The sequence below is a fragment of the Rosa chinensis genome, chromosome 5, assembly GCF_002994745.2.
Source record: "Rosa chinensis cultivar Old Blush chromosome 5, RchiOBHm-V2, whole genome shotgun sequence".
Classification (NCBI taxonomy): Eukaryota; Viridiplantae; Streptophyta; class Magnoliopsida; order Rosales; family Rosaceae; genus Rosa; species Rosa chinensis.
The window spans coordinates 19,326,790-19,469,750 of NC_037092.1; the positions used below are offsets into that span (position 1 = coordinate 19,326,790).

The following is a 142,961-nucleotide window of genomic DNA, read 5'->3' on the forward strand; positions in this document are numbered from 1 at the left end:
CCCTAGTCGCTATATGTTCGAACCATGCAGAGAATATTTCTCTTTCACGAAGCAATTCGGAATGCATATGGATTGGATCCATAATTACCCATGTTCGAAGCAATTGTGGTTTGAAATCTACCACAGACGAGCCTACGAGCATTTATGAGGATAATGCTGCTTGCTTTGAATAAATAAGGAGAGACTACATCAAAGACGACAACACCAAGCATAATCAGCAATAACAGACTCTCCTTAAGATCAAAGTGAACTAGGTTCGATTTGAGGACATTGTGGCAGACTTGTTCACTAAGTCATTGCCTAAATCCACTTTTGAAAAACATGTTGGTAGCATTGTTTGCAGAAGTTTCGAAATCCCATGATCGTAGTCATCAAGGGGAGATGCAGACATCAGGGGGAGATGTCTACATGTTTGGTTTCGAAACGTGAAGGGTGTGTTGTGCTCTTTTTCCTTTTTGACTGAGGTTATTTTTGTCCCACTAGATTTTTGTTACTCGGCAAGATTTTTAATGAGGCAACGAGAGGAGCACCATATTTAGGCACATAAGGGGGAGTGTTCAAGTATATCCAGAATATGTGTCTGGCCCAAACTCTAGGTTACTTGTGCAAGTTGTAATAGGGTTTATGTTAGAGATATTCTCGGAGATATTCGTAGATATCCAATCATTGTACGATTATGTTTTCATGTACAACTCTGATTCTATGCTTGTAATGCTCTATATAAAGATGTCTCTATTATCAATGAAAACACTACTCAATTCTCTCCCAATTTCAGTTTTCCTAAAACAATTATCTCATTATTCTTTCAAATACATTTTAATTCTCAACTTTTAATTCTTTACTTTATTTGGACCATCATACTTTTGAAAAATATTCAGATTTCTATCACAACTATGTGTTTGTTTGTTTGTTTGAGTTTCAATCACTGTGAAGCAGAATTCTATCAGAATTATTTGCTACTTAAGGTTAAGGACAACCCAAGGAAGACCAGGAACACAAATTAACGTCAATGGAGTGCTACATAGAGTCTTTTGTGGTCTCCTTTTACCAAAAAGGAGACGACAAAATTGAAAAGCTAGATTCTACAGTCAAGAATAGGGGAAGGGATTGACATTCTAAGAGCAAGTAATTAACCTAAAACTTCATACACCATTAAAGGATTCTTCTTTTTGCTGGACATTTTATATTAGATCGTTGGTGAAATTGTGAGATCTATTTTTCCATCATATATCGACATCTCGATCATTTAGGTTTTAGGTCTCCATATCACTTAGGCAAATTTTTAGTTGAAGTGAAAATTTTCATTCATAATCTAGATACACCATTATGAACTTAAATGGCTCAAGTTGGACATATTTGGTTCACTCATTGATTTGATTTAGTTTACTAATTTGACTGAAAGTTTGCATAAGTTATCTACTCATAAATATTTTTAAATTGAACGAATTAGATATGATTGAAAATTAGGTCGTACAAACAATCTCTTAAAATAGACAAAAGAAACAAAAAAGTAAAAAAAGCGCCTTTCCAAGTTCATTGCATGGGTGTTCAAAGATGTTTTCTTCCTTTGGATTTTCACTTTCAAAGTTCCAATCTGGATAAAGTTGTGCTGGGTGCCCTCAGGCAAAACAGTATCATATCCGATCCGATTCTAAATTCTTCCCTTGCATATTATATCTCAATATGGATCCTTCACTGAGGAGTAATCAGAATGCGTTCAATCGTACTTGTCATCACACCAAACATATTAAAAACGTGTTTGGCGCGTGAAGCCTTTAGGCTACTTTTGCCTAATCCGGCAATCTTCAAAGTGAGAAGAAGGGTTTAAGTGAACGTTGAAAACATGAAATCTTTAACTTTCAGTCTTTCAAATTCACTCCAACCCTTCTTTTCTCCCTGTTCTTTTTTCCTCCACCCTCAAAATCCTACCACTGCACCGCTAGCTAATGAGTTCGTTGCGGTTTCAGTTACCTAATAGGTATGTTATGTCTGTAATTTGAATGTTTCTACTTTGCATCTTCCATTTGTGGATAGTCTCCCTATAAATCTATATTTACAATTTTGTCTGTATTTTAATGCCTATTTTTGTATAAGTGACGCAGTCGGATTGATAACTAGGTTTACCAGCAATAAACCTAAGCAAAAGATTCTGGAGTCCACCAGAGATAAAAGAGAATAATCTCAATTTTATTGATAAAAGATGAAAGATTCGTTCTGCAGCCGCATAAATAAGAGAAAAGTACCCTAGGGCGACTAACAACGAAACCCTAAGGCCCATGGATAAAAATGAAAACAACCCAAAAATAATTAAGAAAACCAAAAACGGGTAAAATAGAAAAATGCAGTTTTGAGGCCCTAAATGATCCCGAAAGCCCGAAAAACGCTACAGCTCATAACAAAGCGATGAGTCTTGTTTTTGGCGCGATTCCCTTTCCGGAAAGGTAAGGTGCGTCCCAATCAGACACCGAATAGCCGTTTCCTGTCTACTAGTCACTTTTCATTTTCCTCCTTTAGTACGGTCTAACTGTTCCTTGAATTAGGCCGCCATCCGCTCTGCTTCAATCTCCTCCACCTCCGAAGAACTCGACCCCGAGTTCTCATCTGGATAAAGAACCTCATCTTCACGAAACTCATGCAGGTCAGCCACATTAAAGGTGTTAGAGATACCCATAGAATCTGGTAGAGCAACAACATAAGCATTGTCGTTGATCTTCCGCAGCACCTTAAAAGGACCATATTTTCGGGGTTTCAGTTTGTTATAGGTACCAACAGGAAATCGCTCCTTCCTCAGAAATACCATCACGTCATCACCCTCTTGGAACAATTTCACTCTGCGATGTTTATCAGCTGCAGCCTTATTCTTAGCATTAGTTGCTTCCAGCTTGGCCTTAACTTCATCTCGAACAGCCTGTACATCTCTAGCCATACTATCAGCAGCAACACTAACCCCATGAACCTTAGGAAGCTTCACCAGATTAACCACATGTTGAGGAATAGCAGTATAAACTAAGGAGAATGGTGACTTCCCTGTGGCGCTATGCACAGCACTGTTATAAGCAAACTCCACCTGTGGCAAAGCATAATCCCACTGTTTGGGTCGATCTCCACAAACGCTTCGGACCATGTTACCCAGAGTTCTGTTAGTAACCTCTGTCTGTCCATCCGTTTGAGGATGAGCTGTGCTGCTACGGTTCAAGGCTGTTCCAAACATCCTCCACAAGGTAATCCAGAAATGGCTAAGGAACTTGGTGTCTCTGTCAGATGTAATGGACTTGGGTACTCCATGCAAACGAACCACTTCCCTGAAGAACAGTTTAGCTATATTAGAAGCATCATCAGTCTTCTTACATGCGATGAAATGCACCATCTTAGAGAACCTGTCAACTACCACAAACACTGAATCCACTCCCCTTTGGGTACGGGGTAATCCCAACACAAAATCCATAGCAAGGTCCTGCCAAATATCATCAGGAACAGGTAAAGGTAGATAAAGACCTGTGTTTTAGGACTGACCCTTAGAGACCTGGCAGGTGTAGCACTTTCTTACGATAGTTCCTGCGTCCTTCTTCAACTGTGGCCAGAAGTACCTCTCCTCGAGGCTAGCAATAGTTTTGTCTCGGCCCAAGTGTCCACTCAATCCCCCTCCATGCAGATCTCTGATCAGTTTCTCCCGCAATGAAGAACTAGGGATACAAAGTCGGTTGCCCTTGAATAAATATCCTTCATTCTCATAAAAATCTGCAACTGCGTTATTATTGCTGCACTTGGCCCAAATTTCCTTGAAATCAATATCTTCCTCATACAACTCCTTCAAGAGATTAAACCCCACAATCTCTTGAGCTAAAGTGACCAGTAAGGAAGCTCTCCTACTCAAAGCATCTGCAACTAGGTTAAGAGTACCAGATTTATGTTGAATCACAAAAGGAAATTTTTGCAGAAAACTCACCCACCGTGCATGCATTTTATTCACAGTTTTCTGGCTATTGAGATACTTCAAGGCTTGATGATCGGTGAATAGTACGAACTCCCTCTGAATCAGGTAGTGCTCCCATTGCCTCAATGCCCGGAACACTGCATAAAACTCCTGGTCATAAGTACTCCACTTCTGACGAGCTTCACTCAGCTTTTCACTAAAGAATGCTACTGGTTTCTTCTCTTGTGATAACACAGCACCTACTCCCACGCCACTAGCATCACATTCAACTTCAAAGATCTTGTCAAAATTAGGAAGAGCAAGAACTGGTGCAGTACAAAGTTTCTCCTTGATTAAGGCAAAACTCTTCTCTTGTTCCTCTCCCCATTGGAATTTTCCTTTCTTCAAACATTCAGTAATAGGGGCAGTAATGGTACTGAAATTCTTCACAAACCTCCTGTAGAAAGTAGCTAAACCATGAAAACTCCGCACCTCAGAAGCTGTTTTTGGAGCTGGCCATTCTCTTATTGCTCTCACCTTCTCTTCATCAACTTGAATACCTTCTCCTCCAACCACAAATCCCAAAAATAGCAGTTTGTTGGTACAGAAAATACACTTCTTCAAGTTAATATACAGTTTACTTTCCTGTAAAGCTTCCAAAACCTGTCTCAAATGCACCAGATGTTCTTCTTTGGTAATAAGACACACAATCTGATTCTCTGTGTCCAAACTCTCTCTCTCTCTCACAAATTTTTTTTTGTTTTACAACACATTAGAGTTTAAGAATGAGCTGATACTTATATATGAGCTCCAACATACAAACCTTGTTCAGCTTTTTGAATTTTGTATTCATGGTGATGAGAGGATGTTGATAAATGAGTACATGCCAAACAAAAGTTTGGACTACTTTTTATTTCGTGGGCAAGACTACAGCTTTAATCTTAGTACATGATTTCATTTGCTCTAACCAAAAAGTAATGATAATATGAATATTAATTGGCAATGTTCTTACTTAAATCTACAGATTCAACCAGAGCGCTGGTGCTAGATTGGAAGACGCGATTCAGTATAATAGAAGGAATCACTCAAGGAGTGCTGTACTTGCACAAGTACTCAAGAATGCAAGTGATTCATAGAGATTTGAAAGCTAGTAACATTCTACTTGATGAAAATATGAATCCTAAAATTTCTGATTTTGGTATGGCAAGAATCTTTACTCATAATGAACGGGAAGCAAAGACTAAGACAAAGAGGATTGTCGAGACATAGTGAGTGAATAGTAGTTCTTTGTTTTCTGTTCGTCGCTAGTATAATAGTGGTTGGTAAACATTATTCACTGGTGTTTATGATTTATGACTAAGAACTTTCTTTTTGACTTTGTACACAGTGGTTACATGTCACCGGAGTATGTTATGGGGGAAATTTTTTACATAAAATCCGATCTGTATAGTTTTGGAGTACTAATGCTTGAGATCATAAGTGGTAGGAGAAACACAAGCTTCTACGATGATGATCGTGTGGTCAATACAGTGGGATATGTATGTGCATATATTAAGCAGATCTCTCTTAGTTTTAGTTTCCTGATGATCATAGTGTTCTTGCTGGATCTGCAGGCATGGGAGTTATAGAAAGACAGTGCAGGGTCCTCATTTGGACCAATGTAATCATATATATATATATAGAGGGCCCTTCCACTAAGGGATCCCTTTTTTAGGTATTTTCTAGGGATAGGGCAACTTTTTGATCACATTTCGGCATCTCAACCATTCAGTTTTTATGTCTTAATGTGTAGATCATTTTTGCAAATTTTCAGCCAAATCAGTGATCGTTAAGGTGTCAAACTAGATTAAATCAAGAGAAATTTTCAGCCCACATCCCTCAACTATGCTGCCAAGGCCAATTTGATACCTAAACTCTCAAAAGTATCAATGTGATACCCAAAGACTTATATTGGCATCAACGTGATACTTCCGTCAAAAATATCTCACGGTGCCGTCTATTTGCTGACGTGGCAAACATGTGGGCCCCCAAAAAAAAGTGAAATGACCAATTTACCTTTTTTTTTGTTAATTCATTTTTTTTCTTCTTCTTGTTCTCTTGGATTTTCTGGCTTCTGCTTCTTCTTCTCTCTCCTCCTCCGCCCAAACCATCACCAATGCTGCCATCATCCTCTCCAATTCCTGCTACAAATCCATGTTCTTGGCACTCAACTGCCGGAGGATGGACCCAAAACGAAAGTTGGGTGACATGATTAAAAAAAAATCAAATCTTTCTGCACCCAGAAAACTGCTCTGGCTTCTCCGCCAAAACCTATCTCCTTCTTCTCCGCTCAGCAGCTTTCCTCCTCCGCCGCCACAGCCTCAGCGTCCTCCTCCTCCATTGCCGCCGTCATGTCAGTAACAACAGATACCAGAAACTCCGATCAAAATCACAATCATAAGGCCAAAGCAACATATAACTATGAATTTGAATATCTGGAATCTTGGGTTGAATATCTGGAATCTTGGGTGGAGACTTGTTAATGAATTTAAAGCATTGGACCACAAGAAGAACAACAATCAAGAGGTGTGCAACCAAAGTGAGCAGGTGGTATTCAAGCAATTCAGAGAGAACCCACATCACTGTTGCTCCACTAGAATACCTCCCGATTTCTTATCCCTCCACAAGAAAACATCAGCCAACTTTCCACCACCAAAGACAACTACTGGTGAATCTCTTCTTCTTCTTCTTCTTCTTCTGGGATTTTGTTCTAGCCACCACATTTCCTTACTTACCTGACAACATCATCAACCACCAACCGTCTTCTGGGCTTCTGCTTCTTCTTCAACCTCCCTTTTCTCCTCCTTCTCTCTCCTCCTTCTCTCTCTCCTCTTCTTCTCCTTCGCCCAAACTATCACCAACGCCGCCAAGATCCTCTCCAATTCCTGCTACAAATACATGTCCCTTGCACTCGACCTCGCCTCTCACTCTGTCACCTCCCAGTCGCCGTCGCTCACCATTTTCGCTCTGGCACAACCCCACATTACCATCCTAACAATTTGATCCAATTGCAAATGATTTAGTGATTAAACATAAGATCTGAACCTGAATGATAGCGAAAATGGGCTCATAGGGCTTGAAAAGCCCATCAGTCTTCTCAAGAGGCCCAACCACTTTGTACCCAATACCCGCCGCCTCCGCCTTCATCTCCTCCGCCGTGAACTCCCTTTTCGACCCACCACCTTTCTATCAACTCCCATCGTCACTACTATACCCAATTTCATCGTCATCGCCGTCTTTTTCGCTGTCGTCATTTACATCATCGTTGATCATCTTCAGCATCAGCACCGGTAGGTTCTTCGACCGATAGCGGGTTCGATTAGGAGCTTCAGCCTCAAGAATCTCAGCTGCTTAGCGTTGCGAAACCCTAACAAAGTGATGGTGGTTGAGATCATCTGGCGAAACCCAGCAAAATGATGCATCTGGGAGTGGGAGTCAGTGTTCAGAAAAAGAAGAAGAAGAAGAGAAGAATGGGAGTTGGGGCGGGGAGAGAGGGAGAGAGAGAAAGCTCTGTTCATTTTTTTTATTTTTAATTAGTTTGTAGTGAAATACTATTTTTCCCTTGACAAAAATATCACGTGTCTAACACATGCTTGCCACGTCATCAAACAGACGATGCCGTCAGAGATTTTGGACGGAGGTATCACGTTGATGTCAAAATACATCTTTGGGTATCACATTGATACTTTTGAGAGTTCGGGTATCAAATTGGCCTTGGCAGCATAGTTTAGGGACAGTACCTGAATTTTTCTTTTAAATCAATGAACGAACCAAATCTATCAAACTTATACCGTTCATATTTATAATCTTAAGTCGCCTTTTTGAATGCCTTAACGATAATCAATTTGGGTGAAAATTTGTAAGAGTGATCTACACATTAAGACCTAAAAATTGAACGGTTATGATGCCAAAATATGATCGAAAAGTTGGTCTAATACCCTATCCCTAGAAAAGACTTTAAAAAGGGATCCCTCACTGGAAGGGCCCTATATATATAGGGCATGAGACCAACTTTTCGATCACATTTCCGCATCTCAACCATTCAGTTTTTAGGTCCTAATGTGTAGATCACCTATCCAAATTTTCAGTCAAATCAGTGATCATTAAGATATCGAAATAGATTAAATCAATGGACGAACCGAATATGTCCAACCTGAACCGTTTATACATATAATTGAAAATCGCAGTTTTGAATGCCTTAACGATAATCAATTTGGCTGAAAATTTGCAGAGATGATCTACACATTAGGACCTAAAAACTGAACGGTTGAGATGTGGAAATGTAATCGAAAATTTAGTCTAATGCCCTATCCCTATAAAAGACCAAAAAAAAGGATCCTTCACTATAATGGCCTCTATAAATATATATATGTATATATATATATATATATATATATATATATATATATTGTTCTCCTCTTAGTGAAAAGCCCATTCATTCTTTGTTTTGCCCTTCCTAACAAAGTACTCTGAATCTGCCACTGCCCATGAGATCCACGACTATGATAATGTGAGATTAGTGTGTGTTATGATGGGTGAGTGAACATGGAGACTTGGAGGTCGGTTAGAGGTCAGCTTCTCAGTCTCTTCTAGGAAGAAGATGAGGAGAAATGTGGACATAGGAAAAAAAAAAAACAGCTAGCAAAACGAGAGGTATGCAAGAGACATATATATATATAGACTCTGAGTCAAAGTCTTCGACGTGTCTTTCATGCAACAATTTGTAGACAACGAAAAATCAGACAAATTAAACAATCAGCAAACTTAGCCAATGCAACCTTGAGTGACAATTTCTAGCGTCTCACTAGAGGTGGCAAACGGGCCGGCCCGGCCTGACCCGGCCCATTTTAAGCGGGCCTAGTCGTGCTTCGTGCCGTACTTGGGCCGGCCCATTTATTATCGTGCCGGGCTCGTGCCGGCCCATTTACTTAAACATTAAGCCCGGTCCGGCCCATGGCCCTAGCCCGGGTCAATAAACGGGCCGTGCTTGTGCCTACCTACTATAAAGCACGATTTTAAAATCTTAATTTGAATAAAAGGGAAATGATGAAAAAGGTCACATTAGAGAGTGAAATGATAAAAAGGTCACCTAGTTTCCCACTTGATAAAAAGGTCTATAATGAATTGTTAATAATATTAATTTAGTCCTTATAAATAATGAGGTGATGTTAAAAAAGGCCAGTTTTTAATTTTTTTGATTCCGATTCTGCCCTTAAAGGTAATACACGTTTATATCTCTTCATTCAGAATCTCATAGCTCAAATTTTCTCTCTCTGATCAGAAATCCCAAAACCTAAAAGCTTGATTCGATTTTGATCGGAGTTTGTCTCTCCGACTTTTTTTTTATCCCAATTCTCTCTCTCCGACTACTTTCCTGACGATCTCGTCGTCTTCATCCTCTACAAGCTCAGCTCTTCCGCTTCCTTTCCCTCCGATCTCATCACGTAAGCAAAACATTCTTATCTCTCGTCGTTGCTTCGAACTTCAAAACCTTCGCTTTTCCAGTTTCACTTGCTCCGATGCTGTTTCGAATCGGCACTCTTCCAATACGCCTAGTCATCGTCGGCTCTACTTCACACCACTACGCCTAGCGCCACCATCGACTTCTGCCTCCGTCACCGTGACGACGGACCACTCACATCCCGCCACCTCAAATTGGGCAGCCGTGGCGGAGAAGCCGCTGCCAATATCGGCTGCAGCCTATTTGATGTGTACGCAAACAAGACCTTGGACATGATTAAGGGTTTTTTATTTGGGTTTCTGATTGGTGGTTTTTGCCGGTATTTTTGCTTCTTTGGCGGCTTTGATGTTCAATTGCGTTAAGGACGACATTGACTAGTCTCCTTTTGAAGAGGATGAGTGGAGGTGAGTAATTTGATCCCAGCTCAAGATATATCATCACGAATTCAATTTAAATTTGATTCAGTATTGAAATAATTGTTTTCATGATTTTGATTGTGAATGCCACTGGTGTTGTTAATGTTAGGACTCAGTACACTCCGTAGATGATCTAACCTTAACTCAGGCCATCAATTAATGATATGAACATTTAGATGATTCTATACTTCAGCAATTGAATATCATTGTAAATTGAACATGAATTTGAATCTGGCTATCGATAATGATGATGATAGGTTTAACATGAATTCAATTAATGATGATTAATTGATGACTCATTAATTGATGATATTTGCTTTTATTATGTGTGGGATCGTTGTACATTGGTTTTAACTGTAATCAGAAGCTTAGACAAGTCTTGTAAATTGGAACGTCTTGACATTGTTGCTATTTCTTATTTGTGTATTTATTCAAGATTAAGTTTGGTCTCACTGATGTTGTGGCATTTCTTCTTTTACACAAGTATTCCCTTCCTTTAATGCCTTCTCTTCATTTTCTCTTGTTCTTTCGTATGAAGGCAAAGTTACAGATAAAATACCTTGGAGAGAAATGATCATGGCACAAGATTCATACATGTCAAGCTCTATGTCGAATTAGAGGTAGCAAGAAGGAAGGGTAAATATATTGTTTTGTTGCTTTCCCGTTACGAACTGAACTATTGAACAAGAAGCTAGGTAGCAGTACAAAACTACAAATGATTGAGATATAACTCCCAAGCCGATAAGTAGAACACAAGTCTGTGCAGCCAAAGTTGTTTCCGTGTTTAAATGATAATTTCAAAACGGGTGAGAGCCTTTGGTCTTTCCATTGCTCTCTACATGTCTATCTGCGGCTTTGGTTAATCTCTCATTCTTTGTTTATTTGTTTCATAAAAGCATAAACTTGTATGTTGTAGTTACAGGGCACACTGAATTTTGAGTTTGGAACTTCTTCTAGAGCTATATCTTAGCCTTGAGAACTTTCTAGTTAGAAATTTGTATGTGATAACAATACTATTTTGGATGGAGTGGGTTATGTAATGCTGTATTGGGTTTGATTTATAATACTCACAGTGAGACTCATAGTGAGATTACTGTAAATCATCAATACAATGAATGAAATTCTTAATTTTATTTTCATCTTTTCTGGCCATTAGAACATATGCCTTGCAATTAATACAACAAGGATTGACAGTCACATGACCAGTGACTTGGTCAGGAATTGACAGTGATTTGGTTAGAGATTGATAGTGACATGGTCAATGACATGGTAAGTGACATGTAACTTGCCTAGTGACATGGTCAGTGTTACTGTTAATTACATGTCACTAACTAAGTAACTGACCATGTCACTAACCAAGTAACTGTCAGTAGCCAAGTCACAAGTTAATAGTCAAGTCACTGTTAATCACATGTCACTAACTAAGTAACTAACCATGTCACTAACCAAGTAACTGTCAGCAGCCAAGTCACTGTTAATCACATGTCACTAACTAAGTAACTGACCATGTCACTAACTAAGTAACTAACCATGTCACTAACCAAGTAACTGTCAGCAGCCAAGTCACTGTTAATCACATGTCACTAACTAAGTAACTGACCATGTCACTAACCAAGTAACTGTCAGTAGCCAAGTCACTGTTAATCACATGTCACTAACTAAGTAACTGACCATGTCACTAACCATACTGACCATGTCACTAACCAAGTAACTGTCAGTAGCTAAGTCACAAGTTAATAGCCAAGTCACTGTTAATCACATGTCACTAACTAAGTAACTGATCATGTCACTAACCAAGTAACTTTCACTAGCCAAGTCACAAGTTAATAGCCAAGTCACTGTTAATCACATGTCACTAACTAAATAACTGACCATGTCACTAACCAAGTCACTTCAGCAATTGAATATCATTGTAAACTGAACATGAATTTGATTCTGGTTATCGATAATGATGATGATGATAGGTTTAACATGAATTCAATTAATGAAGATTAATCGATGATATTTGCTTTTATTATTTGTGGGATCGTTGTACATTGGTTTTAACTGTAATAAGAAGCTTAGACAAGTCTTGTAAATTGGAACGTCTTGACATTGTTGCTGTTTCTTGTTTGTGTATTTATTCAAGATTAAGTTTGGTCTCACTGATGTTGTGGCATTTCTTCTTTTACACAAGTATTCACTTCCTTTAATGCTTCTCTTCATTTTCTCTTGTTCTTTCATATGAGGGCAAAGTTACAGATAAATACCTTGGAGAGAAATGAATCAAATGATCATGGCACAAGATTCATACATGTCAAGCTATATGTCGAATTAAAGGTAGCAAGAAAGAAAGGTAAATATATTGTTTTGTTGCTTTCCCGTTACGAACTGAACTATTGAACAAGAAGCTAGGTAGCAGTACAAAACTACAAATGATTGAGATATAACTCCCAAGCCGGTAAGTAGAACACAAGTCTGTGCAGCCAAAGTTGTTTCCGTGTTTAAATGATAATTTCAAAACGGGTGAGAGCCTCCGGTCTTTCCATTGCTCCGTGTTTAAATGCAGGGTTGAAGACGAAGAAGCAGGACAAATCCAATGGCATATGTAGTGAGAGCAGCTAGTACTGAACTGAGCACTGAAGACCAAGTCATTCAATTTGTTGCCGGCCAGGTCTGTCTTCCCCTAGTTGCCTCTGTTTTGAAGTAACATTAATCTAAGACAGAACCCTTTTAACTTTTCTACTTGGATACTTCAGGTGGCCCCCTACAAAATAGTCAGAAAAGTAGGGTTTATATCTGCCATTCCAAGATCAACTGCAAGCAAAATCTTGAGGAAGGAACTTGTTAATTTACAAAGCAAACAGCAAATGGTCTCCAGACTATAATGCCTTTTCCTGCTGGCCAACTTCTTTCAGTAGAACATAGTGAGAAAGAGGCCCCTTTAGAAAGTGAAATGTCTGATGGATCGTCTGGTTATCCATTTATGGGAGAGTGAAGAGAACTAGTACCTTGTATACAGATATCAAGTCGAAAAAGAAAAAAAAGAAGCTTAAAATTTTCAATGTGAAAATCACTCAATATATACCATGAAATCATCTAAAATAACGTCATGCAAACACATACAAAGTGGAATTTTGTCAATATGACAACAAAAGGGAACAACTCAAAAGATACTTCAGTTACACTATTATTACTAATAAATTAAAAGAGTATCAAAAGCTAAAAGTTATCTACTGGATCTGTACGTAGCAACCTTTCTTTCAGTCATAAATGCATTTGCAGAAGTAGTCAATTTCCTTTTCAACAAACAATCAAGAATATAAACATCAAGACTGAAGCAAAAAACAAGTCAAAGTAGGGTAAATATCAAAAAACTGATAATCAATCCAGAGCACAAAAAGGAAAAGAACAACACACAACAACAAATTAATAAATCACATGCAGACTTAACATTGAATATAGAAACCCGAGTAATCCAATACTTACATCTTATCAACTTCCCAATTATCTCATGGACAAGAAACATAATAATAAGGAAAGCATCTTACCACGAAGCTTTTTTTCTAGTTCTACTTTAATCACTGTTCTTGATGGAGAGCATCTACCACGACAACAATTTAAGTAAATCAAAGCAAATGAAGCAGATTTGCAATGAGTCCGCTATTAGATTGACACATAAGAGTCGCATAACTCAGAATTACACTAGATCAACCAAAACCGAACCAGATCAACAAGAATTACACCATAATTCACTAAAATCTGATTTATACGCCTCACAATATGCAATCAGGTCAAACAGATTGGCTATAAACAAAGAGATCCGAATGAACGAATTGTCAATTTACTAATGAGCATCGAAACACTATGGAAAATTCAGAGAAGAAAACCAGATCGAATTTGAGAGCGGTGAAATTGATTGCCTATTAGAAAAGGAAATTACTTTCATCGTCACGATTGTCGTCTTTGTTTACGTGAGGCTGAGCCATCGGAAACCGGAATGAATCTCCGAGATCTGGATGAACTATATGAGAAGGGGCAGCCGGAGAATCCCTCAATCGGGGTGCGATCGTGTGCGGTGGAGACGGAGCAGCTGCCACAGGCGTCCTAGTCGCACTCTTGACAAGGGTTCATACACGTTTTTGTAATTAAATGTAACTCTAGTGGTAGGTTGTGAAGATGTGACCTTAATTATCATGGGGACATTTATGTATCCTGAATTATAATAAGACACTTCAAAATGACCTTTTTTATCATTGGCCCTTGAATAAATAAAAATTACTTTTATTTAACTATTTTAGAAAATTAAAATAAATTAAGTTCTACAATATTTTTCTTAATCTTAGCTTTTTAAGATTAGTTTTCTAATTTTTTTTTATATTCCACTACAAGAAAGAAAGAAAAAAAAAATAACTCAAAATATATTGCTTGTAGTATATTATTGTGAGATTAATCTTTATTAATATAATGATAAAGATTTAGTATCATATTATTCTTTTCTTCATTCTATAGTTGTATAATTATGAGATTAAAAAAAATACTTTATGTCAAAACAAGGATATAATGTTTTATTTCACTATTTTGACAATATAAAGAAATAGCATTAGTGGAATTGTCATGAGATTTTAAATAAAGAGGTCTAATATTCAAATCTCATCATTGTGGTTTTTAAATATTTTTAAAAACAAAATGAAATTTTGTGTTTGTAACGGGCCGGCCCACAATATGTCGTGCTCGGGCCGTGCCGGGCCGGGCCAATGGGCCAATATTCCTAGGCCCAACCCGGCCCGTTATTCTAACGTGCTCGGGTCGTGCCGGGCCACTAACGGGCTTGGGCCGTGCCGGGCCTCTTTTAAACGTGCCGGGCCCATGCCGTGCTCGTGCTTAGCGGCTCGTTTGCTACCTCTACGTCTCACCTTATTTTTCATCCTCATTACCTTGTTGGACTCCGGCATCTTTACTCTTATTCAGAGAGTGAAGTCATCCGATGATGATTCTGCTCGTCAGGGAACATTTCAGCCAGGCATGAAGCTAGGTGTGAACCATAGAGCCGACTACAACTGGTCACTTTCATCATCACCAAGTCCTTTGGGTTCTTTCATACTTTTTTGGGAGCCCAAGGAACGCCAATTGCATATTAGCCTAGGTAAGGTGGTTTATTGGAGTAGTAGAGTCTAAAGGTGGGAGGTTCAAATATACTAGAAATGGTACCCGCGCTTTGCTGCGGGATTTGTTGTTGTAATAATTTACAATAATAAAAGATATAATTGAAAATGACTTTATTATTTATCAAACTGATAAAATACCATATATTACATCAATCGGAATAGTATTTTTGTGAAGAGACGGAAACTGTTCCCAATTGAACTGCTCTACTAAGTACTTCCATATCATCTGATTGCTCCAAGCCTTTGATTTCCATCACCACAAATTGTTCTGTGATCCAATATGTATCCCTCTGGACACTCAGCTTCCTGTTTTGCTGTCCAACAGTTGCATCCAGCAGCATTAGCAGTACCTCACCTGGAGGCAACTCCCCTCTTGAATTCAATTTTCTTATCAGTCAGACTTGATTTGGCTAACCAATGTCAGTAACTGCTCTCTCATCCCTAAATGGTATATTACTTTACAAAGTGCTTAGTGGCCAAGAAGAAGCTTCCGCTATATTTCAACTAAACAGGAAAACCTAGAACGCGCCCCACGCGCGTAGGAAAAAAGGAGGAATCCCGGCGGAGTTTCGTTTCTCTCCCGGCCGAGCGCTACCGGCGATCCTGCCGCTGCGTTCCGGCCCGGGAGAGGATGCCGGTGATGATTGGTGGAAGGCCCTTAGTGCAGAGATGCGGTCCAGAGGAGGAGGAGGAGGAGGAGGGTGGGCTCTTGAGTTCGGGTTGGGCGGATCGGTCTCGATCTAGCCTTCTGGGTTCAGGGGCGACGACGGCCGAGTTATTGCGGCGGTTTGGTTCTTTCCGGCGGAGGGACTCGGAGTCATCGCCTAGGCGGGCTGCATCATGGTGGCGGCGGTCAAATCGCGGCAGAAGGGTTCCCTGTAGGGAGCTGTTTCTATCGTGCGTTTGGATCTAGGTGGGATTGTCAACAGGATGTAGATTCTGTTTGCAACTTGGCATGGTGGAGTGGCGATGGCAGGCAACGGCGAGGCAGTGGGGTGATGACGATGGTGGTTGCCGGCCGGGGGAATGGTTGTCTGCGGTGATTGGGTGTTGTTGGGGGAAGAGGGCTCTGGGCCGGGCCCCTGTCTTTGGGCTTTGGTGTTGTGTGGTTTTAATTAGGGTTTGTAGTTTGGTTTTGGTTAGGGTTTTTAGTTTGGTTTTGGTCAGGGTTTTTAGTTTGGTTTGTTTAGGTTTAATAAGTCCCTACTCTTTTGAGCTAGGGTTGGTGTCCTACTCTCTTGAGCTAGGAATTGGTGTAGGTGTTAAGCCATGTAAATGGTGTCATTCCCGAGGACGAGGACGATTTTGTTCAACTCTGGTTTACTTTTGTTGTCGATTTGCTGATAAGCGATCCTTTACACGTGGTCTAGCACCTTCGGACACGGTGTTGAAGAGGACGCTGTCTTCTTCGCAGTTGATTATATGGTTTTACTGGAATTTTCGGGTTTATCTGCTCAACGTAGCCTTGGAAATAGGAGTTTGGTGGTTAGAGTTTGGGCCCTTTGGCCTAATGGTCTCTGTAACCGCGGTTTCTTGGGGTTTTGGTTCATGTCCCCCCCAATGTAAGCTTTGTTGATTAATGGTTATTTTCTCTTCTCAAAAAAAAGAAGAAGCTTCCGCTTAATGTCTCGATGTATCAACTTTGGTTCAATGGTGTTGTGTAAATAAGCAAGACTGCAAAAAGTATATCTTGTTAAATAAGAACAACACCTTGGCATCAAAGGCAAAGTGAGAGATATATATATATATATATATATATATATATATATATATATGGTGACGAATACCTCCATGAAGTCACTGCTCCAAGTTTCCATTGTTGATATACAAGCAGTATATCTGAGATAAATATTTTGCTCTTGACACACAAATCGGCATGCAACAGGCCCAGTATGAAACTAAAAACTGATATTACAATTGAAGCTTCTGCATTGTTTTTATAAATAAATGTTTTTCAGAAACGATGAGAATGCAATCTTAACTCTTAAGACCTACCACTTAAGCTAGAACTCGTGAAAAATGTACTAGCGCCTTTTAAGGCTTTAACGTCCATAACAAGCGGAAATGGTCAGATCATTTACAGATAAAGATTGTGGTTCCTTTTCAACTATACTACTGGTGATCGCATGTCTATCTGTAGAAAATGCTGGCTTTGTAGGTGCAGGTAATGGTGAGCTTTCATTTGTCAACGCGGAGAGCACATCTGACATGGTAGGTCGATTCGCTGCACTATCCTCCACGCATAGAAGACCAACTTGAACGCATATTAACAGTTGATCTTTGTTAGTACACGAATCAGCTAGTGTTGGATCCATTAGTTGTAGCCCTGCGCCTTCTTTCCACAACTCCCATGCCTGTAATTATCCAGATCATATCAGTTGATTTAGGATGACTTAATGATGGAATACTATAGCTATATAAAGGTATACGTGTGCTGAGATTTGTTTGACATACATATCCTACTAAATTGATGGCGCGATCATCATTGTAGAAGCTATTGTTTCTCCTACCACTTATGATTTCAAGCACTAACACTCCAAAACTGTAGACATCGGATTTTGTAGAGAAAATTCCTTCCATTGCGTACTCAGGAGGCATGTAACCACTACACCAGATATAAATGAATTCTTACTTTATCTGCATAAATCTTCATATATCCATGCACTAGCTACCAAAAGCAAAATATAAGCACAAATTGTTTACTTACCGTGTCCCAACAATCCTACTAGTATTTGCTTCCAGTTCATTAATGGAGAAAATCCTAGCCATACCAAAATCTGAAATTTTGGGGTTCATATTTTCATCAAGTAGTACGTTACTGGCTTTTAAATCTCTATGAATTACTCTTGTTCTTGAGAATTTGTGCAAATAAAGCAATCCTTGAGCGATTCCTTCAATTATGCTGAAACGCTTGCTCCAATCGAGAAAAACACTTCTGATTGAATCTGATCAATATTTAGAGGTTCAAAATTAGATGACACAGAGAAATAGATGAATACACAGAGAAAATGGCAAAAATTAGCTATGAATCTGGTCAATATGTAGAAAATAGATGTATAAATGTACTAAGAAAAAACTCATAGTCTACTGACGTACTAAATAAAAAGTAGTCCAGACTTTTGTTTGGCATGTACTCATATATCAACATCCTCTCTTCACCGTGAATGCAAAATCCAAAAAGCTGGACAAGGTTTGTATGTTGAAGTTCATGTATGAGGATCAATTCATTCTTAAACTCTAGTGTTCCTTGCCCTGAACATTTTGAAAGCCTCTTCACAGCTACTTCTTGTCCCGTTGCCAATTTCCCCTGATAAATTAATCATATATCCATCATAATACGTTACTGGATCATCAAAAATCATATTTCTAATGAGTTTAATAGATGAAAAACTAAAAGAAGATACTACAAATCTTAAGCTTCTAACATGGTTAGAAAATAGATTACCTTATAAACAGGTCCAAAGCCCCCTTCTCCAAGCTTGTTTTCTTCAGCGAAGTTGATTGTGGCAGCCATTACAGATGCATAGCTAAATACGCTCAAATCATGTCCCATCTTTCCATCATTTTGAAGTCCATTCAAATCAGTAGGCCTCTTAGAATTCCTGAAATTCAGCAATTCATTCTGGTCGATCTTACCCTCACCTATTAAGAGGATTAAAATTTCAATTTGCAATCGCCAAAGATGGGAGGTTGGACCTGCCTAACAAGCACACATCATGCTTAACTAGAGTATATACCTGAATGTTTAGATTGTCTTTTTCTTCTTCGTAGACAGCACAAGATGGAAAAGGCCATCATCACTAAAGCAGCACTAATAGCAACCCCAATCCAAATCCATTTATGCGTTGCACCTAAAGAGTAACCAATAATATTCTTTTGTTAAACAAAAAGTGACAATTAATCAATTAGCTGTATATTTATTTTTGACAAAGATTTAGTTTCACTATATTCCATTTATATGCAGATATGCTAACTAAACATGCATCAAGCTCAATTAAAAGACAGAATTAGTGGGGCTTACCAGTTTTGCTTGGTGGTGACTTCGGCGCTGGTGATTTTGCTGTTGGCATTAGCTTTGTTAAAACCAAACTGCTTGCATTACCAGGTTGAGTGCGGTCTTCAAGGAATTCACAGTCCACACTCCAAAATCGGCATCCAGTCTGATTGTCAAATAGAAAGTCGAATCCAAGGCAGTCACAGTTTTGCAAACAAGTATTCTTACAGTCAATACTAGTATCACTGTGACTTCCATTTGATACAAAGTTGAGCGAGTATGGGCATCTTGAAGTTGAACTCGAGGTGATTGGTTTAAAGGAACCTTTTTTTAGCCCAAATGGACTAACGAAATCCGGCATACAAGTAGTTGGCCGGCCAGTTGTCTGGCACCCTACTCCATCTGTGTTGTAGCCTCCACACTGATCTGCTCGTGCAATATCAATTCTCGATCCATAATAATTAAAAAGCTTCCCATAATAATTTAGAATCCATTCTGGTAACTCATATGCACCATCTTCAGAAGTGTAAGTGAGGTAGTCTTCATTCTCGTTTGAAACAATGCTAAATGTGTAGCTAACCGTTGCGCTCGGCAAAATGTTTTGGAATCTGTTGTTTGTAGCACTATAGTTTCCGCTTCTCCAATAAACCACCCCTTCTCTCCGAATTTCCAATTGGCGGGCAGTTGGGTCCCAATCTAGGATGAAAGGCCCCGGCGTTGGGTAGCTAACGGATGTCCATGACGTAAGAGACCAAATGTGCCCGTTGCTACGGTTGAAACCTAACTTCATGCCTGGTAAAAAGGTATCTGCTGGATAATCAAAACTTTGCCACCACACCTGCTTCGTTGATCCATCGGAGTTCAACTCTTGTAGGATAAAATTGCCAGAATCCAACAGAGTAGCCGCAACATTACTACTACTTTTTGGCACGGAGCCAAGCACTATAGGAGGATCGCCGCCGCCACCTTCGTTGGTTGTAATGATTTTTAATGTGTTGTTGGAGTCCAAGGTAAGAACTCCAAAAGGGTATAGAACAGGCGAGTCTCGGTTGCCAACCCAAGCCCTATTCGCACCACTTACATTGTACCGGCTAATATATAGATAGCTGTAGTTGGAACTTGAACTGAGGGGCAAGAAAAGCAAAGTGAACTTCCCAGTGGTGGAAACTAAAGCGCTTGAGGAATTGAGAGTGTCGCCTATTTTGAGTGTGTCCCCAATATTGTCTGCTGCAGCAGCAACATGACAATTCCACGAGCTTGAAAGAATGATCATGAAGAAAATTAAGAGTTGATCAAACCTAAAACCATGGTTGATGATCAGAAGATACTTTGCTTTCTCCTGATGTTCTTGAACAGCAAACATGATCATCACATTAACCATGATTAAGGTCAAGTATTGTCTACTGCCCAAAATGCCTTAGAAAATCATAATTTATAGGGTGCGGCTATTGCCACCCTATCATTTTCTTTGTTCACCCTATAAATATTTGAATTATTGAAATACTATATTACATAAATGCAAAATGACTAATAAGTATACTAATTTTCTAAAATTTAAATCTTTAAGGAAAACTAAATACATAACTAATTAAATACAAAACTACTTAATTTCTCTTCTGATAACATTAATCTTCATCTTCTCCATCCAAATTTCAATTTATTACAATTTTCTTTTTTTATCTTTTTGTTGCGTCCTCATCGTTAATTCGTTATTCAATTCACAAAACCATTAGTGTTAACTTCATCAAAATCTTTATAATACCTTTATAAACACCGAAAGTAAAAAATTTAAAACACGAAAAAAAAATCATTCTTTTTTTCATTGCTCGTAGTAGCACTTACTAATTTTTTTTTAATATGGATTGAAATAAACGAACATTGAAATTGAATGGAAAAAATAAAAAAAATGGAAGTAAATCAAATTATGATTTTATTAGGAAACTTTAATATATTTCAGGATGTTTTTTTAATTGATATAAATTAAATGAGAAATTTTAGTTAAACAAAATTTCTTTTTTAATTTGATATTTCATATGATGGAATGGAGGATATTCTTGGAAAGAGAAATGGGTTGGAGCAGTAAATCTAATAATTGAAATTAAAATGTAGGGTGTAATGAGCAAGTAAGGTGAACAAAGAAAATTATAGGGTGGCAATAGCCTCACCCTAATTTATATTGCAATACCAATTATAAAAATGAAATCTATCTTCCACTTTCATGACGTGTCAATCAAGATGTCGCAGTCGGAAGTAATCTGGGTTTACAAGCAATAAACCTTCAATAAGAAGCTTGTAAACCCTCAATAAGAATTCTAGAGTCTACCAGAGATAAATGAGAAAAGTATCAATTTGATTGATAATAGGATTAATTTCAGTTTAGTACTCTATGGTTTGGGGGTAACATCATGTCAGTCTCTGCTCTTTCAATTTAATCAGCAACACCCCTGTGCTTTCAATTTCAATCAGTCATGCCCAAATTTTACTGTTCCGTCCAATTTGAACGTTAACTTTGACTGTGGGGCCCACTTTGGGGCTAAAAATGTCATTTCATATACATTTTCTTCTTTTCTCCTTCTCTCTCTCAGCTCAATGGTCTCTCTCTCTCTCTCTCTCTCTCTCTCTCTCTCTCTCTCTCTCTCTCTCTCTCTCTCTCTCTCTCTCTCTCTCTCTCTAAGCTCTGATGGTTAACTCCGAATAACCCAGCAAGCTCATCTCCCTCTAAGTCTCGTCGTCTTCCTCCACTTCCCTCCTCTCCAAACCCGACAACCCACTCTCAATTTGCACCATAAATCCTCCACCATAACCTCTATCGATTTTGCAGATCAAAACATAAACACAAAGAGCAAATCTAACAGTAACCCATTCAACTTCAATTCTTAATCGTCAATAACTAAACTTACAGAAGAACATGGCATATCAAAACCCAGAATTCAAAAGCCAATAATTCAATAGACCCAGACAGAAACGTGACAGAATTCTTCAAAAGCATTGATTTTTATACCCAGAAAATTTTAAAGAAACAGATAGGAAGCTTGATTTGTAGATCTCCGAGAAGCTTCCGGCATGGAAATAGAACTTAGCAGCGAGCTTGTCTAGGTTGCTCTGCATCAGAAGCTTGCTGCTGTAGGAAAGCTTGTGGAGACATGTGTGGGAGTGAATCTGAGGGTGGAGGTTTGGGCGGAGAGGCGGCGAGACTTGAGGAGGGAGAGATGGCGAGTGGTGTACAGTGGCTGGGCTCGTGCCAATCATCGATTCTCTTTAGGTTTGGGTCGGGTTTGTGCTGTGGTTCGAGTAATAGTGGCGATGTTAAGAATCGGTGGCCGGACGCCATGATTTCCGGCGGTGGCAATGTGTGGGTGAGAGAGAGAGAGAGGGTCGTGCGGCCCAGAGAGAGAGGGAGGAGAGAAAGAGAGAGAAAGCAAAACCATTGAGCTGAGAGAGGAGGAGGAGAAAAGAAGAAAATGTATATGAAATGACATTTTTAGCCCCCATAGTGGGCCCCATAGTCAAAGTTAATGTTCAAATTGGAAATAACAGTAAAATTTGGACACGGCTGATTGAAATTGAAAGCATAGGGGTGTTGCTGATCAAATTGAAAGAGCAGGGACTGACATGATGTTACTCCCAAACCACAGGGTACTAAACTGAAATTAATCCTTGATAATATGATGAAAGATAAGTTCTACAAGCGTTTAAGGTTACTTATATATGGGAAAAGAAACCCTAGGGCGACTAACATGCATGCAATGAAACTTTAAAGTCCACGGGTTAAAACAAAACAAATCCAAAATAAATTAGAAAACCAAAAATTTTGAAAAATAGTAATTGCAGTTTTGAGGCCCAAAAAGCCCACATGTCGTGGCAAAACCCACACTGGTGGTTTTTTATTCTATTGGAGTAAGTGAACTATTTCTGAATGATTGCAAGGATAAGCAATAGAAAAGTTTGTTTTCTTGTACTATTTAAATTAAGAATTAATTTCAGTTTACCCCCCTGAGGTTTAGGATTGTCATCATTTCACCCCCTATACTTTCAATTTGAATTTTTACCTCCTAAACTTTCCAATTTCAATCAGCCGTGTCCAATTTCTACTATTCCGTCCAAATTGGAAGTTAAGTTTGACTTTTGAGGGCTAAAATGGTCATTTCAACATAAATTTTTTTTAAAAAAAATAATAATAATTTCTGTTTTTTAGTTTTTTTTTCTTCAGTTTCTTAGTTTTTTTTTTTTTTTACTGTTTCTTCGTTTTATTTATTTTTTTGTCTTCAACCCATACACCACAAGTTATAATAGGTTTATAAAAACAAAAAAAATACTCTAGGTAGTTGAAAGCCGCTCGCTGGTCTACGATATTTGTGACATATCTCCGATAAAGTGAAGAATTTAGGATATATCCCCAATAAAATGAAGAAACATCTGTAAAAAATAATTTTACACTTTATCTGTAAATAAATATCTTTAAAAAATGATTTTACACAAATATTTCTTCACTTTATTAGGGATATACAGATATTTACAGATAAAGTGTAAAATCATTTTTTACAGATATTTCTTCACTTTATTGGGGATATATCATAAAATTCTTCAATTTATTGGAGATATATCACAAATATCGTAGACAAAAAATGATTTTACAAAGATATTTCTTCACTTTATTGGGGATATACAGATATTTATTTACAGATAAAGTGTAAAATTATTTTTTACAAATATTTCTTCACTTTATTGGGGATATATCCTAAAATTCTTCACTTTATCAGAGATATATCACAAATATCGTAGACCAGCGAGCGGCTTTCAACTACATAGAGTATTTTTTTTGTTTTAATAAACCTATTATAACTTGTGGTGTATAGGTTGAAGACAAAAAAAAATATATATATATATATATATATTTTTTTAAATTTTTTATATTGAAATGACCATTTTAGCCCTCAAAAGTCAAACTTAACGTCCAATTTGGACGGAATAGTAGAAATTGGACACGGCTGATTGAAATTAGAAAGTTTAGGGGGTAAAAATTCAAAATTAAAAGTAGAGGGGGTGAAATGATGACACCCCCAAACCTCAGGGGGGTAAACTGAAATTAATCCTTAAATTAAATTAGCATTATATTGTGTGACTATCTTTAAACTTTTCTTCATTGCTAGGAAAGGTTTTTGAAAACATTGATAAGTGATCAGTTTGGGAAGCCAATTCCAACTCTGAACTAGGTTTGCATCATATCTTTGTTACGAGTGAAGTACGCACGTTAGCGTTAATCGGATAATTTTAAACTGACTTAATGGACTTTGGCTCATTGCCGACCCAAGTGTATCTTCTTTTTCTTTTTCTTTTTCTTTTTTTGAAATCCCCAAGTGTATTTTCTTTGTTCATTTAAGATTTTAGAGGACTCCCTTTTCTTGTGATTCCTCCCTTTCCTAGCTTTTACAGATAATAACTTTTGAAAATGTTGAAAAGGTACATTTATTGCTGGGATTTAGTAATTGTATGTTCACTTTGTTAGGAATTCGACCTAGAATTCCTCTTGCAGAAGCAGACAAGTGCAAAACAATATAGTTAAACGATCGAGAAAATAAACACGAACTTGTTAACGAGGTTCAGCAAAGAACTTTGCCTACATCCCCGAGCTTCTTGGGTTTCACTATAGAAGAAGAATACATGAACAAGAATACAAGAATCTCTCACAAAAAGTTCTCACCAACTCTCAAGACCTCACTTGCTCTCTCTGTTTAATGCTTCAAATACTTGATCTACTACTACAACCTATGCGCCTATTTATAGATATCTAACCAGACCCTATAAGACATAGGAAACCTATTCCCAATAGACATATATAGAAACCATTACCAAGTAGAATTATGTAAGCAGGTAGGAAACAATCAAAACTCCTCTTTGATCAAGGATTAACAAATCCTTATCCTATGTGGAATTGGATCCACACACCCAACACACTTTAAATCAAGGAGGAATATATTCCTCTCATTGTATCCCTTTCGGTACCCATTTTTGTCAAACACCTCTTTTCTTGGATATAGGTTGCTTGATTAGTTTGGCTTGGAGCAGATCTTGTTGGTTGTGTTTCTCAATATAGATGGCCTTTTGTCCCCCTTTCCGAAGTCATCTTGAGCTGGAATCATTTTTGAGACCAGAATATTTTAGTTTCATGAGTCGGAGAGGTGTGAATTTAATAGGGATTGGGCTATGCTGCGGGGCCCTCCATGTGCCAAAGAGACCATGATGTTGTTGTGGGCCCCCCATCTGCCAAAGAGACCAAGAAGTTGCCGTGGGAAAATAAAGTGGAAAAGAAAAAGATGATGAAGAAAGTGGAAAAGAAAAAGATGATGAAGAAAGTGGAAAAGAAAAAGATGGTGCAGCCATGGGGTCCTCCACCTGCAAAAATAGTAGGGAAACCATAGGATTAGTGTCTAGCTCCATCAGTGAGCATTCCGAAAGTGAAGATGATACGCTCTAGGAAATTGACAACGACGCCTCAATGCGTCCTCATCTATCAAACGTTCTTCCCCCTCTCTATACCGTCAACTGAAGAATCCGCTGCAAATGTTCCTCCTCAGGTATCTTTAATTTCGAATGAATCATATGGGGTAGATAATATTGAGTATAGGAAATCATAGAGGGTTACCAAGGGTATTCCTAAGAAACAATATGAACCAGACATCAAACCAAAGCTAAATATCTTATAGCTAATTACATGTCTAACCATAGGTTGTCTGGGTCACATGCACTTGTTGTTGATCAATTATCCACTGTTTTAGCGGACCCTAAGTGGACTCAAGCGATAAATGAAGAACTAGAGGCTTTGCAGAAAAACTTGACTTGGGATATTGTGACTATACCAGCCGGAAAGAAGACTGTTGGATGTCGATGGGTGTTTACTGTAAAACTTAAAGCTGATGGAAGCATCGACAGGTACAAAGCACGATTAGTTGCCAAAGGATATACCCAGCGCTATGGAATTGATTATGAAGAGACGTTTGCCCATGTAGCAAAGATCAATACTATTCGAATCTTAATTTCACTTGTAGCAACTAAAGATTGGCCTCTACATCAGTTTGATGTGAAGAATGCTTTCCTCAATGGAAACTTGGAGGAAGAAGTGTATATGGACATGCCGCCAGGAGTCAAAAATATGCCTTGCGATACTAGCAAGGTTTGTAAGTTGAAGAAGTCTCTGTATGGTTTGAAGCAGTCCCGTAAAGCTTGGTTTGGAAGATTCTCCAAGTCTATGAAGATGTTTAGATACAAACAAAGCAACTCGGATCATACCTTGTTCATCAAGCGTAGCCAGGGTAAGATTACCGCACTGATAGTATATGTTGATGATATGATTGTCACAGGGGATGATCTAAAAGAGATGGAGGCTCTACAGAAGTATCTTTCTAAGGAGTTTGAGATGAAGGACCTTGGGCAGTTGAAGTACTTTCTTGGAATTGAAGTTGCAAGGTCTAAAAAGGGAATTTCTTTGTCTTAACGTAAGTATGTACTTAACTTGTTAGCTGAAACTGGGATGCTTGACTGCAACCCTATTGAGACACCGATCGAGATGAACCATAACCTCGTCATCTATCTGGATCAAGTTCCAAAGGATAAAGCAAGGTACCAACGCCTAGTAGGGAGGCTCATTTATCTTTCTCATACTAGACCTGATATTGCTTATGATGTGAGTGTGATTAGTCAATTTATGCATTGTCTCAGTGAAGAGCATATGGATGCAGTATATCGCATTCTAAGATATCTTAAGATGGCACCCGGTAGAGGTTTATTGTTTGAAAAAAAGGGTGAGTTGGATGTTGTGGGGTACACGGATGCAAACTGGGCTGGTGATAAGACGGACAAACGGTCCACATCTAGGTATTTTACTTTTGTTCGAGGACATTTGTTCGAGGAAACCTTGTGACTTGGCGCAGCAAGAAATAGAAGGTTGTTGCTAGGTCAAGTGAGGAAGCTGAGTTTCGAGGTATGGCACATGAAGTTTGTGAGATGTTGTGGATTCATAATGTGTTGAAAGATTTGAGTTTCAAACTCAAGAAGCCTATGGACTTGCATTGTGATAGCACATCTGCCATTGAAATTGCTCGTAATCTTGTACAGCATAACTGGACTAAGCATGTGGAAGTAGATCGACATTGCATTAAGGAAAACTTGGACAGAAAGATTGTCTGTTTCCCTTTCGTGTATACAGAAGATCAGTTAGCAGATGTTCTTACTAAAGGAGTGTCAAGGAAAGTGTTTGATAACTCAATTGACAAGTTGGGTATGATCAACATCTATGCACTAACTTGAGGGGAAGTGTAGAATATTTTGTAAATATTTACTTTCCTTGTACATGTAGATTATGTATTCTATATAATTGTAGGAGATTTTTTTCTCTTAGGATTACTCTTGTCTCTTTATAACCCTCCTATTTGGAGATGAATAATATCGAAGCATAGCAAATACATCGTATTCATTCTCCTTTTCTTTTTCGTTTCCTTCTGTTGTATCCTTTTCTTTTTCATTTCCTACTGCCCCAGTTTCTGTTGTATTTTCAGTTGGAGAATTCCCAACTCCAAATCTTGATTCCAAAGCTTCTAATTCTTCTAATTCTTCAAAAGCAAATAAATCTCGAGGATTTCCTTCACAACCTCTCTCCCCCTGAAGGGAAGAAGCCGAACCTCCCCCTGAATAATAAGACTCGGATTCATGAAACGCAACATCAAGAGAGACATGTATAGTGCCAGTAAGTGGATCATAACAGCGATAAGCCTTTTGGAATTCAGCATAACCAACAAATATACACTTACGGGCAAGGGGATCAAGCTTGCTGCGTTAAGGCTTGGGAATATAAACATAGACTACGCAGCCAAACACGCTAGGCTCAAGGTTTGGTAACACAGCAAGTGAAAGAAGTTTCTGCAGTTGCTGCTGAGGATTTTGAAATTCAATCAACCGAGAAGGAGTACGATTAATAAGGTAGGCAGCGGACTTCATAGCTTCTCCCCAATACTCACGAGGTACATGCATGCCAAACAAAGAGGCACACACAACTTCAAGTAACTGTCGATTCTTCCTTTCTGCCAATCCATTCTGTTGAGGGGTATACAAATTCGAGGTCTGATGTTGAATTCCATGAGATTGCATAAACTCCTGCATAGGGCCATTAACATACTCTCCTCTATTGTCAGATTGGAAAACTCGAACAGCTTATTGGTACTGTGTAGACACCATCTTGTGAAATTCTTTGAACATGGAACACACATCACTCTTGTTCTTCAATAACGACACCCAAGTCATACGAGTACAATCATCAACAAAAGTTACATAATATCGAGCTCCAAAAAGAAAAGGGATCTTGACAAGACCCTAGACATCAGAATGAATTTTCATAAACGGGATGAGACTTTTACTAAAACTAGGTGAATATGAAATTCGATGACTTTTAGCCAGTTCACATACATGACAACGAAAATCTGAATCACTAACAACCGAAAACAAATGAGGTTACAGTTTCTTAAGATAACTAAAAGATAGATGACCTAAACGACGATGCCACAGCCATACTGTTGCCTTAGCATTCTCTACTCCATTGACCTGATTCACTAGCTTGTCCCAACAACTGTTGCTCTCCACTTTCTGTCAGATCCAAGTAGTAGAGTTTCCCTCTTCTAACACCATAACCAAGAATCCGCCGAGTCAGAATGTCCTGAAGCACACAAAAAGAGGGATAAAAGGTCACAATACATGCTAGTGCTAGAATAATTTGGCCAACAGATAGGAGATTATATGCCAATGAAGGAACAACCAACACAGAATCAAGGGATAATGTGTCAGATAGGACAACAAAGACTTCTCCGGTAACTGAAGTGGGAGTACCATCAGCAATAGAAACAACATTTTGAGAGGAAGGTTTCAACATTTTTAAAAGGCTAGGGTCATTAGTCATATGGTCAGATGCACCTGTATCAATTATCCAAGAACTATTCATAGATACCTTACCCTTCATAAATCATACCTGACTGTGCTACATTTGCAAACTTGTTGGGGACATCATTGAGTATAAAATAAGTGCAAATTTGGTGTATAATGTCTCATACTCCCAAGATTAGGAGGTCAAGTTTTAGTACAGGGAAAAAAAGTAAGAGTATCATACCCATGGAATTGAGTAACTCTACCCTAACTAGATCACCATGAAAATAAACCTAGAAAAAACATATAAGTCTACCCTTTTTACAAGTTCACAACCTTAGCCCTTTGGAAGCTAAAGATCATGAGGATGGTATTAACAATTGTGGTAGTGAGCAGCTTGGTTGATTTTAATTTGGATAAAGAAAATTAAGTTACATAAAATAAAATAAACAAATAAAAATGAGACTAAATCAATGAGAAGAATAGAGACTTAGGCATCGCATCTAACCTTACTCATGCACAAAATGTAACCCATATTTGATCTATTAACATGCTTTGACAAACTTCTCCTTAGTGCTTTAGTGAAGCTACTAAGAAACCAACTAATCATGCAATTTAACAAACTTTGGTGAAGCTAAGTTAAATTACACAACCTTAGTCCCATTTATATTTCATTAAAACACAAGTGGGCTATGAACCGCAAGCCTAACACCCCCTTAGAGTAATTAAACTCACGACACATGCATTAAGTTTAGAGTAAGAAGTTCAAGCAACTTAACAATTCCCGTAAGAATCATTAAGCCACCACCTAAAGGCTACACATGCTCACAGATTCAAGAAGTGGTCAAGTTCAAGTTTCCGATTCATTAGTTTCCTAAACATGCTTTCTAGGTGACTAAGCTAGTAAACACATTTAGTAAGCATTAAAGTTTAGAAGCCCATAGATTCAAAACATGCATAAACATCAAAACACATGGAAATTTATATTATTTGCACATAAGTTTGCCCTAGCCTCAAATCCAACTACTCACAACACATGTTATTACAAATACAAGCCATGAACATCAAATTAAAGAGAGAAGGAAAGAAAAAGAGAAGAACTACCCAACCTTCTACCTAGCTCTCAAAGATGTCAAATGATGAGAGAATTGCTTCAAGGTATGAGATTTTCGGTTTTACAACCCAAAACACCATACACATCCACAAAACTCAAGAACAAAGAAGAACAAAGGCTTAGATGTGTGAAAGCAAGTGTTGTGATTGATTTAGAGTGTGTAGTAACTTCGGTTTTGGTGAAACCCAAGTGCCTACACACCTATTTCTCATACAAACTCAATGAACTATGTACAAACTATGAAAAACTAACCTAAAACTAGAGAAAAGAGAGATTTTGATGCTCCAAAATGAGGGAGCCAAGGGGATGCACTGTTTTGGGGAGAGAGGAAAGACTATTTAAAGGCCAAGACAATTCAAATTAAGGGTGGAGATCAAAAGGAATGAAGGACTAGATGTGATTGACAAATGTGTAAGCACAAAATGTGGATCTAGTTTTTAACTCCACATAGAAATGACCTAGAAAGCCCATAAATATTTTAGTGGAGAAGAAAAAGTAAGGGTAGGAGGGTCATTGTGTAGGGGAACAAGGTAATAAATGGAAGACAAAGGTGTAAAGTGTAAGAATTGGACCACTAGTCATCTTTTAACTTTTGAATTTCAAAATAACCTAGATCTAAAGTCTTCCCACCTAAAGTCTCTAACCCTAATAAGCTTTTTCCTGTCCTCCACACATGTTCTTGGCCGGCCAACTTGGCAGGAAATGTCCGGAATCCGGCATTGACCACCGTTGACCAATTTTTTGTCCGTTTGCGCACTTTCTTCTCTTTTCTTCCTTTAATTAAATCTCCACCGAGAGTTAGGAATTGACCCTCGACTTCTTCATACCAAATATTCCTCTATGATTGTAGATCATCCATGTAAAATATTAGAGCTTATTTCACCGTGTTTTAGCCGGAACTGCTACCGGAATTAGTACAGGTCCGGTTTTGCAGTTTTCGTCTTTTAGTCAGAAACTTGGGACGATTTCTTTGAAGGCCTTTCACTCTGAAATAGCTCTTACACTCTTCATAAGAAATGATCCTTAGGATGTCTAGAATATATCTGGAAAGTTTCAACTCATTTGGAGTTCATTTGGTCAGTCTGCCGCTCCTCCTTCCTTGCTTAGCTCGGTTTCTCCTAACCGGAGTAGGAAAATGTGCTAAAGTTGAGTTTTTAGTGCATTTCCATGCTTCTCCATCATTTCCTAGCATGATAAGGAAAACATAATAAATATATATAAATAAACACAAAGGTTAAGCAAAAGTGCAAGATTAGGGGAATAATTATTAGGTAATTATGGACCTAACAAGCAGAGGCATTGGATGGTTAATTGCTCTTCCTCTGTAGTAGCTATGGCATCTTTTCCGAGGTTCTTCCATGGTTTCTTGGTGAAATCCCACCAATCAGGGTAGCCAATTACTTCATAGCACCATTGCTTGCTATGACCCACATCTCCACAGATCGGACACTTTGTATTTGCATATGGATTTGTTTTATCCAGAGGGCGGTGTTGTGGAGGAGTTGAGAAGCCTGGAGGAGCATTAGATGGTCCCTGTTTACGTTGGACAGCCATGACAGAGGACTCAGAGATGTGTCCCATTGCCTGCCTATCAGAATGCACCTTTCGAACATAGGCATAGCTTTGTTCCAAGTCAAATTTTGGGTCTTTGCGCAAGATCTCACCACGGACTTGATCATACTCTGAATCGAGTCCACTAAGAAACATGTGAACTCTCATTCATGCCATGGCAGTAGTCTCTTGAACAACAGCAGCCACTGTGTTATTTTGGGAGATGATACGTTGATCAAACTCTTGAAACATTCCCACCAATTCATTGTAGTAAGTAGGAATAGTCCGGCCATTCTGTTTCGCTCCAAAGTACTTCTTGTTTAATTCAAAAATCCTGGTTTCATTAGAATCATCATAAAAAGTCTTCTCAACTACTTCCCAAACATCTTTGGCTGTTGGGAGTCGGATATACTGATTCATGAGTGATGGCTTCATGGAATCAATGAGCCAACTCTTCACTTTTTCATTATCTGTGGCCCAAACTTCAAATTTAGGGGAGTTCTCATCTGGTGCAGCTTTGGCTCCCATGAGGTAGCCGACCTTTCCTCGTGCTCCAATCCTCATCTTCATAAGAGGTGCCCATATGGTATAGTTGGATTCATTCAAGGCAACGCCTATTGGAAACGCTGAATTATCTTGAGCGGTGGTATGATAATGGTTGATAATTGGAGGCATGTTGTGGGGTGCAAGGGTGGCAGTGTCATCTTCCATTGACCAAAAAACAAAAGAAACTACACTTGACCAACCAAGGGTGCAATAGGAAAAAGATGGTGCAACAGGAGGTCTTGTCGGCTAGGCTTAGTCAAACAAGGTGTGCTAGACTTAATTAAAGGTGTGCAGGAGGTCTTTGTCAGCTAGGCTTAATTAACCTGCAGGAGGTCTTTGTCAACTATGTGTACGCGGTAGTTCCAATACAGTGGATGGCTTCCAAGAATTGTTTCACACTTCAAGATATACGGGGAATGGTTTGACTTCAATGGTTTGTGATATTTTTCGGCATTCGGGTTTCAAAAGAATACAGTGCAAGTTCAAAGGATTGAACCTGCTCTGATACCAAGTAGAAAATAAGAATACGATGTGTTTGCTATGCTTCGATATTATTCATCTCCAAATAGGAGGGTTATAAAGAGATACAAAAGTAATCCTAATAGGAAAAAATCTCCTACAATTATACATAATACATAATCTACATGTATAAGGAAAGTAAATATTTACGGAATATTCTACAGTTTTTACATGTACTAGAGTATAACTACTTAATCAATTTGCCCATTGTATATAATATGGTATTGCTAATGTTGTTACATGGTCATTGGGAATTTATGGTGAGGGCTTCATTTTTAGATACATAAAGACTATAAGATCAAAGCAAACCAAAAGGTATGAGCCTATATTTGGTCTAAAGTTACAACACCAACTTTAACTATTAGCAGCTTACCTTGTATTAATTTGAGCCACACTTGAGCCTTACATGAATGTTTGGTCTAAAGGTATGAGCCTCTGTTTTGTTCCTGGTATCATTCCCTTTCCGAAAAGGTATAGCAATCACGATTTGGACACCGAATGCCAAATTTGCAGCAAACCGGGTTTTTCTTTTTCACGATCGAGTTGTTCTTCAATCCTTGTCACCAACTGTTCTACATCACAAGAAAAATGAATTTTAGTCAGATAATAAAAAAATAAAAAAAAGGACAAAAAATTAAGGTGACATGTTGTCTTTTGGATTAGTTAGATTGCAATCTTCTTAGAAGACTTTGGCTCTATGAGAGATTCCTGGAAAATACAATAGAAGACTTTGACTCATCACTCTAAGATCCCATGGAATAAATTTTAGTCATCTCTCTTGTTTCTGTGTGAGAATACGGGAACCAAGTATGAAGCATGATGGAGAGAGAGAGAGAGAGAGAGGGACACAAAAATGTATAGTGGTTCACCTTGCCCTTGAGGCAAGGCTACGTCCACTTAGAGATTCCACTATGAGTGAGGCCCAGTAGCCTTTTGTAATAATACAAGTGTGGGGATCATGGATCCCATCCCTTTCCAAGAAGGGGATGACTTCCTCTTATAGCTAAAGGAAGTCTCATTCTATTCTATATTTTCGATGTGGGACAATAATACACATATTTGCTTCTCTTGAAGCCTTTTGGAGAGCATGGGAGGGTGGCCTCCCGACTAGATACCGGCCGATCTCCACCATGGCAACGTAGCTCGGGTGTCGGTCTATCAGATACATGACATAGGTGGGGCTAGCCATGTCGTGGGGCCCACCTATAAGGTCGTTGCTTATGCTTAGCGATATGTGATATAGGCGGTATGTACAAGTCTCCCAAGTCCCCGAGTAAGAGGTGCTTCTTGGTTGGGGAGTTTACATATGATGCCGCCAAGTATGAGTGATGACCTTGTTGAACGCCATACCCATACTAGTCCCTAAACTCCGTAAGTAAGAAGGGACTCTTCGGGTCTTGTAAAGTTTCCATGGAAGGTTGGTGCCACGGGGCCTATTGTCAAACTAGTACCTGTAAATAAGATAAGAGTGTACAAAGAGCATATTGATTGCACCAGGGCAATCTAAGGGACATTTGAGTCAAATGCATCGAGGTGCATGAATATTTATATGAGATGCATGTTACACATTGTGTGTATGCACGTATTATGTAGTGTTGACATACGACGTATAAGTCTAGAATGTAGGTGGTTGTGATAGCATATAAAGTGCATATGATGCATAGATGTGTGATGAACATGATAACACATACATAATGATATGTATATGTTGTATGCATATGATACACATGTGTTAGGATCGGGAGTGGTTACTCGCCTAGTCCCCGAAGTCACGTAGTTTGTAAAACAGAAATTTGGACTTGGGTTACGCTCAGGGATGCCAGTGAGGCTGAGCATAGAGCTCTGGTATCGTAGTAACGATTGGCCATACTAGCGAGACTATGGTGTGACGATGATAGTCCCCCAATTAAAGGTTAAAGGAAGAAACTTTAACTTACTTAACCCGAGCGTATAAGCTACAACTCGATTGTTTGGCTTATGTGTGACGGGAATGTAAAAGTTGAGCTCGCTCATATCAAGCGAGTGATAAGTTGTGTGAGTTTTGTCCTATGGTCTTATTAATGGGATGCAAAAGGAATTTAATTGTTGCGTTCAACAATAGGTGAAAAATTCAATTTTTCCCTTAATAGACTGTAACACGAAACTGACACGTATCGTTTAAAGCATAATCGTGAAGTTTGCATATGCTTGGAAAGTATGAGCGTGAAGTTCAATGATAATCTCAGTCAAGTAAGACTCCACTTGTGATAAGTGGTATGAATAAGTCCCCCAAGTGTAGAGAACGTTCGGGAGGTGAGATGACTCAAAAGTAAGGGGTTAGACCTTGGCTTACCCCTTGGGGGTACCTCGCTCGAGGTGAGGACTTTGATGCAAGGGACTAGACCTTGGCTTATGTAAGGGACCTACCCTTTAGTGATCATGTTTGGGATACCTCGCTCGAGTAGAGGATTTATGAGGGCTTGAGCCTCCTTGACCCGGTGGGGTCGAATGAGGGCCTGTGGGCCTCCTTTACCCAGTGGCGTGGACCCTGGTAGAATGAAGACTTAAGCCTCATGACCCAATGGGAGCACATGAGGGCTTGAGCCTCCTTGACCCGGTAGGATCTAATGAGAGCCTGTAGGCCTCCTTTACAACCACTTTGGTACCCGTTGGGGTATGGTACAAGCGTTGGCCTCCAGTACCCGTTGGAGGGCCAGGTCTCTAGTACCAGGCTAGGTAGTGAGAGGGCTTGGTGCCTCTGGTACCCGATGGGGGTAGAGTGAGGGCTTGGTGCCTCTGGTACCCGATGGGGTATCGTGAGGGCTTGGTGCCTCTTGTACCCGATGGGGTAGAGTGAGCGTGATTGGAGGGATATTTTATGCAAGAATTTGACCTTGGCTTACCCCTTGGGGGTACCTCACTGGGGACGAGAATTTTAAGTGCCGCACATTACACATTTTTTAGTGTCACATGTATATATGTAGCAATTTAATTGATGTGCAATTAAATTGAAGCATGACGTTAATAAATAGGCATAACAAATATGATATCGAAATTATCAAATATTGTAGGCATGCTTAGATTATAGAAATCGTTATTGAAAGCATGTAAAGCATTGCATTAGCTTAAATTTAAAAGTGTAAATGACAACTTATCTTTTGTCGATTGGAGAAGTTGAAAATTAGGATTGACCCAAATACTAAATCATGTTGGAGTTGTCCAAGCATAACGCTCCATGTGAGCAGATAATGACCATCAATAGTTTGCTAGGCATTGTCCGCGCAAAAGGATACCCGGTTGGGTAAATATACTTCCTCCAAAATAAATAAGTGATTAGCAACTTATCTATTTAGATTTGTTGACTAATTTAAATATGATATACCTATACAATTTTGCAGCCATGTTATTTTGCACGCACCATTTAAATGGGAGAGGATAGCATATCATATTGAAAATAATGTATATGTGTGGCCAAGTTACTTGGCTATGTGCTGAGTGTGAACAAGACTTACGTATTTGTAGGCGTAATAGAGCCTAGCTACCTCCACACTTTAAAAGTTTTCCCCTTTTTTTGATGGAAGAGTAAGGAGATATAAATGCTTAATTGTAAAGACAATAAGTAGTGAAAATTGGCATCAGTAGCTTGCTTAACAAGTCACAAGATTGTGTCATATAAGAAACATATATGCATGGGGATGCACCGACACTAATGCAAATGTGCTATTCTGAGTCACCGTTAGGGATCCATTTTATTTTGATAAATCAAACAAAGTTTATTTGAGTGTATGCTTTAACGTGGAGACATATGAGGAACATGATGTATTGGTCAGAAAAACAGAGAATCATGGTTCACATATGTTGCATATAAAACCACGTGTGATGCAATTGATTATTGAGCTTTCGTATAGTAAATCTTGATGGGCTAACGGGCCTATGTGCATAATGTAATTGGACAGAGAGCAGTAGATGCTTGCTAGAAATGTTTGAGTATGTGGTGCTTGCTGCCGTATGGCCCAAGGAAATAAATATATGCTTATAGATTGTTGTAAATGGCATAGATGCACTCAAGGTGACACGAGTCACATGCATACCTCCACATATATGCACCGGTGTGTAACCAATCATGTAGAAGAGATTGTGTATGAAATGGTGAAATGAATTGTGCATGAGCAGACTAGTGTGACCAATGCTAATGATACGTGGTACCAACTGTCCAACTTAGTAGACTTAGCAAATCGTGTGTAGCAGCAAAACATGACAAGTATAAATAGAACTATCTTGACTTCAACCCCTACAAGCATGTGTGTAGAAATCATCATATACTTGATATGCATGTTTATCAGAATCCAAGCTGAGAGGTATCATCGATACGTGAAGCATGCTTTAAGCTTTTACAAAGGACAGCAGAATGAGAGACTTATCTCTAGGAAAGTGGCCGAGCTAGCGGGTGCAGAGAGTAGATATCTCGGTGCCCAGAAAAATTTGCGGTGATGCCAGCGAGAGGTGAAGAAACTTCCAAGTTGGTGGGGAGCCAACGGGTGCCAGAGATTGTTTCCGGGTTTGCTCATCGAGGGGTGAAGGACGGGCTGTGGATTGGGCCGCCGGGAAGTGTCCCAGTACACCTGGTGTTCGGGCTCTGTTTGATTTTTTTTTTTTTTTTTTGTGAATCCCGGAGTGTCTCGGATAGGTTTATGAATCTGATCTCCGTGCTCGGAGGATGAGTGAGATTTGTCGACTGAGATGTGGAGATTGCTCGATCAATACGAGCGTGTTCAAAATCTCCAAACACGGGTCTCGGCACTATGGGAAAATCCTTATCAGACTACGCTTTTTACACAACGAAAAAAAAAATTTCATTGTGTGTTAATGAAAATGGCTTCAGACAACACGTTTAAAGAACTTATGTCGTATAAGGCTATTGAAATTCAGAAGTTTTTAACTAGAAGGTCATTGCACAACACTTACAAGAATGGTCTGTTGTATGAATGAAAAAAAAAAGTGCGGCAGATTTCCCTCCTAGCTTGCTCAAATTTGGCTTCAAATTTATACTACATTGTACAACAGAATAGCTATATCTGTTGTTTGAGTGTAGTTTATAAAATGTCATACAACAGTTTTTTACTTTGTGTTGTGTGATCAAGAAAGATAATTTGAGAAAGTTTGGATTTGCCCCCAAATATCACTTATTCCCCCAAAGCCTACAAATTTTGATCGACATATGTGTGATGACTGTAAGCTCATACAACACAAATACGTAATTTGTGTTGTCTGAGTGAGAAATTGACTTGATACACATTTACGCAAGCGTATGTATCGTGTCAAGATAGGGAAATATTATGCCCAAAGTTATCGTACCACGGGGATTAGTGGCTAACCCACAATTCTTGGGTGGTGGTCGGAACTAAAGTCACTAAGCAAACAAAAGAAAAATAAAGTAAATAAAATAAAAATGCTACTCTAAGGCACCAAGCCTTAGCAATGCTCGGCTTTGATTTTCACCAAAGCCTAATCAAAACTAAGAGCCTAGTGGTGGATATGTACAAATGAGTGAGAAATTGTCATTCAAAATTGTGTTTGTAATTTTCTAATAACTAAATTGCAAGAATTTAAATGAAAGCTTTAGCTAACAACTAAATTAAATAAAGAAAAGAAAAGTAAGAAATGGAAATTAGGTCACTAGGGTATCCACTTAGCCAAATTCAATGCACAAATATATTCCGACAATGGTTAAACAATTTATAATGGCATCAAGAACCGTACCCAAGGCTTTTCAAGGCTCATGAGTCATTAGATTCCTTAAATGGTATTCCTACTCCGGATCAAGGGCAGTAGAAACTCAATTGGGACAATTTAGAGCCTTGTTAGGGCCTCTAGTTGCACCAAAAGGCGAAGAATCCTAGAATCAAGGTTCCCAAGCTAGCCAATACGGCAATCGAAATTGGTATTGTAACTAACCATGTTCTAAACAAGTGTCCTAGCTAGAAATTAGAGAAGTGATTAGGTCCCCTAATTTGTTCTAGACATGCTCATCGACACAATCAAGAGTTAATCAAGCTCCTAAGCATGCATCTAAGACAAATATTATAAAATAGAACATTTGCCAAACATGAAATTGAAAACCATTAAATCAAAACATATTTATTACATAAAATCCATGCTAGGGCTCAAACCCTAGTTTCATAAATAAACTACTCACTACCCATCAACTAATCAACAACAATATTCATCAAATTAAAGAGAGAAAGGTGAAGAGAAGTGAGAAGTAACAAGAACAAGTCACAAATTGCTATGAAGCAATTATGACAAGTCTTGATTTATGGCTTCTCACTTTTACCCAAACTCAAATTTTGATGCTCCTTGACAAATTGATGAAGCTTTGTTGGTGTGGGTGTGAGAAAAGAAAAAGAAAATGGAAGAGGAAGAGATTGGGAGAGAACAGCCCTTTGGGCTGTTCCTTTAGGTTGTGCGGCGTTGAAGCCCTGTTGTTGAGAGAAGGGAAAGAATCCAATATAAGGGTGGTGGTCTCCAGATTTCGTGAGAGAGGAAATTGGTCTAGGATGAGGGCTGATGTGTCAAACTAAGATAGGAGCAGCCACGTGCTGAAAAGAAAGAAGAGGTCAGCAAGTATAATTAAGCAAACTCTTTGCTTAATTAATTAGAAGATGAACACGTGCAGGGCCTAGACTTCTTCTTTCATTTTCTTATTATTATATATATATATATATATTTGGGGCTGTGACCACTTACCCAATTTTTGGCCAAAAATTGCCCACTTACTCCACCAAGAGTTTTTTAACCTCATTTACCCAATCTAACAGTGTTTGACAGTATTGCCCTCATTTTAATTAACAAATTAAACTCATATCGATTTCTCTCTCTCTCTCTCTCTCTCTCTCTCTCTCTCTCTAACCTCATCTCAGGCTCTCTTTCTCTCTCTCTCTCTCTCTGAGCCACCATGCCCACCACTCCACTGTCGATGTCGGCCTCCACCGCCGCCGCTCCGTCCCACCGTCGGACCACCAGAGGATGACGCCATCTAACTCCACGATCCCAACTTCGCCGATTTTGTTCGTCAGATGTCCGGGAAGCCCCGAAGCTCCACGCCGGAATCGGGTTTGGGCTTCCCTTGCAGGTCTCGGACGACGTCAAAACTGTGGTCTATTGGGGGGTAATAGACAGATTATTTCCCCCCACTAATTTCTTAACTGTGGTTAATTAATCACTGAAATTAGAGTTTTGATAAGTCTTATGTTGTTTTGAGTTTATTAAAGTACAATAATCTGTCAATGATAGTTAAGTGAAGGGTTCTGACTTAAAACGAAGACATTATTTGGGGGCAGTAATGTGTCTACTGCCCCCCACTAAACCATTAAAACTTGCACCAGTTAAGTGAAGGGTTCTGACTTCGTATGAAGACATTATTTGGGGGCAGTAATGTGTCTATTGCCCCCCACTAAACCATTAAAACTTGCACCAGTTTCAAGGATTCACAGTGTATTGCACTTTATCACAAACAAATCAACAAGAGATGATTACTGTCTCCTAAGAAAGACATTATTGGGTGGCACTAATGTGTCTATTGCCCCCCAATAGACCATCAAACATTACACCGCTTCCTATGTTTCACAGATTATAGAAGTTATTCACACTCAAAACAACAGATAATGTCTAAAAACCCACATTTTGAGGGTCAATATTCTGTCTACTGCCCCCCACTAGACTGACACAAACCACACAATTTTTTTCATTTATCGACTACTGCAATTTAACACTACATTTACTTTAGAATAGCAGTTTTCAGTCCGTCAATAAATAAAGCAGTCATCATTGGCCCCCAATACAAAGTCTACTGGGGGGCACTAATGTAACAACTTTTATGGTTATGACTGCACAATAGCAGATAGCAGTTTTCAGTCTGTCGTCGATTCCTTCAGAAGGTCAACCCCGGCCTTGCCGAGCTTCTAAGCGACGAGGACCGTTGGCTTGGCGTCGAACCTGGCCGCGGAGAGCACGACGACGAGTTTCGGCGCCGCAATGGCGAGAGCAGGCGTCGTGGGCGATCTGCTGGAGGGATGGAGGGAGGGAGAGAGAAATCCGATGTCATCTGGAGAGAGAGAGAGAGAGAGAGAGAGAGAGAGAGAGAGAGAGAGAGAGAGAGAGAGAGAGAGAGAGAGAGAGAGAGAGAGAGAGAGAGAGAGAGAGAGAGTGAGTGAGTGAGGGGGGAGGAGAGAGAAGTCGGTGAGGGGGGAGAGGGTAAAAAAGTCCCAAAAATAAATAAAAAGAAGAAAAAAAGAATTAATTGGGTAAAGGGAAAATAATCCCTTAGAGTGTTTTGGGTAAACGGGGTTAAAAAATAGTTAGTGGAGCAAGTGGGCAAATTTTAAGCTAAAATTGGGTAAATGAGCATATACTATCGGAGGCAATTAGATTCTGTTCCCTTGATGGCGTTGACCACGGTTGACCCTCATTGATTATTTCGTCCTTTTGTCGGAAACTCTAATTTCTCACAATTTTCTCTGTTTCCGCAATTCCGCTTATTTTCTACAAAGTAAATAAAAATAGATTAATTACGTATTAATTGACATGGAGATTTGCTTATTTATAGTGTTTTAGATATAATTACACGCATATAAATGCGTATAATAAGAAATGTTTGTCCCTAGCACCAAAACTGATACTTTGATTGCACATAGGTGGGAATTTTCCCTCCTTGCTCCCTTAACTCAAATTTAATATGTACATTATCAGACAACCGCAACTTATTCTTGCGTTGTGTGATTTGTGAATACAAAATTGAAAATGTCCCCCCCCCCCCCCCACCCCTTCTTTTTCCTTATTATAAGGGAAGTGTTCCTATCCTTTCATCTCTCTCTCTCTCTCTCTCTCTCTCTCTCGTCTTATCTTTGTCTACTCCAACGAGATATACCAGACAATATGTTCCTCTCCAGAAAGATCCATAAGGCCGACCACTTCTACATATCAACGGAAGGCCGGCTATCTCGAACTACAGTGAGTGACCTTTGCCGCCTTTCGCTCCCACAAAGACTGTGTGTTCTGCCTCAACCTCCATCTCTTAGAGGACCAATCGCCACCACCGTCGACGGTTATGATGGTATTTCTGCATGCTTCTCCGGAAAGAAGTACATCGCCCTACTCTATTCTCTAAGGGATAGTAAGTAATTTCTTTTAAGAATTTGGGGTTAGGGTTTCGAATTTTCAATTTGGCTTGTTTCAAATTGTTGCCTTCAATTTGGGTTTCACTTTTGGGGGTTTCTTTTAGATCTGGAGATGAATATCACTGCTTTGGTATTCTAATTCTCTTTTTGGATTTTGACCTCTATCAGGATCTGGTATAACTCGCTCTCTGACCTTTCTTTTACTTTTCATTTTCAATTTTTCCGTGCATATTTGATATTGTTCTGCTTCAATTCTTTGATTTGTTAGTGTTTGTAAAATGTGTGCTAGTATCGATTAAAAAAAAAAAAAAGAATAGCAAGTTAGTAACTCAATAAATAGGTGCTTAATGATTTTTATGCTCGACTGATTCATAGAATTAATGTTTGCTTGCAGTTCTTATTTTCATTATTCCTGGTTGATTTTATAGATGGTAGGAATATATGACGTTGCTCAAAGGAAATTGGGATTATGAAGGATTGACATTGGCTGTCAATACCAATTCATATTTTCAATCTGTAGTGCTGATCATAATGAATATGATTATAATAGAGTTTTGGGTCAATTGATTGTACTGGATACTTATTTTCTGTACTCTCTACCTGTGTATTTTCAAGTTTGGTAATTGAATGGATAGAGTATTGTTCTGCTGCAGTTTCTAGGTATATATTGAGTCATTGATTACCAGATTTTCACCATGGGGGGAGCTCGTTCTAGGAAGAGAAACCAAAAAATAGAATCTATTCATGCCTTTTTGGATGATGGAAAATGGTGGTTGTTTCTCCAGGTTCGGGATATTACACACCTACCATTTGCTGAGCGAGAGTTGATGTTAATAAAGATTGCTGTAAACACTACTGCTAGAAGGGATGTTCTTGATATTGCTGGCATTTTCCGTGCTAAAGCCGTTGATGTTTCTGATCACACAATTACTCTTGAGGTTGAATCTCTTTCCTTCGTTCAAGTCACATACTGTGCTTGTTCAGTACTTCAATTTTACCAACAGGGTAGAAAGCGTTTTTGCCTTTTGATCATTGGTATTAGTTGGGGTTACGGCTCAAGCATTTTTAATCATGTTCCAGAACTGACTACATAATACTCGAGACTTAGCATCTGTTATTGCTTCGTTTCACAACATATCATTAATACCATCTATTCATAATTGTTTCAGCTTACTGGCGATTTGAATAAAATGATTGTACTGCAGAAGTTACTAGAGCCCTATGGGCTTTGCGAGGTTTGTCTGTTCATTATTTGTTGTTGTAACCAATTACTAATTGAAACCATTGTTAAACACTCATGCTTTTGTTGCATGGTCTTGTTTCTGGGTTTCCACACGAGTGTTCAATGATAGTTTCAATTAATGCCAGGAAGCTGCACTCTCATTGACAGATGATGCAAATTCCAATTATGTGTCATATAGACATTCTTCCAACAGGGTTCTATTGTTCAGATAGTCTAAGAACTTGGTTGCCGTGTTCTTAGTTCCTAGATCTTAACAGTTCTTTACTACTTTCAGATTGCACGAACTGGGAGAATGGCATTGGAGCGGGGCTCTCGTGTGGATTCCACTTATCTCCGTGGATATCCCCTTCCATTATAATGCAGGGGTTTCCCACTGGATTTTGATATGGCTGACCACGTAAAGTAAGTTTTTCTTTTCCTCCACTTTGATGGGAAATATATTCACCTGCTGGCTATGACAAGACCCGCCCCGAATTCCACCCTGGAATCCGAAGTGGCCCTGCGGGACCCACCTCTAAAGGAGATTTACCAAAATTTTCGGCATAACCTCCCTTAAAAATGGGTAACCCAAAATCCTGTTGAAAGCTAATAATTCACTTCAAAAAAAATCCAACCACAACTCCTGGAGCCACCCTGCTCCCAAATTTAAACAACCCAACTCAAAACTATCCACATCAAACATAAACTCCGAAAGATACAATTTACTACAATCACCAAAGTTAGGTCATCGACCTCGAATATAATACATGTAAGTTGGGTCACATATCCCTTAGTAATCAGAGCATTCTAGGAATATAAATAGACAAGGAATACAGTAGGTTAACCAGGTAACCTACAGAAGGTGATGGCGGAAGCAGGTGCGGTCACTATGGCTCACACTCGTACACCGAGCAACAACACTGCAATCTGGGCATTTGAAACCGAAGGGCCCAGGGAAAAGTATATCAAAACGTTAGCGTGAGTGGACAAAAATAAGTAATTGAAAGAAAAAGGGTTTTATACTTTTCCACAATTATCTCAATAAAACTCCCGATGCATGCAATAATTAAGAAAAGACCGACTAGCCCCGCTAGTCAAGAACAACAACAAAGAATATGGGGAAAATGGGTTCACCATACGGGAATGGAGCCCCTCAGGCTCAACCTACCCTCGACTGCCACTCACACATAGATTGTGCAAGGAGGAGAACTAATAACCTCAACTTCCATTCACACATAGATTGTGTGAGGAGGAGAATATCACCTCGACTACCACCCACGTGAGGAGGAGAAAGCTACCTCACTGCCACTCACAAACACAAAGTAAGTGAGGAGGAGACCTATTCACATGACCCGCGTATGGTGAGGAAGGAGATCGTCCAAAGCCAGTAAATCTGTATAATTTCCCCACTTATCTCACGAAATAAGAATCCAAGTGTATAAAGACGTGACCCCGCACGCCAAGATCATCTCAAGTTCCAATATAAGTAGGGTATAAAGAAGTATAAAGTTTTGCTTCTTCGAATTCTTATTTCGTAAATCTCTTAAAAAGCTCCAAGAGCTGAGTATAAATATAAAATCAATAGTATAAATTTCCGAATCCGCATAAAACAAAATCCTCAAATCGAGCATAACGAATCTTAATTCAAAAGTTCAAACCAATAAAACATTCAATAATCCAAACCAAAATAAAATGCTCGATAAATAGTTGTTAAATCAATAACTTAAAACTTGCGGAATTTAATTTGCATGCATCAATTAAAATCAAAGGTCCACTCACAATAAGCGGTCAATCCTGACGTCGCTCGTGATTCTCCTCGTATGGAGACTCCTCTCGTCCTGTACGAAGAACAATCATAAATATATAATTCACAGGACGGAACTTTAACTTTACGATACTTATAATTGGAAATTCAAAACATCCCTCTTCCTAAAATCCGACTCCTCAACTCTCTACAACATCCATCCTTAATGCTCCAACAATAATCTGTCATTGATGCTATACCTAGAGTGAATTCAAAAGGAATTCGGCGATCGAATTCACGATAATCAATAATTAAACATTTAAACTCAATTTGTAAATCCTCCAACTTCCACCAAACTTCATGCATTACGTTCTACAATCATTCACTGGTACAGGGGATTAAAATGACGTCTAAAACCCTACTGTACGCGCCTCCACGCGCTACCTACAGTGGCGGCACGTGGGGACCACGCGCCGGCGGCGACCTTCTCCGATGACCACCAAATTCCGGCAACAACATCATCTCAACAGACCCAATCAACTTCTCAACTACAACATTGATCAATTTTAACTCCAAATGGCCGAAATCAAACAATGAAAACAAAACCCAGAAAACTTCAAGAACCTAAGAATTTCAATTCGTCGATTCGACCTCTACACAACACATCGTGATACAAGGCCATAGGGGAAATGATCAGTGATGAAAACCGAACCTTCGACGGTGAGATGGGGGCCGGAGGTGGCCGGAATGGCCGGGAATCGGCCAAAATCCAAAACTGCAACCGGGGAGGAAATTCGTTCGATCCGAGCTTTTCCGGCCAAATCGTCCAAAGATGCTTCCACAGACGTGACCGGGGGAGGAAACCGAGCTTGGGGTTGGCCGGATTACGTCCGGAGGCGGCCGGAAGAGGAAGAACTCGGAGGGGGAGCGAATCGGCCGAGAGAGGAAGGGAGAGTCGGGGAGAGAGAAAGAGAATGGGGGGGGGGGTGGGTTTCCGGTTTTGGAAACCTACCCTGGTAAGTTTCTATTTTTATCCAAAAGTTACCATGAACAGTAATTTTCTTAATTCACTCATAACTTTTGCATACGAACTCCGATTTTTACGTACCACATATGCACGCGCTCGGTTTAACGCCCTCTACAACTTTCATGAAGGAAATTTTCTCAAATTAATAACTCACAAAAAGTCAATTTTAAACCACCCCCTAAACGTTAAAATTATAACCGCGAACGGTAACCATAAGGAATTCCATGCAACTGAATAACAAGGGTATATCCGATATGGGGTGTAACAGGCTATATTCATATGACAAAAGGAATAAACATCTTAGTTAAGTCTTTTGATTATCCGTGTCAGGCCTCATGGAAGATAGTTTTCATAGAGGGATTTCCAGAAGATATTCCAAAAGTGGGAGTTCAAATTGCTTGGCAACCTCCTTCTCAACCTGCTATAGATATTCAACATGAAAAAGGGCAATGCCCATCCCTCATGGACTCCTACGTACGACAAATACGTGAGGTAATTGTTTTTCTGAATGTTTCTTAGGATAGAGACTAAGATTTGTATATCCTAGCTCATGCCAATTGCTTCTTTAAAGTTGTGACCGATGAACTTGGAAGTGGGTCATGATCGATGAATACGTATTCCTTGTTGGAAATGCTTAAGTCATGTATGGATACAGGTTATTCCATTATTATAAAATATGATTATTTTGTTGGTGTTTAACTAGCAGTCTGATGGTAGCTCTCAAAGCAATGTTCAAGTTTCTTTCATTAGTGTTACCTCCTAGAATCATATTGATTGGATACCTAATCCATATGTGAACTCTACTTTTTATTCTCTTTTAGTTTAATCCTAGTGTTTCTTTATGTATTTGGATCTGCGTGCTTCTTGTGCATATTGATAATATTCTATTACCACCTTTTCTTTTTTTCACTTCAGTTACTGTGAATAAGTAAGCATTATATACCATTTAGCTTGGATATGATCAGGAAATCACGCTGTTGCCATTTAGATTACATTCCAAGCCAAATCTAAATAGCAATGCCTAAGTACTTGCAGTGTAGTAAACTACTAACTGCATTTTTCAAAAACTTTCATAAGAGCAACATTTTTCTAGTATATATTTGTGTATAAAAGGAAAGCAGAATCTTGTTTCACATCTCCAGGGATACTTTGACTTATTAATTAAGGTATGTTGTCAAGGCGTGACTATATTGTTATGTTTTGAAAGATCACCTGTCTTCCAAGCTTGGGTTTGCAATACCAGATGTAAATATAAGTCTTTGTATTTTGTCTTTCTCTGCAGCTTCTTGCTTGTGTCATTTTGTCATGTTGCTCATGGGTAGTGTGGCTTTTGATGTGGGAGTATTGTATGCAGCTTCTTGAAACAAGTTGATGTGGTGGTAGAAGTAGAAGAAAAAAAAAGAGGAGCTGCAGGAGCAAGCATTAGTCGTGGCCGAAGTGGGTAAGCAATCATAAATAGTCCAATAAACAATGATCCATTTCTAGCACACTAATGTCTTTGTCCCGGATGCAATGTTAAACAATAAATTGTCACCGATTCATGATTTTGTGGAACAATGACTAATACGAATTGTATCCTGGTGGATCCAATGTACTTTGAAGTTTAAATTATGGGTTGGAGTACTATTAGTTCATTTGATTGTTTGCATCAAATTTTATTTCCATTTGATCACTACTGTTCATTAGGTAAAATGAATGTTTAAATGATCATACAACAGATTTCTCATTTATCAGACAATCGTTTTTTTTTTTTTTTTTTTAAAAATAGGTCTTCTAATTTACTCTCACACAACAGAAAGCACTAGAACCCTGTTGTCTGACAAGGCTTAAAAAACAACGGATTTAAACAAATTCTGTTGTGTGAAAGTAGAGCCTCAATTGCTGGGCAGCTGCGCCTGGCATCTGCTGAGCCATCTGCCGAGCCATCACACAACAGTTATAACACATACCCGTTGCCTATGTGTTTCTCAGACAACTGTGTTCCACCGTTGTCTGAATTTTCAACAGACAACAGCTCGTTCTACAACGGTGGCACTCCTAATCACACAACAGTTTTTGTCTGTTATTTGATAAGTTTTTTGGCATAATGGGACCTTGAAAATGGATGATGGTCCTGACGGGTGAGCATGCAAGACCCGGTGGTTCTCCAATTAGAGAAGGCCGAAAGCTAATTAATGACGAGGTCCCCGAGACATCTGCAACAGCCTGGGCCAGAGGTGAGGGTTGACGTTAGAGAAAGCACAATGAAGTACTCAGATGTGTGGTTGTCGATCGAGTACCGAAGACTGTTTAACCAAGATACCAAGTTTAGTCAACGAGAAGCGTTTCTGGGCCAAGTCGTCGAGAGTCGAGTCTCTGCTAGGAGATGAGTCACCGTGAGTTGAGGAATAAGGCCAGAGGGTGCCGGTAAGTCATTCTGGGTTTGAATTCAGAAGAAACTAGTGGGTTAGGCGAGTTGATAAGTCATTCTGGTACTGAAAGCTATTGCAGGTTGGGTTACCAAGAGGTGAAGAGGCTACCGGGTTCCTAATTTGGTCACCCAGAGGTGATGAAGCTTTTGGTGAGTCATTGAGGACTACGTTGCCGGAGAGACATGGATGCCTGGAGGGTTCGGGTCTGCTGCCACTTGAACTCCAGTTAACATGGATGGGTGATGTTGGTGAAGAGACAAACCCAGTAGGTCCAAGTAGAAGCTAGGGTCTCCGGGGTGGGTCACTGGTACACTGGGTGTCCAGATATTGAGGTTGTCGGTGATGACAATCTGGGAGGAGGCATGGGTGCCTAGATAGGATCGGGTACCGGGCTCTCAAGCATGACGTACAAGAGCAGTTGTAGAATTGAGGGTGCGGGGTCCTGTGCGTACCCGCTGACTCTTAGTACCCGGTGGCTCAGAGTACCCACTGGCTCCTCGGAGGCTTGGGTGAGGTTGAGGGTGAGGGGCGTCCTGCATGTACCCGGTGACTCGTGGTACCCATACATGACTCTTGCTCAAGGTCGAAGGTTCATACCCATACCCGGTGACTTGTGGTACCCAAACATGACTCTTGCTCAAGGTCGGAGGTTCATACCCATACTTAGGGAACTTCCTTCTAGAGTCAATGTTCTGTGTGAGAATACAGGAACCAAGTATGAAGCATGATTGATAGAGAGAAAGACACAAGCATGTATAGTGGTTCACCTTGCCCTTGAGGCAAGGCTACGTCCACGTAGAGATTCCACTATGAGTAAGGCCAAGTAGCCTTTTGTAATAATACAAGTGTGGGGATCATGGATCCCATCCCTTTCCAAGAAGGGGATGACTTCCTCTTATAGCTAAAGGAAATCCTATTCTATTCTGTATTTCCAATGTGGGACAATAATACACATATTTGCTTCTCTTGAAGCCTTTTGGAGAGCATGGGAGGGTGGCCTCCCGACTAGATACTGGCTGACCTCCACCATGGCAACGTAGCTCGGGTGTCGGTCTACTGGATGCATGCCATAGGCGAGGCTAGCCATGTCGTGGGGTCCACCTATGAGGTCGTTGCTTATGCTTGGCGGTATGTGATATAGGCGATATGTACATCTCTTGAACGTGTCTAGTGAATTTGAATGTTGGTGTTTGTATATATTGATCACGCAAAATATGTACAAGATACAGACTATATATAGTGGAAGACATAACAAGCCAATAACCAATGGGTCAAGGACTGTGAACATTACCACAAATCACTCCTAAGTCTTAACTATGGGCCATAAAACTAGGACCTAGAAGTAAGGAAGACTTTACTGCAGAGCTGTAGAGTGAGGAGGAGCCTTAAAACAAGGAAGACTGAAGACTTCAAAACTAGAAGAGTATGGGAGAAGGTAACCTCTAATTTAGTAGCTTCTAATACTCCCCCTCAAGCGGAATCAATGGAGCTCCTTGAGCCAAGCTTGGACAGCAGGCGTTCAAACTGAGCGGAAGCGAGAATCTTGGTAAAATTGTTTGCTAGTTGATCACATGATTGTGTGTACACTATTTCAATAAATTTAGATTGAACCTGATCTCGAACAATGCATGTGACAATCAACTTCAATATGTTTGGTGCGTTCATGGAAGATTGGATTGGCTACAATATGCATGGTAGCCTAGTTATCACAATGTAGAGATATGGGCACAATGCACACAATGCCTAAGTCACCCAACAATGTCTTTAACCATATGAGTTCACAAACTATAGATGCCATTTCACGATACTGCTCAACTTCGGCACTAGAACGAGCAACCACAGTTTGTTTCTTACTTTTCCAAATAACTAGGTTGCCTCCAATGAAAGTACAGTACCCAGTTATGGACTTTTGATCAATGGCATTAGCTGCCCAGTCTGAGTCTGAGTAGCCCACAAGGTTGAAGTGACCATTGTTCTTCATAACAATTACTCGATCAACTGTGCCCTTTAAGTAGCGAAGAATCCTTTTGACAATCTGTGGATGATGAGTGGTAGGGGAGTGCATGAATTGACTGACCAAACTCACAGCACAAGTGAGGTATAGTCTTGAAATGGTAAGATAGATGAGCTTACCGACAAGGCGTTGATAAACATAAATATCTGAGAGAGGCTCTCCTTCAACATCTATTTTAAGTCTGCTACTAAGAGGAGTGCGTGCAGGCTTACTATCCTTCATTCCTGCCTCATCAAGAAGATCAACAACATATTTGCGTTGATTTAAGAACATACCATTTGAGGAGTGATCCATTTCAATTAAAAGAAAGTACTTCAATAGTCTAAGATCTTTGATGGCAAAGGTATTGTGCAAGACTGACTTGAGAGACTTAATCTCATCCATATTGTCTCCAGTGATGATTAAGTCATCCACATACACTAGAACAACCAATTTTCCAGCCTTGCCATTTCGAACAAACAAGGAGGAGTCTGACTTCGCTTGAAGCTTGAGGCAAGAAGAACCGAACTCAGTTTGGAATACCAAGCACGTGGGGATTGTTTCAAACCATACAAGGCCTTGTGAAGTTTGCACACCATTCCAGCTTCACTTTCACATGGATGTCCAAGAGGTAATCTCATATACACATCTTCTTGACATCTATTTGGTATAGAGACTAGCCATAATTCACAACAACAGATAACAAATCTCAAACTGTGTTCATTTTAGCAACTGGAGAAAAGGCTCCTTATAATCAACACTAAGGGAAGAATTCATCATGTCAATGTGGTGCAAATAATCAAGTTTGGTTCCGAGGGATCAAGGAGACCTCTTGTTCTTGATCTCATGCCTAATGGGATATTACATCTCTAGACAGAGCTATTTCCAGAGAAAGAAACAAATATTACTCAGTAGGGATAGGATGAATACACAAGTAGTATCAGATGCTAAAATCTAGAATTGTAATCATATACATATTCTTCTTCACATAAATTTTACCTAACGATTCTCACTCTCGACTTGCAAGCTTTTACCCTGAAGATTAGAACACTATTTCTCGTACTGTGGCAAGAGGCAAAATAGGTTTTATATAGCTCCCAAAGTACAAACCATTCATGTTTGGAGTTTCAGAATGTTGTTTAATGAAATGGCAGGACAGAAGAGGAACTTGAATGCAAAATTCAAGCCATATATATTTCCCTTCCTGTCACTACTACAAAAAGTTAATTAGACAACGGTGGATTTCCGTTGTTTGATGACCAAGTCCACCGTGGTCTAAGTGAGTGTTGTGTGATTAAAAGATCACACAACGGTAATTCCATCGTTGTCTGACAATAGTTGGCTTAACATAATAGCTATTTCAGTTGTGTGAATTCTGCGCGGGGATGCCTCAGCCATTCAGACAACAGAAGATAATTTCTGCTGTTGTCTGAGATTCATAACACACAACAGCTATGACTCTTTCTTTGTTATCTGAGATTCATAACACACAACAACTATAATTCTCTCTTTGTTGTCTGAGACACATAACACACAACAATTATAACTCATTATTTGTTGTCTGATATTAATAACACACAACAACTATAATTCTTTCTTTGTTGTCTGAGATTAATAACACACAACCAAAATGAAATTATCTCCCTTGTCTGTTGTTGCATTCAAACAACAGAGATAATCTTATTTCTGTTGTGTGTTATGAATCTCACACGACAGAATTTTGTTTCCTTTTATTGTTGGGTTGTTAGTTCACACAACAATTATATTGGTTAGCTGTGGTGTGAATATTGTAATCAGATTGTGTAACCACCAATAACTGTTGTAGGAGAAGTCTCAATTTTGAACTCTTTTACAGTTATACAACACATTTGTTTTATATTGTGTTGTATAACTGAAACTTGGACAACAAGAAGAATATCCATGTAAACGGTTCTCGGCGAAATAATGATCGAAATATTACCATATAAACAGTACTATAATCCATATAATTCAAGTACCATTATTCAAACATCTATACATTCAAGTAACTAGATAATGTACCAAACAAGAGCATTCCTAGCTAGATATACATGAATAAAAAAACATTCATATTCTCAATGGCTCTTAGCCTTCGGCTTCAATAAAACCTGGAAGGACCTGCTCCAATTGCTTTGTACTTTTTTTTGCGGCCGAGCTTGGGACACTTGGCTCTTGTTGTTGGTAACTACACCCATTTATGCTAGACATTTATGCTATATTAAGATTTGCCAAAAATCTCATATCTATCAAAATAACAGTACAAATAATTACGAGTTAAGACATGGATTCTCTAGTACGTATTTAGTGATACTTACAGAGTTGAGACAAAAAATAGTCATTTCAGTACCCAGCAAATGCTCTATTGAAACATGAAGAGGCTTCTTTTTTATCAACAAATTGTTCTATAGTTCCTGTAGAAGAGAGATAATGTGAAGATGTTTTCAGTTAGTTGAGCAAGGCAGTCTCTGTAAGAAAATGCATGACCGAGGTCTTGACATTTTATTGAATATTTACTATGTGTGAACACACTGGATAGGCTTTCAGAGTTGCACATATAAGTCCCCTTGAAATAATGGTTTTATGCTCCCCTTATACCATGTTTTAAAAAAAAGACGTAATACATAAATTTCAGAAAACAATCGATACTATCATGTTCTTATGGTAAGACACTGAAGTTTTCAAGAACTTTTAGAAAATGGAAAAATTTAATGTTCCAAAGATATGCCAACACAAAAATCTAATATGCCTAGTGAACGACACATGCTATTTTCTCTAGTGCACATTGACGTCAAAAGCTCCATCATCAGACTTTACTGGGCAACAAAACAAATATAGAATGAAAAACAAACACTAAGTTGGGTTTTGCCTAAAGCCTTATATGAAACTGGAGTTATCAGTTTTTAGAAAAGAAAGGACTTTAAGGTGATCTAACTTGAAACAATTATTATAAACTGGGGAATGGAAGGAATCTTTCACATGGTTCTCGGCTAGCTACTTCTGTTCTTTTCTTATTAAATAGTAATCTAATATTACATAGGAAAAATTGACATATTTGAATAAGGGCATTGAGCTAAAATAAAGAAAATATATAAAGCTACCAATTAACAGCATTATTGCAGTTAAAAAAGCAGATTACTAACTTCTTCACCAAAGAAAAAGTCGATAATACTTCAGTAATGTAGTTGTTATTATGTACAACATTGAACGTGGAATGATGGTTAGGATTAATATAAGAGATATTTATGAATAAGGAAAACTTATCTGTCATACTAGATTACTTCAATCCCCACATGCAACAAATTTATTGTTCACACATCACTCATAACTGAAGCATATATCACACAAAAAGCATATCAATGCACTGTAATTGGAATTACTCAGAGAACAATACCTTAAACCAGGATTAGAAGCGCAGATTAAGATGTTTGAGGTGCTCTCATTGCAAACAACTTTCTCCACCTTTTACTTGCTGCTGCCTTGCAGAGTGCAAAACAAGATTCATGAGCAATTCAAAGATAAGATTGATCGGATAGCTTAGCCAGTAAGGATTTATATCCAGCCAGGCCACTAGGCCTCGAAGCTCCTAGGATTTATACCTTGGCTTCTTGGACTGGTCTCCCTCTAGAATCATCCTTTATGTCAACAGTTGATGTCATGATTTCTGTGTAATATTAAAAAGAATAAATATGTTTGACAATTTGTTAATTGCTTTGCTGAAAGTTTAAAAGAAAAGTAGAAGTCTCACTTTTCTCAACAGCCAGCTCATTGTTCTTGGGAATTTCTGCAATTGTGACAACTGTGGCAATAGCTGCAGTAACACAATAAGAAATTAGTCTGTGCATAGAGCATTGATACCAAAGGAATATAAACAATGATGAAGAACATATTCATATTAACCATAGCTTTTCAGATTCATAAAGGATCAAAGCTACTCTACCCCTACCGCCGAAACCACAAAACAGATCACCAGGGATTATAAGAAAAGAACACTTTGTACTTAATAATAGGACAAAGTTATGAATGCAAACCTTTTTCTGTATGGTCCTATCACTTGCGTCAACATCAACACAATAACCAGCCTGAAAGATATATTTCAAACTACCTGTTGAGCATAGGGCTGGGATTTGTCCAAGACAGGGCAAACAATTGCCTGACGTGGACTAAGCCAGAGCAGCCATTTCCAATTGTAGTGATGCAGCAGTATAGCAAACATACTCTTAACAGAACCCAAAATGGCTCTGTGTATCATAACAGGTGCCTCCTTGCCTTCTTCACCCTCTGCTGAGTAATACAGCTCAAAGCTAGTTAGTAGCTGAAAATCAAGCTGCAACAAAAGTATTTTTTCCCCAAGAAAGTTACATTTACATAATGAGAAAACAAAAGAAGAAGAGATCGTTGAATAGAAAAAGTGATAGCAACATACCTATAATGTTGCACACTGAAATTTCATGTTCAATGCATCAGATACATCGATATCTATCTTTTTTCCGTAAAGTGCACCATCCCCTTCATTTATCTGGAACATGACTGAAAATGTAAAACTCCACACACACACAATCATTCAGAGGCACCTATAAAATAAATAGATAATGGACCTAGACAACACACCATCAGCCCCAATATTTTGGCCAATCTTATGATAAAAGTTTGTCATCCATCAAGCTAAACTTTCCATCAAAACCATTATATAAATTTATATGCTATACATCAATCTTATGATCACACTATATTAGATGCCTATCACCAAAAAATAAACACTAGATGAGGTACCAAATAAAGCATTAGCTAGATGCCTAGAGGCAACTAGAGCATTATTAAAAATACCTACCAGGGTTTGCCAAACTCATTTAATGCTTCTGTGAGAATTGCCTCAGCTTTCTCCCATGTTTCTATCTCTCCAAGGTATTTTTCTGGCCTCTACAACACAAACACCGAAACTATTATTGCACCACACAATTAAGTTGAATTCCCCATCCTTCAAAGAGAAAGTGTACCTGTTTCAAGAATCAGAGCTTGGAGACTGAGATAGCCAGCAAGAGTGAGAAGCAATCCAATGCCAACTCTAAGGACGCAACCTCCTCCTTCTCCACTGAGCTTGTCATTTCCACTTTCACATACCAAATTCCAATAAAATCAAAAAAAAAAAAAAAAAGAGCCTACCAAAAAGAACAATGAAAAACTTCAAAACAAAATAAAAAACAATAAGATACTCAACAGATTCATAAGCTTCCATTAAAGCTTCTCAAAGAGCAAGGTGGACATAATCAAGGTCTTGGAGCTTTTACCGAGGAGTTCGGCAAGGGCGTCGTAGAGGGAGGTCGGAGTCTTGTTCGTGGCAGAGAATTTGGAGCGGTAATTAGGGACCATGCCCGAGCAGTCGAGATTGGCCTTCTGGTTTGTCGAGACCTAACCCAGCATTCATGGACGATGCAACAATTAAAGACGCGAATATTGGCGGAGGAGGCTAGGTTTTGGGCCACGTAGCCGGAAAACCCTAGGGAGACGCGTATCGCCATAAGAGCAAATTGAAATAGGAAGGTGAAAATTTTGGTACAGTGCGGTGTCGGAGACGAAGAAAGACGACCTAGAAAATGGTAACAACAGCCAGGGAATGCCATTTTGGTAGCAAAAGACGGTGAACTGGAGATAGTAGAGTTGAATTGAAGGTTGAGATTCTAATTGGGGAAGGAATTGGATGAGATGAAGATTAGGGGATTTGAAATTTGAGGGTTTTGGATGAGAGGAATAAGGGAAAGCTCTGAGCTTTGGCTCAGAGGACTGCTGGGTTTTGTTTTCTTTAATTATTTTTTTTTTCTTTTGTACACGATGTGGCAATTAAACCTACCAACAAATTCTCAAAATTACTCCCACATCAGAAACTGAAACAAACTGTTGTATGAGTGCACTACATAAAATCAAAATGCCAAAACATAGAGGGAAACATGCCGCCTACAACATTTTCACTCAAAATGTTGCCACCTATGTTCTCATTTCACACATCAGAAAAATATAACTCATGTTGTCCAATTTCTACAACTTGCACTAGGTTTACCTAGTGGAAGACATTCAAGCAAGCTTACTCAAAATTTGGCGTCCAATTTCCAATCACACAACGGAAATCTCAAGCATCGTTGTACCTAGTGGCCCAAATTTTAGATTTCAAGAGGCAACCAAGACTCGAGAGTGGAGGAAAAATCTGCCACTAAATTTTTAAGACTCAGACAATGGACAATACTTAATTGTGTTGTGCAATGTAGTTCTGAGAAATAAGTTATCACTTTGTTGATATTCACACAACAGAACATCACTAATACCGTTGTACAATAAAGTTTACTTAAACAGACAACAGACGATTTCTGTTCCGTTGTGTGATTAACTTTTTGTAGTAGCGTGGATTTATGAGAAAATATAAATTGATTCATTATTGAAATTGTGTGTGCATATGAGTATCATAAAATAATAGCCAAGAAGGTCATTGTGCTCTATGGTGAGGTTGAAGACTTGAAAATGCCTCCATTGACCTCTCTTCTGTCCACGTACAGGAGAAGCCAATGGAGGGTCAACTCTATGAGACTGATGATCAAGAGATATTTACCCAGCCACATGTTGGTACAGATACCGCATTCATGGTACTAGGGTGATGTAGTGCCTACCTAATCTTGTACAGTCCCATAAGAAGAACCAGATCTACCGTAACAGATACTACTCAAGGCTGTGTGTTGAAAATCATATAGTTACTGTAAGAGGAAGTTCATCAGAGCGGTGATTATATTCAGTAAGAATACATAGAAGTTCAATTGCAAACATTTTTAGCACATCAATAGCTCCTGATTCTAGCTAAAGAGGAAGCATACCTTTTACTTGATAGCAGTTAAGTTTAAAGTGACGAAAAAAGATTATATCTCTGACTTGGTTCCTTTCAGTTTCAACTACTAGCTGATCTTCACAGCATTGTTCTAGATTCCATCTTGCGATCGGCACTCTTCAATTGTATACCTCCCCAAACATGGTGGAGATTTTGCATTATGACCGTTTCAGCCGATATCAAGTACTAGCAATGTCTTCACAACACCTCCACAAAGTATTGCAATGTATATCAGACCACACCCTCATTCGCGTATTTGCATCGCCATCCTCCTCAGATAACACAATCACCGCATATTCAGAATAAACCACAGCAGGATGATGACGGTAGGCAACAAAGCCTACACCATATGTAATTCCTGGCATGACACCCCAACTTTTCAATCTAAGATGAGAATAAGTCTTATAAGAATAGGGAAACAACGCTCTTCTGAATCTCATGCTCTACCAAGCTGGTTATCACTCTTGGGACATTTATCTTCAACATTCTTTAGGCGCTTTACATAATACAATAGCATAAATAAAAGCCCTCCTCCATACTCAACTAATAAAACCCCTGCTTATCTTTTGCTATTGTAAATTTGTAATAACGGCTCTCAAAAGCACACCCGATTAATCTCATTAGTTTGTTCTGCTTCCACTGCGAAAAGTACTCAGCACAGACATAGAAATCCTGAAGAACCCGATCAGCTTAGGGAAGCCTGAAGCGAATACTGTCTTGGACATGGGGTCTTCTCTTTACATCTAGAAGACCCTACAAGAACATCAAAATGCTAGAACTTTTCAGACCCGCAACTTCCTGTTTCTTTATTTCTTTAAGAGTAGAGCAAATTGAAACAAATGCTATTGATTCAAAATCAAACAACCAGCAACCCATTTTTGCATTTTCCAAATCAATAACACCTAATAAACAGAGTTAACCAAATATAGAATAGAGGAAACTGCACACAGTAGGACATCAGTAAATTGGAGAACTCATAACTAATATTAAGATTACTCATGTCTCAATGTACTGAACTTAGCATTTACTATTAGCTGTGAACAAAGAGGCATCAAAGTTATCGTTCAAAGATTGGAACTTTATTTGTTAGTTTAGTTTTCTCTTTGGGTACATTTGATATTTCTGAGCAGAATAGAACGAAAGCGAATACCTGGTCGGGCTGGGATCGGATAGGATGCGGGCAACTCCAGTGAGGAAAGCATAGACGGTGAGACTGCCCCTACCAAAAATAGAGGAGGATAGCAACCGATTACCTGCCATTTTATTTTCGTTCGAGTGCAGAGTCGCGTGAAAATCATATGGCCCCACCAAAATATTCTGAGTATACAATTCAGATTTCAGAGTACTTAAGACGTTGCCGTCTTTGCCGTCTTTGAGAAGTCAAAAAGTCTTCCATGAACTTTCTACTGAAACTCGGAATTGTTTATTTTATTTGAAATCCTTGATCTTTCAAACTCGGACAAAGTCCACTACAGGAAAAGTAATCTTTCACGACACGTTATTTACGGCGTGCATTATCTGCATGTCGTAATTGATGGTCATTCACGACGTACAATAAAACACACGCCATAAATCATACTCGTTTGTTACTTTTTTTACAGCGTGCACAACATGCAGGCCATAAACGATATATTTGTTCGTTGTTTAAGGCGTATTTAACCTGCCCCGAAACATTTGGCTAAAAATTGGGGGAACAAGGAGAGATAGAAAGACTCGGACCTAAATCTCAGTCCTCTTCTCTCACTCACACACTCTCTTCCTATCTCTCTCAAAATCTCCAAGGACCGGTGATAATTCTGGTCGATCTGCCGAAAGCCCAAGCATATATTCAAAAGTCTGGTGCCGACACAAGGACCGTGGTGCTTCTGGTCGATGACAGTGGCGAGAAGCATAGCGATGTGAGCTCATCGGTCTCGTCGGTGTCGTAAGCCCTCTTTCCATTAATCTCAAAACCCTAACTCCAACCAATCAAACCAATTTTTTTGGATTTGTAGGGGTAAGCATCGGAAAGGTAGGGTATCACCAAGGCGGCGACGGTCCTGTTCTCTATGTCAGTGACGAGAAATCAGAAATCACGAGGTTGAAGCTGCATGAACTTCACTGTTTTTCTTTGTGCCTTTTGAATTTGAGCTTTTCTGGAATTGTTTTAGTTGCATTGGATTGAGACTGAATGACTGATTACGATTCTAACAACTTGATTAAGTTGTGAACTGATTGGATGATTTGTGGTTGCTATAGGTGAATTGTTGAATGAGTGATTGTTCTGGTGATTTCAAAGAGCAGTAAGAACCAACGGTATGCTTTTTAGTTTTTACTTACTCTCTAAATTTCATTTTCTCAGTAGCCAGTTCACTTCAGGGTTTGGGGTTTCAAGGTTTTGATCCCAAATTTCTATCTTGGTAACAATTCGCATTCATTCCCGAGTTTCTAAAGGTTTGAATCCAATAACATTTATATGTTCTTGTGCTAGTTATTGCTCTTCGATCTTGTTGTTGTTGTTTTGTTTGTTGTATATAGGAAATGAAATTTTATTTGTATAGGTGAGAGGGTTGGTAAAGCAGAATTTGGACTCGTTTAATTACTTTGTGAACACTGGAATCAAGAAAATTGTGCGTGCCAATGATTGCATAGTATCCGGCATCGATCCTAGCATTTGGCTCAGGTTCACTACTGTTGTTACTTGTTACTTTATTTCTCTTTTCTGGTTCACATTTGCAAGATATTGGTTCGGTTGCGATTGAGCTTGGTAACAATTACAGCTGCAATTAATTTCAGTATCATTTCAGCTAGAGAATACTCAGATGAAATGCATAAATTTCAGTTTCAATTTTCATTACTTTTAACCCAGCATCGCAAGAGAAGAGTCCCTATTTGTTTAACTTTAGAGTTTTCTATCCTTCATAGATGGGAGTCATGGGACTGGAACTACATTTTCTAGAAGTGAACCATCCCTAGCTTCTGATCCTTCCGAGATGTTCTATTATGTATACTGATTTGTTACGTTTGGCTTCCAGCAGGTGATTTCATTTACTCAATTTGTGTGCTTTAGATTTATGTTGGAATGAGTGATTGTTCTGGTGGTGATGAATATTATTATTCGTTTCTTTCCTATATGGTATGCTTATGTTCTTCACTAGCGAGTGCTGCATTATTTAGAGTTCCAATTCTAGGTCAAAATATACTTTTTGGTGCAACGGGAATTAAGTAAACTAAGCATTCCCTTCTTTTGTTCTGTAAAGACAATGGTTAGGAGTGAGGAATCCTTTCCAATGTGTGATTTTATGTGTAAAATTTTTCCTTCTATATATTTTTAGCCTGGTAAAACTAACAGATGACCATGGACTGGACAAATGGGACTACTTCTTATCTCATTAGGCATTAGCAGTATTTTCTAGAGAATGTGGTTTTGCCTTGTAATTTTTTGTCTAACCCTACTCATTATTATATAGTCTGTGATGTACACCTTGAGGGCTTGAGCTTTTTGTGAGATGTGATGGAAATGTATGGTTGGTTAACTTGGTTTCTTGTCTACTTTGATTTACATCAACGGTTTCTGATTATGGAATAAAAGTGAAATATTTTGATTAGATAATTGGCTTAATTGTGTTTTTCTATTTTGATGTGCAATATTTATACATGTTATTGGAAAATAGTATTCTGCATTATTGTTTTCACTTTTTCCAAAAATGTAGTAGCTCAATTGGAAATGGTTCAATACTCTAAAATAGGTTGAAATGTTTGCAGACTCATGGTGTGCGATTTGGGCAAGCAAGTGTAAGAAGGCTATTGGTTTTGCTGAGGTATGTTATGGTGTGTATCAAAATATACTTTCCCAGGCTATGAAGCTTTCATCACTATTTGTGTGTCTTCTCTTTGGCTAGACATTTTTCTTTCTGTTCCATGATTGGCTTGCAGAATTTACATTAATAACTTCTTGAAAGTTCTTGATGCATGTTCAGCTAGCTCCAGGAAACAAAAGTGTCCACCTAGCAGCTCTAATGGGAGGTGAAGGATTAGGAAAAGGTCCTTAATTTTTTATCTAATCTTCCGTAATGTGATATAACCATTCGCTCACTTGTGGGAGGTAATGTGATATATTGTGATACCATGTGGAATGTGGAATATTGTGATAGATATCATTCGCTAACTAATCGATTTTATTAGTCAAAGGATAAAATGATGTAATGAGGTTTAGTATATCATTATTACACTTTTTGTAATATGATTATTGTGGTTGATTGAGATAATTTCGATGAAGAGTTTCTTTTACATTGGGTATGTTGTACTTCTATTTTGTTTCAATAAGTGCCTGAACATGATATGGCTAATAGCTACAATGTTGGGGTGATCCTGGAACAATTGAAAATAAATTGATTTTTTTTTTTTTTGCAAAAGACATTTACGGCGTGCAATGCGCGTCGTAAATGAAAATTTAAGGCGTGCTTATGAGAACATTTACGGTGTGCTTTTGAGTACATTTACGACGCTGTCTATAAGAGTGTCTCTTCGCGCGCCGTAAAATGTCATTTACGGCGTTTTTTGTGCGCCGTAAATGACCTATTTTCCTATAGTGATCATGGTGCAGCACTGTTCGTTGGGGACACGCCTAGGCCAGAGGACAAATTCAAGTCGATATGGGATTTACTTGTTGGATGAACTGTGACTGCCTTGGTTTTGAATTTCTCTTTGATAATCAGACTCGATGTCAATTTTGGAGTGTAAAGTATTCTCAGGTCCTTGAAGATCCGGATAGCTATGCAACTAAATATATTATACCAGGACTAGTCCCTACATATAAACTACATTCTCGAAGAAACATTAATGGTTAGTCTGCTTAACTAGTTATGCATAATGATGTAACTAAAATATACAGCTATATAGATAATAGTTTGTCGCTGTAGATGCATCACATAAGTGGATATGGATTGGTATTGCAATTGCAGCTGTTCTTCTGGCGCTGGTGCTTTGCAGCCTCTGCTACCTAATACGGAAAAGAAAACTTGCAGGTATTAGTTTCTTTAGAGATTATTATGTACACCTGTTTTTTTATGTTGCTTTTGCGAATAGAAATGATAATTATCTGCATTAATCTTAATAGGTGAGAACCAAACAAATATCCAGGATATGCTGAACATCATGAAATCTAATAGACCTACTGATGCTAATGGGCTTCAAAATGATGGAAAGAGGGGACAAGATTTAAGTGCATTTAGTTATGCATCTATTATAGCTGCCACTTGCAACTTCTCTAATGAAAATAAGCTCGGAGAAGGGGTTTTGGACCTGTTTACACTACTAGCAAAATCTCTAGTGGCCACCCATTTTGGATACACTTTTCTAAGTGTATCATTTGAGTAAAGCAAATGACACCCTTTTATATTTTTAGTATTCTTTGTTTTATGGGTACTGTGACAAAATAAAAAATATAATCAACAAAATAAGTTAATACATTTATTAAAGACAAAAATCCGTATTCATTGCTAAATAAAATACTAAATTAATATTTTATATTAAATACTCGGATAAGTATCTGATATCGATATGGTTAAGGGTGTGAAGTAATAATATCTAATTATTTATTTGTATTTAATTTATTCAAATTTACAAATTAATCATCTTTCCTTGCAATTCGTATTGGAAAAAGTATTTGTGTCATTATTTTCTTGTGTTTTTATATTTAAAATGTCATTAGGGTTTTTGTATAATTAGTTAATGGGCATAATTGCAAAACAAACTATGCATATCTGTATACATTATATTGTCATACGTTTAATAAAAATTGATTGTTGTTTAAATATAATTTTTAACCAGATTTGCTTTGCCAGCATAATTATGAGTTTTTTTTTTTTTTTTGAAATAGCATAATTATGAGTTTTAGTTTGCCGTATATCTATTATTTCTAATATATTAGGTGCAGATTGACAATAAGTTTGTGGAGGGTTGGTACGCGCCCCACGCGCTTTGGAGAAAACTTGAGTCTCTGGTGTTCGGCGGTCCTCGTCTGGCGGCACCCTCATTCTAGCGCTGGTCTTTGGCTGCGCTGGTGTGGTGTGGTTGCTGCCAGACGGGCTATGTATGTTTCCCGGTGGTCTGGAGTTTGGGTGGTTGCATTCGGTGTCTCTCTCGTCTGGGTGGCGGCGCTGATTCGTTGGTTTGGCTTCTTGCCTTGGTTACGGCCAGGATGGCAGTCATGGCTGGCTGGGCTGCACTGGGTTTTAATCAATGGTGGAGGGGATCGATCTCGGTGGCCGGATAGTTTGCTATGTGATTTGCCTCTCTGTGTGCAAGATCTAAACTGTGGCGGATTGTGGGGGATTGCGGTGGGGTTCATGGGAGCCTGGTGGTGGTTTGGCGTTTTGTGGGGGAGAGATGTCCATGGGTGGGGGCGGGTCTCCGTCCAGCAAGGGTTGATCTGTAGAGGCGAGTTCGGGTTGGGGGAGGTTTCATGCGGTGGTTGTGCTATTCAGGGCCTATCGCGGTTTAGAGCTGGTAGGGAGAAGTTAGTCACCGACCATACTATTCCGGCAACGAGGATTTCCAACTGGTCGGGGTCGTTTACTCGGCAACGGGGCAGGGTTTGTGACGGTGGTCTTTTGGTTTTTAGTAGGGTTTCTTTTTTGGTTAGGTTAGTGTTAATAAGTCCCTTCTCTTTTGAGAAAGGGTTGGGTTCCTACTCTTTTGAGCTAGGATTGGGTCTAGGTGTTATGCCATGTGAATGGTGTCATTCCCGAGGACGAGGACTATTTGGTTCAATTCTGGTTTACTTTTGGTGTCGAGTCGCTGACGAGCGATCCTTTACACGTGATCTGGTACTTTTGGACGCGGTGTTGAAGAGGACGCAGTCTTCTTGGCGGTTGATTACGAGGTATTACTGGAACTTTCGGGGTCATATGATCAATGTAGCCTTGGAAAGGGGCGTATTGTGGTTAGAGTTTGGGCCCATTGGCCTAATGGTATCTGTAACTGCAGTTTATTGGGGTTTTGGTTCATGTCCCCCCCAATGTATGGTTTTCGGTTGATTGAATGAATTTTATCTTTTTCTCAAAAAAAAAAAAGATTGACAATAAGTTTTCAAAAAAATAAAAATTTAATTGTATTAAGATCCCAAATTCTTCTCTAACATTCAGATAATCGTATATTTAGTTTTTATTAGCCACGTTCCTTGTTTTCGTATCTAATATGGTAACTAATAGCTACAATTTCAGTTTCCATATCCAATGCTAATTTTGCACCCTTTTCCATATCCAATGTTAATTATGCATTGATAGCTTTCCAAATCCAATACTAATTGTGCACTGGTGCACTTCCATATTCAATCGTATTGCAAAAAATATCTGTTTCATTTATTTTCTTATGTTTTTCGATTTAATATGTTATTAGAGTTTTAGTATTATAAGTTAATGGGCATAATTGCAAAATAAATTATGCATATCTGTATCCATTAAATTGTCATACGTTTAGTAAAAATTGGTGGTATTTAAAATATAATTATTAACTGGGTTTAATTCGCAAAACATAATTATCAGTTTTAATTTGCCGCATAAAAATTATTTCTAATATATTAGGTGCAGATTGAGAATGAGTTAAAAAAATAAAATAAAAAATTAATTGAAGTGGATTAGAGTCAAAATACAAATAATATTCCAAATTTTTCTCTAACATTAGCCACGTTTCCTTGTTTTTGTATCCAATATGGTAACCAATAGCTACAATTTCAGTTTCCATATCCAATGCAAATTGTGCACCCTTTTCCATATCCAATGTTAATTATGCATTGATAAGTTTCCAAATCCAATACTAATTGTGCACGGGTGCACTTCCAATGCAAACCACTCAATCATATTGATGTTGAGGTGCTATGAATTGACGTTCAGGAAACAAAATTTAATCAAACAAATTTTCAGTTGAAAAAGAGATAGCATCGATCATCAAAAGGTATCAATTTTTATTCCAATTATTATTGACATTTGTTCATCGATTTTTTTTAGTATTATTTATGACTTTAGAAATCAATTTTTATTTTCACCAAAAACTAAATACTCATTCCTTTTTTTTTTTTGTATGCAGCTTGATAACAAATCTTTGATCAACGATATGGACAAGGAATGGATATTTTTAGATAAGCACACTGATGAATATAATGCTAGATTGCATGCATTCCTCAATTATGCCTTAGAGCATGCTTCTTTTGAAGGTACAATCAAGTGTCCATGTAAAAGGTGTCATAATGGCTACAATAGACTGCCTGCTGTTGTTGAGCAGCATCTTTGGGTGGATGGCATGGATCCAAAATATGTTAACATCCCCTAGACTGAGCATGGTGAGCATTTTCCAGCTACAGTTGATCATAATATGGCAGGGCCTTCATCATATCAACCAGATTTTAATTTGCCGGGACCGTCATCACATCAACCAGATTCTGATGTGCAAGATATGTTGCACGATGCATTTGGTATGTACAAAGGTGAAGATGATTTACTAGAACCAGCAGAGACTATTGAAGGTCCATCCTTGCCTAACGGCCCTACCCCTGATGCACAAAGATTTTACCAGCTTTTAGAAAAAGCTGACGCTGAATTATACCCTGGTGCAGGAAAAAAGATGTTTGATTTTTTGATAAAGCTGTATCAAATAAAAGCATTGAACAGTTGGAGTGATGTATCGTTCACACAGTTGCTTGAATTGTTAAAGGCTTATTTGCCCCCAGGGGAATCTCTTCCTGCTTCTTTCTATTTAACAAAAAAGTTCATCAAAAGTCTCGGGCTGACATACCAGAAAATCGATGCGTGTCCAAACGATTGCATGTTATATTGGAAGGAATATGCTTCAAACACAGTTTGTCATGTATGTGGTACTAGTCGGTACAAAGAGAACACCTCCCCTACAAAGAAGGTACCAGCCAAGGTTTTGCGTTACTTTCCATTAGGGCCAAGGCTTCAAAGGTTGTACATGTCTCGCCACACCTCTGAATTTATGGTTTGGCATTCTGAAAAGAGACCACGAGATGGGGTTCTACGTCATCCAGCCGATTCTCTTGCTTGGGAAGAATTAGACAAAATTGACAATAATTTTGGCTCTGATGGTCGAAATGTTCGTTTAGGTCTAGCTAGTGACGGATTCAATCCTTTCGGTATGATGAGCTTGTCCCACAGTACTTGGCCTATTATCGTTACTGTTTACAATCTCCCTCCTTGGTTATGCATGAAAAAGTCATACATGATGCTATCGTTGCTCATTCCAGGCCCTAAAAGTCCAGGGAATGACACAGATGTGTACCTGCAACCTTTGATAGATGAATTGAAAATTCTATGGATAGAAGGGCTTCCTACGTATGATGCGTTCAAAAAAGAGGTTTTTCAGATGAGAGCTGCATTATTGTGGACTATAAATGACTTCCCAGCATATGCCATGTTGTCTGGATATAGCACAAAAGGATCTAAAGCTTGCCCAACTTGTGGTGAAGAGACTGATTCTTTTAGGTTGCATCACGGTAAGAAAGAAATCTACATGGGACATCGAAAGTGGCTGCCAGATAACCATATTTTTCGCACATGGTATAATAACTTCAATGGATCAACTGAGCATCGTAAACCCCCTAAACCAATGGTAGGTTTAGATTGTTTGAGGGCGTTAAGTACATTGGAGTTCCAGTTTGGAAAGGGAAAGGAAACAAGCTCTAGTCGTAAAAGGAAACGAGTTCAAAATAATGATAACACAAAATACACAGGACCGTGGAGGAAGCAAAGTATTTTTTTTCAACTACCTTATTGGAAGGACTTATTATTGCGTCACAATATAGATGTCATGCATGTTGAGAAGAATGTTACAGAGAGTGTCATTGGGACTTTGCTTGGAATTGATGGAAAAAATAAAGATAGCTTAAAGGCACGCCTTGACATGGTCTTAATGGGTGTTAAGCATTCACTCCATCCTGAGGCACGTGGTGACCGAACATGGCTACCCCCGGCGAAATACACTTTATCCAAAGACGAGAAGACACTAATGTGCAAAGTACTTGAGTCAGTTAGGGTGTCTGATGGATTTTCATCGAACATTCGTAGATGTGTAAGAGTTGATAAAAGAAAATTGGTTGGTCTTAAAAGTCATGATTGTCACATAATTATGCAGTATCTACTTCCAGTGGCCATCCGTCGTTCACTAAAACCAGACATAACCAAGGTATTATTGGAACTCAGTGCTTTTTTCAGACAATTATGTACCAAAGTTGGCACCGTAGACCATTTTCGTGCTTTGTCAAATCGGATTGCTGAAACACTTTGCAAATTAGAAATGATAATGCCACCATCTTTTTTTGACATCATGGTACACCTTCTAATACACTTAGCAGACGAGGCAGCAATTGCAGGACCTGTGCAATTTCGATGGATGTACCCAATCGAAAGGTATGTCAAATAAATTTTTTTTTTAAATAGTTTTTTTTTTTCGGAAACATTTATACGTTTTAATTTCTGATTTATATATGAAAAAAGAAAATTAGTTGTCGACGTATGTTATAGTTATATAGATATATTGACAACATGATATATGTGTATCGGCACTAGCATTTAATTACATAAACAATTTGACTGTTAACAGGCCATTCAATTTACTTTATAGTTACTTTACTTACGCTTGTGAATATATATATATATATATATATATATATATATTTATATTTATATAGCTAGCCCTATATATATCATATATATTTTGTTTATGATTGAGCTACAATTAATTTCATCATAAGGAGTGAATGATATCATAGCTAACAATTAACCTTTTTTTTTTTCCTTTCTTTTTCCTATTTTCTTTTGAGCCAGATACTTACATGACTTAAAAAAGTATGTACGCAATAGGAGTCGGCCTGAGGCAAGCATCGCAGAGGGTTATATAATTGAAGAATGTCTATCATTTTGCACAATGTATCTGTCAGATGGAGTTGAGTAAAAGAGAACAAGAATTGGTCGTAATGCTGATGACCCTGGGATTGTTCCTCATGAAGGATTACCATTATTTGTCGGGATGGGACGATCTATAGAACCAGGACACGAGTTTACACTAATTGACCTTGAGTGGGAACGCGCACATACACATGTGTTGATAAATTGCCCTTAGATTAAGCAACATCTAGAGTAAGTTATTTAATGTTAATTGTTCATTATTGTGCTACCATTGATTAAACATAATTCATGTATCACTAACCAATCATTGTTGACATTGTTAGCGACCATGTGGCAAACACACAGCGGACTAAGAATAGACGCACAACTTTGATGGAGGCTGAAAGACAAGCAAATAATACATTTTCGATATATTTTTAGGAATTGGTAAGATTTTTTTTTTCCATATAAAGCATATCTTTTTATAACACTTGTGTCATATATACAAATGAAGCAACATATTTTAATAATACAGATTGAGAGAAGAGTACAACGAAAAGAATTTGTCGACCCAGACATTCGAGCCTTGGCTATAGGACCAGATAAAAAGGCAAGGCGATTCAACAAGTACATCATGAATGGGTTTTGCTTTTTTGTTAAATCTATTGATGCTCAATCAAATACTCAAAACTGCAGTGTGTTTGTTAAAGCTGGGGTGAGTAGCTATGCTACTGCGGGAGATCGTAGACCAAGGGATGGTGTAAAAGACTACTACGGTGTACTAACAGACATCATTGAGCTAGATTATCACCATGGTCGGAAAGTCTTATTATTCGATTGTGATTGGGCAGATAATAGAGTTCGCAATAGAGCCGTCAAAATGGATGAGTATGGCTTCATTTTGGTAAATTTTGATCATCTACTTCCTAAACCGGACACTCTCATTCTTGCATCACAATCAGTGCAATTTTTCTATGTTCAAGACCCAACTGAACCGAATTGGCACACAGTGATCCGAACCCGACCCAGAGATTTATTTGATATGGGCACAGACATAGAACCGGAGCCTTATGATGCCCAAAATTTGATTGTAGGGATTAACGATGACGGAATAGCAAGAACAGACATGGACGGTGTTCTAGTGAATGATGTCATAGAATGAAATTGAAGTAGTTGTTTTTTTTTTTTTAACAATTTTTTTTTTCTGGTAATTATTTTGTTGCAACTTTGGTATTGTTTTTGTTTTTCAATATATTAACAATTTTTGTTTTTTAATATATTTACATTTTGGTGCCCTAATTATATACATCTACTGCTTAAAGAGAAAGAAACAAAAGAAAAAAAGAAAAAAAAGCAAAAGAAGCTCAGGCCTGCTATTTACGTAATTATCGCCTCCACCTGTTTTCGTCAAGTGCTGCCGTGTGGTTTTGATGGAGCTCTGCGTGTTTGCTCCACACAGAGACAGTAAGGGTGATGGAGGGAGAGAGACGGTAAAATCGCTTCTATTTGAGATCGGTCGGAGAGAGACAGTGTATAGCTTCCTTGGACATGATGAGCAGGTCTGGAGCTTTTGGGAGTTAAAGAGGAAGAACGCAGTACTACAATGAATTGATTGAGGTAGGAAGCTGTGTTTTTGTTTGCATTTTTCAACTGGGTATATGGTGCATTTAACTTCAATTTCATTTTATTATCAAGATTTGGTTTGGATTCAATTTGATTATGATCTGTATTGTTATGGATTTTGTGGCAATGGAAGAGTATTGGGGAATGAAGGTATTACATTCAACAGTCTCGATGAGCCAACAAGGCATCAATTTGCAGAATTACTCATGTTGTTATCCTTACTTGCAAATACCCCATTTCCTCTGCCCTCATCTGAAATTGTCCCTTTTCTAGTTGGCATTCTAGAGTCAAATTCTAGCAATGTTGAAACCAAACAGTCATGTTTGGGTGCACTTTACAACCTGTCCACCATGTTTGTCCTCCAATAAAGAAATCTCCGAGAAAGCTCTTGCAACATTGGGGAACTTGGTTGTGACCTTAATGGGGAAGAAGGCTATGGAAGAATCTTTTGTGCTTTTTCAAGCAGAGCGGATTTGAGGTAGAAACTATATTCCTTTTATTTTATTCAGAAATCAACTAAATTGAATTATATAAAGAGGCTGTTTAGAGTTTGTAGTCAATTAGAAAACCACATCTTCACGTTTTCAATTGGGGGACCTTCACGGATGCAGAGAGCAGGACAAAATAGAGTGAAAGCGGGAGCAAAATGCCTGAAATCAAAAGGGAAACAATGGAAAAGAGAAATTGAGAGGGACAAAGATTGTGTTGCCGCCAATTGTGTATTAAAATCCCTTCGAACTTTCAAATGGATAAGACGTGGTTCTGCTATGGTACGCATATAAAACAACCACGTCTGTAGAAGTGGAGGTCAATTCCCTATCAGGTTTAACAATCAATTCTCCATCTCTCTCATCTCTCTGGTCTCAGTTGGAGGAGATTTGCTTATCTCTGTTAATTACTATTCGTTTGGAGAATGGGTATGATTGTTTATATTGATTTTTGTGGTTTTGACAGATGAGTCACCTATATGAGGATGAAGAGGATTACGAAGAAAATGGATATGACAATAGTGAGACACAAGATGTTGGTGGCGACTTTAATATTCAACAAGACGACGACAGCGAAACACAAGATGTTGGTGGCATGTTTCATCAGCAAGATGACGTCAATGTTTCATCAGAGAAGCCTGGGGGAATAAAGAAGCACTGTGGTCCAAACCAGAAGAATTGGGCAATGGAGGGTCGGGAAAAGCTCTTGTGGAATCGTTTTGGACTTCCTAAGGGTCCACGATTGAAGGTGGCAAGATTCTCAAGATTCTTGGGTATTTTGGCAAAAGACTTTACACTTTTTCCAATTAGTACACCTGACTACCGGCATTTCAATGCTAGTGACAATCTTGAAAGGGCTTGGAATCGTGTTAAGGTATATGTTGAATGTTTCAATCCTTTGTTAACATTGTCTTATATGTGACTTTCCATTATATTGATGCATGTAAACAATTTGTGTAGGAAACTATTGATTGGTCTAATCCTTGGGTTGCAAGTTTGGAAGGTAAAATCAAGAAAAGGGTGAAGAGCAAGTTAAATGAACGGTGGAAGCACTGGAAGTCTCAGTTGCGTAAAAAATGGTATAAACCATTCATGAACACACCACGTAGGTTTCAAAAGCCTAATGATGATCGTGTCAATGAGCGTCAATGGAAAATTTTTGTTGCAAACATGGACAAGAAGAAGCACTAGGTACAAAACAATTATTTCATCTTCTTCATGTAGGCTAGATTTAATATTACTTACCGGTGTTCATATGTTGGAACACAGAGAATAGCAAGCATCAACAAAAGAAATCGGTCTCAAAAGAAGTTGAACCAATCAACAGGGACTCGAACATATGCAAATGTCGCTCATGAATATGTAAGTGAAACTTCAGTGCATACCTTAAATGTTATGTTAGAACAACTTCAAGTCTATTCAACACTGGACAGAGCTATATCAAAGACTATATATGGACAGTTATAATTCCTTTTTCTTTGTTTCTGTCGGTAAAATCTTTAGTTTAAGTGATTTTTTGCTTGAGTATGTCCTCAATTTTTCTTCACCAAAGCTTAATTAATAGGTGTATCTCAACTAATACAGTTTGTTGCTTTAACATTCGCTTAGCTATCCCTATATATACTAACTGCCCACTTCTTAAAAAGAAAAACGCCAAATGTGGTAATTGCAAACATATAAAGGGAAGAAGAGACCTTGACCTCGATTTATTGTAATGAGTTCCAGATTGGTAGAATATATACTTTGCAGACAACTATGCTTTTTGAGAAGTTAGTATGGCAAGATTAATTGTTGCATGCTTGGTAAGTTCTTTCATTGCTGAGTAATTGTTGATCGGTATTCACCGACCCTTCCACATCTAAAAGGTCTTCAAAATGGAGATACTGCTACAAATGCTATCAAGCAGGTCACCCTTTTGAAACTTAACCCTGAAATAAATAGAGATCCCATAATGCATCAGTTAAGCAATTCATTATGGCAGCATCTATATACAGCATTACTTCATGGCAGTATAGGCAAATCACCATTTCTACCTTATTTCAATATATGGAAAATATTAAAAAATGAAACAGGGGAATTATTTACAGATTATTAGTCCAAATATTTAAAACGTGATTACCTGCATACATTTGGATTTGCTTCTAACTCTTTGTATATTTGTTTCTTCTCTCTCTTACCTGCCCACCTTCTTGTATATCTAGTGCATATTATTAATATACAATCTATTGAATAGGAAATTTCTCATGGTAAAGAGCCAGATAGGTGGGAGCTATTTAAATTAACACATCAAAGGAAAGGGTCCCAAGAACCAATAGATGCGGCATCTGCAAAGGCAATTGTAAGCTAATTTATCTATAGCTTTATTATACTTGTAGATATTTCGTGTCTCCTTTGCTTATGGTCTATCTATTACATTTGTTGTAGGCGGATTTTGAAGAGGCTGAACAAAAGAGGCTAAGCATGAATGTTGACATCACTGCTCCAGAAATCCGTGAAGAAATGTATGCTGAAGTTCTTGGTAAGGAGAAGGGGAATAGAGTGAGAGGTGTTGGAGCAGGGGTTACTTGGGACGAAGTCCCTGGAATCCATGTTGAAGAGGGAGGAGTATCAAGAGAAGTGAAACAGTTGCGAGAGCAATTGGAAGAGCAAGCGAAAAAGGCACAAGAGAGAGAAGCACACATGATGGAGGAACTACAAAGCAAAATGGCTGAGCAAACAAAACGGATGGAACAAATGTTTGAAGTGAGGTGCGTAGAGATGGCACTCCAAAAAATGGGAGAGATGTTTAAACAATGCGGAATATCAGTGGATACACAAGAAGATGTCATGCAAACGATGTCTCAGTTTGCTCGTGACATGCCTCAAAGGCCATCGACTGTTGCTTTTTCACCAGATGATGATGTCTACCGTCCTACAATGCCATTTGATTGCCCCAATATGCAAATTGATTAATCAAGTAAGTATATATTTATCTTTGCATTTTGACTATACTTATTGGATCTGGAACTTTTTTACAGTTCATATTATGATTTTGTACATATATATGTTATTTCTGAAAGATCGAAACGAGGTACTTTTATTCTGTGTTCAATCTGCTGGACTTTGTCTTTAAGGTCCACATAAATAAAGCCTGCTGATGTTAGTAGCAGAACAAAGCTGAAAAGAAGTACTTACAAGTTGACAGGAATAAAACTAACCTTCCAGTATATAAGGCTGGTTGTACCACTTTGATATCATTTTCTTTCCTTGAAGAATATGAGGGGCACTGCACTGCCTGAAAAGTTTCATGTTTCAATGTAGCTTTGGTTTTAGATTATGAACTAAACCAAAGAATTTTTAGTCTAAATTTATCAGCTTTTTGTGAATAGTTAAAAAACTACAGCATTTCCATTTCGTCCTATTCTTTTTCAACAACCAACCCAATTCAATCTAAACCCAAAATCTTTGTAGTCTGGTAAAAGACTGAGTGGATCAGGCCAGCTGAGCAACTACTACTGATCAAAATACATCTCAACTCTCTAATCAGATATGAATACCAACTCTGACAGAACTAGCAATCAAAACCACCAACTGATTTAAGAACAAAATTTTAGATTTCCGTTTATGTTTTTTTATTTTTTCTTCTATAGTTCTATTAGAGTTTTTCTCCCACCACTTCGTGTTTAATTAAACTACTCTTTTCTTTTTCCTATAGAGGTTTTATTATTATTATTATTAATAAGCAGATCTCTCTATTATGGTTTTGTACATATATATGTTATTTCTGATCAGTAACTCGTCTTTAACTTGATCCATATGTTTAGGAATCATGCCTCTATCAACCATTATGCAACTAGAGCGGGAGCTAATCTTGTGGAGATGGTGGTCATTCCTTCAAGACTATTAGGATTTCAATTCAATGTCATGTTAGGATTTCAATTCAGTACTAGATTAGGATTTGAATTCGGCATTTATTTCAAATTATGTAGACCTTATAAATAACAAAACTATTTATGTACTTCTGGTAAAATTTCAATGTTAGTGGATTTGATTTTATTCATTGAGGTTCTTCTTTGCAGGGGTGTTATAATGGTAGTAATCATGAAACAATTGATAACGAGATGTTAGATTATTGCTAATTTGAATTTTCATAATAGCAGATTAAAAAAAAAAAAAATTGCTCTGAATATTAATGGTAGGTTTCAATAACTTTTTTTTTTAATATAAAAATTCAAATGATACCTTTGTCATAGGGTATCCAACGCATAATAGATACTGAAGAAGATTCGTTGCTTTGCTTAATTAACATTATATAAAAATTTATAATATCAAATGAAATATTAAGGTATTTAGTATCGTATACGTATAAAACAAGTATTTTTATATTTCGATTAATATATAAATAGAAATTAAAAGAAAATGAAGAGAGAGAAAGAAAAACATTAATATAACATTTAAAATAAAATAAAAAATAGAGACACCAAAGTCAAAAGCGTGGCTTTTGGTTACTGGAGCCTGCAATAGAGGATACCCTTTTTCATTCCGTGGCTGCACCGTACCTAATAACTTTTTGATACGGTTATCCATATTCTCTAGAGCAAAAGATACAGAAAAATTAAAGTGTTCTATAAGGCATATGCTGGTAGTGTTATAAGGTAAGGCTTTGAACGATGCAAGTGAATCATTATTTGAAAAGCTATATGGTTAGGACATTACTTCGCTAACCAGCCCTGGTTAGCGTGGGCTGACCACGGCCAATAATAGATCGACACGTGTATGAAGTGGGAATTGAGGCCAAAGCAATTAAGAGCAGGAGATAATAACTCCTTAGCCCGGCCGATCGAAACGACGGCGTCACTGGCCTTCAACCAGACGACTCTGAGCGGCACGAAGGTCTCGAGAATGGAAGCGCTGCTGGTGACGAGTTCCTTGATGATGAGGTAGACCTGGCCGGGCTTGAAATCCTTGACCAGAAAAAGAGAGAACTTGACGAGTTAAAGCTTACCGGTGGAGTGATTGACCCAGGAGAGGACATCGAAGACGAGTTGCTCGGTCTTGAGGCGCGAATCACGGCTACCCCACTCGTTCTCGATGACCAATTGAAGCGTCGACCACCGCGATAGAACTAATCGGACCCATTCTTGGAACACAGCCGCAGCCGGCCATGGGGATGTCATGGGAGATGCTGATGCAGGTGGCGATGGGGAGGGTGGTGCCCATTAACTCAAATTTTGGGTTTGTGATTTTGATTTGATGGGTTTGATTTCATTTCTCTCTGTCCCGAAAACCTGAAATTTTGGGTGGATTGGATTAGATAAAATTTTGGGTTTTGTTTTGTGAGGAGAATAGATGAACAAGTTCGTATCTTTATTGGAGAATTGGGAATAGATGAACAAGTTTTGTTTTCAGAATTGAGAATTGAGAATTTGGTTAAATTTTGTTTTGTGATGAGAATAGATGAACAAGTTTGTATCTTTATTGGAGAATTGGAAATGGACTCTCTATATCTTGATCTGGCTTTCTGATTGTGCTCTTAGAACTATTGAGTCTGTTCGCTTCTCTGTTCTGTCTATTCAAAACCAGTGAAGGGGTTTAACTTTGCCTACTTTCAATTTCTGATCTTTGGCACAACATTGTCATGATAATTGTAATTAGTGTACTTGGAGTTGTTGACTAAACTTTGTTATACCTGGAGTTTTGCTTTAGGTTCAGCAATTTGGAAGATGGGGACACCGCAGATGAGGTCGTAGCGGGTGGAGGAAGGGAAGGCGGTGATTCGGGTTTGAGAGATTTGGCAGAGGAGATGGGTAGGAGACGATGAGGAGAGGCGGAGGTCGATGCAACCAGGCTGAGTTATTATCTCCTGCTTTTCATGCTTTGGCCTCTGTCCCACTGCATACACGTGTCGATCTATTATTGGCCATGGTCAGCCCAAGCTAACCAGGGCTGGTTAGCGAAGTAATGTCCATATGGTTATTAGTTATTACTTCTTCTTCTTTTGCGAACATTATATATTCAGGGGAAATTGGTGACTGGACAAGAAGTAGCAGTGAAAAGGCTTTCAAAAAGTTAAGGGTAGGGAATATATGAGTTTAAGAATGAATTGATACTTATATATGAACTCCAGCATACAAACCTGGTTCAGCTGTTTGGATTTGCATTCATGGTGAAGAGAGGATGTTGATATACGAGTACATGCCAAACAAAAGCTTGGACTACTTTTTATTTGGTTGTTACCTTAATCTAACTCCTTGCTTAATTACTTAATTCCATTTATCTATTTGTCATCTGATTTAATCCAATTGTACCAATTAGACAGATTCAACTAGATGCCAGCAATTAGACTGGAACAACCGTTTCAGCATAATTGAAGGAATTGCTCAAGGTTTACTTTATTTGCACAGATATTTTTTTTAATTTTTTTATTCAACTAAAGCTTGGTTGTTTCGTCTTCAACCTTCAGTTTCCAATACCCATCACTGTTCATTCACCATTATCACAAATATCTGGATTTTTTTTGTTGGTTTTACTCTCTCCTTTTTAATTGCCATCACTATCTTGTCTCACCCGCCATCATCATCACCAACTCGCTCTCCGGCACCTGAGATGACGAAGAGGACGACCTTTTGTGGTTTTCCCATAAATGGGAGTCTCAGTTTGGACATCGACAGTGTTGAAGTCGGGGCTTTTCACCAAAGGAGATGGTGGTGGTGAGACAAAAACTGTAAGCAAACCCAGTGAAAAATCTAGCAAAAACCAGTCCCTGCCAAACGAGATTTCAGAAATATCCCAGCAAACCCAGTTTTGGGATTTGAATTTTGATCCGAGTTTTGACCTTGATGAGCTTGTTCTACCAAAAACATATTTAGTTTTCGCCCTCAAACCCAGAAATACAAGAAGATAGTAAGATGCTTGCAAATTGGGTTTGTGGAACTGTACATCGTTGTGGTGTTGGGAGGAAGGTTGAAGAACTGTAGGATGAAAGAGAGAGATAATGGTTTTATTCTTCAAGCTTTCACAATGTTTCTATCTCTTTGTATTATTTAATTAATTATTACATTAAATTTTAACGGTTAACTAGTGTTAGTGTAGCAGACAGACGTGGCAAATTTTCTTTGGGTGGTGATATCACCACAAAGAGTGGAGTGGTGAGCAAATTTGAATCCTTCATCCTACAGCTGAAATAAGATCAAAACATTCTCATTCTATCCTTTTCTTCTGCTTTCTCTCTCTCTCTCTACCTTCTCAATCTTCTTATTTTCCCAGATCTGGTTCCTTGGTTTCCACACCACCAAGACCATTATGTTCAGAAATAATTATCTTCTGCTTGTTAGCCTGAATGGATTCCTTAGTTTGAAAAACTCTGTTGATTTTGATTAATGAATAAATATTGAAACTTGTATTTGATTACAATCCTAAACAACCCATTATTTATGATTGTCATCCTTTTATATTTTGCAAATTTGTTACTGCACAGAAGAATTAAAAGGGCAAGCTGAGCACAGTAAGTAGCTACTTGAATTCACAAATATTGTCTTTTGCTAAACCGGTCGTGAATTCATCATAATGTTAACTGTTAAATGTGGAATATTTGACACCAAAAATGATATGTATAGACTTGAAATGATAGAGAGTTGAGGGAGAATTGGAAAGAGAGACCAAGAGATTTTACCAGTTAGTCAGATTTAGAAAAGGCAGAGTTAGAACTTAGAAGATGAGGGAAATGAGTAACCAAAGGAAATCATAGGATTGTGAGAAACAATAAGAGATCGATTAGTAGTGCAATTCATCATCACCTTTCTTGTCGATCGGACCGATTCACACAGATCCTGTAAGGTCCTCAAGCTGGAGTTGAATTTGCCTTTGAATGGACAAAAGACAAAGGCATGTGAAATCTTAGACCGCTAGATGTGTTATTGGACACATGGCGATTTATGATGAAAAGGTTAGGAAGTTCAGGTGAAAAAATAGGTTAGGAGATGATCCTCTCCCTTCAAGGTTAGGGCTTTAGGAAAATTGAAATTATGAGAGAATAAACTGTGTCTTTCATTGATAATAGGGATCTCTTTGTATAGAGGATTACAAACATATATAGAATCTGAGTCTTATAAGGAAACTGAATCGTATAATGATTAAGATATCTCCATGAAATATACTGTAAGACTAACCCTATTACAACTTGGACAAGTAAGTTACCTGAAGTAATTAGTGTTCGGGCCAGACACATAATTCAGATATTTCAACACATCTTTCAAAACATACTTGATGATTAATGAATAAATTATTCATTTGATAAAAAATTTAAAAAAAATACATATTAGTATAAGAAAATTTAAGTGTAATATTTCTTGTACTAATGTGGACATTGAAATTAAGACTCTTAAATCATGTTGAATAAATTTTGGGATTTGAGATAAACAATAAATATAGAAAAAATATATATATGTTTCACTCCGATTTAGCATATTAACAATAAAGACTCTTAAGACCTACAATGAGCTAGAACTCATAAACAATGTACTAGTGCCTGTAAGGCTTTAACGTCCATCACAATCAGAAATGGTCAGATCATTTACAGATAAAATTTGTGGTTCCTTTTCAACCATACTACTGGTGACCGCATGCCTCTCTGTAGAAAATGCTGGCTTTGTAGGTGCAGGTAATCGTGAGCTTTCATTTGTCAACGCGGAGAGCACATCTGACATGGTAGGTCGATTCGCTGCACTATCCTCCACGCATAGAAGACCAACTTGAACGCATCTTAACAGTTGATCCTTGTTAGTACACGAATCAGCTAATTTTGGATCCATTAGTTGTAGCCCTGTGCCTTCTTTCCACAACTCCCATGCCTGAAATTATCCAGATCATATCAGTTGATTTAGGATGACAGAATGATGGAATACTATAGCTATAGACGGACATAAGTGTGCTGAGATTTGTTTGACATACATATCCTACTAAATTGATGGCTCGATCATCATTGTAGAAGCTATTATTTCTCCTACCACTTATGATTTCAAGCACTAACACTCCAAAACTGTAGACATCAGATTTTGTAGAGAAAATTCCTTCCATTGCATACTCAGGAGGCATGTAACCACTACACCAGATAGAAAGGAATTCTTTCTTTATCAGCATAAATCTACATATATCCATGACTAACTACCAAAAGCAAAAGATAAGCACATGTTTACTTACCGTGTCCCAACAATCCTACTAGTATTTGCTTCCAGGTCATTAATGGAGAAAATCCTTGCCATACCAAAATCTGAAATTTTTGGGTTCATATTTTCATCAAGTAGTACATTACTAGCTTTTAGATCTCTATGAATTACTCTTGTTCTTGAGAATTTGTGCAAATAAATCAATCCTTGAGTGATTCCTTCAATTATGCTGAAACGCTGGCTCCAGTCTAGAAAAATACCTCTGATTGAATCTGGTCAATATTCAGAGGTTCAAAATTAGATGACACAGAGAAATAGATGTATACACAGAGAAAATGGTAAAAATTAGCTATGAATCTGGTCAATATGTAGAAAATAGATCTATAAATGTACTAAGAAAAAACTCATAGTCTACTGACATACTAAATAAAAAGTAGTCCAGACTTTTGTTTGGCATGTACTCATATATCAACATCCTCTCTTCACCGTGAATGCAAAATCCAAAAAGCTGGACAAGGTTTGTATGTTGAAGTTCATGTATGAGGATCAATTCATTCTTAAACTCTAATGTTCCTTGCCCTGAACATTTTGAAAGCCTCTTCACAGCTACTTCTTGTCCCGTTGCCAATTTTCCCTGATAAATTAATCATATATCCTCATAATACGTTACTGGATCATCAAAAATCATATTTCTAATGAGTTTAATACATGAAAAACTAAAAGAAGATACTACAAGTCTTAAGCTTCTAACATAGTCAGAAAATAGATTACCCTATAAACAGGTCCAAAGCCCCCTTCTCCAAGCTTGTTTTCTTCAGCGAAGTTGATTGTGGCAGCCATTACAGATGCATAGCTAAATACGCTCAAATCATGTCCCATCTTTCCATCATTTTGAAGTCCATTCAAATCAGTAGGCCTCCTAGAGTTCCTGACGTTGAGAAATTGATTCTGGTCGATCTCACCCTCACCTATTAAGAGGATTGAAATTTCAATTTGCAATCTTCAAAGATGCGAAGTTGGACCTGCCTAACAAGCGCACATCATGCTTAACTAGAGTATATACCTGAAAGTTTAGATTTTCCTCCTCTTCTTCGTAGATAGCACAAGATGGAAAAGGCCATTACCACTAGAGCAGCACTAATAGCAACCCCAATCCAAATCCATTTATGCGTTGCACCTAGGGAGTAACCAATAATATTCTATTGTTAAAAAAAAAAAAGTGACAATATTAAGCTATATATTTAATTTTGACAAAGATTTAATTTCATTACATTCCATTTATATGCAGATATGCTAACCGAACATGCATCAAGCTCAATTATTAGACAGAATTAGTGGGGCTTACCACTTTTGCTTGGTGGTGACTTTGGCATTAGCTTTGTTAAAATCAAACTGCTTGCATTACCAGGTTGAGTGCGGTCTTCAATGAATTCACAGTCCACACTCCAAAATCGGCATCCAGTCTGATTGTCAAACAGAAAGTCGAATCCAAGGCAGTCACAGTTTTGCAAACAAGTATTCTTACAGTCAATACTAGTATCACTGTGACTTCCATTTGATACAAAGTTGAGCGAGCGAGTATGGGCATCTTGAAATTGAACTCGAGGTGATTGGTTTAAAGGAACCTTTCTTTAGCCCAAATGGACTGCTGAAATCCGCCATACAAGTAGTTGGCCGACCAGTTGTCTGGCACCCTACTCCATCTGTGTTGTAGCCTCCACACTGATCTGCTCGTGCAATATCAATTCCCGATCCATAATAATTAAGAAGCCCCCCATAATAATTTAGAACCCATTATGGTAACTCATAAGCACCACCTTCTTCAGAAGTGTAAGTGAGGTAGTCTTCATTCTCATTTGAAACAATGCTAAACTTGTAGCTAACCTTTGCACTCGGCAAAATGTTTTGGAATCTGTTGTTTGTAGCACTATAGTTTCCGCTTCTCCAATAAACCACCCCTTCTCTCCGAATTTCCAATTGGCGGGCAGTTGGGTCCCAATCTAGGATGAAAGGCCCCGGCGGTGGGTAGTTAACGGATGTCCATGACGTAAGAGACCAAATGTGCCCGTTGCTACGGTTGACACCTAACTTCATGCCTGGTAAAAAGGTATCTGCTGGATAATCAAAACTTTGCCACCACACCTGCTTCGTTGATCCATCGGAGTTCAACTCTTGTAGGATAAAATTGCCAGAATCCAACAGAGTAGCCGCAACATTACTACTACTTTTTGGCACGGAGCCAAGCACCATAGGAGGATCGCCGCCACCACTGTCATTGTTTGTAATGATTTTTAATGTGTTGTTGGAGTCCAAGGTAAGAACTCCAAAAGGGTATAGAACAGGCGAGTCTCGGTTGCCAACCCAAGCCCTATTCGCACCACTTACATTGTACCGCCTAATATATAGATAGCTGTAGTTGGAACTTGAACTGAGGGGCAAAAAAAGCAAAGTGAACTTCCCAGTGGTGGAAACTAAAGCGCTTGAGGAATTGAGAGTGTCGCCTATTTTGAGTGTGTCCCCAATATTGTCTGCTGCAGCAGCAACATGACAATTCCACAAGCTTGAAAGAATGATCAGGAAGAAAATTAAGAGTTGACCAAACCTAAAACCATGGTTGATGATCAGAAGATGCTTTGCTTTCTCCTGATGTTCTTGAAAACCAGCAAACATGATCATCACATTAACCATGATTAAGGTCAAGTATTGTCTACTGCCCCAAAATGCCTTAGAAAATCATAATTTATAGTGGAATACCCATTATAAAGATGAAACCTATCTTCTACTTTCATGACGTACGTGACAAACAAGAAAAATAAATTTTAGTCAGACAATAAGAAATAGAGTTTTTCTATTGAGACCTCCATATTTGCTCATTTAATTTGACCTCACATGCTCTTTACACCTCCTATTTGCTTTTTAAAAACTAAAATTTGCTATCTAAACCTCTTTCAAATACCAAACTTAACCTTATAAATAGAATATTCTGAGCATTAAAAATGAGTTTTAATGCTCTCATAATTGTTTGTTTACCCAAAAAAAGAAAAATTGAAATAATTATTGAAAAAAGTCATCGCTTGGTAACTAATTAAAAAAATATTACCATAATGGTTTTCAAGCCTAATTTTCATGGGGCAATGATATAGGGCCTCAATGAGGCCTAAGATTTGTGGCCTCAAATCTTAGGTGTCATGCCATGTAAGCAAATACAAAATTTATTTTCAATTCCACATAATATATCTTGCCACATGATACTATTGCAACACTAAATTTACCATTTTATACTTCATTTTAGATATTAGGGGGTGAATTAATTACAATAATGAATTTAATTAGGTGACTGAAAAAAAAAAGATAAGCTATTAATTATGAATTAATTTAAGAGATATGTCTACAAATTCTTTGACCAATATTTTTCTTAATTTAATTAAATTCTTTCCTATAATTTTTCTTTCCAAATAGTATTAATATATTGAATTAGGTGTCAAGAAATAGGCATTAACTTTTCTTTCCAAACATTGATTAATTTCATCCAAAAAACTAGCATTAATAAATTGATTTTGAAAAATACGTATGTCTAAATTAAGAGGTAAGAAAAAATTTCATGTTAGTAGCAGCCATTAATTATCATCTACAATCTAAATATATGGGGGGGAAAATAATAAACTCAAATATAACGTTAAACCCTAGCTACATAAAGAGAAAAATGAACAAAAGATATATATATATATATATATATATATATAATCGTATGAATATGTATTTTTCACACTATATTTTCAAAATTTACAAGAACCCAACAAAGGTTGAATTCATACATGTGTTGCGCAAATCTATTGTGATCGAATGTATGTGCAAATCCATTGACTGAATTATATGAAAATTTTCTATTCTTGATTGGAGAAAAAAAAATTGTTATTTAAATCTAAGCATGAGTGTAATGAAAAGAAAAAATGAAGAAAAAAAACTAAAATAATTTTTTTTAGAAATCCAAAATAACATGGTCATTAGATTTTGGAAGGATAAAATTGTATTTTTCTCAAGAGTTACATAGTATGATTTGACAAATAGTTGACGTGTGTAGATGACATGGCATGACACCTAAGATTGAGACCATAAATCTTAGGCCTCATTGAGGCCACAAATCATTTTCCTTTTTCATGTTTTATCGTTCCAAAAATCAAATTTGCTCATTTTTTATTTATTTAACTTTATCTTATATGTGGCTTCATATGCTTATTTGATTTAGTTTACACAATGGCTCTCTATCCATCATTTCATGATCTTGTTATACTAATGAGAAGAACATTTATCTAACATTTTTTCTATTGCATCATAGTTTTATTCTTGTATAATTCACCAAGTAAGTTTGAAAGCATTTTCTTTTGAATATATTTTTTTTTTTTCCGAAAGCTTTCATGAATAAAGAAAATCATAAATGAAATTTGAAAATGGAAATGAATAATAAAAGTAATATAAATTGTGTTTCTATTATTATAAAGCATTGGAAAGAGAACAAAAATATATATATTTTTTTCTAATGTTTTATTGTCTGTAACAGTCTTTTTATATAAGGACATATATGTCCTTTAATAATTAAACAATGAGAGAGGTTTAGTAAGTAGATTAGGAGGTCTCAATAGAAATTCCCTAAGAAATAAAAAAAAATAAAAAAAAAAAAAGGACAAAACAGGTTGTCTTTTGGATTAGTTAGATTATGGCTTTATGCGAAAAGACTTTGGCTCTCTGAGAGATTCCTGGAAAATGCAATAGACGACTTTGACTCTATTTGACTCATTTTGACTAGAAGACTTTGACTCTATTTGACTAACTTTGACTCTATTTGACTGACTTTGACTCAGTCTAAGATCCCATGGAATAAAATAAAAATTTATGATAAGGAACAAAAAAAAAAGGTTATTATCACAAACGGTACCTGAACTATACCTCAATCTTATCGATGGTACCTGAACTTCAATTTTGATCACAACCAGTACCCAACCTTTTCGATTTCATTTTAAATGGCACCTAGAGCCACCTCCGATCACTATTCGGACTAAAAACGGCATGAGAGGCGATCATAGTGATGATTTTTGATGATTTCGAGGGTTGCGATGATATATAGTGATGATTTTTTGGTAATAGACTTGCCTTGAACTTGTTTTTTTGTTTTTTATTTTTTTAGATTTGGCTTTTTTGGCCCGAATAGTGATCGAAGGTGGCCTTAGGTACCATTTAAACTGAAATTGAAAAGTTCAGGTACTGGTTGTGATCAAAATTAAAGTTCAGGTATCATCGATAAAATAGAGGATAAGTTCAGATATCATTTGTAATAATAACCCAAAAAAAAATATACGCTATTCTTGAAACCTGGTACTAATGATCCTTGGATGTTATTGGGAAATTTTATGATACAACTTGACTTTGGCTGTATGAAAGATTCCTGGAAAATGCAATAGAAGACTTTGACTCTATTTGACTCACTCTAAGATCCCATGGAATAAAATAAAAGTTTATGATATACGCTATTCTTGAAACCTAGTACTGATGATCCTTGGATGTTATTGGGAAGTTTTATGATACAACTTGACTTTGGCTATATGAGAGCTTCCTGAAAAATGCAATAGAAGACTTTGACTAGAAGATTTTGACTCTATGAGAGATTCTGGAAATTGCAATAAAAGACTTTGACTTTATTTGACTAACTCTAAGATCCCATGGAATAAAATAAAAGTTTATTGATATACGCTATTCTTAAAACCTGGTACTGATGATCCTTGGATGTTATTGGGAAATTTTATGATAAGATGGCACCGTTCAAGTTTTCAACTCTTGGTGCAATAAACAATAGGATGATGCCATTGCTTATGAAAGATTGGATAGGATCATACCGTCATTTGCGGGTAATCATATTGTTTATGCACACTAAACAAAACTATTCTATTCTCGACATTTCAATAGTGTCATGTCTCCTATATTACCATATACATCGATTTTGTTAGCTTCTTTCAAGGATGCAGGCCCTGTTTTTATGCCCTTTACTGGTGTTGCCTTCAGTTGGCACAATAGCATCAAGATGATACCATTGAATACTAGCATTGACCTGGATAGAACTCCCTTGACGTCTCCTCCTGGACAGGAAACGGCTATCTTCCAAACTTTAGGGGAGGCTTAAGTCAACTCTATAAAGGAAGGAAACAACAACTGCTAAATCATAGTCAGCTCACTACTAGACAAAAGGCTTCACACGACACCTCTCAGACGACGTAACACTGTTTTCCGTGGTGTGAATAATTTCTCATTATTGAGACGACGGTTGTAAAATTTCCGTCTTCTAATATGAATTCAACCAACGGGTGTTTTTCATGCTGGAATTATGTATTGCTTCAGAAGACGTTTATAAATAGAAGCGTGGTGTGAGGTTGAATTATTATAGAGGCGGCAAGTTTCTCACAATTTGGTATTCCTCAGCCTGTAGTGGTGATACGACGGTTTGTTTAAAACCGTGGTATGAATTCATAGATTTGCAAGTGCAAAACATGTCCACCAACATTCCCTCCAACATTTCCCTCCATTCACCCCTCCAAATCCATTTCCCTCTTACCGGACAACAAGAGGCGGCAAAACTGAAAATTTTAAAGTGGCATTCAAACAACATATATGTGGAAAAACATGGTCTGATGCCTTGTACATATATGTGAATCAACATTAATGGTCGTGTCCTAGCTAGCTAGACAACTACACTAGCATATATCCATTCAGACCAAATTATTAGAACACTAGAGAAAAAGTCTTTCCAAAACTAATGCCTTAGCTTAGACCAGCTCACGCCTATACCCCGACACGGCATTCACTCCACAAAACCCCACAAATCGACTCACCCCGACTCTCTCTCCAACTCACTCCGACTCTCTCGCTGTCTGACTCACTCCACAGCCACCCCGACTCTCTAGTACCCAACTCTCGTGGTAGCATTCACTCTCTTTCCAAAACTCCACTGCTACTCTGACAATCTCTTTCCCAATCCCCGACTCTGAAGCCCTTGATCACGAATCCACCGCCTCTAAGATCTCTCTGGTACCCCTCCGATTCTCCCCTAGTCGAGCGAGCTGGGCGCTGGGAATAAAGTCGGTGGCTTAGGCGGGGCTGGACGGCTCTGGACGGTCGGAGCCTAGGCGCTTTCTCCCTTTCTGGGTTCGAAATCAAGAAGGAACGCCGCTCCTCGATCAGTCAATTCTCAGACTCTCAGTCTCTTACCGAGTCTCCGGCTAGCTCTCTAGCTCGCCGGTAAATCGAATTTCTCTGGGTTTTTGTCTTTCAATAGAATTTCTAGGTTTCAATCTCACAATTTTTGATTTTCTGGGTTCGATTTTCAGGGCTTTCTGGGTTCTATTTTAGGTTCGATTTCTGGGTTCAAGGCTTAAAGGTCGGTGATTCTTCAACCACGAAGCTTGGTGATTCACTGATTCTTCAAGCTCAATTTCTGGGAATTCTGGGTTCGATTTCTGGGTTTAAGGCTTGAAGCTCGGTTCAACCTCGAAACTTGGTGATTCTTCATGCTTGATTTCTGGGTTCAAAATTCAAACTCGGTGATTGACTGATAGTTGAAGCTCGATTTCTGGGTTTTGGATTCTGCAAGCTCGGTGATTTCTGGGTTTTGTGGTGAGTCATTGTCTCAACTCTCAAAGTATCAAACTGTGATTCTGTGAATGTTATAAACTGTGAATGTTATCAAACTGTGAGTCTGTGAATGTTTAGTTGCTGGGTATTGTATTGAACTGTGATGAACTGATGACCGTGTTGTTGATGAGTAGTCAGAGCAGATGACTCATGGTTTCCGTTGTCTTGTAACTCTTGTTGTCTTGTTGAGTTGTTGATGAGAATCATGAGATTAAGTTTGATTGTTTGGACTGCTTTGTTTTGGTCCTTTTGGACAGTTTCTGTGAGTGTTTTGGTCCTTTTTATTCTGATGGTAATTGAATTTGTTGGGTTGCAGTGAGGCAGATGTGTATCTATTCGGTGGTTGCATTAAGTCGTGGAAAAACCTCTTTTTTGTGAGACCTGATGCTGTGTTTAATGGGAAGAAACCTTCAGTCTCTCATATCTTCTCTCAGTCTCTCTTTTCTTTCTTTTTGTCATGGAACCTGATGGTAAGTCCTCGATCTTCCTCTTCCTTTCTCTTTTTTCTTGTTCGCTCTATGTTATGGTGATTGGGATTTAGGTTTTTGAATTCTCGATCTCATTGAAAGTTAGGATATTAATTTGGGATTAATTTGTCAGGGTATGAGAATGTGAAATTGGGGGTTAGGGTTTCTGTTTCTCAATTTGAATTTATGTTACTAATGATTGTTGACAGATTTCTTCTATGTTTAATATGAGATTGGAGATATAGTTAAAGGGAGGACGGTGAGCATTGCGGAGGCACAGTTCGCGACAGCAAAAATGTCACGGTACTCGGTCTCGATTGTGGATAGCCAAGCCATTGCCCAGAACATAAGGTCAGCCCTGGTCAATTAAAGACTGCATTTGTTACATTCAAGGAGGCTGAAGCTCTTGAAATCGCTCTCTTGTTATCGGTATATATGTACTCAAATTGCATTCCTCTCTCTTGGAATTGAAGTCAGTGTGCTTAGTAATTCTATTCTCTTCATAAGAAATATTTATGTCTTTACTCTTTTTTTTTAATAGGTTTTTTCTCTTAATTAAACTTGGGAACACTCGAGGTTTTATCTCATGTGCCTTATCAGATTACAGCCATCAGAGCAGGCATCTTCTTCAATGTATACTTTTAACTGATTTTGATTTTTGTTTGGGAGTAATTTTCAATGAGCATGCATCTTCTTCTGTTTGGCTATAGATATTGAAAAAAAGAACTTGCGTTTTGGATTGCAGGGAGCAACAATGGTTGATCAGATTGTGACTATCTGTTGAATGACCAAATAATGAGATGCCAGTAAGTTTACTTGAAAGTTGTCTGCAATTTGTTGTTTCCTTTGGCCAAAACTTGCAGTTTATTATTGCAATTTATGCAGGAAGTAAAAATGATGAAAAGTGCTGTTTGTGCTGCATTTGCTGAAAGAGTTTCATCAAATGCTGAGGTAGCTAATAACACCACCACACATCTAACACTTTTAAGAATTGTAACCTGTTGAAAACAAATTCTATACAGGGAAGTAAGTACCTTTTTGCTGTATGTGAGATTTTGCCTGGAAATGGAAACAAGTGTAGAGAACTTATGACAATATTTTAGGGTCTTTATGTAGGTGAATGTTTAATTCTTTGGGCTTTTCAGTGACAGAAGGATGATTGAAATTGATTATGTTTTCCTGTTATTTTCGTGTTAACAGTAGCATCAATCATACTAAACTGTGAGTGAGAACTGTTGATTAGGTAGAATTATGTTTGATTGCGTGATCTTGATTTAAAGTCTAGCAAGAGAGCTTTACCCCTTTTGTATACTTGCACATTTTACCTTAGTATACATCCCTCTCTCACTTTGTCTAATTCCTAAGGTCACTTTGTTTATATATGAACATTTTGGTACTAGGTGTTGCGGATCCTGATGGAACTTGGCGAAACTGCAAGCTCAATATAAAGAACTGCTCATCCGCTCAGCTCAAAACCATTCAAAGTCAGTCTCACAAAAGACATTAATTTCTAATCTATAGTAGACCAATATTAGATCGTTGTTTACATGGCATTTAAATTATGTTAGTATTTTACAGACTTCGGGTTGCTATCAATGGAATTTTATGGTGTAGTGGTTGTTTCAAATTTGTGTGTGCATTTTTGGCTTTGATATTGAATTTTTTTGAAAGTTTCAGAGTTGGATTTGAATCTTGAGTACAAGCCAGATGTCAGGGAAGACTTAGAGGCTGTGGGGAAGAAACTTGAAGAATGCACCGGACAATCATGTGGAAGATGGAGCAGTGACGAAAGCTTTTGAAGTGATAGAGAGAAATTTGTTTAGGTAGAAGTTGTACTGAGGCTAGAAGTTGGTCTTTTTTGGGTTGGCCTTAATTGCAGTTCGCCTTATTTTGTGATCCCTTATTTTGTGGATACATCGGATCCATTTAGAATGCTATGGGATTATAACAGCTTTCTATTATGATTAAATTACCATTCTTTTGGTCATTTTTGCTTCCAGAATCTGAATTTTGCCATTACAACAATAGTAGGAAAATATGTCATTTGATGAGGTTTTTAGGGTACAATCAAACAAAATTTCTACAATTCAGACGACGGTTTGTATTGATATCATGGTCTCATATGTCTGGTACAACAGTTTGAGTTATATGTGTCGTGTGAAAGCACACATGCACTGAATTTTTAAGTCATCACACCACATTTTCCTAAAAAGTGTGGTCTGAGTAGAAGTCACACCACGACATATTTCTATCGACAGCATGTCGGCAGATCTGCCGGTCCATCAGACGACGAAGTCAGCTGCAAACCGTCGACCCAATGATCGGTATACGACGGTTGAAAACCGTCGTCTGACAGCGTTTCATCAGACGACGCCTCGATAGACCACGGAAATGCAAAACGTGAGACGACAGTTTTAAACCGTCGTGTGAAGCCTTTTGTGTAGTAGTGGCTCCTCCACAATACAACATGGAGTCAACCACTAGTAACAAATAATGCAGGCCCAGCAATATTGTTTAGTGCAGGCAAGACTCAGGTATCCAGCCTATGGCCTTTATGCTTCCCCCATGTAGAAATTCAACGTCATAAATGGGTTTGCATTTGCAATCCCTTAAATTTAATAGAAGTCTTTTAGCAACTCCCCTTTCCTGATAGGTTTGGGGGCAAAGACTTGCATCTCCTCCAGGTTACATAGTTTATAATATATACCATGATGTCATGGACACAAAGATCCATGCATCTTGCAATATGTATCCTAAATTTAAATGACAGTACTACTCTGCTGAAAATTATATAAAGCTAATAAAATGAGCATTGCAAAGACTCAGTAAAGGATGCTATTGGTAAAAGTTCCTAGAATATAATAATGCAGTTGAAAAATTCTTGTATGCAATGACAGAGAAAAAATGCAGACATTAGTTCTAAGAAATTAAGTTATATGGTGAAAGATTGGAATCAAAAATAATTATTTGGCCGGCAGACATTAATAAGTAGCAATTTTCCATTATCCCGAAGTCACAGTATATTAATATAAGAACTTCTGGTGTGATGATATACTCAGAATATTTTGTGGGCATCATTAATATTCCAAGCATCCAAAATTTATGTCAAGAATATAGTCAGATATTAAGAACATGACGCTTGATTTCAAAGATAAACTTGGTCGGGGAAGCTTTGGCTCTTTTTAGAACAGAGCTGTTAAATTGCAATCTTTTTGTAGTTTAAAATGTTGTGTGGTCCAAAAATAAGGGTTATTCATTAATTCTTTTTTTTTTCTATAGGAAGAAGTCATCATGTCAATGTGGTGGAATTGATCGAGTTTGGTTCTGAGAGATCAAAAAGACCTCTGGTTCCTGATTTCATGCCTAATGGGATATTACCTGATGCAGTCGGAAAAATAACCCTAGATTTACAAGCAATAAACCTAAAATAAAGAATCTGGAGTCCACTAGAGATAAATGAGAAAATTCTCAGTTTGATTGATAATATGATAAAAGATAGGTTCTGCAGCCGTTTAAGGTTGCTTATATATGAGAAAAGAAACCCTAGGGCGACTAACAATGAATCCTTAAGGCCCACAGGTTAAAACAAAACAAATCCAAAACAAACTAGAAAACCGAAAATTCTGAAAAATAGTAAATCGCAGTTTGAGGCCCGAAACGATCCTGAAAGCCCGAAAAAGCTCACACGTCGTGGCAAAGCTATGAGTTTTGTCCCTAGCGTCGTTTCCTTTCCGAAAAGGTATAGTAATCATGATTCGGACACCGAATGCCAAATTTGCAGCAAACCGGGTTTTCCCTTTTTATAATCGAGCTATTCTTCTATCCTTGTCGCCATTCGTTCTACATCATATTAGATATCTAGACATAGCAATTTCCAAAGAAAGAAAAAACTATTACTCAATAGCGATAGGATGAATACACAAGTGGTATCATATGCTAAAATCTAGAATTCTAAACCCCACAAAATTGTTCTTCACAAAAATTTTACTTCAAGATTCAGACTCCCAGCTTGCAAGATTTTACCCCGAAGATTATAACACTACTTCTATTACTGTGGTAGGAGGCATAATAGGTTTTATATAGCTCCAAAACTATTCTACAAACCATTCATGTTTATAGTTTCGTAATGTTGTTTCAAGAAATGGCAGGACAGAGGAGGAATTTGAATGCACATGCAGAAAATGTAATCCATATATACTTCCCTTCTTGGATTTATGAAAAACTAGAAAATGATACATTATCGAAATTGTGTACATGTGAGTATCATAAAGTAATAGCCAAGAAGGTCATTGTGCGCTATGGTGAAGTTGAAGACTTGAAAATGCCTCCAATAACCTCTCTTTCTCCACAGGAAAAGCCATGGAGGATCAACCCAATGAGACTGGTGATCAAAAGACATCCACCCAGCCACATGGTAGTACAGATACCGCATTCATGGTGTTAAGAGAGTACAAGTCAAATGCTGATGGTCATAGTCAATAGTCAACAAAACAATTAGCTCTAAGTCAGTATTAATAGGATAAGTGTTACCTGATAAGTGGTTAGCCATTTAAGCATTGTAAAAAAACACACAAAAATATCTAATTCTGTTCAGCTCTCTTTCTCTCTTTCTTCATCATCTTCTTCGCTCTCACAAATCTTAGGGTTTTGATCAAGGTTTTAAGTTTCTCTGAAACTGCCGAAATTTCGGTCAAAATTTCCGTAAATTTGAAGTACCGAAACGAAATTCATATGTTATATCATTTCCGTTAGGAGTTTCCTAAAATTTTCGGAAATTTTCCATATATTTCCGCGAAATTATTAATTTCCGAAATCTCTACACACATAAAATATATTAAAAAATTCACACATAAATTTTGTCTGAAATTTTTATGAAATTCGTTTGTCACTGACAAAATCTGAAAATTTTGATTTTTTTTTTCCAATCAAGTTGAAATTGGATACAACAAAACCCTCTTTGCTTTATCTGCTACCAAAGTACTCATGCTCCAAGTCTCCAACCACATCATCATTCTATTTGTAATCGTGAGGCAAAATATGGAAATGACAGGGGGAGTGGCAAATCATGGCACTACAACTAATATAGTAGTGATGATCATACTTCTTATCCTGGTGCAAATCGTGAATACAGTTCTAGAGCTAGGGATGCACAAGGAAGACGCGATAGCCATTTGTCTCTAAATGAGTTTGAATCATTTTCTTCAAGTCTTGGCTCAATGGACATAGAAACTCAATATAGTGATAACCCTATACCATTCCATTCTCATTATCCCATTATGAAATGAGTTCTAACTGAGAAAGTACTTACGAAATTGGATCAAGCTCACAAGGTGGAAGCACATATGGCCTTTTTGATCATTCTTCATCCCAAATGTTGTATGCTTCATACAATGAAACACCAGATTGGGTAATTCCACAATATCCGATATATGGATTTCATGTGGGAAGAGATCAACACACATACATTACCCATGTGATGAAGTACCAAAATTCATTTACTTGGGAGAAATATTGTATGATACTAAATGAGAGCAATTCAACCACATGGATCGAACCACATCATAGTAGCTCTTATTACTAATACTTTATATTGCTTTTGTTGTACTTGTTCATTTTCATTCACGGGGTTTTGGTATTACGTTCCTCCCGATGTATTTTTCTAATTATTAGTGAAAATGCGTGATGGCAAAGCCTCCCACTGGGTTCCAGCCATTAAAAAAAAAAAAAAGTAAATCACATTCACATTGTCAATATATAGAACATTTATAATTACATATAGATAAAAACACTTGTTTAGCAACTTACTACAGTTTTAGTTAATTACTCGTCTATATTAAATATCACAATTCTATTATTTATGTATAATTTTAGAGAGGCTATATTGTAAATAGGTTTATTACAGGTTAGTTTAGTCTATATAAAAGTTTCATTCAAAAATTGTTTTATAAATGAAATTAATGTGATTTCTTTATTTTTAACCGAAATTTCCACTGAAATAGAAACTTTCTCCGAAATTTTGTTAAATTTGAAGTACCGAAATCGAAACTGAAACCGAAATTTGAAACTTTGGTTTTGATACACAATTCCATAGCCAATCTTTCATGCTTTCTGGTATCTTCATCATCACACCATGATTTTCAACATGGTATCAGAGCCAATGGCGGCCTAATCCTTGGTTCATCATCAGGTTCTTCGCTGCGATTCCGATCAAAAGCCTAAGTTCTTCTTCTTCCTCCTTTGTTCTTCATTTTGTTGTTCAATTACCAGTAGAAAGATCAAATTTGTTTAAGGATTAAGCAAAATCAACAATAAAATCGTATATAGAATCATCAATTACCAAGTGACAGGTCTACTCTCAGATCTACACTATTATGTTCTTGATTTGTGAAAATTGGTTCGTGAATCAAGTACAAGATTTGAAGAAAAATGGCGTTCCCCACTCAAACCTACAACACCATCTATGTTCGTTTGGACGAAACAAATTATCCAACCTGGGTCTTTTAGATGCAACATCACCTCAGAGGTCATGGCCGGTCTCTTGAAGTTTGTTGATGGTTCTCATCTTTGTCCACCCCAATTTCTTGTTGGTGATGATGGCATGGCTCTCTCACCAACAATTCTGCTGCTCGAGAAAGATGGATGGAACAGGATAGTTTACTTATCTCCATGCTTACAACCACACTTTCTGCTGAAGCTTTAACTCTGGTAATTGGTTGTCAAACATCTATGGAGGTATGGCTTACTCTCAAGCCAAGATATGCTATTGTTTCTTAACCGCATATTGTGAAATTAAAGGTTGCATTACAGAACATCCAAAAAGGCTCTGACTCAATAGACAAGTACTTGTTGCTTTTTAAATATATGAGACATCGATTAGCTGTGGCAGGAGTTGAGATGAATGATCAAGATGTTAAATTTCTGATTCTTGCTAGTCTTCCAAGTGAGTATGGTCATACTAGGCAGATTATTAGAGGACAAAAGGCAATTACCATGGAAGAAGTAAGATCCTTACTTTTATCTGCTAAATTTAAAATCGAGTTAAAGCACAAGGCTCTATCTTTATCACCACTTACTACAATGGTTGCACAAGGTGGAATGCCTGCTAGAGATCTAGTTCTAAATCAATGGGTGCAATGGAATGACTCTACTAGTATGCCATTTCCTTATAATTGTCCTTCTCAATCATTCAACAACAATTTTGGCATGATTACTATGACAAATGGAGTGACTCATGTCAATGCCTGTAATTCATCACCTATCAGTGCAATTACTCAAGTTGGTTTTACTCTACCATCTACTGTTATGGCAACTAATATTGGGTTTGTGAATTCATATAATAATGCTTTCATGAATAACAGTGGCTCACATTATTCTAGCATGCCTGTGCCTTCTGCATCTAATTGTATGGTCAATAACACTCAGTACAATAATATGATGTCACATGCTAGTTTTGTTTCTCAAAATGGAGGTGGAGGTCATATGTCCTACAATGGAGGAATGCAGCAACATAATTTCAACACTGGAACAAGCTATTCTTGTCCACAAGAAAAACTTAAGTTTTGAGATGAACATGACATCAAAAAGTAATCGTCACTCGAGAAAGGTTTGTTTTGCTAAAAAGTTGGGTACAGTTGATGGAAGTTCTTCTTGTGGAAGCTATTCTAACAAAGTAATCATTGATTGTCCCTTATCTGGGGATTATATTAAGGGGTCGTGACCACTTACCCAATTTCAGCTTCAAAATTACCCGCTTACTCCACTAAGAGTTTTTTTAACCCTACTTACCCAATCTAACATCTATTGACATTATTACCCTCATTTTAATTAATAAATTACACATCTCTCTCCCCCCCCCTCCATCCCTCTCACCGATTTCTCTATCCAGACTCGGGTCTCTCCTCCATCCCCCTCACTGAGGACCCGACCCGACGCCCAACTAATCCCCACAATCGACCTCTCCGACCTCCACTCCGATCACCGCTCTGCCATCATCGACGCCCAACCAATCCCCACCATTGACCTCTCCGATCGCCGCTTTGCCATCATCGACACCGAACCAATCCCCACCATCGACCTCTCTGATCGCCGCTCTGCCATCATTGACCATCTTTATCCACCCACCTATCGGCTGTCGACGAAGTTCCCATAGCAATTTCATCTCCGGTAGATCCGATCTGCTGCCTAGAGCAAATTCAAGGGCGGCATCAAAGGAGGAGGAGTCGACCGCGCCTCGAAGCCTCCCTAATCGAAGCCCAACCTCATTTCCACCTCAAAGTCCTGGTCAACTTCCAAGCCTTCGCCTTAGAGAACCCAGAGCATCAATCAGAAGAGACCCGAATTGCCGGCCTCACACTCCGGTGGGTGCCCATAGAAATTTTTTTTTTCGGTATACTATGATTTTGTTTTGTTTTTTTTTGGTATATTGTGAGCTCTGAGAAAAAAAAAGTAACGTGTACAATTGAACATATAAATTGATCAAATGCGTTTGTAGCGTGTTCATTTTGGTTTATTACTGGGAGGCAATAATAATATTACTGGGGGGGGGGGGCAATAATAAGATTATTGGGAGGCAATAATAAGATTATATATTTGGATAAACCTACTAAAACATTCAAAATTAAAAACATCTTCATTTTTCACTAATTATTGATCCCCAATGAACTTGTTACTAGGGGGCAATAATATGATTATTGGGGGGTAATAAAATCAGACGCTGGAATCTGATCACCAGTCCGGCAGTAGGATTCAAGATTCCGGTCATCGGTTGCCGGAATCCGGTCACCGATCGACTGAGACGGCGGCCGGCCACTGGTCACCGGAGCGCAACAAGGTGGAGGATGACTTCTCTCTCTATGTGAGAAAGAAGGAGAGGGCAAAAAAGTCCCATAAAAAAATTAATTGGGTATTAGGGAAATAGTCCCTTAGAGTGTTTTAGAAAAATGAGGTTAAAAAACTGTTAGTGGAGCAGGTGGGCAACTTTGTTGTTGAAATTGGGTAAATGATCATTTCCCTTTATATTAGAGAGGAAGAGAGAGCACATGTTGCACGAAAGAGGAAACTAGAGGCTGAACCATCAGAGGATGCAGATGTAAAGGATGGAAAAGCCCATGTTTTAGTTTGTTCAAAAAATTTGATTGAAATGGAAGGAAAGCCTGCTAAACTGGTCAATTCTAAACATGATGTAAAGGTGCCTTTTTCAAGGGACTACAAAAATCATGGTTCTTTCCTTTGCCAATCTGTTAAAGCAGTTAATAGAGATGATGACGAAAATTCTGTTGAGTAAGTGAGGTACTCTTCCTTCTCATTTGAAACAATGCTATAATTGAACATAAGCCTTTGATCCGGTATGATAAATTCAAATCTATTACTACTTGTGTTGTAGTTTCCGCTTCTCCAATAAACCACCCCTCGTCCACGAATTTCCAATTGGCGACCATTTGGGTCCCAACCAAGGGTGAAAGGCCCAGACAGTGGATAGAAGAAGTCAGTCCATGACGTAAGAGACCAAATGTGCCCATTGCTATGATTGACACCTAACTTCATGCCTGGTAAAAAGGTGTCTGTTGGATAATCAAAACTCTGCCACCACACCTGCTTTGTTGATCCATCAGAGTTCAGCTCTTGCAGGATAAAATTGCCAGAATCCAACAAAGTAGCCACAACATTACTACTACTTTTTGGCGCAGAGCCAAGCACTATAGGAGGATCGCCACCGCCACCTTCATTGTTTGTAATGATTTTTAATGTGTTGTTGGAGTCCAAGGTAAGAACTCCAAAAAGGTATAAAACAGGTGAGTCTCGGTTGCCAACCCACGCCTTATTTGCACCAATTCCATTTGGCCGCCTGATATTTAGATAGCTGTAGTTGGAATTTGAAGCGTTTGGCAAGAAAAGCAAAGTGAACTTCCCAGACGCAGAAACTAAAGCGCTTGAGGAATTGAGAGTGTCGCCAATTTCGAGTGTGTCCCCAATACTGTCTGCTGCAGCAACATGACAACACCACAAGCTTGAAAAAATGATCAGGAAAAAAATGAAGAGTTGATCAAACCTAAACCCATGGCTAATGATCAGAAGGTAATTTCCTTTCTCCTGATGATCTTGCAAACCATGAACCATGATCATCACATTAACCATGATTAAGGTCAAGTATTGTCTACCGCCCTAAAATGCCTTAGAAAAGCATAATTTATAGTGCAACACCCATCATAAAAATAAAACCTATCTTCTACTTTCATGAAGTGACAAACAAGAAAAATAAATTTAGTCAGACAATAAGGAAAAAAAATACAAAAAAAAAAGGACAAATAATAAAGGTGACAGGTTGTCTTTTGGATTAGTTATTAGATTACAATATTCTTAGAAGACTTTGGCTCACTTAAATATTAGGTCTGAGTACATTATGAGAGATTCCTGGAAAATGCAATAGAAGACTTTTGACTCACTCTAAGATCCCATGGAATAAAAGAAAAGTTTATAATGAGGAACAAAAGATAAAAAAAAAAATACTCTATTCTTCAACCTGGATGATATTAGGAGATTTTATGATACAACTTTTCTTGATAAATGTCTGGCAGTGTTCAAGTTTTCAACTCTTGGTGCAATAAACAATAGGATGATGCCACTGCTCATGAAAGATTGGATAGGATCATACCGCCATTAGCGGGTAATAATTCTCAACATATTGTTTATGCACACTAAACTATTCTAATCTCGAAATTTCAATAATGTCATCTCTCATGATGAAAAGTCTGGTGGTGTTCAACGTGTCACTAAATACATCGATTTTGTTAGCTTCTTTGAATGATGCAGGCCCTGTTTCTATGCCCTTCACTGGTGGTGCCTTTCATTGGCGCAATAGCATCAAGATGATACCATTGAACACCAGCATTGACCTGGATAGAACTCCCTTGATGGCTCCTCCTCGACAGGAAATGGCTATCATTTAAACTTTTGGGGAGGCTTTAGTCAACTATATCAAGGAAGGAAACAACAACTGCTAAATCTTAGTCAGCTCCTCCACAATACAACATGGAGAGTGACAAAGAGTAAGCTCCTTTTCTTTCTGTCATTTGCAATCCTTTAAACTTGATAGAAGTAGTTTAATAATTCCTGATAGGTTTAGGGGCTAGGACTTGCTTGCATCTCCTCTAAGTCAAATAGTTTATAATATATAACATGATGTGATAGACATGAAAATCCAGCATCATGCAATATGTATCCTAAATTTAAATGACAGTACTACTCTGCTCAAAATTATATAAAGCCAACAAAATGACCATAGCAAAGGCCCAGTAAAGGATGCTATTGGAAAAGGTTCCTAAAATATGACAATGCAGTTGAAAAATTCTTGTATGCAATGACAGAAAGAAAAAATGCAGAGCATTAGTACTAACAAAATAAGTTATGATGATGAAAGATTGAAATTAAAAATAATTATTTGGCCTGCAGACATTATAAAGTAGCAATTTTCAATTACCCCCAAGTCACAGTACACTATAAGAACTTTTATTGAGATGACATATTTTGTATGCATCATTAATATTCCCATATTTTGTATGCATCATTAATATTCCTAGCACAAAATTTATGTCAAGAAGACATTCAAAGTCAGATATTAAGAACATGACACTTGATTGAAAGATAAAATTGGTCTGGGAGGCTTTGGCTCTGTTTAGAACAGAGCTGTTAAATTGCCATCTTGTTATAGTTTAAGATGTTCTGTGGTCTAAAGATAAGGGTTATTTAATTCATTAATTGTTGAAGGAATATCGATTTAGTGTGCCTTATTAAACTAGGAGAAGTAATAGGAGAGAAGGTTCTAGATTTCCCAATCCTACACGGATTGGTATTCCTTGTAACATTAGAACTAGTACTTTGTAATCCCTATATATAGGGCTCCTATTCTCAATAATATGATACAATTCTCTCTACAATTTCTCTCGAATCTCTTTTTCCTTAAACACGTTATCAGCACGACTCTAACCACAAAACAGAAAACCAAAACTCATTCACAAAGCAGCCCCTAGCCCAAGCTAGCCGAACCTTCGCTGCAGTCCGAACGCCCGTGCGCTTGCAACCTTGCACAGCAGCCCCTGCTGCCCCCTCCCTGCAGCCCTGCGTTCCAGCCTGCTACCACCGAAGCATCCCTGCTGCGCAAACAAGCCAACGCACACCCACTGCATCTTTTTCCCGTTCCTGTGCACATCCGTCTTCTTGAAAGCCTCGAAACGTCTAGTTCGGAAGCTCAGATCGAAAAACTTTCTTCATCAAAGTTGTTCGTCTCTGTCTCTTCCATCTAACCTCCGAATTTCAACCTTATCGGAGTTATATTGAGATCTGTACACCAATCGAAGTACAAGCTGTTCAGAACAGAATCTGCTCCGAATTTTCAACAAGTAAGTATTCAAAAGAGTAAGTTTTGAAGTTCCTATAATTCGAAATTTAAATATTTCTTCTTTTCTCGGGGACTTAAAAACCTCCCTTCTTCTACATCCCACCTTTCTTATAACGTGGGTTCGATTCTTGAAAAGCGGAATCGTGGGGATTCACGCAATTAACGAATTAAGAGCGTTCGTAAGACTTCGGACTAAGAGCGTCCGTAAGCATCGATTTAACGAACTAAGAGCGTTCGTAAGCTACGGACTAAGAGCGTTCGTGAGCATAGATTTTGACCATTTAAACATCATTGTTTCGGTCTAATCCAAATATTCTTGGAAATCGATTTCTTGGTAGCATTAAGGCTCAGAAATCTTATATTAGTTTTCGTGGAAGCATTGACTCCGAAACTAATACGTTCTTGCTTTCCTTTCAGGATGTAAGACTTGAACGAGCTCGATTTTACTCCATTGGATTCAACGGGCACGGGATATTTATTTGCCTACAATCCAAGAGCCCTGTTCTAAAGGAACCGCTCAAGACTCACAAACTGAGATAGAAAATTCCAGGGCATTTACCCTGATGAAGCGCCACATGAAGATGGCCCTCCAGTTTGAGTACATGAATGAGGATAGCGCTAACAACCTTTGGGTTGCGCCTAGTGAACGTTTTAGTAACATTCACAACTTTCCGAACATAGAAGCACGATGGAATAATATCTGCTTCACTATAACTTTAAAAGAGTTATGAAATATTGTTCGGAGGCTCTCTGCATCATATTATTTATGCATGCTTGTGGAAAAACACAAAATAACAAATTGATTGAGAAAACCCTAACATGACCATAGGAGTCATGACGTTGAGGGTATAGGGTTGGACACCATGGCGCCATTTTTGGCCATGATTGCACTATTCCAACGCCATTGGTTCTAGGGACCATATGTATTGTGTCAATACACCTCAATCAAGAGAGCATCCTCTTCATGATATTTTATGGAGTACCTGATCAATGGTAATACATCGAGCTATAAAAGACTTTAAATCTGGCGATGAAGATAGAATGCCGCAGATTTTTATTTAGAATAGTCTTTTAATTTCCAAGAATTATGTAATGGCAATTATGCCTTAATCAATAAAATGACTTATTGGATTATCTCTTTTCCTCTAGGCGTACTCAATTAAGTATGATGTCTAGGAAAGTAATTGAGATTAGTGGTACTTAAGAGAGCTTTGCTCCACCGACATCTCTCTCTACTTCCCTGGTCATATTTAATTGGAATTACCGAACGAATTGAGTGACTACAATTTGTCTAATGTTTGATTTTTCTTTGGATTAGATTATGGTCACGAAACTTTGATGTAATCATTGGATATTATTAATAAAGTATCGATTTATTTTATCTCATGTCGTAGACATGTTTTTCGAACTTTATTATTTCAAAGATATAAGAGCCAATGGTTTTCATGTGGAAACACATTGTGAGAATGGACAAGAGTTCCTTTGCATCACCTCTAATGACTACGGACATAAACGAGTATTAGAGAAACTTATGTGTCGATCTAGTGGGTTGTATGCAACCACTATTCGCATAATTGAATCCAATCATGTTATGAGAGATGATTTATGGGATTCCGACACATATAGGCTTTGGCATGACCGTCTGGGACACCTAGGTCGTGATATGATGATCCGTATATTAAAGACTTCACACGGACATCCATTCTTCAGAACGAAGAGAAGTAAAAACCAAAAATTGGTTCGAGGAGATGCACCTGCGCCTCACGGCGCCAAGACTGTGCAAGACCGGCCACTTAGGGCCGGCGCCGTCTACCCCCTACGGCAAAAACATGGCATTGACGCCATGGATCATTGTTTGACTCCTCCTTCTACTTCTAAAGTCAATTGTGACTTCATGGCTAAACCAAAATCCTCATTGGTTGTCTCTAAAGCCCATCATTCGTTCTGCAAAGCCTGCTCTTTAGCAAAGTTAGGATCGAGACCATCCTATGCAAAGGACACCAAAGAAAATATACCATTCTTGCAAAGAATCCAAGGTGATATTTGTGGACCTATTCAACCACCATGCGGACCATTTAGATATTTTATGGTGTTGGTTGATGCATCGACACGCTGGTCACATGTCATGCTATTGTCCACAAGGAACGCTGCATTTGCTAAACTCCTAGCATAAATAATTAAGTTACGGGCTCACCACCCTGATCATCCCATTAAGTCTATAAGATTAGACAATGCTGGGGAGTTTACATCAAAGACTTTTGATGATTATTGCATGTCCATTGGGATTGATGTTGAACATCCTGTTCCTCATGTTCATACCCAAAATGGTCTCGCAGAAGCCACCATTAAACGACTACAAATGGTTGCTCGAGCATTGGTGATGCGCACCAATCTCCCTATTTCTGCTTGGGGCTATGCAATATTGCATGCAGCTGTGCTTATTCGTCTGAGGCCCACTGCCACTCAACCCTTCTCTGCGTCCCAGATGGTTACTGGGTATGAGCCTGATGTCTCACACTTACGCATATTTGGGTGTGCAGTCTATGTGCCTATTGCGCCGCCACAGCGCACCAAAATGGGTCCTCAAAGACGATTAGGCCTTTATGTTGGATATGATTCTCCAACGATTATCCGCTACATAGAACCCTTGACAGGCGATCTCTTTACCGCTAGATTTGCGGATTGTCACTTCGATGAGACAGTCTTCCCGTCGTTAGGGGGAGATAAGAACATCAATGTTCAACAGGAACGACAGGAATTGTCGTGGTCTGTCCCCACTCTGTCTCATCTTGATCCCCGAACCGCACAGTCAGAAATTGAAGTGCGGAGAATTCTCGATCTTCAGAACGTAGCAGATTCGATGCCTGATGCGTTTTCTGATATCGCTAAAGTGACGAGATCACACATACCTGCTGCAAACGTGCCTGCAAGGATTGATGTCCCTAAAAGTAGAGGACATGACGCCAACTCAAGAATGCATGAGCATGGCGCCAACATCCCATCTCTCAATGATGGTGACGTTGTGGCTAGGCCCACGGCTCCCGCCAAGAAGCGCGGGAGGCCCATAGGTTCGATGGATTCTCGCCCAAGAAAGAAAGCGAGTTCGGCACAAAATAATCCATTAATCATCGATGTAAATAATCCATCTCATGAGAATATTCCGGATTATGGTTATGTCCAAGAGACATCATTGGGGGACGCTCCAATGTCAGAACCAACTCCAGAGAATAGAGAGATCTCCATAAATTACACTAGTGTACATGAGATGATGGATAGAAATTCTATGGCGATTGATGATGCATTTGCATACCATATTGCAAAAGGAATTATAGAATATGATGATATCGAACCTCGCTCTGTTGAAGAATGTCAACAAAGAGCGGATTGGCCTAAATGGAAAGATGCGATCGAGGTTGAATTGGATTCACTAACAAAGAGACAGGTATTTGGGCCTGTAACGCAGACACCCCCAAGTGTAAAGCCTGTTGGCCATAAATGGGTCTTTGTTAGAAAGCGTAATGAGAAAAACGAGGTTGTTAGATACAAAGCCCGCCTTGTGGCGCAAGGTTTCTCACAACGCCCTGGAATTGACTACGAGGAGACATATTCTCCGGTAATGGACGTTATAACGTTCCGCTACCTTGTCAGTTTGGTAGTTTCCGAAAAACTTGACATGCAGCTTATGGATGTGGTTACAACATATCTCTATGGGGATCTAGATTCAGAGATATATATGAAGGTTCCAGATGGACTTCAATTACCCAAATCAAGTGGCTCTAAACCACGGAGCGCGTTTTCAATAAGATTAAAACGCTCACTATATGGATTAAAACAATCCGAACGGATGTGGTATAACCGTCTAAGTGACTACTTGATTGGGAAGGGATATATTAATAATGAAATATGCCCATGCGTGTTCATTAAAAGAACAAGTTCCGGATTTGCAATCGTAGCAGTTTATGTCGATGACATGAACCTAATTGGAACTCTAGATGAGTTGAAGGAAACTGCTAAATACTTGAAATCCGAATTTGAGATGAAATATCTTGGGAAAACACGGTTTTGTCTCGGTTTAGAACTCGAGCACTGTAGTGATGGGATTTTGATCCATCAGTCTGCATATACTCAGAAAATCCTAAGGCGCTTTAATGAAGATAAAGCAAAGCCTACGAGTACTCCCATGATCAGCCGTAGTCTTGAGCCCGGAAAAGATCCGTTTCGTCCAAGGGATGAGGACGAAGAACCATTAGAGGCCGAGGTGCCCTATTTGAGTGCAATAGGCGCATTATTGTACTTAGCTCAATGCACAAGACCGGATATCTCATTCGCAGTGAACTTGTTAGCTCGACATAGCTCTGCGCCAACACGCCGCCATTGGATTGGTATAAAGACAATCTTTCAATACCTAAGAGGTACGATTGATATGGGCCTATTCTATCCCTACAGAGAGAAAAGGAATGACGGAAAATTGGGATTGGACCCCAAAAGGCAAAACGCCCCCGTCCATGGAATGGCCGCCGGCGCCGCCACCGCTCATGGTGGCCGGCGTTCTCCTATCTCCCTCCATCAAAACGACAATGATGTCTTGATGGGTTTTGCTGATGCAGGGTACCTCTCTGACCCTCACAAAGGTCGCTCCCAAACTGGTTATGTCTTTACCATGGGAAGCACTGCGATATCTTGGAGGTCTACAAAACAGACCCTTGTTGCTACTTCCTCAAATCATGCAGAGATTATTGCTCTACATGAAGCTGTACGTGAATGTGTATGGCTAAGGTCTGTAATTCGACACATTCAAGGAAGTTGTGGTTTGAAGTCTACCACAAATGAACCTACATGCATTTATGAGGATAATGCAGCTTGTATTGAACAAATGAAGTTAGGTTTCATCAAGGGCGACAACACCAAGCATATATCGCCTAAGTTCTTTTATAATCAGCAACAACAATCACTTCTAAAGCTTGAAGTGAATCAAATCCGATAAGAGGATAATGTAGCGGACTTATTCACTAAGTCGTTACCTAAATCCACCTTCGAGAAACATGTGAAGAGCATCGGATTGAGAAAGTTATCCGAACTCCCACGATTATAGCAATCAGGGGGAGATATCGACATCAGGGGGAGTTATGATGTCTACATGTTCGATCTCGAAGAGTGAAGGACGTGTTGTGCTCTTTTTGTCCTTCGACCAGGGTTATTTTTATCCCACAGGGTTTTTTTTGTTACTTGGCAAGGTTTTTAACGAGGCAACTAATGAAGCGTCACCACCAAGTTTGAGCGGCACAAGGGGGAGTGTTGAAGGAATATCGATTTAGTGTGCCTTATTAAACTAGGAGAAGTAATAGGAGAGAAGGTTCTAGATTTCCCAATCCTACACGGATTGGTATTCCTTGTAACATTAGAACTAGTACTTTGTAATCCCAATATATAGGGCTCCTATTCTCAATAATATGATACAATTCTCTCTACAATTTCTCTCGAATCTCTTTTTCCTTAAACATTAATTAGGTTTTTGCAAAAGGAAGAATTCATCATGCCAATGTAGAGCAAATAATCGAGTTTGGTTCCGAGGGATCAAAAAGACCCCTCTTGTTAGATCTCTAGACAGAGCTATTAACAGAGACAGAAAAAACTCTTGCTCAGTAGGATAGGATGAATACACCAGTGGTATCAGATGCTAAAATCTAGAATTTTAATCGTAAAGCCCACAGCATTCTTTTTAACAGAAATTCTACTTCAAGTTTCAGACTCTTGGCTTGCAAGATTCTACCCTGAGGCGTAATAGGTTTTATATAGCTCCCACACTATTCTACAAAGCATTCATGCTTATAGTTTCGGAATGTTGTTTCAAGAAATGGCAGGACAGAGGAGGAACTTGAGTGCAAATGATAAAGATCATTTGTTGAGGTGCATCCATGTTGGTTTGCTTTGTGTAGAGGAAAATGCAGCCAGTCGACCAAAGATGTTAGATGTGATATCTATGCTGACTAATGAAAGCATGTCACTGCCAGTACCTACAAACCCAGCATTTTGTACAGAAAGAAATGTCATCACAACTACTGTAGGTGGAAACGGACCGGAAGTGGTGGTATCGGTAAATGGTATCTCCAATTCTGATTTTGATGGACGTTAAATTTACTACCAAGCAAATGGCCACACTTTCCCCTCTAGAATACAAGTGGTTATGAGCTTCGAAGTATGATTTTTAGTCGAAAAAAGTTTGAGATGGTTATGTTTTCTTCTGTTAACAAAATGTAATCATGTATGTTTTCGACAGTATTTTTGGCTGAAGTATTTATAATTTCTTATTTCATCCGTCTACTTCTAAAATTGAGTTGATTATGGTCATTTTGGTTCTAAGGACAATTATCAAACTTGTGAACGTTAGGCGAGAATCATCCAAAAAAATTTAACTTTATTTGTTAAACTAGTTTTCCCAGGACAATTATTTCTTGCTTTTCTGAGCAGGCATACCAGGTTCTTGGGTTTATCTGATTATTCTTACACTATTTACATTCTGAACTGGTAGGCTAATTACCCGGTGGCTTGGGATAGCATAGGGTAGGATGCGGCAGAATCCAGTGACGGTGAGAATGTCCGGCTAAGACGCGCCACTGTTAAATACGTTAACCTCTCAACGCATCGTAAAATTTCCCTACTGACACAGTGATCTACTTCAACTTGTACACAATTCAAAATAACTTTTGTTTTCTAAGGGTGGACCTGGAAACACAGATGGGAATATGATTATGTATAACTTGTAATGCCAATTAGAATAAGGTTCAGTGAAGTTGTTACAGTTAAACAACCTCATATTACTCTCATCACCAAGTTTGCTCTGGAGAAGACAATGTGCCACAACTAATGACAAGGTCCAAGGCCAGGAATTCATGACCAACGGAGCAACGGCCATTTTTTTTTTTTGAGAAAAGAGATAACTTCATTCAATTTATCCATGGCTAGAAGGCTCGTACATCCAATACTGTCTTACACCAAAATCATAAATGGTCTAAGCTATCAGACAAAGGACATGTGACCTTCATTGTTAACACATTCGCTCACTTATGGAGCCTAACCACAAGAAAGAAAATCCTCCCTACCAACTTCCGTTTGCTAGTCACCTAGTCGCCTAGAGACCTCAATTGGTGTACAACTAGAGAAACTAAGATGCAAGTAGTAGAAGATTAAAGCTTCTAGTAATAGGCAGAGATCTGGAAAGACTAAATCTTTCCTTTGCCCTTGTCGCTAGGGCTGGGGACTGTTCCATTGCTAGTAGGATAAGTGATCTTCAGAAGAGTACCACCAAGCTTCTTATTGACCCCCTGAGCTTTATTCTTGCTTCCAAGAGGCCTACCGGACCTCTTTTTCAAAGTGACCAAAGTAAGGTCACCATCCTCTTCAATGAGGCCAAGTGCCTTCGCCTGCAGTGTAGGAATCTTGCCACCCAAGATTGTTTTGAACTTCTTGGGAGAAGGATGGTTAGCACCGCTCCGTTCCCGTTTCTTGGAAACCAGATCAATCTGTGTCTTCTGCATACCTGTAGGGACAACAAGATCACAAGAAACGTCCATAACAGGTTGCTCACCTGAGGCCCCAGTACTCTCCAACCTGTACTCCAAATGACTGCCCGCAGAAGGACTGATTTTAGTTGGAACTGGATCAAGGGGAGAAGGAGGATAAGAGCTCAGACGCTCCACTCGGCGAAAAGCAGGTCTCTTCTTCTTTGGAATGACCGGGGAAGGATAGAGAAGGTCTCCCTTGCTCTTGGCAGAAAAGGCAAAAGAATTCCCTGAGGTCGAAACTCCTGGAAAGTGAAGAACCCTAGAAGTAGGGTTGACTGCAGTTGGCTCCTCACAAGCAATTCCGGCATGTGTGACCAAACCACACTGAGAACATCTCCCCCGCAGATGCTCGAACTGGAATTGTAACACAGGTTCAACTCCGGTATCAAGAAAGACTCTTCTTTCAAGCAGGATCGGTTTGGACGTGTCATGGGTGAACAAAACCCTATTCACCCCCTTCTTAAACTCCTTCTTGTCATAGTCCAAGAATCCACCCAACAGATTGCCAATCAACATGAGATTCTCGGGTTCTTCATACAGAGGAGGTATACCAGCAACTTTAGCCCAGATTCGAAGATGCTTAAAAGGAATCTCATGCAATGGCTTAACGCCATCATATTCTTCAAAGCAGACAGGGGCACAATCAAAACACCATACTCCCCCCGAAGAATTTTGTTACGATCATGTGTAGAAGCAAAGGAGAACAAGAAAAGATCACCAGCCTGTTCTTGGATCCGAAACTCCTTATCCACCAGCCAGGTGCGATTGAAGTGAGACATGAATGCCTTTGGGTCGATAGGTTTTCGTGTCAAAAGCTTGCCAGGGAGAAAAAATTGGGAAGACTTGCGAACAGGACCTCCACCGATCTTCCCCAGATCTGGGGCACGACCCCCATCAGCAAGAGTAAGTGAGGCAGCGAAGCTCGCTGTTACTGCATCAATGGAGGCCATAGTCAAAGGAGAAACGTAGGCAGGAAGAGAAAGGGACGAAGCAATAGGTGAAGGAGGCAAGGAGGCCATAGACAACTAGGGTTGAGAGAAAAACTCTCCTAGGGTTTTTTTATCATTAGTTTACTGTTTTTTGGTCGTTATGATGAAGGAGGTAACATCTATTGTCCTGGTACTAAAACACTTGGAAATACAAAACATTGAGGCACAACAAGCATATTAATTTTTCTTTCTTTCTCTCAAGTGACGATAATCAAACCGAAAACTACCACTTTCTCACCAATCTCAATACTAATTGATCGAGCTAGGTGTGCAATATTTTAAGTACCTTTAACGTGCAACTAAATAAGAAATGGTCAAACCATTTACTGATAAAATTTCTGGTTCCGTCCTGATTTTACCAGCAATACGTGCATTCCTTCTGCCAAAAATGCAAGCTTTGTAGGTGCAGGTAATGGCAAGCTTTCAGTTATTAACAGAGATATTGCATCTGACATGGTGGATCGATTGGCTGCATTATCCTCAACATATCATAGATCAACATGGATGCATCTTAACACTTGTTCCGTATTGAATGAGATGCCTAGTGTTGTATCCATTAACTTTAGCCCTGTGCCTTCTTTCCATAACTTCCATGCCTGAAATTAACAAGATTAGTTTATCAGTTCAGTTAGGATATCTAAATGATTGAATCTCATTGATACAATCATAACTGCTGAGATTTGTTTAACAGGGGCCCACCCGAAAGGGCACGAAGCGTTCGCTCAAAACTAATCTATGGTTGACTACGCACTAACTCTAATTATGCTTCACAAACTAGCAGAAGTAACGCTTCAACTGTTAGGTAACTCTCCAACCAAGAAAACCCTCTTTAATTGGGACTTAGGGGACTTGTACTTATATAAACATTTGCTTAAGCATAATTAGTAGTTATACTAGGTCAGCCCCAAATTGCCGCCAGAGGAACTAGCACTGTCAATGGTATGATCGACGCCAACACCGTCACACGGCCTACCGCCTAAGCCCAGGCTTGGGCCAAGATCACCTCTAACAAGCCACCATGCGCCGCGTGAAGATCACCTCGCTAAGACATTAGAAGCTACAAACTGATACACATCACTCCCACATCGGAAACCAAAAGGAGATCGCTCTCCTTTTCACCTATAAAAGGTCAATTCCTCTATCTTCGTCTTCATTACGCATTAAATACTTGCCTAACGTTATGCTGTCAACACAAATACATTGACTGACTTAGGCATCAGAGTAGAGCAGACCGCCAACCACGGTCTTTCTCCTAACGCTCTTTGTATTTTACTTGACATGTGACGCTAGCGCTACTCATCATTCCGTAACGGTCCGAGCCCGAACTTGCGTTAACGAAATTTGGCTACCGTCAGACCTTGACCATGAATAGGAAGCATATATGGTGAGACTAGTATGAAATAGAACACACAGCTTTCAAATGTTCATGTACCAAGATTAGATTGACATCGATGCTAATTTTCGCATTTACAAATTTAGTCTAAATTTACAATTAAACCTAATTTGTTATGGTGGTTACAACTTACATGTTAGTTATTCAAATTGTAAAGACCAAATGCTATCACAACGCTACAGAGGAGTTTCATAGGTTCGCGATCGCTGGAAAGACAAGAAGAAGTGAGAGAGAGAGAGAGAGAGAGAGAGAGAGAGAGAGACGGCAACGGAGCGAGAATATCTTTCACTAGAACCATGGCATTCAAAGGTCCAAAAAAACCAGAGCCATGTGCCGTAAGGTTGATTTCCGACCATTGAATTTATGATGGGAATTTTAGAACCCACATTAGTTTTTTCCATACATCTTTGAACTACAGCATTTGAAGACTCCTTCAGTTCAACCAGATGCCAGAAGCCGGGGTATCTGGACCGTCCGATACTTATATATGAACTCCAGCATACAAACATTGTTCAGCACTTCAGATTTTGCATTCATGGTGAAGAGAGGATGTTGATATACGATGAGTACAAGGCAAACAAAAGCTTGGACTACTTTTTATTTGGTTGTTACTTTGATCCAACTACTTTCTTAATTCCATATATATATATATATATGTTATAGAAATGTACATATCTATTTGTTATATGATTTGTTCGAATTGTACCAATTGTACAGACTCAACCAAATGCCAGCAACTAGATTGGAACAAACGTTTCAGCATAATTGAAGGAGTCGCCCAAGATTGGCTTTACATGCACAAATATTCTAGAAAGAGAGTAATTCATAGAGATTTAAAAGCAAGTAATGTTCTACTTGATGAAAACATGAATCCCAAAATTTCTGATTTTTTAATGGCAAGGATTTTCACAAATGATGAACAAGAAGCAAATACTATGAAGATTGTTGGGACACGGTAAGCAAGCAATTATGATATTTTGCTTTTGGTTCTTAAGCATGCATTTGTGAATGTAGTTGTATTAATGAACTTTTCTTCTCCATTTGGTGCAGTGGTTACATGTCCCCTGAGTATGTTATGGGGGGAAACTTTTCCATAAAATCTGATGTCTATAGTTTCGGAGTGTTGATGCTAGAAATCCTAAGTGGAAGGAAAAACAATAGCTTCTACAATGATGACCATGCCATCAATAAAGTTGGCTATGTATGTCAAACAAATCTATGTGGGGTGGACATGTTCAGTAATTCTAAAATTCTAAACGAATGTGATCTTGTTTCAGGCATGGGCCTTATGGAGAGAAGGTGCAGGACTAAGACTAACGGATCCAAGACTTGGCGATTCATGTGATAAAAATCAATTCTTGAGGTACGTCTGTTTGGCTCCAAAACAAGTTGGCGTGCAAACTGTCTCTTTTGAGCGTGTGCGCAGGCGTGCCAGCACCGTGGGGTGCAGTCGTCGGGGGAGTCCCTTGACCTGACTTCTTCTTCAAGCGTTTATGGACGAGGAGAGCACCAACCTCGCCACAAGGTTCTTCTCTAGCATTCCGAGAAAGGACTTCTTGCCTTACAGATAAGGACTTTGGATGTGATCTCTTCGCGTCACCGAATCGATACTCAACGTCGTAGGCTGAGCAGAGCAATCACTGGGAAGTTTGGAGAAAGCACGGGTTTTGCTAAAGCGTGACTTTAGCTTCGCTGGGTTGCGAGGGCGTTACCCTTGCTTCGCTGGTTGTATCGGTGGCAGTAGTACTGGCAGTCGGCTCGCAAGGAGACTAGGACTGGAAGTACAGTTGTCGGGTTGATCTGGTGATGCTGACAGTCAGCTCGCGGGGAGACTAGGACTGGCGTGCGGTCACCGGGTTTCAACGAGGTTGAAGGTTTGCTCTGGGGAGGCTTTGTAATCGCTGGGATTGATTGATTCGAGAGAGGTCTCCTTTTGTCCTTGAAACCTAGTATTTATAACTAGGGTTTCGACTGTTCCTTGCCACAGAAGGATTATTGATTGAAGTTTCCTATTCAATCTCTGCTACTTAACTCCAATAAGGTTTCGTTTTCCTTATGGATTACGGAATGGGTGAAGCTGTAACCGAAACCCAAGCAGGCTTATTTTTGGGCCGCAAGTATCGGCCCGCTATGCTAAATCCACTAAAGGATCTTGCCAAAATTACTTTTGGGCTCAAACATTGCCCCCCAGGCCCCGAAAGCAGGCCCGCTAAGATGTAACTGTTTGAAGGGGACTAAAACGACACGCCGATTGATTAAAGCGATATCATTAATGAGGATGCATCCTTTCGCTTGCGAAAACGCCCTTCTGTCGTATCGTTTCCCTCACAAAATTTCTTATTTAAACTCGCAGCCACTTCAGACCTGTCACATCAGAAACTCTTTTAAGTTCCTAAAACCCAGAAACCCTCTCACTGCCAAAACCTTCTTCACCGAAACCCAGAATTGGCTCCTCCAAAGAAGATAGTCATCGACCAAGAAGAGGAACTGAACGAATAGGCCGCCCGCGCCTGGGGAACCAACATCGGTGCCAGCATTCATCTCCACACTAATATTCAAAGACCCCTACTCCTCTGGCTCCCAAATCATCATGTCGGACTGGGCCCCGCGCCGCGAGATTCTATTCCGACAGACCCAATCGCCTTCTATGGCCTGCCTGTTCGTCGACCCATCCCGGTCCTCCGAAGGACTCCTGGAGATTTCACAAGTTGGGGTGCCCAGAATCATCGAGCAAAGATAGGGCACTGACCATCCTCTATCAGTGCGGCGGAGCTTTCCTGGTATCGCGAAACGCGCACAGGAGATCTAGCTCGCTGGAACGCAGCAGGTATTACTCATACTATTGATCTCTGTTTTTGTCTTCTGCGCGGTGGCAATCGTTCACCGCTCGCTGCCTTTCTTTGTTTCTGGAATACCGCCACAAACACATTTGACTTCCGATTCGGTCAAATGAGTATCACCCTGCTGGATATTCTCGCCATCACCGGCTTACCCATCGATGGCGAGCCTTATTTACATGGTCAATTTGACTCTGTCACCTTCACCTCGACCATGGCCCAACATGGTCGCAGCGCTCACAGTGGCTTCTATCCACGGTGGTTGTCATATTACAGCCGGGAGCACAATGAGACCAGCGGAATCGCTTTCTTGGAGTATTGGCTCTGTAAATTCATCTTCTGCACTTCCTCTTGCAAGCCCACTGGTGCCTGGACTTTGCTGGCAACGGCCCTCTACAACGGCCTCAGTATCAGGCTTGGGCAACCGGTGCTAGGAGCCCTTTATCGTACTTTGTATCAAGCCACCATGCATCCCTTTGAAACTAGCATATCTGGCCCCTTTTGGATTTTGGACTTCTGGATCCAAGCTTATTTTCCATTCTTCCGTGGCGATGACATTCTGATGCTTCCCCCAACCGACTAACTCTTGGGTCAATGGCTCAGTCGCGAGGAAAAATACTCATCTCCTCCTTACTCCGAATGCTTTACCTATCTGTATCTCCTGGATGAGATGCCATACTGCGATATAATATTGGGTAGAAGATTCCCACCTCCGCTTGAAAACGGATTCCTTCCTGGCGCTTCTCGCTACAGCGATCGCGCGACGAAAGGCCATTCGCCGCGCGATCTCTTGCTCAGATATCAGAATCACTGTCGAGGAACTTAGTTACGAGCTTTTCGCCCCCAACCATTTCGCTCGCCAGTTCGGCCTCGCCCAACTAGTGCCATTCCCGATGTATGATGCCTGGAACTACAACACCTCCTAGTAGATTTGGGCCCTCTTCTGGGCCTGCGCCGGCACAAAGGATGCTCTCATTGGTTGATCTTCCCGATTGGGCTAAAGACATCGACGCTGTGGATGGGAATGAGGAAGAATATGAGGAATGGTGGGCAGAAGTTTCTATTAACTGCTGGAGCCAGCGCGATGATGAACTCTTCGCGACCATTTTTGGGGAATTGAGATGTCCCTACGCTGCTGATATTGAGCTACTTGATCGCTTCCCTGAAGACGCTGCACAACCTCCGCCTCCTCCTGAACCGGTTCTGCAACCGGCGCGAGCCCCGAGCTAAGCCCGGGCTAGCATCGTAATCCGCAAGCCTCCTCAAGATGTAAGTACCTTAGTCTATACTTTATTCCCTCTTTCATTCTTCCTTTTAACTCACATTTTTACTGCACCAGGGAAATGTGCCGCCTCCTGGCAGTCGCGCAGTTGGCGCTTCCCCAGCCACTGGACAGTCTGGGAAGCAAAAGACAGTGATAACGGAGCCTGAAGTAGAAGGTTCTTCTTCCGATGAGGACGACCCGCAAACGGTAAGAACTTTGTTAATTAAACAATCAGTGTTTTCTTATCAAGTCGAATCCAATCCTTTCTTCGAATCCGGCAGATCGCCTCTATCTTGGCCCGCAAGCGTAGTCCCACTGACCCTCGAACTGACCCCTGGGCAGAAGATGAACCAATCGCTGATCGACTGCTAAGAAACTAAAAGTGCACATTGAAATTCTTCTTTTTATGCCGTGCAATCACGTGACAATCCTCGCTTGTAGGTTCGTCGTAGATCCTCAAGACAAACTGGGGAAGGCTCCTCAGCCGTCTGTGAAGGCACATCTGCTCCACAGGTTCAAGCGCCTACTGGTTCCCATAATCCTCCACCTTCTGTCAACGCCGCGAGCAATGCACAACTGACCCTGATTCCTATACAAGTCATAGATGACAGTTCACCTAAAACGGAAGAAAGGCCGCCTCTTTCAGACGCCACCCGTGAAGAGCTAAACATTACACATGTCCTGGCAGAGATAGCACCTGATCCAATCCCTGATGAGGTGGCCCAAGAACCCTTGCCAATAGCCGTTCTCCGCGAGCCTCCAGCTATAGAGGTACATTTCTCTTTAAACAGCACGATGTCCTGATTTTACTGATCCTTGGGGCATTCTCATGATTCCTTCTTAAACCCAGGCTCCTGGTCCTGTCGAGGAAGTAGCTATCGCTGTGGAAGAAACTGGTGCTACTCCTGCTGACCCTGTTGCTGAAGATGTGATCGACCAAGAGCCTGCCCCTGCTAACCCTGTTGATGAAGAAGAAGGAGAGGTGAACGTCGAGCCGGTGCCGGAAGCGGTCCCTGTTGTGGAGCCTCTTGAGGCTCCAGCTGCTGCTAGCCCCCATGCAATGCCTATGCCTCCCTCCAGATTGGACAGACTGGCTCGCGTACTTGAGGTGAATCCTCCCGGGGTTATAGATAAAGCTAGGGATGGGCTTCACCGCCTTCTGAGTCCCGAAATCCTGCTGCATGGCGCATCCGTGCGAGCTCTGGAATATTTGAGGGTCCTTCGTCGCGAGCACGCCATCACTGAGGACGAGTTCGCTGAGATAGATGAACTGTTACAGAATCTCCCCCAACGGCTTAATGAAAGAGCGGCCGCGACCGCACAAGCCAGACAGGCCCAAGTCCACTACCAGGGCCTTGCTCAACAAATGGATTCTTCTCGTGATTTCTTAGGAGACAGGGCTACCCTTGTCAGAGACTTGCGGATCACACAAAATCACCTCCGGTCCCAAATTCAAGATCTTCAGGCCCAGCTGACCTCCGTGACAGCCCGTCTCGAGCATGAGGAACCTTTGCTGGAGCAACCCCTGGCAGCTTCTGAGATCCTATCTCAAAACCTGGCTCAAGCTCGCAAGGTGGTCCGACAAATGGAGCGAGCCGCTGCCGATGCCAGTTTCCGCTTGGATGAACATTTACTTCGCTTGACCCACGCGGGCCGAAAACTCTAGGCCTCTACTATTAGGCCCATTTTGTATGAACAATATTATTATTTATAATGAAAATATCTAGCCCACATTGCTTGGCCCAAATATATGTTCCAATTTTCGAACAGTTCAACGTTTAATTTGCCTTTATCACTATTGAAACTGTTTGAATAGATAATCTCGAAATGGGGCGGTTACCTCCTTGAAGACTGCCCTGCTTCCCACACGTTTTCAATTTCCTTCATTTTCGAGATCCTAGCATTCAATTCTATTGATACTCCTATTGATGGCGTCAAAGAGATTTCAACTGCTCATCGCACGGTTGAGGCCACTGTGACTGGCCCTATAAATACCTGTACTTTGGAGAAGGGATAAACACAAGCAAATATGGCTTTCCCAGAGATAGTTTGCAATCCTTACTTCTCTTTCTTTAGTTTCTGAAATCTTCTCCTCATGATCTCACTCTCAGCCTCAAAATCCCTAGGTCTTATGGCTTAATCTCAAGACCTGAGTAGGTCTTATGGCCTAATCTCATGTCCAGTGGCATGTCTTTGGTCTCTGGAAATCCGGATGAGATTCACCGGTTTCAGTTAGACTGAAGAACATGTCGCGCTCCTAACGCGGCAGAACCAGAATATGAGGGATTCCTTTCCTCAGTCTGCTCGCGTGGAGCAGGAGGGAGAAGGGCGGAAGGCCACTTTGAGGCCGACTGTTCTTCTTACGCGGCCTACCTCCTGGGTCTGACTTCTGTTTTTCCCCGGGAGGTAGATGTGGTTGTGAGCCGCGCTGTCTCTGAAGACCATCTCCATCCCGGAGGATAATCAACTGGAAGGGTTACGATGGATTATTTCCTTCCCTCTTCCTCCGTTACAAATGAGAGCAGCTGCGACTCAGATCAGAGGAGGATGTGGGTGAAGAGAGGAAGAGTGCCAGCGGTACTGCCCACATCTTTCTTGCCGCAACCAAATCCAGAAACCCATAGCAGATCTGCAATCCTTATGATTTTTCAACCCACCTTTGGCCTTATAATTGTAAATGTAACTGTTTCAATTTGTACTGCTTTTGGCCGCAAAGCCACTCTATGAATGAATGTTTTTTAGCACAAATAAAAATATTGTTTATTAAATAAGGCCTCATGAACAGGCCATCATGTATAATCTTAACACGCATTGTCAAGAAGAGAATTACAACAAAAGTTGGAAATTAATCAAAAATAAGGCCACAACTAAGGCCTGAATGTGTAGAGTGTTGCCCCCTAGTGTTCGTAGGCGAAGCAAACACATGAGATAAAGGCCACAACAGAAGGCCTAAATACAGAGATGATGCGAGCCGACGAAAACTATGGTTGCCCCCCAGTCTGGGACGAAGGTTCCCCCGGTGGATCTTCGAACTCCCAAACACTAGGGTAATATTTCTTCAGGAATCGCCTGTTAATGGGGTTGTGATGAAGTTCTCCATCCAAATCCTTGAGGTGAAAAGCACCGCGTTCCAAAATGCGGTGAACCACAAAAGGTCATTCCCATCGCGGAGTCCATTTACCGCGACCAGTCAATTTCTCGCCAAAGGGCAAAACAGCTTTCCAAACAAGGTCTCCCTCTTTGTAACTGCGACCACGTGTCCGCTTATCGTAGGCGTGGGCGATACGCTGTTTTTCCATGACTAGATTATCCAAAGCCACCAAGCGCTGCTCGCTCAAGTCTTCGTGTTCTTGCTACATCGCCTGGATGTAATCTTCACCTATCAAGTGATGCTGATCTTGCACACGTAAGGAGTGAACGTTGATTTCTAAGGGTAAAACAGCATCATGGCCGAACATGAGTGCATAAGGAGTTGTAGTAGTGGGATTCTGCTTGGAGGTGCGATAAGCCCATAGTGTCTCATATAACGTATCGTGCCACTGTCGAGGGTTTTCAACCAACATCTTCTTTAGCAGGGTAATAATAATCTTGTTACTGGCCTCTGCTTGACCGTTGGACTGAGCATAATATGGAGTGCTGTGGACGAACTGAATGCCCAAGTCCTCGACAAGTCGCTCGACCTCACCTCCCATGAATGCTGCCCCCCTGTCTGAAACAAGCACCTCTGGGATACCGAACCTGCAGATGATGTTCTGAAAAATAAATTGACGAATGGTGGGACCAGAAGCCACCTTCAAAGGCTCAGCTTTGACCCACTTGGTAAAGAAATCGGTAGCGACGATGATGAACTTGTGTTGGAGAGAAGAGTGAGGATGAATCATCCCAATCAAGTCCAGTGCCCAGCCTTCTGCAGGCCAAGGTTTAATAATAGGTTGCATGGGAATATTGGGAATGTGCTGGACTGGTCCGTGTGCTTGACAGTCTTGGCATCCTTTGGCGAAAGCGATACAATCCTTCAAAATACTGGGCCAATAGTATCCATGTCTTCTAATGAGCCACCGCATCTTGGGTCTCGCTTGATGGACTTTGCAGACGCCTGTGTGTGCTTCGCGCATTAGTCGTTTCACCTCATGGCCGTACACGCATCGGAAGTCTATGCCGTCTTCCCCACGCCGTCGCAGCTCGTCACCCCTAAGGAAGTAGTTTAAAGCAAGGAAATGAGTCTTCCTGTCTGTTGTCTGGTCTGGCTGTTTGAGATAATCGATCAACGGAATGCGCCAATCGACGTCAATAGGTTCTAGGATCGGGACGACCGGATCATCAGGCGGGTCAGACCGCGCGAGCCATGAAGGCAACGTGCGGCGCTCGACTTTCAGAATGCGCTCGCGAACCCCGTACTTCAATGTAATGCCTGTAGCCAGTTGAGCGAGCTCGTTGGCTGCGAAGTTGCGCTCGCGAGGGATGTACTCCAAACCCACGTCGTCAAACTGATCCAGCAGCTCGATGACGCGATTCAAATATGGGACGAGCAAACAGCTTGCACATCTGTATTTCTCTTGAAGCTGATTTATCATAAGTAAGGAGTCGCCGCGGACCTGAACATCTCTTATTCCCAGTTCCAGTAAGACTTCTAGGCCAATAATAAGGGCCTCGAACTCAGCTTGGTTGCTTGTACACTTAAACTCCAGTTGGAAAGAGTAAGAGAAACGATCGCCCGCTGGGTTCTCCAGAACAATTCCTGCTCCTGCTAATGTTTCAGTTCTTGAACCATCAAAAAACAACACCCAGGGCTGCAAGGAGACTGTGGCTTGATACCATATGGCGTACTCTGGAATGCGTGCCATATCTGGTCGGGTGGTAGTGACGGTCGCTATCTCTAACTCTCGCACCGCAGGGATATCCAAGACAGGATGATGTGCCAAAAAGTCTGCGATGGCCTGTCCTTTTACAGCTTTCTAGGGAACGTATTGTAGCGATAACTCGGACAGGGCCAATACCCATTTGCCAATGAGGCCTCGCAGAATAGGTCGCGACAGCATGTACTTAACCAGGTCGGTCTGAGCGATGATGCAAGTAGTAAAGGATAACATGTAGTGCCGCAACTTGCATGCTGAGAAGTACAATGTAAGACAAAGCTTCTCCATTGGAGTGTATCTGGTTTCACAATCTGTTAGTGTCCTACTAAGGTAGAAAATGGCATGCTCGACGCCTTCGTCATCATCCTGGGTGAGCAGGCTGCCAATTGACGCCTCAGCTGCTGATATATATAACTTCAATGGAAATCCAACTCTCGGGGGAACAAGCACAGGCAGACTTGCTAGGTAGGCCTTGATTATGTCGAAAGCCTCTTGATGTTTAGGCTCTCATACAAACTCAGCCTGACCTTGTAGTTTCAGCAATGGAGAGAAGGGCTGGATTTTGCCTGCGGAGTTAGAGATGAAACGCCTCAGAAAGTTGATCTTACCCAACAAACAATGCAAGTCCTTTTTCGTTCGCAGAGCAATTGCATTGATAACTGTGCTTGCCTTTTCTTCAGGGACCTCAATGCCTCTCTGATGGACAATGAATCCTAGAAAATCACCTACTTGAACTCCAAAAACACATTTAGCGGGATTCATCTTGAGCTTGTGTTGTCGCATGTGCTCGAATACCTTTCTGAGATCAGTGATGTGGTCACCTTTCTTCTGAGACTTCATCACTACGTCATCGATGTAGACCTCTAAAATCTTCCCCAGTATGTCATGGAAGATCAGGTTCATGGCTCTCTGATACGTTGCTCCGGCATTTTTCAGTCCAAAAGGCATAACCACATATTCAAAAACACCCGCGAAGCCAGGACAACGGAACGCGGTTTTATGTCTGTCTTCTTCTGCGACTGGAATCTGGTGATACCCTGCGGTGCCGTCCATGAAGGATAATAATTCATGTCCTGCTACGGCGTCTACTAACATATCCGCGACCGGCATGGGGTAGACGTCTTTAGGTGTAGCGACATTAAGGTCTCTGTAGTCTACGCAGACCCTCATCTTGCCATTCTTCTTGGTAACAGGCACTATATTAGACAGCCACTGATTGTACTTGGCTACCCTGATAATGCCTGACTTATGCATTTTTTCGACTTCCTCCTTGACGAGGACTTGGGTTTCTGAGTTCATTCTTCGCGGCTCTTGTTTCACAGGCCTCTTTTCAGGTAGTGTTGGCATTTGATGGCAAACCAAGTCCAGTGACAGGCCAGGCATGTCCTCATACTTCTCCGCGAAGCAATCTTTGAACTCTAACAATAAGTCAACGAGCCTCTGTTTCTCGTTAGGCTCCAAATAAGCGTTGACGACCACTTCCATAGGCTCATCTGCTGTTCCGAGATTGACCTTCTCGGTAGGATCTCTAACTTTAGGAGGTGTATCGTCCAGCGCTGCTGGAGCGAGCTGAATATCGACCTCATCATCTTGTTCCTGGTCAGAGAGTGTCTCATTCACGGCCACTAAGGTCGCGATCCGATCATAGGCCTCTTTTTCCACTAAGTATGACGATAATCTTTCGTACAACGAGTGGAAGGCCTCTATCCCTCCCTCTGGAAGGTTGTAATCCATTGATCGTTTAAGGGCTTAGGCACAGCGGGGCCAGGCCTTTCCAAGCCTTCTTTTGCGAGCATGAGCCCTCACTGTGCCAATTCAGAAGCCGTCACCCCTGTGGGGCGACCTTTGTTATCGATGCCGCTGACCTGTAATGGAGTGATAGGCTCTAAATAGTACCTGGCATCTACATAATTCGCGGAAACGGGGAATGGACGAGGATCCGCTTTAATCACCTCCGCTTTATCTGTCTTCCTGTTCCACATAACGAGCTCCTGATGAAGAGTCGACGGAACACAATAACTCCTATGTAGGCCGCATAGCAATCTGTCACAAAGAACGCATAAACTCCCTCAGCCGGACCAACCTTGATGCGCAAGAAAAGAAGTCTCAGGGTCTTTGTTACAGTCCCCGCGAAGTTTTTTAGCGGGAGGGACGTAGACTGGATCTTTTCCTTCTTGATTCCGAGCAGGCGCATGGTCCTGGTAGTGACGACATTAACGGCAGCCGGTATCAACCAGGATCTTGCTAACTTTGATGCTACCAACTTCTACAGTTATATATAGAGGTATCATGTGTTGGACCATCGCAGGTGTTGGACCATCGCAAGACCGATTCTTCCACAGGTGTCGTGACTGCTGATGTGATTTGCAAGGGCTGCACACTGTTTTCCTCAGTTTCGACGCATTCCTGAGCGGCGACCGGTAGCGCATACCTCGCGAGAAGTACGTAAACCATGTTGCAAGACGTATCAGCCATATCTGTCTCCTCCATGTCGTCCTCCAGATTAAGCTTGGGCTCTTTGACAGGGGCGTCAGTGTTGAATTGTTTAGCCAAACGATCTACTAACGACTCCTCTGTAAGGCCTTTGACCTCACACTGCTTGCGTTCCTGTACCACAGGGGTCTGCTTGGGCGAGTCTGGCTTCGGTTCTCCTTCTGCACTTACCTCGAGGGGAGCGACCACTACACTCTGGACTCTTTTTGGTCTCCACTGTAAAGTATCGGTAGTCTTTTCCTTGCCCCCCAGTCTCTCAAAAACCGAAGGTTTAGCTTCTGGTTCTTTGCGAAATAACTTGCGCCTGACATGAGGTCGCCTTGTCGGCGAACTCTCTTTTCGAGCTGGCGGAGGTATTCTTTCTTCAGTGATCCTGCAAAAAACACTGGGCTTATCTACCCCTGTTGCTTGTTTTTGAAGGCTGCGGGGAGCCACTAATGGCTTGGCAGCGAGTGCCTCAATTTCCTTCTGATACTGCTCAGGTGATTTGACCAATTACGAAGGCTTGATCAGGCCCTGATCCAGAGCCTCTAGAGCGCGCTTAGCTTCCCCGAACCTGCGTTGCAGTTTCCTTTTCCTAGAAGAGCTTATTTCCACCGCCTTCCCTTTTTCCCTAGTGTATTACTTTCCTTCCTTGATGGTGGCAGCTGGAGCAGGTGGGATGTAGGGCTTGGTTAGAATATTCTTCCGCTCGTTTGTGGCCTTCTCCTCTTGTTTCTGATCGACCGCGGCTGCTTTCAGTTTCCTGAATAAGTTGGAGTCCTTTGGGGTTGGTGGCGACTCCATTTTCTCTTTTCCTCTTGGGCTAGAAGGCTGATAGTTCCGCGATGGTGAGGCCCACTTAATGGGAGGGAGAGAGCCAAAATGAAATATCTGCTCGACCTCTTCATGTGACACTTGGATGCCACATTCTTCTTTGCATCACGAGCATAGGATCACGGGTGAGGCTTTTCCAGCTGCTTTAGCCTTCTGCTTTGCAGGGGTTTCTTCCTCGGCAGATTTTCCTTCTCGCCCCTTGGTACTCAAATCCAAGGTTGGTTTCCTCTGGTTCTGCTTGGCCCAGTTCACATTGACCATGTTGATCCCAATGTCGGGAAAAGGGTTCAAGTCTACGAGCGCTGCCGCCGTTACTGGGGCTTCCACCTGCAAACTGCCATTATTAAGCCATACCTGAATCTGGTCTTTGAGCTTTACACAGTCCGTTGTATTATGGTTCCATAGGTTGTGGAATTTGCAGTACTTCTTCCTTTTCAACTGGTCTGGCCGAGGAAAAGGTCCGAAGTCGGTCTTCACCATCTTTGCGGCGATCATCTCATCCAGAATCTCGTGTGCCTTATTGGCATCATAAGTATATGTCGCAAACTCAAGTTTGGAGAAGGCCATCGATTTGAGCTTGACAGGTTCCTTGGATATCTTCAGTTGCTTCAAGGCTGGATTCTTCCTCCTGGTTAGCTCGTAAGCAGCGATATCATTCTCCTTTTCCTCATCGTCATCCTGAACGACCTCTTCAATATGATGATGGTAGTAAGGGTCATAGGTATCCGGCTGGTAGCTCAGGGCCACTACGGTGCGATGTTTTCCTGGCACAGATGTCCCTTTGGATGCATTCTTCCTTGCATCTGTTTCTCTGAGGAGATGTTCAAAGCTGCCTACCTCTGTGATGAGTTCCCCCATTGACTGGATCATGCTGCCATGTTGCTTCTTCCGCTGACGAGGTTCCAAACCCTTGACCGCTAGTTTGACTAACTCCTTCTCGGGCAGGATGACATTCAGCTTGGCTTTCTGAATTTGGAAGCGCTGGAGATAGGCCACAGCAGACTCTGTAGGCTGTTGGGCCATCTGAGTGAGAGAAGCCAGGTCAACCTCAGGCTCAATGGCCCCAAAGGTTTCTCGGAATAGCTTTTCCATCGCGGGCCAATCTGCTACGGTTCCCTGCCGAAGTTTGGAAAACCACCTAAAGGTAGCTCCTGAGAGAGAAGTGCCAAAGATCCTGCATTTGAGGACGTCATCATTCAGGTACTGGCCGCATTGTACCCTAAACCTGGCCAGATGGGTAGCCGCATTCTCTGTGTCTTCTCCTGAAAAAGTAGAAAATATGATATTTTTATAACCCCTGGGAAAGGGCGCGAGCATTACATGCAGCGGGAAAAGTCCCTCATAGACCTCATCCACTTGGGTCCTAGGATTAGCCAGCCTGATCATCTCCTCGACCTCTTCACGTCTTACATACTCCGGACAAGGAGGCGGAGGAGGAGATGTTGCACAGTATGGCGAGCAGCCTGTAAGGGTATTGCTTGGTTCAGAGCTCCTGCCCCTTCTCCTACATGTACAACTTGGGTTGGAGCTGGTTGCTGAAGAGTTAATGCTGGTATGGGCATCTCTTTTGTCAAGGATGTTATCTTAATTGGGTTACCCGCCTGGTCAATACCATAATAGCTTCCTGGCAGTTCCTGATATACGTTTTCTGCCCCGTTGCTGTTATATTGAACAAAGGTGGTAGAACCAGATGCGGTTCTACCAACCCTCGATGTCTGATGCTTCTGCCTGGTGGTCTGTCCACCTGACGGGGTGGCATTCTCTTTGCTGCCACCGATAACCAAAGCTTGCTCTTTGCCTTTCTGTGGCGTAGCGCCAACGGTTGCGGCCGGTGTAGCGGTGTTGCTGCTAGCCTTCTCTCGCTGATTAGGCGGCACGTACTTGCTAGAGCCAGACTGCTGGCCCATTGAACCGAGGATAGCTTTAGGGTCCCCTAAAGCCTTGTTCAATACTTCTCTTTCCTGGTTCAACTTGGCTCTCTGCATGGCCACCTCGATTGCGAGGTTAGCGCCATCCTTGCGAAGACCTGCCATATCTGACGCAGTCTGCTTGGTCTGGTTCGTGATGGCCTCTATGATATCTTTTTGGCACTGATTCTGCTCACTAGCGACACCCGTGACATGAGCCCTTACTGCACTTTCTGATTGTGCGATTTGTTGCTGGGTATCTGCTGCATGTCGGGTAATGCATTGGTCTAACTCGAGCATGAGCCGGTCTGTCTTCGTGGTTTCCCTTTCAAAATCAGCGGCTATCTTCTTGCGATGATTTTCAATGTTCTCCATGATGATCGCGAACCTCACCTCTGAGGTCGCTCCTTCTAGAATAGGCTTCGCGACGAAAACCTCTCTTCCTCCACTTTCCACTGTATTGGGAACAGCGGTAGTGATAACAGGCTTGCTAGCCTGATTAGCAGTGACACTCTGGCCCTCAGTAGTGGCCGGGTGATTCTCTTCCCGTTCAGTAGACATGTCAGATGATTGACCAGGATGAGAAAATCGTTGAGTCACATGTTCTTCAGAAAGACCACGACAGTCCGCGCGAGAGTGCGGTCTGTAACTGGAGGTCTTGTGTCTTGAGCAGTTGGTGTAAACCTTTTGGTAAGGGTTTTCGCTCGACTTCCCAATAGCTACGTTCACGAAGAGACACTATTACAGGTCCCACTGGGCGTGCCAAAATGTTTGGCTCCAAAACTAGTTGGCATGCAAACTGTCTCTTTTGAGCGTGTGCGCAGGCGTGCCAGCATTGTGGGGTGCAGTCGTCGGGGGAGTCCCTTGACCTGACTTCTTCTTCAAGCGTTTGTGGACGAGGAGAGCGCCAACCTCACCACAAGATTCTTCTCTAGCCTTCCGAGAAAGGACTTCTTGCCTTACGGATAAGGACTTTTCGCGTCACCGAATCGATACTCAACATCGTAGGCTGAGCAGAGCAATCACTGGGAAGTTTGGAGAAAGCACGAGTTTTGCTAAAGCGTGACTTTAGCTTCACTGGGTTGCGAGGGCGTTACCCTTGCTTCGCTGGTTGTATCGATGGCAGTAGTACTGGCAGTCGGCTCGCGAGGAGACTAGGACTGGAAGTACGGTAGCCGGGTTGATCTGGTGATGCTGACAGTCGGCTCGGGCGGAAACTAGGACTGGCGTGCGGTCACCGAGTTTCAACGAGGTTGAAGGTTTGCTCCGGGGAGGCTTTGTAATCGCTGGGATTGATTGATTCAAGAGAAGTCTCCTTTTGTCCTTGGAACCTAGTATTTATAACTAGGGTTTCGACTGTTCCTTGCCATAGAAGGATTATTGATTGAAGTTTCCTATTCAATCTCTGCTACTTGACTCCAATAAGGTTTCATTTTCCTTATGGATTACGGAATGGGTGAAGCTGTAACCGAAACCCAAGCAAGCTTATTTTTGGGCCGCAGGTATCGGCCCGCTATTCTAAATCCACTAAAAGATCTTGCCAAAATTACTTTTGGGCTCAAACAACGTCCATGTTGGTATGCTCTGCGTGGAGGAAAATGGAGCCAATCGTCCCACGATGTTAGATGTGATATATATCTATGTTGGATCACCTGGATGTCGATTTTGGAGTGCAAGGAATTCTCAGTTCCTTGAAGATACAGATAGTTCTGCGATTAACTATATTATAACAGGGCGAATCACCGCAAAGCCATCTCGTAGAAATAATGGTAAGTCTACTTAACTAGTTATTCATAATGTTGTAACTAAATATACATCTTGAGCTTTATAGTTAATATTTTCTCTACGTAGATGCATCGCATAAGTGGATATGGATTGGTTTTGCAATTGTGGCTGCTCTTATGGGAATCGTGCTTTGTAGCATGTGCTACCTACGACGAAGAAGAAAACTTGCAGGTATATAGTTTCTTTAAACAGTGTTATGTATACCTGTTACAAAGAAATTTACATTATGGCATTGCTTTTGCAAATTGAAATGATGATTATCTGTATTAATCGTAATAGATCAGAACCAAACAAGGATCCAAGAAATGCTGAACATGATGAATTCTAATAGACCTACTAATGCAAATGGACTTCAAAATGATGAAAAGGGGGGACACGATTTAAGCGTATTTAACTACAAGTCTATCATAACCGCCACCTGCAACTTCTCTGATCAAAATAAGCTAGGAGAAGGGGGTTTTGGCTTTGAATAATGAAAGTGAATCCTATATTAGTATTTGAAAAGCTATGTAGTTATTACTTCTTTTTCTTATGGACTAAAGAAAATAAAAAAAGTTGATTGGGTGACCTGTATATATTCAGGGGAAATTGGTGACCGGACAAGAAATAGCAGTGAAGAGGCTTTCAAAGCGTTCAGGCCAAGGAATATTGGAGTTTAAGAATGAATTGATACTTATATATGAACTTCAGCATACAAACCTTGTTCAGCTCTTCGGATTTTGCATTTATGGTGAAGAGAGGATGTTGATATATGAGTACATGGCAAACAAAAGCTTGGACTACTTTTTATTTGGTTGTTACTTTGATCCAACTACTTGCTTAATTCCATACATATATATATATATATATACATAGAAATGTACATATCTATTTGTTATCTGATTTGATCCAATTGTACCAATTGTTCAGATTCAACCAGATGCCAGCAACTAGATTGGAACAAACGTTTCAGCATAATTGAAGGAGTCGCTCAAGGTTTGCTTTACTTGCACAAATATTCCAGAAAGAGAGTAATTCATAGAGATTTAAAAGCAAGTAATGTTCTACTTGATGAAAACATGAATCCCAAAATTTTTGATTTTGGAATGGCAAGGATTTTCACGAATGATGAACAAGAAGCAAATACTATGAAGATTGTTGGGACATGGTAAGCAAGCAATTATGATATTTGCTTTTGGTTCTTAAGCATGCATTTGTGGATGTAGTTGTATTAATGAACTTTTCTTCTCCATTTGATGCAGTGGTTACATGTCCCCTGAGTATGTTATGGGGGGAAAATTTTCCATAAAATCTGATGTCTATAGTTTCGGAGTGTTGATGCTAGAAATCCTAAGTGGAAGGAAAAACAGCAGCTTCTACAATGATGACCATGCTATCAATATAGTTGGCTATGTATGTCAAAGAAATCTGTGTTCTTGTAGGGGTGGACATGTTTAGTGATTCTAAAATTCTAAATGAATGTGATCTTGTTTCAGGCATGGGCGTTATGGAGAGACGGTGCAGGACTAAGACTAATGGATCCAAGACTTGGCGATTCATGTGATAAAAATCAATTCTTGAGGTGCATCCATGTTGGTATGCTCTGCGTGGAGGAAAATGCAGCCAATCGACCCATGATGTTAGATGTGATATCTATGTTGGCTAATGAAAGCATATCACTACCAGTACTTACAAAACCAGCATTCTGTACAGAAAGAAATGTGATCACAACTGCTGTAGGTGGGAATGGACCAGAAATTATTACATCTGTAAATGGTATCTCCAATTCTGATTTTGATGGGCGTTAAATGTACTACCAAGCCAATCAACACACTTTCTCTTGAAAAATCCAGGTGGAAATGGGCATAAGATGGTCGGTTATGTTTTCTTTTCTTAAGAAAATGTAATCATGTATGTTATTGACGGTATTTTTAGCTGAAAGATTTGTAATTTATTATTTCATCTGTGTACTCATTGTTAGGATTATAAAAGTCATTTCTGTTGTAATCAATTAAGCTTGTTAAATCAGTTAATTATTAGTTGGTTAATTAGGTTGCTAATTTCTGTTAGCATGCACAGTTAGTTAGGTCTTGTGCTCTTGATTTGTGACACATGTCACTCATCTAAGCCATCATCTTCAACTATATATGAACTCTACCTGTACTTTTCGATACTCAGTAAGTCAAAATAGTCATTGTTAATCATAGAATTCTCTCTGGACTTTCTTCGTTTCTCAAGCTTCCATATATGCTATCATGGTATCACAGCTCAGGTCGATCAGTGACCGCATCAAAGCAAATCAAATTTCTGTAATACTCATACTCAGCTTTGCTCGATCAAGTTTGTTCATCATTTTCAGATAAGTTTCTATATCAAATCTTGAAGAATTGTAGATCTACTTGATTTCTTTGTGAATTTGTTGCTATTCTACTGCATCGAAGACTTGGATTTACACATTGAGCAGCTTTCAACAGAAGATTGTTGAAGATCTCCTAGATTGTTGAAGATCTACTTGATTTCTTTGTGAATTTGTTGCTATTCTACTACATCGAAGACTTGGATTTACATATTGAGCTGTTTTTCAACACAAGATTGTTCATACAGTGTTGAAAATTTAGATCTAGACCTATTGAATCTGTTCTGAAAACCCTAGAATTGCTAAGTGTGCTTAAGTGTGATTCTCTTGTCATATCAACCATGACTAGTCCTACACTTCATCCCTTACCTCCAAACACTACCCATACCACTGTGTACCTCCCGAATGTTCTCCTGGATGAATCAAACTATCCTGCTTGGCTCTTTCGAATGGAATCCTTCCTCAGAGGTTAAAGCCTATTTGGTTTTGTTGATGGCTCCACTCCTTGCCCATCACAGTTTGTCAGGTCTTCTGATGGCTCTACTATGTGCCTTATGTTGAATATATTGCATGGAAAACACAGGACCAGAGTACAGTGAACATGATAGGTCAAACTTTGAGTGCTATGGCCATGACCTGTGCTGTTGGGAGCAAGTCTGCTCAGGAACTATGGTCTCGACTTAAACTAAAATTTGCTGCACCTGATAGACAACATATTCTTCAGCTCAAATCCAATCTCCAAAACCTGAAAAAGGGCAATGATGATATAGAAACTTATCTGGATAAAATTAAAGCAGCTAAAGATGCACTTGAAACTGTTGGAGTTGTAGTTGATGATGAGGATATAGTGGTGACTGTTCTCAGGGGTCTTCCTTCTGAATTTGCAACCATTAAGACAGTTATTAGAACTCAATCTAGTTGTTCACTTAGTCAGCTCAAGACTCTGCTTAAGGCTGCTGAAGTGGATATTGATAGTGAATCTCAAGGCTTACAAGGTCTACTTACTGCTATGCTTGCCAAGGGCAATCTCAACTTGTCTGCTCTTACTCATCTTGATTCAGTCACCTCTCACACGTCTCAAAGCTCTTCTGGTTCATTTCCTGCATCACCTCAATCCATTTTATCGTCTGCATCCTCATCTGTAACTCCAGTTGCTTCATCTACTTCTACTGTTGCTTCACCTCAAGTATACACACAAGCTATGCATTATGCCATTTCCCATCAGGCTTCACCAGTTCAAGCTTATTCACAATCTCACATGGCCTCTCCTGTGCCAGCTCTACTTGTGCCACCTGGCTTCACCACACCTACTCAGGGTCTTCCTACATATCCAATGTCCACTCAAAGTCCTTATATACCTATCTCAGCTACTCCATATGGATTCACCACTCCTGTGATCCTTAATCCTATGGCTGGACTATATGCTAGTTGAGGTAGTGGTAGAGCTGGTAGCTCTAATGCAGGTGCAGGTAACTCTTATGTTGGTAGAGGCTCTTTTAATCCAGGTGGTGCATTTAGGAACAATTTCACTGCCAACAATACTGGAACTGGTGGTACTTCTCTCACCTGCCAACTCTGTAATAAAGTGGGACATGGAGCTAAAACATGCAGATCGCTTCCCAACTTTCAACAAGGCAATTCTTCAGCTCAAACCGATTGTCAGTACTGTGGTAGGACTGGTCACACTGCTAACAGGTGCTACTTTATCATTGGCTTTCCTGGCCAACAAAATGATGCTGAAACTGATGTTCCTACTGCAATGATGGCTGCCTCTTCTCTTGCACCTCAATTTTGGTTGGCTAACACAGGTGCCACCAACCATATGACCAACAATCCTCATGTCCTTCACAATGTCACTCCCCACCTCAACACTGATTCTGTGCAGATTGGTGATGGTAAACAATTGAGCATTACACACACTGGTGATACTATGTTGGGTTTGCCCAAAAAACTGTCTAGGCTTGAGCCCATATAGCCTTCTATTTAGATCCGCCCCTGTAATCTTCGCAATGTCACTTCGAAATGGATCTCTGGTCAAGCTAATCATGCTGCATAATGCAGATGTAGCCGCAAAGCTAGCCAAATCAAGGTTGTGCTTTGACGTATATGGGTCAATGTTCCCCCAACCTCCTCAATTTCTGTTTTAACTAGTGATGGCATGGCCTTCTTTGCCCTCACACTCTGTTGTTTTGCCTACTTCCTTTGCCAGAAGCTTAAGCTTCCAGTTATATTTTCTTGGCTTCCCCTTTGGGGTTTTAATCTTGGTTATAAAGTTGTACAGACAAAAAAAAAAAAGGCAATTCCAAAACCAACATTATGCAGGAGTTTCAGTGGCCTCCCACTGAAATCATGGAACAATTCTATATATGGCTCCCACCGAGTAGGCACTTTGCCCAAAACAGTGACCACTCGTTAGGAGGAACAGCAAAATAGTGGCATCACTAGTCAAAATCAACAGCCGTATCCGCCAAATCATCAACAACCATGCATATCAATTTTGCTCGATATCCATAAACAGGCTTCAAGGTGATACTTTGATGGTCTAGTCTTTACCAATAGGTTCCTTACGACCATTACCGGAACTAAAGAGAGCACGGGCAGATCTAAATAGAAGGCTATATGGGCTCAAGCCTAGACAGTTTTTTGGGCAAAAAACCACTAAGTATATATCTACTTTCCGTTTCATTGCAGACTTGCAGTCATGCAGTCATCTTCTCCGGCTTTCCCCATCCAAGCTTGCTTTGTTTTCTAATTTGCTCCAAACGGGAGGTATTTCTTTTCTTTCTTTCTAAGTCTCTTGATTGGTTTAATGGGTTTGTTGATGGAAATAGTGGTGTGACTTACAGTGGTGTTTTGTTTGTTTTGGGTTTCTGGGTTTTGTTAGGTAGCTTTGGTTATGAGCAATGGGGACTCAGGTGGAAAAGTGAGGTTTATTCGGTGGCCAAAGTGTGAGAATCTTCTTCCTGAGCTAGCTGATTACTCTGTGTATCAGTGTGGTGGTTGTGGTGCTGTTCTTGGTGGTATGTTTTTTTTTTTTTTGGATTCAGTTAAATCAGTTGTTTGCTTTCTGTTTTTGTTTGTGAGAAACTTCAGAGAAAGATGAGATTTTTATGTTGAAACTTTTTCAATTACCAAATTGGGGAGTTAAATTTGGAGTCTTTATGATGGTGATAGTTGTGATTCTTGTAGAAATTTGTGTTTGATTTATGAGAAGGTTAGGAACCCAAATGAGATCAGGGTTTTTGGTCTTGAAATTTGGTATGGTATAACCCCAAAAACACACACCAACACGAAAAGAACTAATCATTTGGATTTGTGGGGTTGAGTTTGTTATAGCTGAAAAAGAATGCAACTTGCAAAGTTCTTAACTCAACAGCATTCCATCTCCTGTATTGTTTTCTGCAACCAAAATAAAGCAATTGTTTATTTTTGAAAGAAGTTTGCTCTTTTTTGGGGCGTTTTCTTTGGATTAGAGGATCAAATTTTGGGTTTCTTTCATTTACAGCCAAAAAGGAAAGGCAGATGAGTGGGAGTGGGTGTCTCAGGTTCTTGATGGTCATTGCAAACCAATGCCACAAGTCTATGTTCTTCCTTAGCTACCAGCTTAATTTCATAATCAAACCCACCTCAGCTATCAATCTTCACAAGGTAATAACTCTTTCTTTCACAATTCACAAGGTAATGATTAAGAAATTTTTGGGCACTTATAATTAGCCTAGACGGGTTTCAAATCCTGGATCCGCAATTGAAAGAGAGGGTTGCACTACTGCATAACACTTCAGAAGTCATCCTTATTCCTTACTACAAATTAAAAGAAACGAGAAGCAAATATTTATAACAGCAAAATCACAGCTCAAGTAACTCAACCCTCCCAACTAGCCAAAACATCAACGATCCCCTCCTATAAGAGCCAAAAAAGAGCGGATACAAAGTTGCCAATGCTCTATGATTGTCGGAAGTGGGGAATTCTGTGGGAGAGTGTGGATCCGGCCGCCAAGTGAGATAGGGTTAGACTTAATTGGATCACCCATCAGATGAAGAACTTAGGTTCAAGTAAACTTCCCGTGTGGCTTATTTTATTTTCCATTTTTGGTAACAATAGTTATTACATAGATGAGAGCTCTCCCCCTCTCTCTCTGGCAGCGGCAAACCCTAGCTTTAGGGTTTTGTTCGTCGCGATCCTTGGCCTCCGATGAGTCTCCTTCTCCTCTTGAAGCCTGTCTGTAGCCCTCCTCGAGGTTGTGCTTCCCCTCTGTTCAACCTATTGGTTGTGGTATCTGTCTCTTGGCTTGCTTCTAGGACCTTTTCGGTGGTGCTAACAAGAAGTCTGTTCTGGAGTTCGATTGCTTGAGAGACTTTTGCCAGAGGATAGCTTTCTCCTAAATGGATTTGGGTGCGGCAATCCGAATTTGGGATCCTGGTTCTGTTTATTCTTTTTCGCAGGGGATGAGATGTTGCTACGATGGTGGCTGGGCAGGCTTGGCGGTGGTTGCCGGTGACAGAGGAAGTTGGGATGCAACCTGATTTGGGAGTTTGAAGGCGTCTGGAGGTGATTGCTGGCTGGGTCCGATCTGGTGTACTCGATCTGTCTGGGCTAGTGGGTTTCTGCAGATGGCTTCTACCATGGTGGTGGTCGATCCTCATCTCTCAGTGGTCTGGCACCAAGGAACGGGTGGCGCCGGTGGAGGTCACCATTGTTGGGTTTCTCCCTCCAGTTTGCTCTCCTCCCTCAAGCGAAGGCAGCACGGCGTTTTGCTTTAGGAGGAGATGGCAGCATAGCAGTCCAATCTGGCAGTGCTTGGTTGCGCGCCCAGTCGCTTGGGTGTCCAGGGTATCCTCAGCTGGGCCTGTTATTAGGTGCCCAATAGGTTAGGTGCCTAGACCAGCTCTGATTGGGATTTGGCTTATGTTGATTCTGAGGCATCCGCTTTGAACTTTATTTCGGGGCGAATTTGGATCCGTATTTGGGACCCGGGTGGCACACATATCCGGATCTTGGATTCGAGACAACTACTCATACTGATTTGGTATTGGTTCTGGTTCTTAGGAGTTGGATTGCTAATTTTCAAGTTTCTGACACCCTCGGTTACTTTCGAACTCCTGGTGAGAGAATCACCTCTTCTAGGTGATCATATCACCGGTTTCGGTTACGGTTACTTTTACACTTACGCTGCTCTCGTGACATATGCAGTGCAGCGATGTCGTTCGGCATCAAGTCACATCCTTGTTACCTGTCATTTTAAATGCATCTGTGTATCTTTATTGTTTTTCTTTATTATAGATGAGCTTATGCATCTTGTTATGATTTATTATTTTCTTTTGATACTTTTGCATCGCTCCATATACTCCTCAGTTTACAATTAATATAGTCTGTCATCTTTCCTTTCAAAAAAACTTCCCATGTGGCTTAAAAGATATGGAAAGTAAATCTTAATCTGTCCTCGAAAAATATTGTCCTCTAAAAAATATTGTTCCAAATAAAGTACAATAACATAATAACAAGAAAATAAAGTACAATAACAGAATAACAAGCACATCGAGAAGTATAATTTTCCAAGACTTACCCTAAGACCTATATATACCAAATTCTCGTCCATCTCAAATCTTAATACTACTCAGCTATATATATATAACTCACAGAAACACACACACACACACACACACATTTAACGTCCACACATATCGGAAATGGTCATACCATTCATTGACAGAATTTGTGGTTTGCCTCCAACTATAGTAGCAACGATCACTTCTTCAGTACAAAATGATGGTTTTGTAGGTTCAGGTAGCGGCAGGCTTTCATTTGTCAACATAGATATCACTTCTGACATGGTAGGCCGATTGGCTGCATTATCCCCCACGCATAGTAGACCAACATTGACGCATCTTAAAAACTGATCCTTATTACATGAATCACCCAAGTTTGAATCCATTAGCTGTAGCCCTGCACCATCTTTCCATAACTCCCACGCCTGAAATTAGTGAAGTCATCATATGAGATCATTTAGGATATCAGAAAAAAGCAAATTTGATACTGTAGAGATTTGTTTGACATACATATCCTGCTAAATTGAGTACTCGATCATCATTGTAGAAGCTGTTGTTTTTCCTACCACTTAGGATTTCAAGCATTAACACCCCAAAACTGTAGACATCAGATTTTATAGAAAAAATTCCATTCATTGCATACTCAGGAGGCATGTAACCACTGCACCAATTTGAAAACAAAAAAGTCAACTGTATGCAGACATCTGTAAAAATTGCATGCTAGAGACCAAAAGCAAAAGACAAGTGCGTACTGTTCACTTACAGTGTCCCAACAATCCTGCCCGTATTTATTTGAAGTTCAGTATGTGTGAAAATTCTTGCCATACCAAAATCAGAAATTTTTGGATTCATATCTTTATCAAGTAGTACATTACTAGCTTTTAAGTCTCTATGAACTACTTTCTTTCTCGAGTATTTGTGCAAATAAAGCAATCCTTGAGTAATTCCCTCAATTATGCTGAAACGCTTGTGCCAATCGAGAAGAACGCCTTCAGTTGCATCTGGTCAATACAAAGAGAAGAAAATTAGACACAATCTCACTTATATATATATATATATAATTATATATATATATATATATCGGAGAGTTCAAGAGTGGACCCTCATCATTTCCGCAGTTTCTCCCTATGGCATGCAGAACCATCGAATTTTTAGGTCCTCATTCAGGATGATCCTTACCAAAATCAGTCTAGTCAGAAATTATTCAGCAACTCGACTATCTTCAAAATTCAAATAGTTTCAAAGAGCAAATAGTTTCCTATACAATTGTTTTTTTATTTATTTTTTTTTAAGTATGATCCTTGAAGAGGACATAAAGTAAGGATGGACGTTTCTGACTACTGTACTGCATTGCTGAGTAGCAAAATGGAGGTCCACCCTTGATCTTCATGCAGGTATATATGGGCTTTTGATGGAAAGGAAAAAAAAAAAACATGTGTATATAGTGTATACATCCGTTAAATAAACATATCAAACAAATACTAAGATCAAACTGACGTTGACAACTGAATTACCAAATAAAAAGTAGTCCAGACTTTTGTTTGGCATGTACTCATATATCAACATCCTCTCTTCCCTATGAATGCAAAATCCAAAAAGCTGGACAAGGTTTGTGTGTTGAAGTTCATATATGAGGATCAATTCATTCTTAAACTCCAACGTTCCTTGCCCCGAACATTTTGAAAGCCTCTTCACTGCAATTTCTTTTCCCGTCAACAATCTTCCCTGATGAATCATATTTCCATCATATGTACATGTCATCAGATAAAAAAGGCTATTATATGCCTTAGCTACCAAGTACTAATGGAAACAGAAAATACAAAAAAAAAGACAAAATAAATAAAACTTTATTACCTTATAAACAGGTCCAAATCCCCCTTCTCCAAGCTTGTTTTCTTCAGCGAAGTTACATGTGGCAGCCATGATTGATGCATAGCTAAATATGCTTAAATCATGTCCCATGACCAGCAATTTGTTCTGATCAATCTCATTCTCACCTACTAAGAATAGTGCAGGGACAGAAAACCTCAAAAACATGAAGTTGAATCTATCTAACTGCTTATAATGCTTAACTAAACAATATACCTGAAAGTTCAGGTTTTCTTCTTCTTCTTCGTAGATGACACAAGATGCAAAAGGCTATTACCAAAAGAGTAGCACTAACAGCAGCCCCAATCCAAATCCATTTACTTGTTGCACCTAGAGAGTAACGATTAATTATTCTTTTTCTTATCAATTTTAGGTAAAGAGACTGGAATTTAAGTATCAAGCATTATATATATGTAGTTTCAAAGGAAAGAAAAGAAAAAAAAACATTCAACGCCATTTATTCTAAGTTTCTAACCAAACATCAACCTTAATTACTGGTGACTTACTGGGTGATGATTTTGGTGCCATTGATCTTACAAAACTACTTGCAGTCCCTGGTTGAGTGAAGTCTTCATAGAATTCACAATCTGAACTCCAAAATCGGCACCCAGTTGGATACTGATATAGAAAATCGAATCCAAGGCAGTCACAGTATCGCCTGCAAGTGTCCTCACAATCAGCACTAGTAATATTAGAGGTTGTATTTGAAACATCCTTAAGCCAGTACGGGCATCTTGAAGTGGAACTCAAGGGGGTTGGTTTGAAGTAACCCTTTTTTTGCTGAAATTTTTGGCCAACCTCCGCCTTACAAAAATCAGTTAGCTGGTCATTTGTCTGGCACCCTAGTCCATCAATGTTATTGCCACACTCATCTGCTCGTGCAATATCAAGTGCTGATCCATAAAAATTAAAAAGTCTGCCATCGAAGTTCAGCAACCATTCTGGAAACTCACCATTTTGATCATCATCTCTGGTAGTGTAAGTGAGGTACTCTTCATTCTCATTTAAAAAAATGCTATAATGGAAAATAAGCTTTTGATTCGGTATAATAAATTCAAATCTATTACTACTTGTGTTGTAGTTTCCGCTTCTCCAATACACCGTCCCACGGCCACGAATTTCCAATTGGCGACCATTTGGGTCCCAACCAAGGGTGAAAGGCCCAGGCAGTGGATTGTGAAAGGAAGTCCATGACGTAAGAGACCAAATATGCCCATTATTACTATGGTTCACGCCTAACTTCATGCCTGGTAAAAAGGTGTCCGTTGGATAATCAAAACTTTGCCACCACACCTGCTTTGTTGATCCATCAGAGTTCAGCTCTTGCAGGATAAAATTACCAGAATCCAATAGAGTAGCCACAACAGTACTACTACTTTTTGGCACAGATCCAAGCACTACAAGAGGATCACCATCACCACTGCCCGGACCACCTTGCGTTGTAATAATTTTCAGAGTGTTGTTGGAGTCCAAGGTAAGAACTCCATGAGGGTATAAAACAGGTGAGTCTCGGTTGGCAACCCACGCCTTATTCGCATCACTAACATTGTACCGCTTAATATATAGATAGCTGTAGTTGGAACTGGAACCGTTTGTCAAGAAAAGCAAGGTGAACTTGTTGGAGGCGGAGACCAAGGCGCTTGAGGAATTGAGAGTGTCACCTACCCTGAGTGTGTCCCCAATATTGTCTCTTGCAGCAGCAACATGAAAATCCCACAAGCTTGAAAGAATGATCAGAAAGAAAATTAAAAGTTGAACAAACCTAAACCCATGGTTTATTATCACAAGGTACATTGCTTTCTCATGCTGTTCTTGAAAACCAGCTAACATGGCCATCACATTAACCATGATTACGGTCAAGTACTGTCTACTGCCCCAATATGCCTTATAAAATCAAAGTTTATAGTGCAATACCCATTATAAAAATGAAAACTATGATCTAATTTCATGACGTGACAAACAAGAAAAATAAATTTTAGTCAGACAATAAGAAATAAAAAAATAAAATAGGAAAAATTTTTGGATTAGTTAGATTACAATTTTCTTAGAAGACTTTGGCTCATTTAAATGTTAGGACCGAGTACGCTATGAGAGATTCCTGGAAAGTGCGATAGAAGACTTTGACTCACTCTAAGATCCCATGAAATTAAAGAAAAGTTTATGATGAGGAACAAAAGTAGAGTATCTATTCTTGAAACCTGGTACTACTGATCCTTGGATGTTATTAGGAGATTCAATGATACAACTTTTCTTGATAGATGTCTGGTAGTGTTCAAGTTTTCAACTCTTGGTGTAATAAACAATAGGATGATGCCATTGCTTATGAAAGATTGGACAGGATCATACCATCATTTGCGGGAAATAATTCTCAACATATTGTTCATGCACACTAAACAAAACTATTCTATTCTCGACATTTCAATAATGTCATCATTCTTGAAAATTCTGGCGGTGTTCAACGTGTCACTAAATACATCTATTGTGTTAGCTTCTTGAATGATGCATGCCCTGTTTCTAAGCCTTTACTGCTGTTGCCTGTACTTGGCGTGTTGACGCAAAGCATCAAGATGATACCATTGAACACCAGCATTGACCTGGATAGAACTCCCTTGACGTCTCCTCCTGGACAGGAAACAGCTATCGTTTAAACTTTTGGGGAAGCTTGAGTCAACTCTATCAAGGAAGGAAATAACAACTGCTAAATCCTACAACATGGAGAGTGACAAAAAGTAGACCTCTAGTAACAAATAATGCAGTCCCAGGCTCCCAGCAATGTTGTTTGGTGCAGGCAGGACTCAGGTATCCAGCCTATATGGCCTTTATGCTTCCCCCAACTTCAACGTCGCAAATGGGTTTGCAAACCCTTAAACTTGATAGAAGTATATATTTTAATAATTCCACTTTTCTGATAGGTTTAGGGGCTAGGACTTAGTTGCATCTCCTCCAGGTTAAATAGTTTATAATATATATAACATGATGTGATAGACACGAAGATCCATGCATCTTGCAATATGTATCCTAAATTTAAATGACAGTACTACTCTGCTTAAAATGATATATATAAAGCTGATCAAATGAGCATTGCAAAGACTCAGTAAAGGATGCTATTGGTAAAAGTTCCTAAAATATAATGATGCAGTTGAAAGATTCTTGTATGCCATGACAGAAAGAAAAAATGCAGAGCATTTGTTCTAACAAAATAAGTTATGATGATGAAAGATTGGAAACAAAAATAATTATTTGGCCGGCAGACATTAAAAAGTATCAATTTACCATCCTCCGCAAGTGACAGTATATTATAAGAACTTTTATTGAGATGATATACTCAGAGTCTCAGATATACCTTGTGTGCATCATTAATATAATTCCTAGCATCCAAAGAAGATATTCAAAGTCAGATATTAAGAACATGACACTTTATTTCAAAGATAAACTTGGTCTCGGAGGCTTTGGCTCTGTTTAGAACATGTTAAATTTCCATCTTATTGCAGTTTAAGATGTGTGGTCCAAAGATAAGGGCTATTCATTATTCAAGTTTTTACAATAGGAAGAAGTCATCATGTCAATGTGGTGCAAATAATCGAGTCTGGCTCCACAAAAAGACCTCTTATTCCTGATTGCATGTCTAATGGGATATTAGATCTCAAGACAGAGCTATTTCCAGATAAAGGAAAAACTCTTACTCAGTAGAGACAGGATGAATACACCACTGCTATCAAATGCTAATATCTAGACTTCTAATCGTAAACCACACAATTTCTTAACAGAAATTTTACTTCAAAATTCAGATTCTCGGCTTGCAAGATTTTACACTGAAGATTGTAACACTATTTCTGTTACTGTGGCAAGAGGCATAATAGGTTTTATATAGCTCCCACACTATTCTACAAACCATTCATATTTATAGTTTCAGAATGTTGTTTCAATAAATGGCAGGCCAGAGGAGGAACTTGACTGCAAATTCAGAAAATTCAAGCCACATATACTTCCCTTCCTAGATAAATGAGAAACTAGAAAATGTAAGGAAAGTGATCTGCCATATTATTGCAGATCTGTCATATTATTGCAGATTGCTCTATCATTTGAATTGTACAATAGCTGTAGCCTTCCTTGTATGTATTTTAGGTAGTAAATAGATTCCTGACTTGTAGGAACATTTTGTAATCACACTTGTATAAAGGATACGATTCTATGTTAATGAAATTATCACTTCAGTCCATTGATTTCTCCTTCTTTCATGGTATCAGAGCAGGACTAGATCCTGACTCTTCTTCTTCCCTGCTGCACTCTATCTTCTTATGTAGCTTGCTCTCTAGTCTCTCACCGACCCAACCAACATGGGTAAAGATGATGTTTCACCTTCAAAAGACCACGGCAAATCACATGCCGATTCCTCTAATCCTCCTACATCCGAAATGTCAAAATCAGACCTTTCTAATCCTTATTACACCCATCATTCAGATCATCCAGGGCTAGTCCTAGTCTCTAAACCTCTGAATGGAGACGATTATGCAGGATGGAAGAGGGCTATGACTTTAGCTCTGAATTCCAAGAACAAGCTGGGTTTTGTGGATGGTACAATAATGGCTCCCTCAGAAGAGACCGATCCATAAGGCTATGCTACTTGGTCGCGTTGCAATGATATGGTCCACTCATGGATCATTAACACAGTAGATCCAAAAATCAGTGACAGTGTCATCTACTATCCTACCGCTCACGAAGTATGGGAAGACCTTCGTGAATGGTTCTCTCAAGGTAACGCCTAACGAATCTTTGAAATTCAGCTAGAGATCACCTGTCTCCGACAAGAACAGCTGTCAGTCTCAGACTATTATACAAAATTGAAGAGCCTATGGGATGAACTAGCTACCTATTCCGAGATATCTCCTGGACCACAGGCAGAACAACAAAGACTCATGCAATTTCTGATGGGGCTGAATGATACTTACAGTTTCGTTCGCGGATAAATTCTTTTGATGGTTCCTTTACCAATAGTCCGTAAAGCATATGCAGTGGTTGCTCAGGATGAGAAGCAACGTTCACTTTGTGCTTCTCATCCCACTGCAGAATCCTCAAGTGCCGCAATGGCAGTGCGCAATCCAGGAAGATCCAAATACAATTCAGGAAGAGGGGGACGTTTTGAGAGGAATGATCGTCAAAATCAACATCCAGATCATAGTTTTGGGTCCCCGGAAGGACGCCGTGTTGACACAGAACTGCGTCAAGGATCCGACAGGGGAGACCGCATTGTACCTACTGTGGAGATTAGGGTCATTGGGTACAGACTTGCTATCGATTCATTGGGTATCCCCCAGGTCATCCTAAAGCAAAACAGGGCACTGGTTTTTCGAAGCAATCGAGAGCAGCAATGCCTTCAGCAAATCAGTTTAGTGAAGCAGTTGAAGATGGTAATGTGCCGACGGTGACTCTCACTGAAGCCCAGTTTAAACAGTTTATGGCTGCCCTTAGTAATCCGACTTTGAAGCCCGATTCAAATGCCAACTCAGGTTCCAAAGCTAATGTCGTGACAAAACCAAGTTTGTATAAAGTCGTTTCCTGCAATTGGATCATTGACAGCGGTGCGACCGATCATATTACTTCTTCTACGTGATTATTGCATAAAAATAATAATTGCTCATTACCACCAGTTTTATTGCCTAGTGGAGATAAAGATGACATTGTTGCAAAAGGATCAATACCACTGAGTACCATGTTTTATCTTCATGATGTGTTATCTGTGCCTAAATTTAAAGTCGATTTATTATCGGTTAGTCGATTGACGAGAGGATTGAATTGTTCAGTGACTTTCTACCCATATTGGTGTATTTTGCAGGATCTGGCTACGAGGAGGACGATTGGTTTGGGTGAACAACGCAACGGATTATATTATTTGATGGCATTAGCGACGGAGAAGTCCAAAACCAGTCCTTCCTTTTCCACCCCAAACAGCTTGTCATCTTACCATCACCTCCACCAATTTATGGCACAACCACTTAGGGCATGTGTCATCCTCTTGTTTAGGTTTCATTGCTAAGATTTTTTTGCATGTTTCCATTCTGTCTAATAATGCTTACCATATATGTCCCTTGGCAAAGCAGAGTCGCCTACCTTTTAATACTAGTACCATATCTTCTGTCAAACCATTTGAAATTATTCATTGTGATATTTGGGGTCGATATCGATTTCCTTCTATTTCTGGTGCTCATTATTTTCTTACCATTGTTGATGACTATACACTTTTAAGGCCTACAAGTTGTTTGATTTATCTCGCAAGAAGGTCTTGACTATCCGCGACGTCAAATTTCTTGAGCATATTTTCCCCTATTCCACTCAGTCCAGTTCTATTGTCTCATCATTAGGCCACCAACCTGGCCCAATTCCCTTGCCCCCAGACCCGTCCACCCCTACATCTAATGTTGACTTATCTTTTTCTCTTCCCAGTCCTCCTTTGACTTCATCTCCTTCTCCTTCCTCTTCCGTGTCCTCTCCTTCTCCTTCTGACCCCGTTTCTTCTCCGCCACCGACACCACCGCCTTCGCCGCAGCCACCATCCCCTTCGCCACCGCCCTCATCACCTCCACCACCTCCTTCTCTCCGTACTAACTCCCGTTGTCGTCCGACCCATCCTCTGGCCAGCGACGATGTCCTTCCTGACCCTCCTACTTCTTCCTCACTGGCGCCGCTTTCTCCTCCCGTGTCTATCCCTCCTCCTTCTTCCTCACCTCTTCCCGTGGCTGCCGTACCCATCGGCCCTATTCCCAGTCCCATCGCTGACACCGATCCTATTCCCAATCCCGACTTGGCCCCTCTCCGTCGCTCCAGCCGTCACGTTCGCCCACCGGACCGCCTCACTTACCATGTTTGCTCCACCGTTCCCTCCGATCAATCGCCCTCCTTGCTGCCCGGTCCGATCAAAGGTACTCACTACCCCTTGGCTCATTATGTTTCCTATCATCGGTATCTGCCGCAGCACCTTGCCTACATGGCCAACCTCAGCCAAGTTACCTAGCCCCCCACCTATTCTGAGGCTGCCATTCATCCTGAATGGCAGGCTGCTATGCTTTCTAAATTACAGGCTCTTCAAGCTAACAAAACTTGGACATTGACTTCTCTTCCGGCCGGTAAGGTCCCTATTGGTTGTCGTTGGGTTTATAAGGTGAAACACAAGGCCGATGGTTCTGTGGAACGGTATAAAGCCCGCCTGGTTGCTAAGGGTTTTACTCAGTTAGAAGGGGTTGATTATGAAGAAACTTTTTCTCCTACTGCCAAAATCATTATTGTTCGATGTTTGTTGGCTTTGGCTGCAGCTCGTGGTTGGACATTACATCAATTGGGTGTGAATAATGCGTTCCATGGCAATTTGTCTGAGGAAATTTACATGTCTCCTTCGCCTGGTCTTCGGAGATAGGGGGAGGAGAATCTGGTATGCAGATTACATAAATCCTTATATGGTTTAAAGCAGGCTTCACGGCAGTGGTTTGAGAAATTTTCTAATGTTGTACGGTCAGCCGGGTACATCCAATCTAAAGCTGATTATTCATTATTCACTAGAAAGCATGGGAATTCATTTACTGCACTTTTGATCTACGTTGATG

General features: G+C 39.7%; 11 protein-coding genes and 4 long non-coding RNA genes across 27 annotated transcripts; 6 read left to right on the forward strand and 9 right to left on the reverse strand.

Moving 5' to 3' along the window:
* Window positions 1-12,159: 12,159 nt before the first annotated feature.
* LOC121049616 lies at window positions 12,160-13,947 on the reverse strand. Its single transcript, XR_005800902.1, has 2 exons — window positions 13,752-13,947; window positions 12,160-12,575 (listed from the first exon to the last, which is right to left on the reverse strand). It is a non-coding gene; the product is annotated as an uncharacterized LOC121049616 (long non-coding RNA).
* Window positions 13,948-16,953: 3,006 nt separating this feature from the next.
* LOC112165390 (G-type lectin S-receptor-like serine/threonine-protein kinase At1g67520) lies at window positions 16,954-20,342 on the reverse strand. Its single transcript, XM_024301882.2, has 7 exons — window positions 18,998-20,342; window positions 18,714-18,827; window positions 18,422-18,618; window positions 18,073-18,283; window positions 17,684-17,921; window positions 17,431-17,581; window positions 16,954-17,330 (listed from the first exon to the last, which is right to left on the reverse strand). Exons 1-7 carry the CDS (start codon window positions 20,337-20,339, stop codon window positions 17,019-17,021), a joined length of 2,565 nt encoding a protein of 854 aa, XP_024157650.2. The 5' UTR covers window positions 20,340-20,342; the 3' UTR covers window positions 16,954-17,018.
* Window positions 20,343-42,550: 22,208 nt separating this feature from the next.
* On the forward strand, window positions 42,551-43,405 carry LOC121049615. The gene is made up of 3 exons (XR_005800901.1): window positions 42,551-42,699; window positions 42,931-42,996; window positions 43,279-43,405. It is a non-coding gene; the product is annotated as an uncharacterized LOC121049615 (long non-coding RNA).
* Window positions 43,406-49,864: 6,459 nt separating this feature from the next.
* On the reverse strand, window positions 49,865-50,563 carry LOC112203364 (uncharacterized mitochondrial protein AtMg00810-like). Its single transcript, XM_024344342.1, has one exon. The coding sequence runs from the start codon at window positions 50,561-50,563 to the stop codon at window positions 49,865-49,867; it is 699 nt and encodes a 232-aa protein (XP_024200110.1).
* Window positions 50,564-52,114: 1,551 nt separating this feature from the next.
* LOC112165395 lies at window positions 52,115-55,960 on the reverse strand. Of its 11 annotated transcripts, none has more exons than XR_005800894.1 (8): window positions 55,462-55,960; window positions 55,171-55,283; window positions 55,005-55,093; window positions 54,600-54,692; window positions 54,205-54,454; window positions 53,773-53,984; window positions 53,568-53,652; window positions 52,115-52,587 (listed from the first exon to the last, which is right to left on the reverse strand). It is a non-coding gene; the product is annotated as an uncharacterized LOC112165395 (long non-coding RNA). The 11 variants fall into 11 exon arrangements; XR_005800895.1 differs by having other exon boundaries at window positions 55,392-55,960; XR_005800900.1 differs by having other exon boundaries at window positions 53,568-53,648; window positions 53,773-53,837; window positions 53,922-53,984; window positions 55,171-55,960.
* A 13,710-nt stretch (window positions 55,961-69,670) lies between these two features.
* On the forward strand, window positions 69,671-71,223 carry LOC112203365. Its single transcript, XM_024344343.1, has 3 exons — window positions 69,671-69,694; window positions 70,499-70,906; window positions 70,993-71,223. Exons 1-3 carry the CDS (start codon window positions 69,671-69,673, stop codon window positions 71,221-71,223), a joined length of 663 nt encoding a protein of 220 aa, XP_024200111.1.
* A 129-nt stretch (window positions 71,224-71,352) lies between these two features.
* Window positions 71,353-74,050, forward strand: LOC112203366. Its single transcript, XM_024344344.2, has 4 exons — window positions 71,353-71,394; window positions 72,266-72,370; window positions 72,457-72,988; window positions 73,836-74,050. The coding sequence occupies exon 3, from the start codon at window positions 72,493-72,495 to the stop codon at window positions 72,982-72,984; it is 492 nt and encodes a 163-aa protein (XP_024200112.1). The 5' UTR covers window positions 71,353-71,394; window positions 72,266-72,370; window positions 72,457-72,492; the 3' UTR covers window positions 72,985-72,988; window positions 73,836-74,050.
* Window positions 74,051-78,548: 4,498 nt separating this feature from the next.
* LOC112165392 (G-type lectin S-receptor-like serine/threonine-protein kinase At1g67520) lies at window positions 78,549-80,730 on the reverse strand. Its single transcript, XM_040505756.1, has 7 exons — window positions 80,581-80,730; window positions 80,239-80,374; window positions 79,947-80,143; window positions 79,599-79,809; window positions 79,210-79,447; window positions 78,961-79,111; window positions 78,549-78,860 (listed from the first exon to the last, which is right to left on the reverse strand). Exons 1-7 carry the CDS (start codon window positions 80,728-80,730, stop codon window positions 78,549-78,551), a joined length of 1,395 nt encoding a protein of 464 aa, XP_040361690.1.
* Window positions 80,731-80,969: 239 nt separating this feature from the next.
* Window positions 80,970-81,863, reverse strand: LOC112203367 (G-type lectin S-receptor-like serine/threonine-protein kinase CES101). The gene has a single exon (XM_024344345.1). It carries the CDS (start codon window positions 81,861-81,863, stop codon window positions 80,970-80,972), a length of 894 nt encoding a protein of 297 aa, XP_024200113.1.
* A 5,445-nt stretch (window positions 81,864-87,308) lies between these two features.
* On the forward strand, window positions 87,309-89,306 carry LOC112165396. Of its 3 annotated transcripts, XR_005800890.1 has the most exons (5): window positions 87,309-87,670; window positions 87,861-87,952; window positions 88,065-88,270; window positions 88,720-88,803; window positions 88,997-89,306. It is a non-coding gene; the product is annotated as an uncharacterized LOC112165396 (long non-coding RNA). The 3 variants fall into 3 exon arrangements; XR_005800888.1 differs by lacking the exons at window positions 88,720-88,803; window positions 88,997-89,306 and having other exon boundaries at window positions 88,065-88,712; XR_005800889.1 differs by lacking the exons at window positions 87,309-87,670; window positions 88,720-88,803; window positions 88,997-89,306 and adding an exon at window positions 87,719-87,748 and having other exon boundaries at window positions 88,065-88,712.
* Window positions 89,307-96,532: 7,226 nt separating this feature from the next.
* On the reverse strand, window positions 96,533-97,453 carry LOC112203368 (G-type lectin S-receptor-like serine/threonine-protein kinase CES101). Its single transcript, XM_024344346.1, has one exon. The coding sequence runs from the start codon at window positions 97,451-97,453 to the stop codon at window positions 96,533-96,535; it is 921 nt and encodes a 306-aa protein (XP_024200114.1).
* Window positions 97,454-110,550: 13,097 nt separating this feature from the next.
* LOC112203370 (cysteine-rich receptor-like protein kinase 7) lies at window positions 110,551-113,077 on the forward strand. Its single transcript, XM_024344347.1, has 4 exons — window positions 110,551-110,612; window positions 110,708-110,858; window positions 110,935-111,020; window positions 112,771-113,077. Exons 1-4 carry the CDS (start codon window positions 110,551-110,553, stop codon window positions 113,075-113,077), a joined length of 606 nt encoding a protein of 201 aa, XP_024200115.1.
* A 12,371-nt stretch (window positions 113,078-125,448) lies between these two features.
* Window positions 125,449-127,402, forward strand: LOC112203371 (cysteine-rich receptor-like protein kinase 10). Its single transcript, XM_024344348.1, has 7 exons — window positions 125,449-125,599; window positions 125,682-125,786; window positions 125,895-126,077; window positions 126,181-126,408; window positions 126,525-126,762; window positions 126,857-127,007; window positions 127,091-127,402. The coding sequence occupies exons 1-7, from the start codon at window positions 125,449-125,451 to the stop codon at window positions 127,400-127,402; spliced, it is 1,368 nt and encodes a 455-aa protein (XP_024200116.1).
* Window positions 127,403-133,615: 6,213 nt separating this feature from the next.
* On the reverse strand, window positions 133,616-135,961 carry LOC112203372 (cysteine-rich receptor-like protein kinase 10). Its single transcript, XM_024344349.2, has 7 exons — window positions 135,873-135,961; window positions 135,583-135,696; window positions 135,352-135,548; window positions 135,012-135,222; window positions 134,261-134,498; window positions 134,008-134,158; window positions 133,616-133,922 (listed from the first exon to the last, which is right to left on the reverse strand). Exons 1-7 carry the CDS (start codon window positions 135,892-135,894, stop codon window positions 133,617-133,619), a joined length of 1,239 nt encoding a protein of 412 aa, XP_024200117.2. The 5' UTR covers window positions 135,895-135,961; the 3' UTR covers window position 133,616.
* A 5,735-nt stretch (window positions 135,962-141,696) lies between these two features.
* LOC112203373 (glycine-rich cell wall structural protein 1.8-like) lies at window positions 141,697-142,134 on the reverse strand. Its single transcript, XM_024344350.1, has one exon. It carries the CDS (start codon window positions 142,132-142,134, stop codon window positions 141,697-141,699), a length of 438 nt encoding a protein of 145 aa, XP_024200118.1.
* Window positions 142,135-142,961: the final 827 nt, after the last annotated feature.

Excerpts from the sequence above, each read along its gene's own strand:
- LOC112165390 (XM_024301882.2), bottom strand. The coding sequence starts at position 20,339 with ATGATCATGTTTGCTGTTCAAGAACATCAGGAGAAAGCAAAGTATCTT. Across the intron at positions 18,619-18,713 it reads AAGACAATCTAAACATTCAG|GTGAGGGTAAGATCGACCAG; the intron begins GTATATACTCTA and ends TCCTCTTAATAG. Across the intron at positions 17,331-17,430 it reads CCATCAATTTAGTAGGATAT|GCATGGGAGTTGTGGAAAGA; the intron begins GTATGTCAAACA and ends GGATAATTACAG.
- LOC112203364 (XM_024344342.1), bottom strand. The coding sequence starts at position 50,563 with ATGGATGAGATTAAGTCTCTCAAGTCAGTCTTGCACAATACCTTTGCC.
- LOC112203365 (XM_024344343.1), top strand. The coding sequence starts at position 69,671 with ATGGAAGAGTATTGGGGAATGAAG. Across the intron at positions 69,695-70,498 it reads AAGAGTATTGGGGAATGAAG|ATGAGTCACCTATATGAGGA; the intron begins GTATTACATTCA and ends TGGTTTTGACAG. Across the intron at positions 70,907-70,992 it reads GGGCTTGGAATCGTGTTAAG|GAAACTATTGATTGGTCTAA; the intron begins GTATATGTTGAA and ends CAATTTGTGTAG.
- LOC112203366 (XM_024344344.2), top strand. The coding sequence starts at position 72,493 with ATGAATGTTGACATCACTGCTCCAGAAATCCGTGAAGAAATGTATGCT.
- LOC112165392 (XM_040505756.1), bottom strand. The coding sequence starts at position 80,730 with ATGGAAGTCACAGTGATACTAGTATTGACTGTAAGAATACTTGTTTGC. Across the intron at positions 80,144-80,238 it reads AGGAAAATCTAAACTTTCAG|GTGAGGGTGAGATCGACCAG; the intron begins GTATATACTCTA and ends TCCTCTTAATAG. Across the intron at positions 79,112-79,209 it reads AGTAGGATTGTTGGGACACG|TGGTTACATGCCTCCTGAGT; the intron begins GTAAGTAAACAT and ends TATCTGGTGTAG.
- LOC112203367 (XM_024344345.1), bottom strand. The coding sequence starts at position 81,863 with ATGGTTAATGTGATGATCATGTTTGCTGGTTTTCAAGAACATCAGGAG.
- LOC112203368 (XM_024344346.1), bottom strand. The coding sequence starts at position 97,453 with ATGGTTAATGTGATGATCATGGTTCATGGTTTGCAAGATCATCAGGAG.
- LOC112203370 (XM_024344347.1), top strand. The coding sequence starts at position 110,551 with ATGGCAAGGATTTTCACAAATGATGAACAAGAAGCAAATACTATGAAG. Across the intron at positions 110,859-110,934 it reads CCATCAATAAAGTTGGCTAT|GCATGGGCCTTATGGAGAGA; the intron begins GTATGTCAAACA and ends ATCTTGTTTCAG. Across the intron at positions 111,021-112,770 it reads GATAAAAATCAATTCTTGAG|CCGGGAGCACAATGAGACCA; the intron begins GTACGTCTGTTT and ends GTCATATTACAG.
- LOC112203371 (XM_024344348.1), top strand. The coding sequence starts at position 125,449 with ATGTTAGATGTGATATATATCTATGTTGGATCACCTGGATGTCGATTT. Across the intron at positions 126,078-126,180 it reads GCTAGGAGAAGGGGGTTTTG|GACCTGTATATATTCAGGGG; the intron begins GCTTTGAATAAT and ends AGTTGATTGGGT. Across the intron at positions 126,763-126,856 it reads ATGAAGATTGTTGGGACATG|TGGTTACATGTCCCCTGAGT; the intron begins GTAAGCAAGCAA and ends CATTTGATGCAG.
- LOC112203372 (XM_024344349.2), bottom strand. The coding sequence starts at position 135,894 with ATGGCACCAAAATCATCACCCA. Across the intron at positions 135,223-135,351 it reads GATTTGGACCTGTTTATAAG|GGAAGATTGTTGACGGGAAA; the intron begins GTAATAAAGTTT and ends ATGATTCATCAG. Across the intron at positions 133,923-134,007 it reads TACTCAATTTAGCAGGATAT|GCGTGGGAGTTATGGAAAGA; the intron begins GTATGTCAAACA and ends CACTAATTTCAG.
- LOC112203373 (XM_024344350.1), bottom strand. The coding sequence starts at position 142,134 with ATGGGACTGGGAATAGGGCCGATGGGTACGGCAGCCACGGGAAGAGGT.